The 107,143-nt window shown below is 33.4% G+C and overlaps 16 protein-coding genes, 2 long non-coding RNA genes, 1 other non-coding gene and 1 pseudogene across 23 annotated transcripts; 13 read left to right on the top strand and 7 right to left on the bottom strand.

Annotated features, from left to right (window-relative positions):
- The first annotated feature begins 2,235 nt into the window (after window positions 1-2,235).
- Window positions 2,236-3,770, top strand: LOC108825417 (putative F-box protein At5g62660). Its single transcript, XM_018598708.2, has one exon. The coding sequence runs from the start codon at window positions 2,390-2,392 to the stop codon at window positions 3,662-3,664; it is 1,275 nt and encodes a 424-aa protein (XP_018454210.1). The 5' UTR covers window positions 2,236-2,389; the 3' UTR covers window positions 3,665-3,770.
- An 830-nt stretch (window positions 3,771-4,600) lies between these two features.
- Window positions 4,601-6,077, top strand: LOC108826178 (transcription factor bHLH79-like). Its single transcript, XM_018599563.2, has 2 exons — window positions 4,601-5,065; window positions 5,517-6,077. Exons 1-2 carry the CDS (start codon window positions 4,754-4,756, stop codon window positions 5,547-5,549), a joined length of 345 nt encoding a protein of 114 aa, XP_018455065.1. The 5' UTR covers window positions 4,601-4,753; the 3' UTR covers window positions 5,550-6,077.
- Window positions 6,078-7,416: 1,339 nt separating this feature from the next.
- Window positions 7,417-11,740, top strand: LOC108825839 (MLO-like protein 6). Its single transcript, XM_018599192.2, has 14 exons — window positions 7,417-7,703; window positions 8,147-8,204; window positions 8,715-8,980; window positions 9,071-9,187; window positions 9,289-9,349; window positions 9,439-9,602; window positions 9,694-9,788; window positions 9,877-9,926; window positions 10,016-10,056; window positions 10,144-10,317; window positions 10,421-10,456; window positions 10,541-10,608; window positions 10,706-10,766; window positions 11,228-11,740. The coding sequence occupies exons 1-14, from the start codon at window positions 7,581-7,583 to the stop codon at window positions 11,672-11,674; spliced, it is 1,761 nt and encodes a 586-aa protein (XP_018454694.1). The 5' UTR covers window positions 7,417-7,580; the 3' UTR covers window positions 11,675-11,740.
- Window positions 11,741-18,138: 6,398 nt separating this feature from the next.
- On the top strand, window positions 18,139-18,681 carry LOC108826327 (protein RALF-like 9). Its single transcript, XM_018599713.2, has one exon. It carries the CDS (start codon window positions 18,274-18,276, stop codon window positions 18,505-18,507), a length of 234 nt encoding a protein of 77 aa, XP_018455215.1. The 5' UTR covers window positions 18,139-18,273; the 3' UTR covers window positions 18,508-18,681.
- A 3,887-nt stretch (window positions 18,682-22,568) lies between these two features.
- LOC108828138 (photosystem I chlorophyll a/b-binding protein 3-1, chloroplastic) lies at window positions 22,569-23,846 on the bottom strand. The gene is made up of 3 exons (XM_018601721.2): window positions 23,633-23,846; window positions 23,469-23,530; window positions 22,569-23,360 (listed from the first exon to the last, which is right to left on the bottom strand). Exons 1-3 carry the CDS (start codon window positions 23,768-23,770, stop codon window positions 22,745-22,747), a joined length of 816 nt encoding a protein of 271 aa, XP_018457223.2. The 5' UTR covers window positions 23,771-23,846; the 3' UTR covers window positions 22,569-22,744.
- A 2,955-nt stretch (window positions 23,847-26,801) lies between these two features.
- On the top strand, window positions 26,802-31,339 carry LOC108828137 (G-type lectin S-receptor-like serine/threonine-protein kinase At1g61500). 2 transcript variants are annotated; one of them, XM_018601719.2, is made up of 7 exons: window positions 26,802-28,050; window positions 28,163-28,273; window positions 29,489-29,640; window positions 29,726-29,936; window positions 30,021-30,258; window positions 30,334-30,478; window positions 30,583-31,327. In XM_018601719.2, the coding sequence occupies exons 1-7, from the start codon at window positions 26,802-26,804 to the stop codon at window positions 30,874-30,876; spliced, it is 2,400 nt and encodes a 799-aa protein (XP_018457221.1). In that variant the 3' UTR covers window positions 30,877-31,327. The 2 variants fall into 2 exon arrangements, with proteins under 2 accessions (XP_018457221.1, XP_056849634.1); XM_056993654.1 differs by lacking the exons at window positions 30,021-30,258; window positions 30,334-30,478 and having other exon boundaries at window positions 27,984-28,050; window positions 29,489-29,685; window positions 29,726-29,812; window positions 30,679-31,339.
- A 601-nt stretch (window positions 31,340-31,940) lies between these two features.
- On the top strand, window positions 31,941-35,757 carry LOC108828136 (G-type lectin S-receptor-like serine/threonine-protein kinase At1g61480). Its single transcript, XM_018601718.2, has 7 exons — window positions 31,941-33,853; window positions 33,949-34,059; window positions 34,289-34,446; window positions 34,525-34,735; window positions 34,833-35,070; window positions 35,170-35,320; window positions 35,400-35,757. Exons 1-7 carry the CDS (start codon window positions 32,596-32,598, stop codon window positions 35,691-35,693), a joined length of 2,421 nt encoding a protein of 806 aa, XP_018457220.2. The 5' UTR covers window positions 31,941-32,595; the 3' UTR covers window positions 35,694-35,757.
- Window positions 35,758-36,132: 375 nt separating this feature from the next.
- Window positions 36,133-39,284, top strand: LOC108828133 (G-type lectin S-receptor-like serine/threonine-protein kinase At1g61480; annotated as a pseudogene).
- An 836-nt stretch (window positions 39,285-40,120) lies between these two features.
- On the top strand, window positions 40,121-43,488 carry LOC108828135 (G-type lectin S-receptor-like serine/threonine-protein kinase At1g61490). The gene is made up of 7 exons (XM_018601717.2): window positions 40,121-41,615; window positions 41,744-41,854; window positions 41,958-42,118; window positions 42,217-42,427; window positions 42,524-42,761; window positions 42,853-43,003; window positions 43,090-43,488. Exons 1-7 carry the CDS (start codon window positions 40,364-40,366, stop codon window positions 43,381-43,383), a joined length of 2,418 nt encoding a protein of 805 aa, XP_018457219.2. The 5' UTR covers window positions 40,121-40,363; the 3' UTR covers window positions 43,384-43,488.
- A 12,605-nt stretch (window positions 43,489-56,093) lies between these two features.
- On the top strand, window positions 56,094-59,555 carry LOC108825931 (G-type lectin S-receptor-like serine/threonine-protein kinase At1g61390). Of its 3 annotated transcripts, XM_056993729.1 has the most exons (8): window positions 56,103-57,363; window positions 57,483-57,593; window positions 57,716-57,720; window positions 57,867-58,013; window positions 58,088-58,298; window positions 58,475-58,712; window positions 58,793-58,943; window positions 59,035-59,555. In XM_056993729.1, exons 1-8 carry the CDS (start codon window positions 56,106-56,108, stop codon window positions 59,326-59,328), a joined length of 2,415 nt encoding a protein of 804 aa, XP_056849709.1. In that variant the 5' UTR covers window positions 56,103-56,105; the 3' UTR covers window positions 59,329-59,555. The 3 variants fall into 3 exon arrangements, with proteins under 3 accessions (XP_018454790.2, XP_056849709.1, XP_056849708.1); XM_018599288.2 differs by lacking the exon at window positions 57,716-57,720 and having other exon boundaries at window positions 56,094-57,363; window positions 57,841-58,013; XM_056993728.1 differs by lacking the exon at window positions 57,716-57,720 and having other exon boundaries at window positions 56,106-57,363; window positions 57,877-58,013.
- Window positions 59,556-61,062: 1,507 nt separating this feature from the next.
- On the top strand, window positions 61,063-64,128 carry LOC108824424 (G-type lectin S-receptor-like serine/threonine-protein kinase SD1-29). The gene is made up of 7 exons (XM_056994336.1): window positions 61,063-62,393; window positions 62,484-62,594; window positions 62,681-62,850; window positions 62,921-63,131; window positions 63,213-63,450; window positions 63,534-63,684; window positions 63,748-64,128. Exons 1-7 carry the CDS (start codon window positions 61,139-61,141, stop codon window positions 64,051-64,053), a joined length of 2,442 nt encoding a protein of 813 aa, XP_056850316.1. The 5' UTR covers window positions 61,063-61,138; the 3' UTR covers window positions 64,054-64,128.
- Window positions 64,129-64,570: 442 nt separating this feature from the next.
- On the top strand, window positions 64,571-69,089 carry LOC108828481 (G-type lectin S-receptor-like serine/threonine-protein kinase At1g61370). Of its 2 annotated transcripts, none has more exons than XR_008938729.1 (9): window positions 64,571-64,805; window positions 64,969-65,077; window positions 65,986-67,226; window positions 67,312-67,428; window positions 67,507-67,667; window positions 67,745-67,955; window positions 68,038-68,091; window positions 68,160-68,275; window positions 68,367-68,508. XR_008938729.1 is itself a non-coding variant. In XM_018602189.2 (9 exons), exons 2-9 carry the CDS (start codon window positions 65,007-65,009, stop codon window positions 68,898-68,900), a joined length of 2,484 nt encoding a protein of 827 aa, XP_018457691.2. In that variant the 5' UTR covers window positions 64,661-64,805; window positions 64,969-65,006; the 3' UTR covers window positions 68,901-69,089. The 2 variants fall into 2 exon arrangements, 1 of the variants encoding a protein (XP_018457691.2); XM_018602189.2 differs by adding an exon at window positions 68,607-69,089 and having other exon boundaries at window positions 64,661-64,805; window positions 68,038-68,275; window positions 68,367-68,517.
- Window positions 69,090-70,652: 1,563 nt separating this feature from the next.
- LOC108828535 (vacuolar protein 8) lies at window positions 70,653-72,792 on the bottom strand. Its single transcript, XM_018602263.2, has one exon. It carries the CDS (start codon window positions 72,522-72,524, stop codon window positions 70,809-70,811), a length of 1,716 nt encoding a protein of 571 aa, XP_018457765.1. The 5' UTR covers window positions 72,525-72,792; the 3' UTR covers window positions 70,653-70,808.
- Window positions 72,793-87,140: 14,348 nt separating this feature from the next.
- Window positions 87,141-87,620, bottom strand: LOC130500253 (uncharacterized). The gene has a single exon (XM_056995027.1). It carries the CDS (start codon window positions 87,618-87,620, stop codon window positions 87,141-87,143), a length of 480 nt encoding a protein of 159 aa, XP_056851007.1.
- A 5,079-nt stretch (window positions 87,621-92,699) lies between these two features.
- Window positions 92,700-94,646, top strand: LOC108826226 (uncharacterized). The gene is made up of 2 exons (XM_018599611.2): window positions 92,700-93,432; window positions 93,918-94,646. Exons 1-2 carry the CDS (start codon window positions 92,778-92,780, stop codon window positions 94,310-94,312), a joined length of 1,050 nt encoding a protein of 349 aa, XP_018455113.1. The 5' UTR covers window positions 92,700-92,777; the 3' UTR covers window positions 94,313-94,646.
- Window positions 94,647-97,123: 2,477 nt separating this feature from the next.
- Window positions 97,124-97,906, top strand: LOC108826015 (glycine-rich cell wall structural protein). The gene has a single exon (XM_018599383.2). The coding sequence runs from the start codon at window positions 97,288-97,290 to the stop codon at window positions 97,753-97,755; it is 468 nt and encodes a 155-aa protein (XP_018454885.1). The 5' UTR covers window positions 97,124-97,287; the 3' UTR covers window positions 97,756-97,906.
- A 238-nt stretch (window positions 97,907-98,144) lies between these two features.
- LOC108823955 (secretory carrier-associated membrane protein 3) lies at window positions 98,145-100,720 on the bottom strand. Its single transcript, XM_018597272.2, has 12 exons — window positions 100,516-100,720; window positions 100,097-100,222; window positions 99,919-99,981; window positions 99,808-99,841; window positions 99,584-99,706; window positions 99,375-99,437; window positions 99,192-99,285; window positions 99,040-99,085; window positions 98,883-98,950; window positions 98,681-98,729; window positions 98,529-98,594; window positions 98,145-98,410 (listed from the first exon to the last, which is right to left on the bottom strand). Exons 1-12 carry the CDS (start codon window positions 100,573-100,575, stop codon window positions 98,324-98,326), a joined length of 879 nt encoding a protein of 292 aa, XP_018452774.1. The 5' UTR covers window positions 100,576-100,720; the 3' UTR covers window positions 98,145-98,323.
- A 3,542-nt stretch (window positions 100,721-104,262) lies between these two features.
- LOC130499886 (uncharacterized) lies at window positions 104,263-104,828 on the bottom strand. Its single transcript, XR_008938743.1, has 3 exons — window positions 104,809-104,828; window positions 104,688-104,721; window positions 104,263-104,608 (listed from the first exon to the last, which is right to left on the bottom strand). It is a non-coding gene; the product is annotated as an uncharacterized LOC130499886 (long non-coding RNA).
- A 77-nt stretch (window positions 104,829-104,905) lies between these two features.
- On the bottom strand, window positions 104,906-106,372 carry LOC108824143 (uncharacterized; the record flags this gene model as incomplete). Its single annotated transcript, XR_008938873.1, has 9 exons — window positions 104,906-105,017; window positions 105,096-105,149; window positions 105,228-105,296; window positions 105,384-105,450; window positions 105,551-105,652; window positions 105,742-105,864; window positions 105,947-106,041; window positions 106,128-106,211; window positions 106,272-106,372. It is a non-coding gene; the product is annotated as an uncharacterized LOC108824143 (transcript).
- Window positions 106,373-106,458: 86 nt separating this feature from the next.
- On the bottom strand, window positions 106,459-107,137 carry LOC130499885 (uncharacterized). The gene is made up of 4 exons (XR_008938742.1): window positions 106,929-107,137; window positions 106,753-106,838; window positions 106,577-106,677; window positions 106,459-106,500 (listed from the first exon to the last, which is right to left on the bottom strand). It is a non-coding gene; the product is annotated as an uncharacterized LOC130499885 (long non-coding RNA).
- Between the last annotated feature and the right edge of the window lie 6 nt (window positions 107,138-107,143).

Genomic DNA, 107,143 nt, shown 5'->3' with positions numbered 1-107,143 from the left:
TTTCTCTTTCTTATTAGTATGTTAGATCACATATACTTCTTTCTATCATTTTGGACAAAAGCGAGATTATAACATCACATATATTTGCCAAATAACAATTTATCTTGCATTTTGAAGATTATGACATCCCACACCATACAACATAATATATCCAAAAGAGAAAACAAGCCCACAAAAAATACTAGTTGGAAATTTTATACATATATGCATAATTTATTGTAAGCTTGATTCTGATTCTGGCGAAAATGTGGTTTTGATGAAATTAGTTACATGTATTAAACATAAAGCAAAGTTATTGAATGTTGATAAGGCCACATATCAAGTATTGATTTGTGATTTTCTAAAACTTTGATTTCTTTATTTAATTGTTTTGATATGCAATTGTTGTGACTGACAATATATTTATTTTAAAAAGAAATGAAGTTTCATGCTATAAAGGAAAGACTAATTGTATCCTCCATTTGATTATGTTAGAACACTATTTGTACACGAAGATTGACATAATGTCAAATAACTTATAAAATTAACATATAAAGTTTTCGACAACTTTGTTAGTGATAATATAAATTTAGATTATTTTTAGCATTTTGTTTTACCATTTTTTATCGTTGTCACCTCCTATTTCTGATGGCTCTAACCGAATATTTTTCTCTAACCAACCGGATCAAAACTCAATGGAAGCTATGGACACTGATGAATCAACTCATTTGTTTGACATAACCGATCAAGTTAGTTTTGATATTCAAAGTTAATTAGCTCATACTAATCTTTAGTGTGTTTATGCGCCTTACAATTTTCATTGAATATATTTACCTCAAATTTTATTGTTTTAAGATCCACACCATCTACGGTTGCATCTCAAATGGCACTGATTAATTCTCGGTTTAGTTGTAATTGCGGCACATTTAAAGGCTTTTGTTCAATTATTCTCATTTGTTCATTGCATCGCATTCTTCTCACACATATCATAAGAATATGTTTCTTTTAGTTCGGTCTTTCTATTATTTATAAGCACTAATTTTTCCTAGTTTTTGATTCAGGTCTTGTCCGGTCTGCTCACTCTCTTCCACGTCATGATCTCATCGCCCAAGTTACATCCATCTCAGCCCAACTGTCTTCTCTATCTGCCCAGGTCACCGCTCTTTCAGCCCAAGTCACTGCTTTCTCTTCTCCCACTCTCGTTCGTTCCCTCTCAGCCGCCCCTTCTGTTGCTCGTTCTCTACCAGGTAGTATCTTTATTTAAATTGCCTCATTTATTTTTTTGTTACTGATATATTTTTTCTGTTGTTTTTTTTATTTAGGTGTTGATGTCACTGATTCTAGGCCTACTTGTTCTGGCTAAATTCTACTTTCCGGCTATCTTACAATATCTTTTCTTGTATTTACTGCGTTAATGATCATTGTATTGGATTATTTGTTTTTTTTGGATTATATTGAGCATTTCATGACTATCCATTATTCCATTTTCTACAAACAAATTAATATATGTTGTTTTTGAATGAAAAATTAGAATTAGTTGTGGCCTATAAATTGCCCTTACGAATGTAAAATATTGTATCTTCATATTTCTGAACTTAGATTATCTTGAAACAAAAATTTTACTCTGGTTTTTGAAAATCTATTTATTATATCAGGAACATTATTTATTGATATAAAATTAGTCTAACTATTTTAATACAATTATCATAATCTTTTAAAAATTCTATACAAATATAGTTACAAAGAAAATCACAATTATAATTAAAACACATAAATATAAAAATTAAGTTTCAAAAAGGAAAAAAAAAAGATATATTTGTTTTTTGATAGTAGAGTCAAAATTTAGTTTATTTTGTCAAAAATAACAACATAACATATTGATAAATGTTATGTAAAATTATGTATTTTATTTATTTAAGTGATTATTTTATAAATTAAATAATATTATATACAAATATGATTACAACAAAATCAAATATAACAATTAATTCTTCAAAATCAAACATAAAAATATGATTACAACAAAATTAGTTTTTTTTTTTACAAAAAAAATAATTCTTCCAAAAGAAAAAACAAAATATATACGTCCTTTGTGAATCTAGTAACTTTTCACTAAAAATTTCTTTTGAAGTTGCCGACCAAGACAAATTAAAATTGATGGGAAACTGTCGTTCCGGTTAAAAAGTTGGCTTATTACTTTTTAACCTCAGAACCGAATGGTGGTAACTGGGCCGTTGATTGTGGACTGTAAATTAACGTAAGCCCAATCCACGATATTACTATTTTTTATTCGGATGGAGGACGGCTGCCGTTATGTTAGGAAAATCGAAAAAGGAAATATTCCAATTTGACAAAAGATTTATAAACCTATTTGTATCTGAAAAAGAGCCCCTGTGAATTAGACATAGCTATGGTTAAGTATTTGTCTCTGATCTCAGGTATTCAGTGGAAGAAGAGGTCGCCAAAGGCGAGGAGACGAGCAAGAGGAGGGAGAAGGAGAAGAAGACAAAGAAGAGATGGTTACGTGGTGCCAGAGATTCCTTTTGATCTCATGATCCAGATCCTTAGTAGACTGCCTGCTACATCGCTTATAAGGTTTAAGTGTGTCTCAAAGCTCTGGTCTTCTCTAATCCGTTCTAGATATTTTAGCAACCTTTATCTCACGGTAGCTTCTCCATCGCGACCAAAACTTCGTCTATACATGAGTTTGGTTGAACACTACCAGTGTGATTCAATGGAGCTCTGCCGCAACCCTGGAAAATCTGAACTACTATCCTTAACATTGACATCGTCTAGTATTAGTGCTGAGTCATCGTTTGAACCAAATATTACTTTCCCAGGGATGAGAGGACACGAGATGGTGGTTCTTCGCGGTTTGATTCTACACACTGTTTGCAGAAAAGCATGTATCTATAATCCCGCCACTAGACAAAGCTTAACCTTACCCGCCGTCAAATCCAACATCTTTGCTCAACAAGAACGTTATAAGCATGTTAACTACTTTTTTGGACACGATCCCGTTCATGATCAATACAAAATAGTCTGTAGTGTTGTTGTATTCTCGGAAGTTCGTAGAAAGATAACCTCCGAGTCTTGGGTCTTCGTACTGGAACCCAGAGGTTTTTGGAAAAGAATTGTGTATGATGTTCAGCCTCACCTTCCTACAAGACAAGGACTCTGCATCAATGGAGTTATATATTATCTGGCTTTCAATCATACATGTCGCGATAATGTTTACTGTTTTGACGTTAGGTCTGAAGAGTTCCGGGTGATCCAAGGACCCCATGAGGTGTCTAAATATGCTGGTTTCTTGGGTTTCATAGAGCATGGTGGAAAACCAGCAATCTTTGATTTTACACATATTAAAGAAACTGGTCTGTCAGAGTTGTGGGCCTTGGAGGTGGATAGTGGAACATGGTCGAGGAAGTCTCTGGTTCTGAAACCTTGTCAGAGGCATTTAGTGGATGACATTATTAACATTATGGATTTGAGAGTGCGTGGTACGGGTCAGGGCAATGAGGTTATCTTGGCGTTGCCTGGTCCTTGTTACCTTCTCTATTACGATTTGATAAAGAATGATTTGAGAAAGGTTAATATCATCAAAGAAATGCCAACGGACCATACTCCGTACATGTATGTCAAGGTTATGGATATGCCTGAAAGTATCATGCACTTAAAAATATAAGACTATCATCATCTAAATTTGTTGTTATATAATAAAAGTGAACTATTTACTTAATAATTTTGTTTTTATTTAACTTTAGAATTGCAAACAAACAATCTATTATTTAATTAATTAATATCATCAATAGGGCCAAATTAGACTAGTTTTGTCAATTTTTGATATTGATGATATTGAAGAAACTATATATGGCTGAAGAAACTACGAAGGATTTATGTGTTCTGCTGCATCTAACTTAACGTTCCCGATTTTTGGTTACAACCACTCTTACGGGTGGGCGTTTAGATACCCGTTCGGATTCGGATCGGGTATTTCGGATTTTCGGGTATTTCGGTATAAGAATATAAAATCCGTTCGGATATTTCTATACTTCGGGTCGGGTTCGAGTATTTTTAATTCGGGTTCGGTTATTTCGGGTCGGGTTTTCGGATAGTTAAATCAGCAATTTTAGATAAACAATAAAAACATTAAACAAAATCTATAGCTTATAAATAACTCAGTGGCATATAATGGTAGTTAATTTCAAAGCAGAAGATTATCTTAGAAAATAATTTTCTGTTTTAATAGTATAGATAATCAAAACAAATTTTAATATCTATTTCTAATAGAATATTATTTGATAGTAATTCTTAAGTATTCCAAAAAACTTATAAATTTCATAAGTACTCGTAAATAATAAGTAATAGAGTAAATCAAGTAACTTGCAAGTAATTCATGTTTGATCAAGTGGATTACTCTTTTTTAACACACTAAATACAAATTGAATATTTTATTATTCCGTACCAGACAAGTCAAATCATAAATACAAGCAAAAGTAATCACTCCCATGTCCAACCCTACGAAGAACAAAGGACCAAGGAATTTGTAAATGGAAAACGTAATGGGCTTTTATGATAAAGGCCCATATTAATCAATCACACGAAATAGATTCAGACAACAAAACTAAACCTCACTTCCTACTTCTTCTTCTTCTTCTTCTTCTCTCTCTCCAACTCATATACACACAGCCCTATAAACTACACTTCCTTCCTCACTTCTCGGATCCTGGTTCTGTCTGAATCTGAGTCAACCCTTTTTCGAAAATCTTTGGAGATGGATCCTCCGCTAGTGAACGATTCATCCTTCTCCCCAACGAATCCTTCATCTTACACTCTCTCCGAGATTTGGCCCTTCCCCGTAAACGACGCCGTTCGCTCCGGTCTCCGTTTAGCTGTCAATTCCACTCCCTCTGATAAATACGTCTCCATGGCTGCTGCTGCTGCTGCTGCGGCGGCGGCGGCGGCGGAGGAATCAACGGTCACGGACTTAACTGCAGGCTGGGGAGGAAGAAAGGCTCGAGCGTTGAACTACGAGGAGGACGAATCTTCGAAGATGGTTTCTTTAAGCAGCAGCGGTAATGAAGTGGTGAGATTTGCTGGGTTCTGTGAATGGTTGTTAGTGTTGATCTGATCGAATCTGTAACCAAAGTTTGAATCTTTTGATCCAGAGAGGCTAAACTAGTCAAAGCATAGTCTTGGAGTTAGAGATGAGTGATTAGTTTAATTGGTTAGATGTCTTGTTCGTTGACTTTTTGACTAAGTTGAATTTGAGCTTGAGAGTTTCATTTAGTGTTTCTTAGATCGAGTAATTGAATCTGTAACCAAAGTTTGAATCTTTTGATCCACACAAAAGCTAAACTAGTCAAAGCACAGTCTTTGGTTTAGGGATCAATGATTAGTTTATAGGTTATTAGATGTCTTGTCCGTTGACTTTTTGACTGAGTTGGATTTGAGCTTGAGACTCTCATTTTCATAGATGAAGTGTTCTTAGATTGAGAGTATTTGAAACTAACCAGAGTTTGAATCTTGAACTTCAGCTTGGCGAATATGATCCACAAAGACAAAGCTAGTCTTTTGATTTGGCCTTTCAGGGATCATTGATTAGTTTATTGGCTAGATGTCTTATCCATTGACTTTTTTTGGATTGAGCTCGAGACTTTTAGTTTCATAGATGAAGTGTATGGACTTAGGATCTTAATCTTTTCTAGTATCTGTTTTGCTATTGTACTAAAATATACTAATTTTATCTCTAATATAGTGTATTTTTGTCCACTAATAATATACTAGTGAATTTTTGGAAAATTGAAACCATGCAGCATGTAGAAAATGATTAGTGAAACTAAAAAAATACAAAGAACGAATGGAGCAAAAAAAAAGAGAATAAAAGATAACTATAAGGTGAAGAAAAATTAGTTTAAAGTATAAACAAAACAAAAACATGATCAAAATAACAAGTGGCAGGATTTATGTTTTGTTTATAGCAAGTTTCGAACTCATCTGGTTAGACGTATGTTTTCAGTTAAGAAGCTAAGTCAATGGACCAAAACATAGTTTGGATATGTGGCCTCAAGGAAGGGAAGAGCCTGCGAGTCGGATTTAAAAACATTGGTTTTAAGAAAACATTGATAACTGATCTATACCAAAACTATCCATTTACTAAAATTACGTGGTTACTAATTAAACATCATCCCAAAATTATAAACATTATTTGAAACACATCTATCTACTATATAAAATTATAAACACCAATAACCTCTTCTTCATAACTACATAGAGCAAATTCAAAAATACAATTAAATATATAAATACAAAATAATTGAGCTCCTAGTTGGAATTTCTCTTATAAAAAAATATTTATTTAATATATGGAAAATAAAATAACAAATAATTAATAATAATATCGGGATGAAAACACGATTTTGCGATTTTAGAAGAAAAATCCAAAATTGCATTTTTAGCTGGAAAATCCAAAATTGCATTTTTAGGTGGAAAAATCCGATTTTGTTGTTTTGACTGAAAAACAAGATTTTGTGATTTTATCAAAAAAATAAGTTTTGCAAGGTTTTGGTAGGAAAAATCAATTTTACTAATTCAGTGGAAAAATCTGATTTTGCGGTTTTGATGAAATGACATATTTTTTTCGGTTTTGGCCTAAAGATTTAATATTGTGATTATGGCGAGAGAAATCGATTTAGAGGTATTAATGGAAAAATCTGATTTTACCATTTCTACAGAAATTTTTATTTTGTGGTTTTTTCGGGAAAATATAATTGCGGTTTTAACAGAATATACTCGATTTGCGATTTAAAAAAAAACTTAAACCTCCTTTTCCATTATAAATATTTTATAGTTTGTAATAGGTTTAAATTGGTCAATGTAATATTTGTGGGTCTAAATAGATATATTTAATAAACTTATTTTAAATTGAATTAAACAGATATGATTTCTAAATGAGATAAATCTTAAATGGGATGAGTTTAAGTGGGGTGGGTTTAGGGTGGGTTTTCGTAAAAGGATTGACCAAGAGAATATGTATTGACCAGCGGAATGATTCTTGTGTTTAGCAATCCTTTTGGGTTCAAAACACAAGAACATGCATTGACCAGCGGAAAAAAAATGGTACAAGTTAAAAAAAAAACACACATGCAGGTCCAGGAGGAAACTTTTACAAAACATAAATTAATGACTAACTCGGTAGATAGATACATATGTATAATTATTAGCAGAGATATTAAAACGTCGATAAAAATAATTTAAACAAAGTAAAAGTCCCAATAATACATAACCGGTACACACGAGGTGCTACTCAAATTCGTATTATGGTTTCAAAGTCAAAAGCTTTGAACTTTTCAAGGTATGCCTAATCGCCGGTCGTCTTCTTGCACTTGCGTCTCTGACTCTGTCTATACAATAACAGACATACGTATTTCTTGATTGCAAATAAACAAAAAAAAAGAGAGAGAGGAAGATGGCAAACAATATAAAACACAGATAAAACTGCGTTTATTAATTTTATATTTTGTGGAAATGATAGTATATTAGATGGGGTTTGAGGGGGAGAAAACTTTCAAAAGGAAAGCTATTTTCTTCTGTGAGTTCTAATGGCGGTTAAGGTGGACGAAAAAACGCTACAGCAGACTTCTACGTGGGCGGTCGCTGTGGTTTGCTTCTTCTTGCTTCTAATTTCGATTGTCATTGAGAAACTGATTCACAAACTTGGAACCGTAAGTCTTTTTTGACTTCTTCTCCTTTCTCTTGAATATTGATACTCTGTTTCTTATGTTTTTGCCGTGTTTCTGTGTCTGTTTAGCTCTTCCTGATTATCTGTTTATTCTTCTTGCTCTGTTCATTATCTATTTAGTAATAGTCTGTTTAGTTCTTAATCATCATCCAAAAGTAAATTTTGATCTTCAAAAAGTATAAGTAATTTATATTTGAGAAATTGTATTAGTTTTGTTCTTCTTAGTCACTGAGAATCTGATTCACAAAATCGGAACTGTAAGTCATTTGACTTCTTCTTGAAACATGGTTATATGTTTCGTAAGCTTACTCTGTTTCTGTACCTGTTTTGCTCTTACGGATTTTTTGGTGGTTTCATAGTGTGCTCTGTTTCTACTAAACATAACTAAGAAAACATGCTCTGTTTTTCTTTATTTTCTTATGACAGTGGTTAAAAAAGAAGAACAAAAAGGCTCAGTATGAAGCTCTTGAAAAGGTGAAAGCAGGTAAAAATTAGTAGTAATTTGAAATATACAATTTCCCTCCAAAAAATACATTCCATAAACGACTTAATCTTGTTTAGTAAGCATGCATGTTTGCTTAGTATGGTTTGGTTAATTTGGTTTTTGATTATTTTAGTTAACTAAAATATTATGCCGAAATAAACTGATGAAATTTTATTTTTGGTTTGGTATAGTTTTACTTAGTTTGGTTTAAAAAGTTTTTGCCGAACTAAAACAGAAGTTTTGGATTTTTTGTTAGATTTCATTTTAATTTGGTCGAAATTTTGAGTAACTGTAGTTAAATCCGGTTAAATTTGATTAGTTCCATTAGTTCGGTTTAAAATCAAACCCGAACCAAAAACCAAAAAGTTATGTTGATTTGTTTCAGCATCTTCGGTTGAGTTCAGAAACACAGAAAGATTAAGCTTTTTGGTTCAAGTTTGGGTTGGCGTAGAATCACATACCTATTGTGTAGTGTCCGTTAGCTAAACAGTAATAAAATGTAATTTGCAGAGCTTATGCTGATGGGATTCATATCATTACTGCTGACAATTGGACAAAATTACATATCGCAAATTTGTATCCCCAAGAGCATCGCAGCATCAATGCACCCTTGCAGTGCATCCGAAGAGGCAAAAAAGTATCCACCTAAGATAAAAGATACTGGAAAAGACCAAGGACAAGAAGAAAACTCTGGTCGAAAGCTTCTGGAGTTGGTCGACTCTTTCATTCCTCGAAGGAGTTTGGCAACCAAAGGTTATGACAAGTGTGCAGAGAAGGTATATCATAAATTCATTGTTCAAAATTCGTATCCCTATGAAAAATCCTTTTTAGTTTGGACAGATGATTCTTCTAATGTTTATTTCCAGGGAAAAGTGGCTTTTGTATCGTCTTATGCGATGCATCAGCTGCATATATTCATCTTTGTTCTCGCGTTGTTTCATGTAATCTACTGCATTGTCACTTATGCTTTCGGCAAGACCAAGGTAAATTCTTTTTTTTTTCTTTATAATTACATCCTTCTTTTCGCTAAAGATGGGATCATTTTATCTTATGTGTATTTTTTTACTCTTTCTGCTACTTTTAGATGCGAAGATGGAAGAAGTGGGAAGAGGAGACAAAGACAATTGAATATCAGTATTCTCACGGTATATATATAACTTTACAAACTTGGATTGAATGAAACTGAGTGTGAAGCTTTAACGAGGCGATTTTTGCTTTCAAACAATTAATGCAGATCCTGAGAGGTTTAGGTTTGCCAGAGATACATCTTTCGGGCGTAGACATCTGAATTTCTGGAGCAAATCAACTATTACACTGTGGATTATATGTTTCTTTAGACAGTTCTTTGGATCTGTGACCAAAGTTGATTACTTAACACTAAGACATGGATTCATCATGGTAAGAACTTAAAATATTTGAACTTTATATTGTTTGACAAATCTTTTATTCCCACGGCATTGCACAAATAACATATCATTTTTTTTTCCAGACCCATTTGGCTCCAGGGAGTGATGCGAGGTTCGATTTCCGGAAGTACATTCAGAGATCATTAGACGAAGACTTCAAAACCATCGTCGAAATTAGGTTTTGGGACTAATTAGTAGCGTGTAACAAACTCTATCACTTCAATAATTACCTCTTAGTCTGATGTTTCAATTGCTTATATCTCCAGTCCTGTGATTTGGTTCGCCGCCGTGCTGTTTCTCCTGACCAACACAAATGGTACACGAATGTTCAAAATGTTGCTGCATTCGATATCTCTTGCAACAATCGCAAACTTATATATTTTCGTTTCTTATTCTTATGAACAGGATTGCATTCATTCCTCTGGCAGCCATTCATTCCACTAGTTGTAAGCAACAAAACCGTTAAAAGAAGAGCATTCTGAGCTGTTTGGTTTCGTCTCTTAAAAAAGAGTGAATGTTTAAACAAACTGTAGGTTATTCTTATAGTTGGGACAAAACTTCAAGTGATAATAACAAGACTTGGACTTATCATCCAAGAGAAAGGAGAGATAGTGAAGGGCATGCCGCTTGTTCAGCCCGGTGATCACCTCTTCTGGTTCGGTCGCCAACGTTTCATTCTCTTCCTCATTCACTTAGTCCTTTTCACGGTATAGTACATACTTTTACAGTCAACAACTGTGAGAAAATTCCTCAAAACTAAACCTTTGTGATTGAGAAAAAATAAAAACTAAAACTTTGTGCCATTTGCAGAATGCGTTTCAACTAGCTTTTTTTGTCTGGACAACGGTAAGCAAGTAGAGCAATTCTACTTTCTCCAGTACTACCAACTCTCAAGCATCATTCATTGAAATCAGATTTGTTATTCTGCAGTATGAGTTCCAGCTCAAGAACTGTTACCACAAAACCATTGTAGATGTGGTCACCAGAATTTCAGTTGGGTAAGTAAAAGCGTTAAAGCTTTATCCAATCATGCACATAGAAGTCAAACCATCCCTTAAGAACTAACACGTCACAACCTTGTTTCTCTTCTTGCAGAGTTATTGTACAAATTCTTTGCAGCTACGTTACTCTTCCTCTTTACGCTCTAGTGACCCAGGTAAGTTAAGCACACATACACACATAGGCATGGGCAAAAAAAAAAACCCAAAACCAAAGATCTGAACAGAACCCAACCGAAAAACCTGATCACTTTGTACCAGATCCAACATGTAAGAGATATCAGAACCCGAAGTATTGTTGATAGAACCAAAGAGATACCAAAACCCCAAAACACGCACAAAAATCCAAAAACAAAAACTCCCGACTAAGAGCATGTTCAACTCTAGAACCCCTAAAAAATGCTAAAAGAAGAAAAAAATATTAGAGGTTGATTGTTCGTGGTTTTTAGAATAATTTTCGGTTTTGTTTTTTTCAAAAACCATTTTTTCATAAAGAGAAACTGGATTCAGATACGAATAGGTGTCCGAAAACTCATGCCTACACATACACATACACAAACACATTGATAAGCAAAGAAACAGATTCTGAAATTTTTGATTTTGGTGAATTTTCTTGAAGATGGGTTCGAAGATGAAACCTACAGTGTTCAACGAGAGTATAGCAACAGCTTTAAAGAGTTGGCATCACACAGCTAAGAAACAAATCAAACACGGAAGAACCTCAGGATCAACGACACCTTTCTCTAGCCGTCCAACTACACCTACACATGGTTCTTCTCCAATCCATCTCCTCCGCAATGTCCACAAACGAAGCAGAAGCGCCGATGGAAGCTTCGCGAACACGCTATCTCCGAAAAACTCTGACTTCGATTCGTGGGGTCCTGAGCCTCAGCAAGAACCTTCTTCTTCTTCATCTACAAATCATCATTCTAGGTTTGGAGAAGAAGATTCAGAGAAGAAGATGCCCTCTTCTTCATCTTTGGAGCTCCCTCCTGGACCTGAACAAATTCGAACTCACCAGCATGAGATTAATATAAGCTTAAGGGATTTTTCGTTTAAGGGATGATTTATTTTTATGTATGGTTATTAATGATTTGTATATATGTTTATATGCAAACAGTGTTATTGTACATTTCAGCTTATTTATGAATAATTATTGGGAAAATTGCAAAATATGATATACAACTTGATTTTAAATACTAAATTATATGTCAAATTAAATAAAATGCAAAAGTAACTTAAAAAGTTAGTGAAGTTACAACAAGCCTATCACCAACAAAAATCTATATGCACTTTTACGAATATGACCTTGTCAAGTCTTCTTTCTCTAATGAAATCTTCTCATATATTAGATCTTAAAAATCATTTTTAAATTATATAAAAAATTGATGGTAAAAATTGAAATCATATAATTATAAACATTTATAAATGATGTAAATTTAGATTTACAAAATTGAATTGTTTTCAATGTAGATGAGTGATGTGTTTGATTCATGATAAAATTTGGTTTAAGGTTTGGTATAACATACGTTATAGTATTATTTGTATTTTTAAGGTTAGATTTTGGAATCTTAATTTAAAAAATAAAAAAAATTGACCTATATATTTTTATTTTTGTGTATATTAAAAAACTTTATAAGTTGGATCTGAATTAGAGTTTTCATTTTAAATTGAATAACTAAATAAAAACGATAGATCTTTCTCAAATAATGAATTGGGGTTTCATAGGATTTTTAATGATTTTCAGTTTTGTGTAGCGTTTTTTATCTAGTTATTTATTTGATTTTTAGTTTTGTCCGTCTAATCATTAATATATGAATATAACAATAAGATAATTTGAAAAAAGAAAAACAATATTTTTTTAAAAAATAACAATATTATGATTAAAATTGAAAACCCTAAAATTATCTTCTTCTTCTTTCCTTCTTTCTCATCTTCTCCCATGTTTCTTCTTTCATTCTCTCCATCTTCTCCCATGTATCTGTTCGAGCTGAAGGATGAGGTCTCGGACAACATTATAGTTTATATAAGGAAAAAAGATTTGTAGCTACACGAAATATTAGTTAATGTATCTCAAACCATCTGGAGTATTAAATTGTATCTATAACTACATCAACTCTTCGAAATGTATCTAACTAACCATGCGGGGTCTCATTAGATTTAATGTAAACTTTTTGGGGTCAAATCGATTTTTTGACACTTTATTCCGCCCAAGCCCAAATCTAATTAAATTGGGGGAAAATGAGTATTAGGGTTTCGAATCAAAGATGAAATCTGATGATTTCGTTTAACTAAAAGAGTGTAAAATCGAAGAAAGAAGAGAGATTATCAGAGTGCTTTCGTTGATTGTAATACAAATCCTGAGGTGTGTATTTTTTTCTCCTCCATTTATTCTTTTGGTTGCGATTTTTGTAAGCTTGAGTTCAATTTTTTAAAAAATCACATAACGTGTTCGATAAAATGCCTGAATGAAGAAGTTTATTCTGTTTTTGTTGAATTTTCAGGAGAATTACAGTGAAGGTGAATTGCTACCATTCAGTCAAATTACAAACCGAGGATGGAAAGCTAATTTATGCAGATGGAAAAGTCTAGGTATTAGAAGTAGATGGAGTTACAATCTTTGAAGATGTGGTGTTTCAAATGGTGCACAAAACAGAGTTGGGGAAGATGTGGTATAAGTTACCTTATGAAGACATAGAAGGTAGGAAGTCTTTGTTGGTTAATATTGATCAAGATAAGAAGAAATTGACAACTGGGGGCTGTTGGATGAAAGAGATAGCTTTCTACATTGAAAAGATAGGATAAGATGAGAGAATCGATGAAGAAGAAGTGAATGTGGAGCAGGAAAATGTAATACTTGAAGAGGAAGAGAGAATAATTGACCAAGGAGCTATCGAGGAGGAGAGAATCAATGAAGAAGAAGTGAATGTGGAGCAGAAAAATGTAGTGCTTGAAGAGGAAGAGATAATGATTGATCAAGGAGCTGACGAGGAGGAGAGAATCATTGAGCAAGGGGAGCATGAAAACGAAGCGAATACTGTTACTGAGGAAGCAGAAGAGCATGGGTTCTAAGAAGATGGAGATGATGCAGATTATGAGGAGAGTGAAGAAGATAGTTGGTCCGGCTAGAGAGCCACAAATGATGAAAGCGATGAGAATGATGAGGCTGCCGAGGACGATATATATTAATGTATCTGTACAAACTATATAGCTAGAAAAGTTTAGAAACATATCTAAAAGTACTTGTACTAGTTCATTATATTCATGTAATTTGTCAAGCATGTTGCTATCAATTGATTTTAATATTTGTAACATCATATACAATATACTGAACTTATTTAAATATTATTAGAAAATAAATCAAAATTTTTAATCTAATTAAAACAGTTATAACAAATGTACCAAAAAAACTAACCAACATTATAAGAATTTTTTTTACATAGAAAGTAGTAAGACCCATAACACCGAATTCTCCTCTCTCCTGTATTTGTAAAACCTGAGTTTGAAAACACAATAACAGACCGACTGAAACCGTAGAAACTTAAAATCTCCATCCATGATTACCATTGAAACTCAAAACTGAGATATGTGTCAGCCGTAAAGAGCTTAACATCGGTTAGTATCCCCTCCTCAGCCGTAAAGAGCTTAACGTCGGTTAGTTTCCCCTCCTCATGGTCTTCTAGGGGACATTTTAAATCATTTTTTTACTTTAGGATTTGATTGGTAATTAATAGAGTAAAAGAACGGAAAAACTTGAAATCGGAGGAAAAAAGGTGAAAATTGGAGTAAATTTTACTTTTGACTATAGTGGATATCCTATTTTAGAATAAATGGGTGAAAACTAATTTTAGCTTGATTGGAAAAAATAGAATAATTGGGCAGAATTTTTTTTCCACTCCACATTGTTTTTCCAATAATACTATACAGTCACACCCTTAATCTTAATCTTGAACGGGAAAGCTAATTATATCTGTTTTTGCCATCAATTATAAAATGTTTAGATCCCTTAGTTTTAAGAAAACATCAACCAACTGAGCTATACTAAAATTATCCATTTACTAAAAATTATGTGGTTGCTAATTAATCATCATCCCAAAATAACACTATTTGACACACAACTACTATCTACTATATAAGCACCAATAACCTCTTCTTCATAACTCCACGGGAAAATTCCAAATACAATTAAATATATAAATACAAAATAATTGAGCTCCTGATCGGAGTTTTTTTATAAACTATTTATTTATTTAATTTATTTGGAAAATAACAACACAAATAATTAACAATAATATGGGGATGTCTAAAACTATTAAAGTTATTTTCTCTCTGGCTCTTGTGGTGTTTTTGGCTCTAGCAGCAACCAAGATAGAGGCAAGATACATAGATTATGGTGCCCTTCATCATGGAGATCCCAGTTTCGGTTGTAGTAAACTACACCCTCAATTCTGCAAGAAGCAAGAAGCCAATCCATATAAGAGAGGTTGTGAGACTGAAGAACGTTGCGACCGTGGCCTGAAAAAGTGAATCGACCAAGTTAGAGCACCATTTTTTGGTTTATTTTTAAAATGACATCCCCATATTAATATCAAATGATTAATTTCATTCTTTTTTATTATTTTAAACTCTGTTATTGGTTATATAATTGATTGTTACCATATTAGTAATAATCAATAAAATAATAAAATTTATTATTTGTTCTTCTATTTTAACAATCTTTTGAGCTATTTTCATTTTTATCATTATAGTGAATGTTTTGCTACATGTTATCCATTATTATTTTAAATATATGGTAGCCAGATTCACCTGTTGCAGTCAAGAATTAGAAAGAAAATACAAAACATTCCTCAAATAATCATTTTTTTTTCTGTAAAGTCAAAAACATTTTGTGTTTCTATCATTTACAAAAGAGTATTTGCATTAGTTAACTAAAAACATATTTAATAAAACGGTAAAATGACTTGTTTTGGCCTTTTCTTGCAGATTTCATTCTAGATCTGTTTCTCGTAGATTTTCTACAATCTTTTAATCTGAACAATTGCTCCAATGCCCTTATATCTCATAGTATAATTTTAATGGGCTCGGTTTTTATTTTAATTTTATATGACAAACTAAAAATCATAAAATTAAACTGGAAACGTGAATATTTTTTATTGAATTTATAGAATTTGATAAAAATATTTCAAAAATAAAAAAACGGGTTTTCCAAAATTTCACGAAAATTTTCAAAATGTGATTAAAAACGATTTTAAAAACTTTTTTTTCCCAAATTTGAAATGTATAGAATTTAAATCTTTACCCAAGGATTCACTGATCCGAGGCAATTCCTCTCATACCCTTATATCTCATTCCTCAATCTTTATTAGACAGTTTTCTTCTTTTAATTTTATATGTCTAAGGAAACATCATAAATTAAATCGGAAATGTTAATATTTTTTATTTGATTTATAGAATTTGATAAAAATGTTTCAAAAATCAAAAAACTGTTTTTTCATAGTTTATTGAAAATCATCAAAATATGGTTAAAAACAATTTTAAAATATATTTTTTTTCAAATTTGAAAGGTATAGAAGTTAAATACTTGCCCATGGGTTTACTAATCCATAGGGGGGGAGGGGGTTAGGGTATAGTTTTGAAGAGGGGGGAGGATTTGATTTGTGATTTTGGGTTTTGATCAAAATAGAATTATGAAAAAGGAGTCTAAAAGATCACGAGAGCCCATAGGAGATTGTGTGTAGAGAAATAGGGGTATGGAAAAAGTTGACTCCACTAATCCATAGGGGAGGTTAGAATTTAGTTTTGATGAGAGGGGAGGATTTGATTTGGGATTTTGGGTTTTGATTAAATTTTTTTTATAAAATAAGGGCATAAGAGATCTACCGAATCCATAGAAGATTGGCTCTAGAGAAATAAGAGTAGGGAAGCTCATGGTCCTTTAACTCTGTCTCGTAGATTTTATCTTCCCTTCTGAACTTTTGGTTCGGTTTATCTTGATTGTGTGTCTTGTTTCTAAATCTGCATGTTATCATTGTTTGGTGGAGCTTGCTAATATGGATGTTTTCGAATCCGGTTTCGACTGTCATCCTTATGGGCCTTTTAATCAGTTTTTTAGTCTTCCTCTTTGTCCAGATCTTTTTATCATGATAGTGAATGTTTTGCTACATGTTACGTTATCCACTATTATTTTTTAAATATATGATAGCCAGATTCAGTTGTTGCAATCTAGAATTTTTTTTAAAACTAACATATCAGAAAAATTCATTTCTAATGTCTCTGGTATCTTATCACCTTGTATTATTAATTAGAAAAACGAACAGTATTTCGATACTTTATAATGTAATAGTATACACTAATTAATCAAACATCAAGAATCAGTGAACACGAATACGTATTACAAAATCAAGGGTTTCATTATGTCTCTTAATAGTGAATGAATATGTATTGCAAAATTAAGAGTTTCATTATGTCCCTCAATGTACAGAAATACGTAGATACATGTATATACTAACGCTAACATCCACCAATACAAAATCAAGAGTTTCATTATGTCCGTCATTATGGTTAAACTTCTGTAATAATTTAAACCAGATTTCCCATATTCTTAATAAAAGAAAAGTAAAAAAAAATGCCAATAAAAATAAAAATAAACATTATATATATATATATATATATATATATATATATATATTCTTTACTTTTTTAATTCACAGTGAAGCTATCGTAACTTTTTGAAACACTTCAAATTCTTTGATGTAATTTTCACATTACATCCAAAAATGCATCCATAATTATGGCATATATATTATAAGAATTTAATAAGAAAATAAGAAAAACATGAAATTTGTATATTTGAAATTTATTTATTATATATATTGAAAATTCATTATTTTATTTGAAACATATTTCAAATATTGAATCTTAAAGTATTTCTGTAAATTAATGGAATTATAAATCCGTTAGTTTTCCCAGATATGTGTCAGCCGTAAAGAGCTTCGATTCAAACATCGGTTAGTTTTTCCTCCTCCTGGCTTTTTGGGGACCTTTTAAATTTATTTTTTCACCTTTAGGATTTGATTGGTAATTAACAGAGTAAAAACAATGAAAAGAATTTGAAATCGGAAGAAAAAAAAGTGAAAATGGGAGTAAGTTTTTACTTTTGACTGTAGTGGAGTGATATATTACTCTGTTTTTATCCTATTTTAGAATTAATGGGTAAAAACTAATTTTAGCTTGATTGGAAAAAATTTAGAGTAACTGGGCAGAATTTTTTCCACTCCACATTGTTTTTCCAATAATACTATACAGTAACACCCTTAATCTTGAACGGGAAAGCTAACTATATCTGTTTTTTGCCATCAGATATAAAATGTTTAGATCCCTTAGTTTTAAGAAAACATCAACCAGCTGAGCTATACTAAAATTATCCATTTACTAAAAATTATGTGGTTGCTAATTAATCATCATCCCAAAATAACTATTTGACACGCAACTACTATCTACTATATAAGCATCAATAACCTCTTCTTCATAACTCCACGAAGAAAATTCCAAATACAATTAAATATATAAATACAAAATAATTGAGCTCCTGATCGGAGTTTTTTTATAAACTATTTATTTATTTAATTTATTTGGAAAATAACAACACAAATAATTAACAATAATATGGGGATGTCTAAAACTATTAAAGTTATTTTCTCTCTGGCTCTTGTGGTGTTCTTGGCTCTAGCAGCAACCAAGATAGAGGCAAGATACATAGATTATGGTGCCCTTCATCATGGAGATCCCAGTTTCGGTTGTAGTAAACTACACCCTCAATTCTGCAAGAAGCAAGAAGCCAATCCATATAAGAGAGGTTGTGAGACTGAAGAACGTTGCGACCGTGGCCTGAAAAAGTGAATCGACCAAGTTAGAGCACCATTTTTTGGTTTATTTTTAAAATGGCATCCCCATATTAATATCAAATGATTAATTTCATTCTTTTTTTATTTTAAACTCTGTTATTGGTTATATAATTGATTGTTACCATATTAGTAATAATCAATAAAATAATAAAATTTATTATTTGTTCAATTTTTTGAGCTATTTTCATTTTTTATCATTATAGTGAATGTTTTGCTACATGTTATCCATTATTATTTTAAATATATGGTAGCCAGATTCACTTGTTGCAGTCAAGAATTAGAAAGAAAATACAAAACATTCCTCAAATAATCATTTTGTTTTTTTTGTGAAGTCAAAAACATTTTGTGTTTCTATCATTTACAAAAGAGTATTTGCATTAGTTAACTAAAAAACATATTTAATAAAACGGTAAAATGACTTGTTTTGGCCTTTTCTTGCAGATTTCATTCTAGATCTGTTTCTCGTAGATTTTCTACAATCTTTTAACCCTGTCTCGTAGATTTTATCTTCCCTTCTGAACTTTTGGTTCGGTTTATCTTGATTGTGTGTCTTGTTTCTAAATCTGCATGTTATCATTGTTTGGTGGAGCTTGCTAATATGGATGCTTTCGAATCCGGTTTCGACTGTCATCCTTATGGGCCTTTTAATCAGTTTTTTAGTCTTCTTCTCTGTCCAGATCTTTTTATCATGATAGTGAATGTTTGGCTACATGTTACGTTATCCACTATTATTTTTAAATATATGATAGCCAGATTCAGTTGTTGCAATTTAGAATTTTTTTAAAAAACTAACATATCAGAAAAATTCATTTCTAATGTCTCTGGTATCTTATCACCTTGTATTATTAATTAGAAAAACGAACAGTATTTCGATACTTTATAATGTAATAGTATACACTAATTAATCAAACATCAAGAATCAGTGAACACGAATACGTATTACAAAATCAAGGGTTTCATTATGTCTCTTAATAGTGAATTAATATGTATTGCAAAATTAAGGGTTTCATTATGTCCCTCAATGTACAGAAATACGTAGATACATGTATATACTAACGCTAACATCATCCACCAATACAAAATCAAGAGTTTCATTATGTCCGTCATTATGGTTAAACTTTTGTAATAATTTAAACTAGATTTCCCATATTCTTAATAAAAGAAAAGTACAAAATGCCAATAAAAATAAAAATAAACATAATATATATATATATATATATATATATATATATATATTCTTTACTTTTTTAATTCACAGTGAAGCTATCGTAACTTTTTGAAACACTTCAAATTCTTTGATGTAATTTTCACATTACATCCAAAAATGCATCCATAATTATGGCATATATATTATAAGAATTTAATAAGAAAATAAGAAAAACATGAAATTTGTATATTTGAAATTTATTTATTATATATATTAAAAATTCATTATTTTATTTGAAACATATTTCAAATATTGAATTTTAAAGTATTTCTGTAAATTAATGGAATTATAAATCCGTTAGTTTCCCCAGATATGTGTCAGCCGTAAAGAGCTTCAATTCAAACATTAGTTTCTCCTCCTCGTGGCTTTTTTGGGAACCTTTTAGTTCTTTTTTTCACCTTTAGAATTTGATTGGTAATTAAAAGAGTAAAAAAATGAAAAAAATTTGAAATCGGAAGAAAAAAGTGAAAACAGGAGTAAATTTTTACTTTTGACTGTAGTGGAGTGATATATTACTCTGTTTTTATCCTATTTTAGAATTAATGGGTGAAAACTAGTTTTAGTTTGATTGAAAAAAATTTAGAGTAACTGGGCAGATTTTTTCCACTCCACATTGTTTTCCAATAATACTATACAGTAACACCCTTAATCTTGAACGGGAAAGCTAATTATATCTGTTTTTGCAATCAGATATAAAATGTTTAGATCCCTTAGTTTTAAGAAAACATCAACCAGCTGAGCTATACTAAAATTATCCATCTACTAAAAATTATGTGGTTGCTAACTAATCATCATCTCAAAATAACTATCTGACACGCAACTACTATCTACTATATAAGCATCAATAACCTCTTCTTCATAACTCCACGGAGAAAATTCCAAATACAATTAAATATATAAATACAAAATAATTGAGCTCCTGATCGGAGTTTTTTTATAAACTATTTATTTATTTAATTTATTTGGAAAATAACAACACAAATAATTAACAATAATAAGGGGATGTCTAAAACTATTAAAGTTATTTTCTCTCTGGCTCTTGTGGTGTTCTTGACTCTAGCAGCAACCAAGATAGAGGCAAGATACATAGATTATGGTGCCCTTCATCATGGAGATCCCAGTTTCGGTTGTAGTAAACTACACCCTCAATTCTGCAAGAAGCAAGAAGCCAATCCATATAAAAGAGGTTGTGAGACTGAAGAACGTTGCGACCGTGGCCTGAAAAAGTGAATCGACCAAGTTAGAGCACCATTTTTTGGTTTATTTTTAAAATGGCATCCCCATATTAACATCAAATGATTAATTTCATTTTTTTATTTTAAACTATGTTATTGGTTGTATAATTGATTGTTACCATATTAGTAATAATCAATAAAATAATAAAATTTATTATCTGTTCTTCTATTTAACAATCTTCCAAACTATTTTCATTTTTTTATCATTATAGTGAAGTCCTCTTCTTTATCTTTGGAGCTTCCTCTTGGACAAATTCGAATTCACCAGCATGAAATTAGTATAAGCTTAAGAGATGATTTTACTTCTTAGTGATTATTAGCGATTTGTTTGTTAATATGTTTATAAGTTTATATGCAAACAGTGTTAATGTATTTGTACATTTCAGCTTATTTATGCATAACTACTGTTGTTATATATTTGTCACTTTGCAGTTTTCTTGAGACTCAAACTTCTGAAACTCTGACTTGTAGATCCATTTTGAAAAATGTTTATGTAACGTCTGACCGCTCACGGTTAATGAGTCACCCAAACCGCTCTCGCGGCCCGTGGACTATTCCGTTCCAATAGGTGGTGCCTCAATTCTTTCAGGATCTGAGAGTTTTGTTTTACTGACTCTGCAATCACTTTCCCCATGTTTTAGCCTCACTTTCACGTTATCGTGAATCACTTCCCGATAGATTAACCATTATTTTACTACTCCAGTTCAACCAGTTCAAGTACGATTAACTTTGGAGTTCTAAACGAACGTGTGTCGAAAAAGGTAAATGCATTTTGGTGACACATGTATCAAATCAATTTTGTTAAACCTTTCCATATATCACAGCTTGGGATGTTACAGTTTATCTATTTTATTTGGATTTGTTAGCAATGAGTAGGGTTTGAGAAGTTGTGAAAGATGTGCTGGCAGCTGTAGAAAGACAATAAAATGCGTGTGTGAGACTTGGTTTCCTGAAGCACTGTGGTTTCTTGGTGCAGATAGACTGGATTAGCGAGTATCGAATTTATGGTTTGTAGTTTGTGTCGAGTTGAATCTGTTTTCTCATCATTGTTTCTCTTTATTCTTTTGTCTTGGGCTTGAGATCTTTGAGTATAAGCTGCTTTATCCTCTGACTGCAGTAACCAAATTTTGGCATAATGAAGTAAAGTGATGGTGGATGGAAAGATCTGATGTGGTGGTGAGCATAGACAACTCAAATGTGTTGGGCCTCTTGTTTTTTTTTTTTTGTTGGAAAAAACTGTGTTGAGTCTCTTTATAGGTTGGTGTTGAACACATAGAAAACTAACATGAACACATCTTCCAACTTCTAATGGATGGATGACTTGCATAAATATTTGTTGGTCCAAAAGATTAATTTCTCAGTCTTCACACCAAGATTCCCAAACTTGTTGGATTTCAGTAAAAGATACTACTAGAGCAAGAAAAGTCAGAATATACTTTGCTAAACTACTAGAGATGTTAAGCACAAGGATGCATGGAGTAATAATCTGAAACCACAACATGTATCAGGTTTAGATTTATTTGAGATAAGTACTCACCAACCATCACAAGTAAATAATTCTGTAAATAATCTTTTCAATATGTTAATACCTGGTTAATGGAAAAACCAACAATAAATCCTAGAAGTTGTTCTTTTTAGCCATTGTCGTTTCTTACAAAAGACGGATATGTTCATCACAAAGGGTGTTACAACACGACGAAGATGGTGATAACAAAAGAAAGCAACAAGATTGAAGGATACAAGAGAATGAGAGACCAACATAAAACACATGGGATGATGTGATGATCATCTCAGTGGAACTTAAGGCTGGTCAAGACATTGTTGTTGACTGGATCCGCCAAATGATCAAGAAGGTTCTGGTAAGGCCCCACACCGGTCACTAGTCCCTGCACAAAATAGCCTAGGATTGCGAGCATAGCCAGTCTACCGTTCTTGACCTCTTTGAGTTTCAACTCCTTCATTGACTTCTCGTCTTTTCCAAACCCAAGAGGGTTAAAGAAAGGTCCACCGGGGTAAGACGGGTCTCCTGAACCGGCAAAACCTTTCTCTAAGCCTAAGAAGTACTGTTTTCCCATTGATCCTGGGTTGTACCAGTCCTGCAACCTCCGGTGCTCAGCAAATCCCATCAAAGCCATCTCGAGAACAAAGAGTGTGTAAGGGTCTGCCCAGTAGCTGTATGTCCCTGCAGGTGGAATCACACCGGTTTGGAACCAAGGAAGAGCAGTGTCTGCTGGAATCAAACCAGCTTTGCCAAGAATCTCAGGGGCAATGGCTCCAGCTGCACCCAACATAGCGAACCTCCCGTTGATGATCTCTCCGTAGGCTAACCATCTTGGCTCGATGAAACCTCCAGTACCTTCTGGGTCTGAAAGACCAAGAGGGTCGAATCCATAGTCGCCAGGTAAGCTGCAGATTAATCACAACATCTCCTCAATTTATGATAATTTTCTTCTATAAAGTTAACACATTTTGAAGATGATGAAGCTTTACAGAAATCAAACATTTGGGAGTTACCTGCCATCCAAGTAAGAGAGACTCTGTGATGATGCAAACCACAATGGTCTGTTTGCTCCTTGCTGAAACCAATCACACAAAAAACAGGATCAGATTATTCAATTCACACAGCGATATATATAGAGAGTGTTTTGTGGAAGACAAGACTAGAGATTATTATGTACCTTGACAGGTGGCGTTGAGGTGGCTTTAACAACGAAGGAAGTCTTCCTCACGGAGACAGCTGGTTTTGTGCCGAATATCTGTCTAGCAGTCTGAACAGAGGAGGTAAGTGAAGAAGATACAAGTGCCTGTGCTGCCATTTTTCGCTCTGTTCCTTAACTCTTCTCTTCTGTCACCAAGAGACGATGATTGTTCAGTAATGGTCTGAAGGGAAGTGTATAGAGTACAAGGAACACGGGGTCCATTAGAACTACTTGTGGTTTTGCTCCGATTAGATTAGTATCTCATTCACCAACTAGATCTGTCCACGTGGCAACACGAGTTGGATAAGAGATTTTTTCTAGGTGTTATTTTCCTTATCTGCCACACGAGCAAAAAAGAAAAATCTTTACGATGAAGCCAATTGGATATAAGATTTCATGTATTCCTTAGGATGAATCAGTTTTCCAGTGACTGTTTTACAGAAGAAAAAAAAAATTCAAATTCTTAACACATTAAGTCTTTAACAGATTAAAATGATACTGGTAATTTTGTTCAGTTAAACCGTTAAAGATCATAGATTTTATTTTACTTTTGTAAAAGAAATTAACAATTTTTAGCAAAAAAAAAAGAAATTAACAACTTTCTTCTAAGTTCTTTTTTTTTTGAGCAACCAACTTTCTTCTAAGTTCATAGTACGATAAAATATTGGCATTTACCCCCTGTAGCAATCTATCAAACTCCTACATTTTGAGTTTACATTCTTCCATTTTTTCACTAGGTTTTACAATTCAAGATCACTAATTTTATTTTTTTTAAAAGAAAAAAGTTAAAACCATGTCTATTAAAGACACAAATTTAATTTTTGGGTGAAAAGTGCAACAGAACAATGTAATTTTGTCTTCAGTTTAGGTGTCTTCAAGCCATCTTTTTGGATCACACATAGGTTTTCCCATCCACATAACCGTCCAAACATATTCATCAATTCCATTTAAGTTTACTCTCATTCTCACTTTTCAATATCCATAATTCACATCATCTCAGTAGCAACATATTATTTATCAAAATCATCATATTGTTATCTCAGAATCTTACCTTGGTTTGAAGAACCCTCTTTCGTTTAAGTGTCAAGCTCTGATACTAATTGTATGAGATTCAACAAAAACACAATAAAGTAGAACATGTATCTATATTATTAGAATTTTTTTATAGATTTACTTGATCTAAATTACACTACTCGACACGGATCGGTTCCTAATCTATCAATCTTGCTTGATTTAATACATATTGATCAAGTCTTTCAGTTCACTCAGTTATGAAACCTCAAAACCTTTATGTTTCTATTTGAAAATTACAACGTCTTTCAATTTATATATTCATTTTATATTTTATATTTTCATTTTATAAAATGAAATGAAAAAATATATTCAAAACCTTTATGTCTCAAAAAATATATTCATTTTATATTTTAGCATTACAAAGTCTTTCAATTTGTAATCTAATACTATTTTAATTGCTTATTTCTTCAAACAAAAATATAAAATTATTCTACATCGTTGCTGTCTTGACATTTCCTTTTTTTATTCTTAGAAACATGTGTCAAACATCCATCTCATATATAACACATGTACAAGGACCAAAGCTTCGCTACTACAACTTATCAACTCTAATATCTGGAGCTTACAACTTATACTAGAATCAGTTAAAACCAAGACGGTAGAAGTTAGTTTAGTCGTCACTTTTAAATGTAACTGTAACGCCCCGACCCGCCCACGGCTAATGGGCCACCCACGCCCGCTCTCTCGGCCCGTGGGCCCATCCCATCCGACGGTCGGTCGTTAATTTTCCAAGGCTCGAAATCATCATTTACTGACCCTGCAATCACCACATGACCTTTCCCCGTGCTTTGGCCTCACTCACACGGTATCGCGAATCACTTCCCGATAGGTCACCCATCCTTTCACTACTCCAGCCCAAGCACGCTTAACTCTGGAGTTCTAAACGGATGTGTGACAGAAAAGGTAAGTCAACTTTGGTGACATAGGTAGCCAAATCAATTCTCTTAAGCATTTTCACATATCACAACTCGGGATGTTACAATTCACCCCCTCTCAAAGAACGCAACGTCCTCGTTGCGCTCTACGACAGGTCTCAAGACGCCTCTCAGGTCAGAACTGAGACGGCTAACCAGCTCTGATACCACTTGTAACGCCCCGACCCGCCCACGGCTAATGGGCCATCCACGCCCGCTCTCTCGGCCCGTGGGCCCCATCCCATCCGACGGTCGATCGTTAATTTTCCAAGGCTCGAAATCATCATTTACTGACCCTGCAATCACCACATGACCTTTCCCCGTGCTTTGGCCTCACTCACACGGTATCGCGAATCACTTCCCGATAGGTCACCCATCCTTTCACTACTCCAGCCCAAGCACGCTTAACTCTGGAGTTCTAAACGGATGTGTGACAGAAAAGGTAAGTCAACTTTGGTGACATAGGTAGCCAAATCAATTCTCTTAACCATTTTCACATATCACAACTTGGGATGTTACAGTAATGCTTCAATAGCGGCTCTATTTACCAGAAGAGAAAAGTAGTTTGAAAGATCAGATAGAATAGATGATGCTAAACATATAAAAGAATGCATAGGTCAATCCCAACACCATCAGTTTTTGTTTTGTTTCTTGGTCTTTGGTCGGTTTATCTTGGTCTTCGATATTTATGTATTTATTAGGCTTACGCAAGAGATGAAGGTACCCAGTTGCATCTTTTTAACTGTTTCAGAGTGCAGATGTCTACTTCTCACTGAATCCTGATTTGACAAGCTACAAAGGAAACAATTTTTCCATTGAAATCAAATGTGCTTGGTTGATTGGTTAAAAGGTCGGAGTTCTTGATTCAATCCTTCGAGTCCAACTTGTCAAACACGAGTACTACAAGTTGTCTTTATTATAAAGCATTTTTTTCGAATGAAATTTTATTATAAAGCATTATTTATGTTTATTGTGAATAATGTAATGAAGAATCTTTGTAAGATGGGCGTTGTGGTCAACATTGTCTCGAGGTCATTTACAATAGTTCACATTAAGTCCTTGAATATGTTTTCTTTGCTTACTTTCTCTTGCATTCATGTTCTCTTCTTACACTAATCTGAAAAGATAATTCTTGGAGCCACACGAACGTACACACAGGGATGACGAGGTTTTGTTTCTTTGCTTCTTTGCTTTTTTTGACCATGCTCTTATGTTTTTGCTATGCAACTATAACGCCAACAAGTCCTTTGTCAATAGGCCAAACTCTCAGATCCTCTAACGAGGTTTATGAGTTGGGGTTCTTCAGTCCTAATAATACTAAGAATCAATATGTTGGAATCTGGTTCAAAGATACCACTCCTCGGATCATTGTGTGGGTGGCCAATAGAGAAAAGCCTGTTACAGACACCATGGCAAATCTATCTATTAGCAGCAACGGAAGTCTTCTTTTATTTGATGGAAATCATGGTGTTGTGTGGTCCAGTGGAGTAACTTTTGCCTCTAACGGGTATCGCGTGGAGCTTTCAGACAGCGGAAATCTTATGGTCGTAGATAAAATTTCAGAAAGAACTCTATGGCAAAGCTTTGACCATCTTGGTAACACTCTGCTACAGTCCTCGTTCCTGATGTATAACCTGGCTACCGGCGAGAAGCGATTTCTGACTTCTTGGAAAAGTTATAATGATCCATCTCCTGGCGACTTTGTGGCTCAGATTACACCGCAAGTTCCATCACAAGGGTTTATTATGAAAGGCTCGACGCCTTACTGGAGAAGCGGTCCATGGGCTAAAACAAGGTTCACTGGCCTACCTCTAATGGATGAATCGTTCACAAGTCCATTCAGCCTACACCAGGATGTTAACGGGTCAGGATACTTTTCATATTCTGAAAAGGACAACAATCTTTCACGTATAGTTTTAACATCAGAGGGATCACTGGAGGTGTTTCGGCATAATGGAACGACCTGGGAGTTTAACTATCAGACTCCAGCCCATTCATGTGATTCTTACGATGCATGTGGACCTTTTGGATTGTGTGTTACTTCTGTTCCTCCAAAGTGTAAATGTTTCAAAGGGTTTGAACCAAAATACACCGAGGAGTGGAAAAGAGGAAACTGGACTGGTGGTTGTGTGAGGCAAACCGAACTACTTTGTGAAAGAAACTCTACCGGTAAAGATGCAAACGTGTTTTATCCTGTTGCCAACATAAAGCCTCCAGACTCTTACGAATTTGCTAATACCGTGGATTTTGAAGAATGCCACCAAATTTGCCTCCACAATTGTTCTTGCTTGGCTTTTGCTTATATTAGTGGAATCGGGTGCTTAGTGTGGAATCAAGAATTAATGGACGCAGTGCAATTTTCTGTGGGAGGGGAGCTTCTTTCTATTCGTCTTGCACCTTCTGAGCTAAGTAAGGCTTAGAGGATAAATTTAAATAACTCTGTCTTCTTTTGCAATTTATCTTCTACTTCAATGATATTGAGCTAGGTATGACTTATTGTGTGTTGCCGAACATTTCTCAGATGGAAATAAGAGCAAGCATACCATCATTGCTAGTACAGTGAGCATTGCTCTTTTTGTGATTCTGGGTTTCGCTGCGTTTGGTTTCTGGAGATGCAGAGTAGAACATAATGGTAACACATTGATAACTTTACTATTACTAATTTTTACACCATGTGCAGCTATAAAAATTTAAAAGTTAAATTATATGTGAATATAAAATTTGTTTAACATTTTATAATTATTATTTGTTACCAATATTTTAATATTAATTTTTAATTTTATTAAATATAAAAATTAAGATAAATTAAATAATTTTATTTATTTTCAGTTTATATTTTTAAATAGATATGTATATAGATATGTATAAATTTTACACCATGTGCAGCGATAAAAATTTAAAAGTTAAACTATATGTGAATATAAAACTTGTTAACATTTTATATTTATTATTTGTTACCAATATTTTAATATTAATTTTAATTTTATTAAATATTAAAATTAAGATAAATTAAATAATTTTATTTATTTTCAATTTATATTTTAAAATAGATATGTTATATATTTAAAGTTATAGTTTTAGTTCGATTTTTTTTTATTAAAGTATATTAAATCAACTTGTATGAGATTAAAAAATAGATATAAATTGTATAATTATCGAAAGGTAAACTAATCTAAAATTTGTAGATCTCAAAAATAAACTAATGGTGTTAGGATTAAGAATTATAATTTTTGAAAAAAGTTTCATAAAATTTTAAAGAACTTTTCTTGTAAAAAAAGAATTGCATAAGTATTAAAAAGTAAAAATAATTATTATTTCTAAAATTTGTAGGAAGCTAATGGTATTAGGATTAGAAATTTATAATTCAAAAAAAATTGGATAAGATTTGAAGAATATTTTTTAGCAAAAATTATAATTATAAAAATAGAGTTAAATAATATTCCAAATTTGTAAAATACTTTTAAATTTATATTATTACATTATTTAGTTCTATATTTAAATATATTTAATTTAATTTTGTTATATATATATATATTTACTTTAATGATGATGTATTACTTATTACCATATTACAATTAGCCATAAGTCATCATTTAATTAGTGTGACATATATCTTTTTAGTGGGAATGTTTTTAGAGAAGACACATAAGCAAAAAATTGTAAAATTGCTTCGAGTAATGTCTAGGGAATATTTTTTCAATAAAATGATAGTTATCTAAAATAGATTAAAAATGAGCATTTTCACTACATAAGATTTGCACTAAATCGACACCTTCAGATATGTTCTTAAACCACCATATGATTACTATATGTTAGCCACTAATACACCAGTTCACTCTAATTTCAGCTGATATATCAAAGGATGAATGGAGGAACGAATTGAAACCAAAAGATGTACCAGGTTTAGATTTATTTGAGATGAATACTATACAAACTGCCACTAATAATTTCAGTCTGTCCAACAAAATCGGACAAGGTGGATTTGGTTCTGTGTACAAGGTTAGAAAACATTTTTTTTCCATGTTGCTTTTTCTTCTATTCTCTGTTTATGTTCTTTAGATGACCTCGTGCATTCTTTTTTTAGGGAAAACTGCAAGATGGAAAAGAAATTGCTGTAAAACGGCTTTCTAGCAGCTCCGGACAGGGCAAAGAGGAGTTTCTGAATGAAATAGTACTAATCTCAAAACTACAACACAAAAATTTAGTCCGGGTTTTGGGATACTGCATCAAAGGAGAAGAGAAGCTACTGATTTATGAGTTCATGTTGAACAAAAGCCTTGATACTTTTCTCTTTGGTAAGTCTTTTTGCCACATTATTTTCCTGTTAGCAGTTTTTCTCTTTGTATACAACACTTTTTCTCATAGTGTTTTAATTTTAGAATCAAGAAAAAAAATAGAGATTGACTGGCCTAAGAGATTCAATATCATCCAAGGTATTGCACGAGGACTTCTCTATCTCCACCGTGACTCACGCCTCAAAGTCATTCACCGAGATCTGAAAGTGAGCAATATTCTTCTGGATGAGAAGATGAACCCAAAAATATCAGATTTTGGACTAGCTCGGATGTATCAAGGAACTGAGTACCTGGACAACACTCGCCGGGTTGTAGGAACTCTGTAAGAATCTGTCTTGAAAAACATTATTAACTAGGATCTATAGTTATAATCATAGACCATTTGATATATGCACAGAGGATATATGGCTCCTGAGTATGCATGGACTGGGGCGTTCTCTGAGAAATCCGATATTTACAGCTTCGGAGTTCTGCTGTTAGAAATCATTAGCGGAAAGAAGATCTCAAGATTCAGCTGCGGCGGAAAGACCCTTCTTGCATATGTAAGTGATACGTTAGTTATTTTATTCCAATCAAGTGGCCAGATTCAACAGCCTGTTTTAAATCGTTTCTTGCTCTATAATTCTTTGTTCTGAGACGACAACAGGTATGGGAATTCTGGTCTGAAAACAGAGGTACTGATCTTCTGGACCAAGATGTTGCTGACTCATGTCGCCCATTTGAGGTTGGAAGGTGTGTTCAGATTGGTCTTCTTTGTGTTCAACACCAACCTGAAGACAGACCCAACACACTTGAGTTGCTGTCTATGCTCACCACAACATCAGATCTCCCACCTCCAAAACAGCCCACATTTGTAGTGCACACAAGAGATGACCAATCCATGCCTAATGTTTTGATCACCGTCAACGAGATGACACAATCTGTGTTCCTTGGGCGCTAAGAAACAATGTGTGATGGAAATTATGTTGTCAACTTTCTCATTCTTCATTTCTAAAATATTTCTAAACAAAGGAGTTTAAATTAGTGGTTACCAACATGGTTTCTCTAAATGTTCCGGCTTGAATGCTTTGATCTCTATCACTTGTTGAATCGATCTTGACCTAGAACCTTAACGCATACGAGACTATTAATTTAAGGCGGGTTTCAGCCTTAGATTAATGACAAACCATAATAGAACAGGAGGTCCATCATGACGGAGCAATTAAGAACGCATCAATGGTGTCGGATCACGCCGGAGATGAAGGTGTAAGTATGCTTCGTTCAGGACCAGCTATTAAAGGAGGTGTAAGATGAAAGAGTCGATTTATTCATTCCTTATTCGTTATGTAAGATCGAAACCCTAATATTAAATTTTGAGTGGATCCGAGATCCATTAACATCTCTCGGAAGTTTACAAGCTTCCTTCTAACGGTAGTGTTTCTTCTTTACAAGTTGTATTCAATTTAGCATTTGATGTGATTTGATTTTTAATAGAGTTTTAGATGATTTTAATAAGTTGCAGAGATTTATGTGTTTTTTTGTTAAACTACTCTAGAATATCACCTAAAACAATGGGATTTGAGTTTTATTTTTTTTAACAAAGAAACTCCACCCAAACACCTTAAAATCACCTCAAAACTTTAAAATCCCACAACTTAAAATATTTTCAATAACAGTAGATTTCAGAGTACTTAACGAAATGTCAAGTTCAATAACAGTAGATTTTAAATGAGTTTTTAAAATTCATGTTTGAATAACAGTGGATTTGTCATTTTAATACAAATCACCTGAAACTCTCGGTTGAATACACCCTCCTAACTGAATTGTACCAGATCTTGTAAGAAGCCCCTTTAACTAACTGAGCCCAACTTTTAAATTGGTTCGTACCAAACTAGAAACTTTTTAAAGTGGTTTTAATTTTTGGCTAAAACAGAGAAATTTCTTGAGCATGAATGCCAAACCATGTGATCAACTTTTACAACCTCAAACACGTATTCATTCTTCATTTCTAAGTAAGATGAGGAAAAGAAATTTTTTAATATTTATTTTCTTTTTATTAGTTCACGGTTATAGAAATTAGCAACTTAATATTGAGAAAGCATTCAGAGCTCTACGAGCAGAAGAGAAAGTAGTCGAAGAATTAAATAAACGATGCTGCGGCCTGCACATTATATCTATATAACGTTTTCCTTTTTGAATTGTTTTTTGGTCTCTCTGTTTAGGTAAAATCTCTCGCTGATTCTGGTCAACTGTGCGTGGTTGATTGGGTGGATTTTTTTTTTTTTGGATTCAGACTGTGAAAGGTAAAGGGGGTTTACAATTATAATCTTTTGATTGGTTGAGAGTGCCGATAACTATTTGCTATTGATTCTTAACTCAGCGAGTTTTAAAGAACAAGAAAATGACATAACGTTTCAAAAATGAGGTCAAGTGGGTAAAAGACTTGAATAGTTTGGGGCCAACAAGTATATATAAACCATTTCATTTTTTACTAATTGTACAAGAAAACAAGGATTTAGTTGATGGTGAATAAACTAATGCAGAATCTTGGAAGATGGGTCAACAATGGCTAGAGTTCCTTGAAAATAATGCTAATTAAGTCCTTGACTCTGTTTTCTTGGCTTACTTTCTCTTCCGTACTAATCCCAAGGTGATCGTTCTTGGAGGCACAAGAGCACAAATGGGGATGGCGAGTTTTTTCTTTGCTCGTTTCCTTCTGTTTGCAATGTTATTGAGTTTCAGCTATGCAGCAATAACACCAACAAGTCCCTTGTCAATAGGCCAAACTCTCAGCTCGTCCAATGGTATTTACGAATTGGGGTTCTTCAGTCCTAATAACTCCCAAAATCAATATCTTGGAATCTGGTTGAAGGATCCTGTTCCCCGCGTCGTTGTGTGGGTGGCCAATAGAGAAAAGCCTGTTGTTACAGACTCCACGGCAAATCTAACTATCAGCACCAACGGAAGCCTTATCTTGTATAATGGCAAACATGGTGTTGTCTGGTCCACTGGAGAAACTTTTGCATCTAACGGGTCTAGCGCAGAGCTTACAGACGATGGAAATCTTATGGTAATAGAAAATGTTTCGAGAAGAACTATATGGCAAAGCATTGATCATCTTGGTGATACTATGCTCCCTTTCTCAACCCTGACGTATAATCTCACCACCGGTGAGAAGCGGGTGTTGACTTCTTGGAGAAGTTACACTGATCCATCTCCTGGCGACTTTGTTGGTGAGGTTACACCACAAGTACCACCACAGGTGCTTACTATGAGAGGCTCGAAGACGTATTGGAGAAGCGGTCCATGGGCTAAAACAAGATTCACCGGGATACCAGTGATGGATGCATCATTAACTAGTCCATTTAGTCTTCAGCAGGATGCAAACGGGTCAGTATCTTTTTCTTATTTTGATAAAAACTCCAAACCTCCACGTATAACAATAACATCAGAAGGCTCACTGAAGATTTTTCATCATAATGGAACTGACTGGGAAGTAGACTATGAGGCTCCATTAGCCAATTCATGCGATTTTTATGATGTATGTGGACCTTTTGGGTTGTGTGTTATGTCACCATCCCCAAAGTGTAAATGCTTCAAAGGGTTTGTGCCAAAATCTATTGAGGAGTGGAGAAGAGGAAACTGGACTGATGGTTGTGTGAGGCGTACAGAACTAGATTGTCAGGGAAATTCTACTGGAAAAGAAGCAGATGTTTTCCATCCTCTTGCAAATATAAAGCCTCCAGAATTTTACAAATTTTCAAGTACTTTGGATGCTGAAGACTGCCACCAAACTTGCCTCCAGAACTGTTCTTGCTTGGCCTTTGCTTATATTAATGGAATAGGGTGCTTAGTATGGAACCAGGACCTTGTGGACGCTGTGCAATTTTCTGTGGGAGGAGAGACTCTTTCAATTCGTCTTGCACATTCTGAGTTTGGTATGACAATTCAAAGACATTTTTGTAACTTTATTTTCTACTCTTTAGTATAATAGCATGACTTATCACTTAATTTATTGTCCTACATTTCTCAGATGGAAATAAGCACAAGAAGAAAATCGTTGCCACTTCGGTGAGCCTTACCGTTGTTGTGATCTTGGGATTTGCTGCGTTTGGTTTCTGGAGATACAAAGTGAAACATAACGGTAACACATTCATGACTTAACTAAACCAACAAAACGTTTGTAGGGTATATGCTACATCATCCATACACTAAATAGAAACAGTTAGATTTGTTATTTAAACCGTACACTGATATATAATCATTTTTGGTTCCTTGGTTTCAGCTTGTGCTAAACTAATTTCAGTATGCTTACTTGCAAAATTACTACTATATGCTAAGCGCTAACGCTCACCCTCTAACTAAAATTTCAGCTCATATATCAAAGGATGCATGGAGTTGGAGTAGTGACTTGAAATCACAAGATGTACCAGGTTTAGATTTCTTTGATATGAATACCATACAAACTGCTACCAACAATTTCAGTCCATCAAACAAACTCGGACAAGGTGGATTTGGTTCCGTCTACAAGGTTAGGAACATTTTATCCCATTGCTCAATTCTTTTTTCTTTTTTAATTTGTTGAGATGACATTTGCAACTTGTTTCAGGGAAAGCTGCAAGATGGAAAAGAAATTGCTGTAAAACGGCTTTCTAGCAGTTCTGGACAGGGCAAAGAGGAGTTCATGAATGAGATAGTACTCATCTCGAAACTCCAGCATAGAAACTTAGTCCGAGTTTTAGGATGCTGCATAGAAGGAGAAGAAAAGCTATTGGTTTATGAGTTTATGGTGAACAAAAGCCTCAATACCTTTATCTTTGGTGTGTCTTTTTTTGCCTAATTCCTTTCATATTAGCAGTTTTCTCTTTGTGTGCAAACACTTTATCTGATAGTTTTTACGCTGTTACTACTTCAAAGATTCAAGAAAAAGACTCGAGATAGATTGGCCAAAGAGATTTGATATCATTCAAGGTATTGCGCGTGGACTTCTATATCTCCACCGTGACTCATGCCTTAGGGTAATTCACCGAGACCTGAAGGTCAGCAACATTCTTCTAGACGATAAAATGAACCCAAAAATATCAGATTTTGGTTTGGCTAGGTTGTATCAGGGAACCGAATATCAAGACAACACTCTCCGTGTTGTAGGAACTTTGTAAGACTGTACTTTCAGAGACATGATTAACTATGATTAAAAAATTAAAACCTGATGTTAACTTTGGTTTAAGAAAAAAACTATTTGATTTATATGCAGAGGATATATGTCTCCTGAGTATGCATGGACTGGGATGTTCTCTGAGAAGTCAGACATCTACAGCTTTGGAGTTATGCTGTTAGAAATCATCAGTGGAGAGAGGATCTCAAGGTTCAGCTATGGAGAAGAAGGGAAAACCCTTTTTGCATATGTAAGTAAGATTTTAAGGTTTCATTCACTTGCAAACGTTTTTTAATTAAGATCTAAAGGTCTAAAAACCTAAACAACAGGCGTGGGACTCTTGGTGTGAAACTGGAGGAACTGACCTTTTGGATAAAGATGTTGCGGATTCATGTCAGCCTTTAGAAGTTGCGAGATGTGTTCAAATTGGTTTGCTCTGTGTTCAACACCAACCTGGGGACAGACCCAACACACTTGAGTTGCTATCCATGCTCACCACAAGATCAGATCTTCCATCACCAAGACAACCCACATTTGTAGTGCACACGAGCGACGACGAATCGCGTTTTAGGGAGTTGCTAACTGTCACTGAGACGACACAATCTGTGAAAAATGATAGTTGATGGAAATTGTAGAATTGAGTTGTGTTGATTGCTCATTTGTTGGTCTGACTTTTCAGTGTTCTCATGACTTTAGTATTTTGATATGATATCTAAAATACTAATTAAACCAAAGTATTATTAACCAAATTGATCTGCGCCTATATAAGACCCCAGTGCAACCTAGAACCCAAAAACCACAAGAACCACAAAAACTCAGATCCGAAGCTGAATGCCAATGCCTACTGACAAGGGATGTTGCTATATATATCAAACGTTGCGTAGTTGATTGGGTAAAAGGTTAGACTTCTTCGTGGCAATGACTTTGTGTATTATTTAATAAGGTTAAAGCTTATCCTAAATAAACTAATACAGAGTTTTGGAAAAACAAGTGCGGTTCAGTATATTGTTAATAGATGCTTGAGAATAGTCTCACAATTTCTCTTGAGAATAGTCTCACAGTTTCTTTTGAGAATAGTCTCACAATTTCTCTTGAGAATAGTCTCACAATTTCTCTTGAGAATAGCTTACTTGGTCTTATTTGACCTGTTTGCTTCTTAAACTAATCTGAAGAAGATCGTTCTTGGAGACGCAAGAACGCACATGGGGATGACGTGGTTTGCTTGCTTGCTCTTGTTCACCATGATATTAAGTTTTAGTCATGGAGAAATAACTACAGAGAGTCCCTTGTCAACAGGACAAACTCTCAGTTCTTCTAATGGAGTTTATGAACTGGGATTCTTCAGTCTTAACAACTCTCAGTTCTTCTAATGGAGTTCCAGAATCAGTACGTCGGGATCTGGTTCAAAGGTATCACTCCTCGGGTGGTTGTGTGGGTGGCCAATAGAGAAAATCCTGTTACAGACTCCAAGGCAAATCTAAGTATCAGCAGCGATGGAACTCTTGTCTTATATGATGGAAACCATGGCGTTGTCTGGTCTAGTGGAGAGACTTCTGCATCCAAATCCAACGGTTCTCGTGCAGAGCTTTCAGACAGTGGAAATCTTGTCGTCACAGACAATGTTTCCGGACGAACTCTATGGGAAAGCTTTGCGCATCTTACTGATACTATGCTCCCTTTCTCACCCTTGACGTGTAATCTCACGACCGGTGAGAAGCGGGTCTTGACTTCTTGGAAAAGTTACACCGATCCATCCCCTGGTGACTTTGTGACTCAGATTACACCGCAAGTGCCATCGCAGGTGCTCACCACGAGAGGCTCAAAGCCTTATTATAGAAGCGGTCCATGGGCTAAAACAAGATTCACGGGGATACCGCTAATGAATGAGACATTAGCAAGTGAATTCAGCTATCCGCAGGATGCAGACGGGTCAGTGTCTTTTTCTTTTGTAGGAAGAGACACAAAAGTTTCACGTCTAGTTCTCACACCAGAGGGCCATCTTAAAAGGTTTCAGCATAGTGGGACCGAGTGGAAAGTAACCTACGAGGGTCCATTAGCCAATTCATGCGATGTTTACGGTTTATGTGGACCTTTTGGGTTGTGTGTTAGGTCAGTACCTCCAAAGTGTAAATGCTTTAAAGGTTTTGAACCGAAATACAAAGAGGAGTGGGAGAGAGGAAACTGGACTGATGGTTGTGTAAGGCGTACGGAACTTGATTGTCAAGGAAACTCTACTGGCAAATCTGCAAATGTCTTCCATTATGTTGCCAACATAAAACCTCCAGAATTTTACAAATTTGAAAATTTGGATGCTGAAGAATGCAACCAAAGTTGCCTCCAGAACTGTTCTTGCTTGGCCTTTTCTTTCATTCGGGAAATAGGGTGTTTAATGTGGAATCAGGAGCTAATGGACACAGTGCAGTTTTCTTCAGGAGGAGAACTTCTTTCCATTCGTCTTGCACGGTCTGAGTTGGGTATGCCATGAGAAAGGTTACATCATTGAACCTTTTTTTTGGTTCTATCATGGCTTATTGTTTTTTGTATCTCAGATGGAAATAAGCGCAAGAAGACCATTACTGCTAGTCTTGTCAGCCTTTTTCTTGTTTTGATATTGGGTTCTGCTGCGTTTTGTTTTTGGAGATACAGAGTGAAATATAATGGTAACACACTGATGACCTTGCTATATCTATAGAAATGGTTTGTTATCTGTTCATTTAATGTTAACATAAACGTTGCAGAAAAAATATCAAACGATGCTTCAAAAGATGCATGGAGCAATGATCTGACACCACAAGATTTCTCAAGTTTGTGTTTCTTTGAAATGAGTACCATTCAAACTGCCACCAATAATTTCAGTTCCCCAAATAAACTGGGGCATGGTGGATTTGGTTCAGTTTATAAGGTCAGAGAATCGTATTCCACTTTACTCTTTTGTATTCTCTGTTTATGCTCTCGCAATATCTATTTCAGGGGAAGCTTCAAGATGGCAAAGAAATTGCTGTAAAACGGCTTTCTAGCAGCTCTAGACAGGGCAGAGAGGAGTTCATGAATGAAATAGTACTCATTTCAAAACTGCAACACAGAAACTTAGTACAAATTTTGGGATGTTGCATTGAAGGAGAAGAGAGGCTACTGATTTATGAGTTCATGGTGAACAAAAGCCTTGATACTTTTCTCTTTGGTTGGTCTCTTCTTACCTCTTTCCTTTTATATCAGCAGCTATTTATCTAACAGTGCTTTACACGGTATTATTGGTTAGATTCAAGTAAAAAGCATATGATTGATTGGCCAAAGAGATTTGATATCATTCAAGGTATTGCGCGTGGACTTCTCTATCTCCACCGTGACTCACGCCTCAAGGTCATTCACCGAGATCTCAAGGTCAGCAATATTCTTCTGGACGAGAACATGAACCCAAAAATATCAGATTTTGGTTTGGCTCGGATGTTTGAGGGAACCCAATATGAAGAAAATACTCGCAGGGTTGTTGGAACTCTGTAAGGATTTGACTTCAAGAATATGCTTACCTAAGGATTCATAGTATATTAACAATATCTACTTGATGTATGCAGAGGATATATGTCTCCTGAGTATGCATGGACAGGAATATTCTCTGAGAAATCAGACATCTATGCATTTGGAATTCTTTTGTTAGAAATCATCAGTGGGGAGAAGATCTCAAGATTTAACTATGCCAAAGAAGAAAAAGACCTACTTGAATATGTAACACTTCAATTGTTTTTTTTTCATACATTTGCAGAGGTTTCAAAACGTTAATATCCTTAGGAACTCAACAGGTATGGGAATCTTGGTGTGAAAATGGAGGGATTTCTCTTTTGGACCAAGATGTTGCTGATTCATCCAACCCACTAGAAGTTGGGAGATGTGTTCAGATTGGTCTGCTCTGTGTTCAACACCAACCTGTAGACAGACCCAACACACTTGAGTTGCTCTCCATGCTCACCACAAAATCAGATCTTCCATCACCAGAGCAACCTATATTTGTAGTGCATACGAGAGGTTATGAATCCTTGTCTAATGCTTTGATCACCGTCAATGAGATGACACAATCTGTGATCATTGGGCGTTAAGAAACAATTAATGTGTCATGGATATTGTACACGTCTGAAGTGTCATACATTAAACAGTTACAAAAAAAAAAGTGTCATACATTGTTCCATTTTTCAATGTTGCTAACTTAACATTTCCACATCCTTGAACCTTCATTTCTTTAATTTGTTTTGATTTAGACCGATGGTATATAAACCAAACAAAATCAAAGTAAATATGGTTTTAATATAGTAGTTATTTTCATAAACAAAAATATAAAAAAACCCTGGATTCAACACCCCCTAAAAAAGGTATTGGATTGAATAAATTTTCACTCCTTCAAAAAAGAAATCACATAGCCTGTCCGTTACTGACAGTCTTTAAACTTCCTCTTATACTCTGTTTTTTATTATTTTAACAGATTCTGTAGATTTTAGGTTTGAAATATGTGCTCTATTTACTAACGTTGCAGATCAGGAAAAGGTATGCAGATTAGATCAAAGAGATGGGCACAATCTATGCCATCACTGGAGCCACTCTCTCCTAAGCCGGCTGGTATGTAGATTAGATCAATGAGATGGGCACAATCTATGCCATCTTTTAGATTTATATTTACAAAGTTCGTTTGGTACATTTTTAGGACTTTTTGATATATTACTGAATTAAATGGTGTTATCGGTGTTACTGGAACGTGATTTATCGTTAATAAAGTTAAACTTAGGAAATTAAGAGTTATTTGAGTTATATATTAGGATAAGTGACAAGGCTTTTTCAAGAGAGGATGAGATGTTTGTTGCAAAGGCTTCAGAAACCACTTAGAAATATCTGATTGACAAATAATATTATCTTTTTTCTTTCTTTTTTCTGAATCACGACTAATAATATTCTCATCTTCTGATTATTCTTAAAGTCTTCTTTCAATTTGTTGTAGAGTGTATATGTTTATCTTTCGTTGGTTGTAGATTCCAAGAACATGGGAACAACACGATCTTTCAATCTGAGGTTAATCAACGCGTGGAAAAATGTTGGCTTATTTATGTCAAGACTGAAAGGGACGGGACAATGTTGTGTCGTTAATCAGGTCAAAGGTCGGAGTTTTCTGTTCTTCGTGGCAATTACGTTAAGTCGTGGAAATTTATTTTGTATTATTAGTGCGATGTTGTCAAGTCCCTGAGTATTTTATTTTTTTATTTTTATGATAAAATCATCTTAAAGAAGATACATATCGGAGAGACAGAAGCACATGGAGAAGAGTATCGTGTTATTTGTTTATTTATTCTTATTTACCATCTTTTCTAGTTTTAGCTTTGCAGAAATAACGACAGAGAGTCCTTTGTCAGTAGGACAAACTCTCAGCTCCTCCAATGGAGTTTATGAACTGGGGTTCTTCAGTTTTAATAACTCCCAAAATAAGTATGTCGGAATATGGTTCAAAGGTATCATTCCTAAGGTGGTTGTGTGGGTGGCCAATAGAGAAAGCCCTGTCGTGGACTCCTCGGCGTATCTATCTATCACCATCAACGGAAGTCTACTCTTATTTAATGGCAAAGACAGCCTAGTCTGGTCCAGTGGAGGAACTTCCACGTCTAACGGGTCTCGTGCAAAGCTTTCGGACAAAGGAAATCTTATTGTCACAGAAAACGTTTCAGGAAATACTATATGGGAAAGCTTTGAGGAACTTGGTGATACTCTGCTCCCTTCCTCACCTCTGATGTATAATCTCGCCACCGGTAAGAAGCGAGTGTTGACTTCTTGGAAAAGTCAAAATGATCCATCGCCGGGTAACTTTCTGGCTCAGATCACACCACAAGAGCCATCACAGTTAATTACTATGAATGGCTCGACACGTTATTATAGAAGCGGTCCATGGGCTTATCCGAAGTTCACCGGGACACCGCTAATGGATGATACATTAGCAAGTCCTTTTAGTTTTCAGCAGGATGCAAACGTGTCAGGGTCTTTCTCTTATGAAGACAGAAGTTCACAACTTTCAAGTGTAGTTTTAACACCAGAGGGCTCATTAAAGAGGTTTCGACGTAGTGGAGCCGACTGGGAAGTACCCTTTAAGGCCCCAGCCAATTTATGCGAAGTTTACGGTGCATGTGGACCTTTTGGTTTGTGTGTTAGTTCAGTTCCTCTAAAGTGTAAATGCTTTAAAGGGTTTGTACCAAAATCCACGGATGAGTGGAGAAAAGGAAACTGGACTGGTGGTTGTGGGAGGCGAACCGAACTATTTTGTCATGGAAACTCTACTAGCAAATCTGCGAATGGCTTCCATCCTGTTCCCAACATAAAGCCTCCAGACTTTTACAAATTTGTAAGTTCTGTGGATATTGAAGCGTGCCGCCAAAGCTGCCTCCACAATTGTTCGTGCTTGGCCTTTGCTTATATTAGTGGGATTGGGTGCTTAGTATGGAATCAAGAGCTAATAGACATAATGCAGTTTTCTGAGGGAGGAGAGCTTCTTTTCATTCGTCTTGCAAGCTCTGAACTAGGTATGGGTTTAATAGAAACATGAAACATAATGTTAATTGTCCTAAAATCTACTCAGTTCCTTTGACACTGTTCTTTCTGAAGTACCATTACTTATTTGTGTAATTTGCTTTTTTCTTATATATCTAAGGTGGAAATATTAACAAGAAGATTATTGCTGCTAGTGTTGTGAGCCTTTCTCTTTTTGTGTTATTGTGTTCTGCTGCGTTTTGTTTCTGGAGATACAGACTTAAACATATTGGTAACTAGCTGTTTCTTGTTCTTATCTAATCATTTGCTTGCTAAATGTTAACCACCCTGATGACTTTACTACGTATCTATTTATTCATGTAACTTTATTTCAGCAATGATTTCAAAGGAAGCCTCACGAGATGCATGGAGGAAGGGTCTGAAGCCACATGTCTCAGGTTTAAATTTCTTCGACATGAATACAATTCAAACTGCCACCAATAATTTCAGTCTCTCAAATAAACTCGGACAAGGTGGATTTGGCTCAGTTTACAAGGTTGGAGAATCATTGTCCTCTTTACTATCTATCTATCTATCTATCTATCTATCTATTCTTTGTTTATGTTCTCAAGGATGTTGTGCAATCTGTTTCAGGGAAAGCTACAAGATGGGAAAGAAATTGCTGTAAAACGGCTTTCTAGCAGCTCAGGACAGGGCAAAGAAGAATTCATGAATGAGATAGTACTCATCTCAAAACTTCAACACAACAACTTAGTTCGAATTTTGGGATGCTGCATTGAAGGAGAAGAGAAGCTATTGATTTATGAGTTCATGTTGAACAAAAGCCTTGATAATTTTCTCTTTGGTTTGTCTCTTCTGGTCTCATTCTTTCTCTATTAGTAGTTTTTATCTCTGTCTACAACACTCTTTCTGATAGTTTTTACATTGTATTATATCTTAGATTCAAGAAAAAGGATTGAGATCGGCTGGCCAAAGAGATTCAATATCATTCAAGGTATTGCACGTGGACTTCTCTATCTCCATCGTGACTCACGCCTCAGGGTCATTCACAGAGACCTCAAGGTGAGCAATATCCTTCTGGATGAGAAGATGAACCCAAAAATATCAGATTTTGGATTGGCTAGGATGTATCAGGGAACTGAATATCAGAACAACACTCGAAGGGTTGTAGGAACACTGTAAGAATCTATTTCCAAAACCACATTTAACAAGATTCATTTTCATAATCATATATCAATTATGGGTGAAAGATTTTTGATGTTTTTATAGTGGATATATGTCTCCTGAGTATGCATGGACTGGCACGTTCTCTGAGAAGTCCGACATCTACAGCTTCGGAGTTCTATTGTTAGAAATAATCAGTGGAGAGAAGATATCAAGATTTATCAATGGTGAAGAAGGAAAAACCCTTCTTTCATATGTAAGTAAGGCTTTATATTTTCATACACTTGCAGAAGTTTTAAAACGTATATTGATCTTATTATATTTTTAAAAACTAAAAAACAGGCATGGGAATCTTGGTGTGAAAATGGAGGAATTGATCTCTTGGATCAAGATGTTGCGGATTCATGCAACCCATCCGAAGTTGGGAGATGTGTGCAGATTGGTCTGATTTGTGTTCAGCACCAACCTGCAGGCAGACCCAACACACTGGCTCTGCTTTCTATGCTCACCACAACATCAGATCTTCCATTACCAACACAACCCACATTCGTAGTGCACAGCAGAGATGAAGAATCCATGTCTAAGGATTTGATGACCGTCAATGAGATGACACTATCTGTGATCCTTGGTCGTTAAGTAACAGTGTCTGATGGATATAATTGATGTGTGTTAGATTGTTCTCTTTTAAGGGATCCATTTTTCGGTGTTGATAACTTTAACGTTTACTCTTTTAACGTTCAATCTTTCTCTTTCTCTTAGAGAGAAGCCATTTAAGTCTGTCCTAGGCAGCATAAGAAACAAAGCAAGAGAATCCCCTCTTTTATACCATAATAATAGAACTCTTATTGGGAATACTCAGCCTGTGAAATTCATACTTTCCGTTGGATTTCCTGTAACTATAAAATATCGATAATTAAATATTAGTATTTATATTTACATGCATATATATATATATATATGTATATATATATATTTTTTTTTTTTCTGAGAATTCCACTGAGAAAGCTCTCCATTCGACATGCTCATTCTGAGACTCTAAAACCTAAGATCTTCTTTGTTTGGATACAAACAGTTCCGGCTCGTATTTGACCTTTTGGATATATCTCGGGGGTTTAATGTTGTTCGGGTCAGATTTTGGTAGTTTTTTGTCGATTTCATGATTTTTTTGTCTATTTTGGGTAATTTTAGTTAATTTTATCGGAAAGCGAATATTTCATATCCAACATATCGTTTTTTTTTTTGGACGTCAAAAAACTATTCTATTACTCAAACTTGAGGTGGTCTGGCAACCAAAGTAGCAAAGAGATCTATGAAAAGTACGAGCATTCCTAGCCAAATAATCAGCTAACACATTCTCAGTTCTTGGCACATAGCAGATCTTAAAGTCCGAATAGCATAACTTGATCGTATGAATCATCTCCAGTTCAGTTGCGAAAATAGGCCATGCTTGTGGTTCCGTCAGCATTGCGATCAGGTCCTTGCAGTCTGTACCAAATCTCTGACAGTCCAAATGTTGCAACATTGTTTACATTGCCCATCTTAAAGCCTCCAGTTCGAGTGTAGAGCTGACTCCCTCCTCCTCAGGTTCCGCATTCCCATTAGCTGTGTCGTCCATATGTTATCTTTCCATACCCATCCAAGTTCACTATACAGATCATTAGAGATCCATGAACCATCTATCATGCATATAGCACCCAAGCTTAGGACTTGAAGCTCTTGAATAACTTGAGACATAATCGAATTCTCTCTAGCACTGTGCCAAGCTTAACATTCACTTTCTGCATATCTCACTAGTTCACCTGGATCCCTGTCTATTCCTCTGAATAGCTTATCATTGCGAGCTTTCCAAATATACCAGATGATCCAAGGATATGGGTCTCTATCATTCTCTGGCTCCACTATGCTATTTTTCCTCCAAAACAAATAATCCATATTATTATAAATACTCGGAGAAGGAAAATGTGAGAGCTAGCTGGAGTCGAAGATAATGCCCATGCTTGAAGAGCTGGTGGGCATTCAAATATTGCATGAGTTACACTCTCTTCTGGCTCTCCACATCTTGGACAGTAATTATCACATCTTATGTTTCTTCGTACAAGATTCCTTGTTACTGTTACCTGTCCTGTGATTAATTGCCATAAAAAATGGCGAATCTTTTGTGGAGCACTTACCTTCCAAGCAAAGGCTTGGAGTTTACCTTCCAACATATCGCTATATGTTCAATTCATATCCGACTTATATGGATGTGCCAAAATATACTTGAACTTATATGCATATTAAAACATACATAACTTATATTTTTTTGGCAAAATCATACACTAGTCGCCACATCAATTCCCATATCATCTATTTTTGTTAGCATGGATGCAACGTCAACTGATTTTGTTGATGAAAATTCTATGTGTATAATTTTTAAAAAAATTAAATAATATTGTTATAAAAATATTTTTCAGTAAAATTAACAAAAATTAATTAATTAATTAATTAAATTTTAATCTTATATAAAAGATATATTCGTAAATGTTTTGATCCTATCAAAAACCGTCCTTATAAGACTTATATATATATGTATTGTAATGATTCAAATCTAATGTCAATATTGCAGACATGTTACTCTTGATTAATCATAGTTATATAAATATGATTTTTTAAATGTAAATAACATACACATGATTAATAAAGCATAACATGATTTATTTTTACGCTTGATTAATAAAGCTTAACATGATTTATTTTTACGTTTTATTAATCATGGATATGTTATTTACATTTAAAAAATTATATTAAATGTAAATAACATACCCGTGATTAATAAAGTGTAACATGATTTATTTTACGCTTTATTAATCATGAGTATGTTATCTACATTTAAAATTTTTATATTAAATGTAAATAACATAGTTATATCCATGATTAATAAAGCGTAACATAATTTATTTTTACGCTTTATTAATCATGGGTATATTATTTACATTTAAAATTTTTAGCTTAACACAAGAGTAACACGTCTTTAACGCTAGCATAGGATTTGAATAATTAAAATACATATATAACTCTTATAAGGATGATTTTTGATAGAATTGAAACATTTACAAATATATCTCTTATATAAGATTAAAATTTAATTAATTAATTTTTGTTAATTTTGTTAAATAATAAAAAGTTATAAAATTTACATTTAAAAAAATATTTTTGTAGAAAAATTATTTAGTTTAAAAATTATACACATGGCATATTCGTCAGCAAAATTAACTGACTTTGCATCCACGCGAACAAAAATAGATGACATTGCATCTGATGTGACGTCTTATATATGATTTTGCCAAAAAAATATAAGTTAGGTATATTTTAGCACAACCATGTAAGTTCATGTTTGTTTTAGCACAGCCATATAAATCATATATGAATTGAATATATCACGATATGTTGAGTATGAAATGACCGTTTTCCCTAATTTTATCATGTAACCATTTATTTTTTCCTAAACCCCAAACTCAAATAGTATTTGCGATATAGTTTTCAAATCTAAGATTTTCAAACTTAACCTCCAATTATTATATCTAAGATCTAAACTAATTTTGTTCAAACTTAATTTCAAATCTTAAACTTAAACACTAAACCACATACTCCACACTCTATATTATGAATATTAAACCGTTAACTTTTTATAAAATCTAATTATACTATAACATATATAGCACAAACTAATATACAGCACCTAAAAGTTAATAATTTTACCAACTTCTTTTAGAGCCTTAACTTCATATATACTTTACATCAAAATTCCAATCTCTAGTTATCAAATTTCAAACGTTAAATTTTTTTTGTCAACGGAACATAGCGATTAAACTTTAAATTTTCATTAGTAAAACTAAAGCATATGATATTTTACACCCTAAATATTAAATTCAGAATCATAAAAATTGAAATACAAATTCTTTTATTTTTCTTTTGAAATTATATATTTCAAGAAAAACAAAATAAACCTAATAAATAACTAATAGCAAATTAAAAACACTGAATTTAAAATATTAGTTGCTAATCTAACTTCTCGACTCTCATTGACCTATTACGGTGCACTTACCGGCATCAGATCACCCGGATTAAGATGTTGACCGTTGACAAAATCATATCCAATGGCCAGAATGGAAATATCAAAGGAAAAATTGCCAAAACAGAACAAAAATTCAGCATAGTTGTCCTTATAGTATAAAATCATCATTTAGTTGTCCCTTTAATATAATTTTTTTCATAATCCTAAAAATAACCTTTGATTAATCTAATTAAACACATTAAACTAATATAATTGTAATAAAAACGTTTTTAAAATGTAAAAGAATAAAAAATTTGAAAAACTTTTTAATAAAAATAAAATTCGTAAATTTATAAAATAAAAATAATTTACAAATTTCTTTAATAAAAAACGTTAAATCAACCTAATAAAAAACAGTTTACAAAGATTTATTTTTTATAAAAAGTTTAAAATGTATGTAAACTTTTTAATTTTATCAAAATTTTTTAATAAAAATAAAAAAATTAAAATGTATTTCTATAAAGTTTGTTTAAATATTTTTATTAACAACTTTTTGTAAAGTTTTATTTTTATTTTTATAAAGTTTACAAATTTTATAAAGTTTGTTTAAAGTTTTTATTAAACACATTAAACTAAAAGAATTTTAAAAAATTTAATTAAAAACGTTTTAAAAAGGGAAAATAAAATAATTTTTTTTAATAAAAATAAACTTTGTAAAAGTAAAAATAATTTACAATTTTTTTAATAAAAACGTTAAATAAACTTATTAAAAACATTTTACAAAGTTTTAATTTTATAAAAAGTTTAAAACATTTTTAATAAAACTTTATTTAAATAAATTTTTTAAACTTTATAAAAATAAAACTTTACAAATTTTTTTAATAAAAAATTTAAACTAACTTTATTTAAAAACATTTTAGAAAGTTTTATTTTTATAAAAAGTTTAAAATTTTTGTAACCTTTTTAATTTTATAAAAATAAAACTTTTTAAAAATTTTTTTTATAAAAATAAACTTTTTAAACTTTATAAAAATAAAAATAAAAATCTACAAAAATTGCACCTAATTTCAGAATACCACATGTTGCATAAATATGTATCATATAGAACAAGAGTTTATGAAAAAAAAAATCAAAAGAAAAACTATGGTAAACCACAGATTAATGAAGAAGACAAGGGAAAATAATTTTTAAAAAAAAATTTGACAAGTAAAATCGAAAATAACACGTTTTAGGAAGTTAGAATATTTTTAAGAGATTTTTAGAATATTTCATTAACTGAAACTTTCATTAATTTTCGCAAAAATCAGGTAATCTTATCCGTAGAATGCGCTTTCTAAGAGTTTAGAAGATTGACAAAAATCCAGAACACGCTTTCTACTTTTAGTAGACGTAATAGTATATTTTAGAAAACACATTCCGCGAAATTTAGAATACTTAATAAAAGTAGAAAATGCATCCGGACGAAAAGTAGATAGCTTTAGGATTAGTAGAATGCGCATTCTACTTATTTAGAAATTTAGTAAATAGTAGAATGTACGTTCTAAAAATAGTAGATGAAAGTGTTTATTTTAGAAATCGTTTTCTACTATATCATTTTTCGTAGAAGGCACATTCTACCTTTAGTAGAACTTATATTCAAGTTTTTATTTATCATCTTTTTGAAAAGAAAAAAAATACCAGCTTGTATATATGGGTGTTTTATTAATTGTTTATATTTTTAATATATTTTTTTATTCACAAAACTATTTATTTCTTTAGTTTTCAAAAATACAAAGGATAAAAAGGAGAAAAATTGGACAAAAAGGAATTTATACCAAAGGGACAACACCTTTGTTTTTTTGTTCTCTATTGGCAATTTTCCCAATATCAAATATGTGTTTTACCTAATTTCCTCTTGGCAATTCTCACAATTTTCAAGTTTTTATCACATAAAAAATCTTTAACGATAAAAATGATCAAAGTATTTCATTTAATAGTTAAAAGACTCTTATACTCTGGATATATAAATTTAAATAAATAAATAAACTTAAAAAATAGAAAAAGGATTTTTTTTTTATTTATATGTTTTCAAATTTGAAATCTTTTATAATTTTTTTTAGATTTTTTCTTCAAAATTGTTTTATTTTTTAATTTTCTTTTTAAAATTTGAAAATGATTTTTGAAACTATTTTCAAAAAAAAAATATTTTCAGTTTTTTTTTATAAAAGTTTAATCCCTAATCCCAAAACCCTACCATTAACTTGAAATCATAAAGTTTAAATTAACTAACCCTAAAATAAAAATATATATTAAAATATTTAATGAAATATTTTAGTTATTTTAATCCTTATAAATTATAAGTGTGACAAAAACTTTTTTAGAACTGGGATATTTCTCTTTTTCTTTTCTCTATACAATGCTCTCTTATCATGTGTCTCTTTCTTTTCTTTTGACTTTTCTGAAACATCTGCGTTTCTACCGACTAACCTATGTTTTGAATATTTTTCATTAAATAAAATAAAAAGTGAATTTGCTCAAAATACTAAAAGAAGTTGGATATTAGAGATTTGCCTAACATAGTAAAATTTTGAAAAAAAAAATGATGATGAAGTGAACAAAATTGTGGGGCAAAAACTGTATTTAGAGTTGATCACTAAATATGGTAAATTGTGTGGTTATAGAATGTAAATACTCTAAAATAAAAGTATGTATTTTAGAATATTTTAATCATTTGTTGAGACTATACAGAGTTTGGGTCTATTTAGAATTAAAGAAAGGTCAAATTGGATAAAAAGGCAACTGAAGCTGTAAGTCGTTGCCTCTAATCATCCTGCTGTTGAGTGGGGTTGAATACAAACGTGTGCGTAGTGACGTTTGTAATTTTGGTTTGTGGTTTTATTAGGAGTGGTGATCGACTGGCCTCCGTGTACGTCGAGTCCCCTCTGTTTTAAACTTGTATTTCGGTATTTGATTTCAATGAAATTAGAAGATAAAAAAAAAGCTGTAAAATCGTACATATGTCTTAATATTAGCGTTGACAAAAAAAAATGTCATAAAACCCGTTCGGGTTCGGATCGGGTATTTCGGATTTTCGGGTATTTCGGTGTAGGAGTATAAAACCCGTTCGGGTATTTCTGTACTTCGGGTCGGGTTCGGGTATTTTTAGTTCGGGTTCGGTATTTCGGGTTGGGTTTTCGGATATTTAGATTTTGCAAAAAAAAATTAACTCCTTCATTTCTCAAGTTTTTTTCTTTTAAAAAATATAAATTTTACTTAACTGATATTTTATTTTTAATACATTGAATGATTTGAAGATAAAATCTTAAAAATAAAATACACTAATTTGATTATTGTTTTAAAATTTTAGCTGTAGCTTTTGTTAATGCATGAAACTAAAATTTGGACATGCATTTTAAGCATTTTAAGTGAGCAAAAAATCACTTTTCTTGCAATTATATGTATATTATCTAATTTTAAACCATGTGTATAATTAATATAAGTATTTTGAATAAAATTAGAGAAGTAAACTATGAATATATGGTTAATAGTACATAAGTTCGGTTATTTTCGGATATCCATTCGGGTTCGGGTATTACCCGTTCGGGTTCGGATATCCAATCTCTCATAATTCAATACCCGTTCGGGTATTTTGCTACTTCGGTTCGAATTTTGGTTCGGATTTTTCGGGTCGGGTTCGGGTGCCACTTCGGATATCGGGTAAAGTGCCCACCCCTAGTTGAAGGAATCTTCATGGATGGATTGAGTTCAAATTTGGAAACAATATATACAGATTAGTGAATAAAATTTCTAGGAAAAATGATTGCTAGCTACGTGAAGTATTAGCCATCACATGGCTAACCATGCAAAGTATATTAATGTATATCTAGCTACACGAAGTATATGTTATGTATGACAACATCCCTCAACTTAATGATGTTATGTAGCTAACATCACAAGTTTAATTTTATTCATCGAAAAACTAATGTAGATGGCAGAGACTGTTTAAATATCTCGTTTCATTAATTAAAATACGACCAATTCGACAATAGTTTAACTAAAATTAGACTTTAACACAATGTATTAAAAGCGTAAGAATTTTTTTATACATATCCAATATACAAAATCAATATATTTTAACATTTTTGATATGTAGTGTTTTAACATTTCTTTTAGTGTATTTGAAAACTATATATTTATATTATTTTATTTATATTAGATATGAAAGTAATATAAGATATTGTGTAATTTAGTTTTTAATTATCTTTATATTTTTTATGAAATTTTAATAATTTTCTGTAATTTGTTTGATGAATTGTATGATATATACTTATTTGATAAATTTTAATTACAAAACTTATTTGACGTCAATTCATTGACTCTAACATTTTATTTGTTTAAAACTTATTTGATGTCATTTAAACAAAAAATAATCTCTAGTGTATAATTATTAATTATTGAATTTCAAGAATAAAATAATATAAGAATATAATATGGTTTATTAAGTTAAATGAATGCAATTTTTATGAAAATATAAATAAAAAAATTCATTGATTTTAAGTAATTTAATTATTTTTATATTAAACAAATAAGATATTAGAGTTAGTAAATCGACATCAAATGATTTTTATAATAAAAAAAGATCAAATAAAGAAATAATTATATATATATATATATATATCACACAATTAATCAAAAGAATTGCATATATTTTATTGAAATTTAATAACAAAACAGACTAAACTAATAAAAAAAATATCTTATATAACTTTTATATTTAATATAAATAAAATGATATAATTGTATAGTTTTCAAATACACTAAAATAAAAAATGTCAAAACACTACTTATCAAAATTTTATAAAACATGTTGCTTTTATAAATTAGATTTTGTTAAAAAAATTTTAACGCTTTTAAAATGAGGATCAAAATCTAAATTTTGTTAAATTACCGTCAAATACACCATATTTTAATTGATGAAACGGTAGATTTAAACGGATTCTGACATCTATATAACTTTTTTGAATTAATGAAATTAAACTCGTGATGTTAATTGCATAACATCATTAAATTGAGGGATGTAGTCATGCATAATATATACTTCGTGTAGCTATGTATACATTAGTATACTCTGCATGGTTAGTAATGTGATGGCTAATACTTCACGTAACTAGCAATCATTTTTCTAAATTTCTACTGAAATAGCTAACGGTTGAATCGATAGCTAAGCACGTTCTACTGAAAACTAGTCTATCTAGCAGTTCAATACAAGAAATAAAATAAACCCTCGGTTTTTTCTTATTTTGGATTCCTTTTTGCCTAAAATTTGATCACTAATTGTGTTACGGAAATAGGACAAGTAAATGCAAGGGATTTATGAAAATTCTTTTAATTCAATGGTTTGATTGAGGGCCTTTTAATTCTTCTGCAGCAGGGGCAGCAGTCATTTACTATAGAGTAGCCATTTGGCTGTCCCAAAAACTGATTACTTTCATATCGACAAAGCATTAGACAGAATGTCCTGTGCTTCTCTTTTTTTCTTTTCTTTGAGACATGGGCATGTGAGTCTGTGTGAGTCCGTTTCGTGTGAATTTTCGTCAGCTTTGTCATATTAGTGTTTTGTTTCGGTTAAAGTTTAAAGAACTCTACAAAATACCAACGTAATAGTTGTCATGTCTTCTCATTGGTAACACACCGATGGCTTTGACTCAGATGGTTGGAAGTTTATTTAGATTTCATCTGAGCGACATAAACAACGCTTTAAAGTTTAAACGGTATGTTTTTGAACGTCTGGCAGATTGTAGGATTGTAAGCCTCTTCTAAGTTTCTGAATATTCATTTTGCTGTTTTCATTTTGTCTATCAATATAAAGCATAAAGCTAAATTAACGTTCAATTTTCAAAGCAATTTCTAAATCTGTATTGTCTATTGGAAAATGCACGTAAAAGCTTGTAAAACTATTTGCTGTGTTTGTTGACTATGAGAAGACCAAAAGAGGAAATATGGTGGTTTGCTAGATTCTATCTCCAATAAAGAGACATAAAAAAAACTCTACGTCAACTATGTCCACATGGTTTAGTTTGATGTTTTTTCTTTTTTCTTTTTTTTGCTAAAGGTTTAGTTTGATGTTTATGTTTAGATTATACTTATGATTATTCTCATGGACGATAACAGGATATAATCTATTAATGTCAATGCGTACGCTGTCCGGATAACACGGGAAGTCTTTGTTTCTTCAAGGCTTAATAATCTGTGAGCATCAACGTAAACTTTTTCTCATATGTTCAAAATCTCCACAAGAAATAAGAGTACACTTGAGAAAAAAATGGTTTTATTTATCTGCTTTCTCTTGCTAACTATATTCTCAACTTTTGCCAATGCAGATATAAACACATCAGGTCCTTTATCAATAGGACAAACTCTGAGCTCCCCTAATGGAGTTTATGAGTTAGGGTTCTTCAGTCCTAGCAATACCCTGAATCAGTATGTTGGGATCTGGTTCAAGAACATCTCACCTCAGGTCGTTGTGTGGGTGGCTAACAGAGACAAGCCCATCACAAAAACCGCGGCGACTTTAACCATCAGCAGCAACTCAAACATTCAACCTCAGACCAACTCAAATTGATTGGATGCTAGTGTTACTTTCAACCTCAGTCGACCAACTCAAACATTTTAAATAGTTATTAAAATTTGAAATGTATTTCGAGGATAAGGAAAACGATTGTTTGTATTATTAGCCTGCTCTATAACATTGTTTTCGATATATTTTATACTAATTTTTTATATATCTTAAGGCTAATCCGTAGTCATTGATTAAAAACATATACTGTATTTATCAATAAACTTCTTTTGCTAGCTGTTCAACGAATAGGTGGAAATAACTAGTGGTCCACCTTCGAAATTATGTTGAGCCGCCTTTAAACTGTCTAACTAAAAAAGGTTATGGGCCCCTTAGTACTACACTGAATGTTCCCCTTAAGCCGCCTCTGCCGGTTCGAATAAGAAAACACTTCAAGCACCAGCTTTCAGCTCACCAAACAAAAAAAAAACTTTTTAAAAAAAAGTTGTTATATATCTTATAAATTCCATAAAAATATTCCAACTAAATTCATTACTCATTTTAATACCTAAACTTTTTTTGCTACCTAGTTTAACAGCCAAACTTATTATTTTACTCATTTTAGTACACTTGATTTTTTAAAAGTACTCATTTTAATACTCAAAGTATGCTTATTTTAGTAATAACTAATAAGTTTCAAACAAAAACTATAAAATCTCTAAAATTAAAAACAAAATCTTAAATGTTTCAAATTTTACTTTATCTTATAAGAATAAAGTGACTAAATTTTGGACAGTTTGAATTTTTTTATAGTTTTAGTTTTACTATAAAATTTAGTTTGTTTTTTGAAGTATTAAAGTAATTTATTTAATTTATTAATAATTAAGTTTTCTAAATTTTTTCATATTATTAAAATAGTTATTTTATTCTTAAAACCTAAATTAAAATTTTATATTTTAAATATTTTGTTAAATAACTATTTTCGTTTGAAACATTAATATTTTGAACTATAATTAGCATGTTTTAGATACTAAAATGAGTACATATTTTAGATATTAAAATGAACAAAATAATTAGTTTAGTTATTAGACCGGATAGCAAGAACCAGAATATTAAAAAACTTAACAAAATTTAGCTGTGGGGTTTAATTGGAATTTTCTTTTTATCTACAACAGTAACTACTAATATATGGTTTTGTAAAATTTAAGGAGCCTGATTCCTGTAAAAAGCTTAAGCAAAATTTAGTTGCTTGCAGTTTTAAAATTTGAAGACTAACATAATGGTTTTGTAGTTACATAGAGGATTCTTAACAAAATAAAAAGAATAATAGAAAAAGAATTTAGTTAAGGAGCCTGATTCCTGTAAACTCGTATCCCTCATTTACAACGTTGAACTACGTTACCAATCCAGCAATCTTTTCCTAGCTCATTCTTACCATTCATGCAGAGTAGTCACATTGTTAAACGCATACACGAAAATAAAAATAAATAAAAATAAATAAAATCAAGCAGTCAACAAGACATGATATATAAACAAAGATAACATGTTTAATTACAAATTAGCAACACACGAAAACATTAGACAGTTAATAAGATAATAACATTGTGAAACATAAAAAAAAACTGTTGGATTTCCAACCAAACTTGGCCGAATACTCAGACTGTCGGGACTAACTGGTCTATTAGAATGGATGTCGATGGTCAAACACACTGTCTCTAGTGAATAATGATAATGTTAATCATTTACATGTTACCACTTTGGCCACTATATAGCAGGAATAACTTACTATAGGATGAGCACTGGGCTATCCCAAAAACTCCCGTCAGGAAAGAATGTCTTGTGTTTTTTTTTGTTCTTGTTTGAGACATGGGCATGTGAGTGCAGTCCTGTGATTGTGTTTCGGGTGGAATTTTCATCAGCTGCCTGTCGTATATTAGTGTATTTCTTCGGGGTGAAGTCATAAGGGCTAATACAAAAAAAATGCAGCTTTATAGCTTATTACTTATTAGTTGTCTTGTCTTTCTCTATGGTGACACCATTGATTTTGACTCAGATGGTGGGTATTTAATTAATTAATCCGCCCACAGTTTTGCTTGTACTTTCGGTATCTATCTAGAGCGACATATACAAGGTTTCGTACGGCATGTCCTCGGACGTCTGGCTTGTTACGTTTTATTGCTTCAAACTTACAACTAACTGACGATATATGTGGACTAGTTCAAATATTTTATATATCACTTATGTTTCATTGAATTCTCAGGTGTATGAGCTTATATTCTTCTACACTTTGAGTTAATCTCGACATATCCCAATATATATGGTTTATCAATGTAAGTGTTCAGTGAAACACTAGGTTCTAGACATTCATTTTGCATTTTTCACCGTCTATCAATATGGAACATTAAACTAAAATGACGTTTAAAAGCAATTTCTACATCTATATCTTTTAGAAAATGTTTAGACTTGAAAAGTTATTAGCTGTGTAGGTTGACTACGTGAAGACCAAATGAGGAAATATGATCGTTCTGTTAGAATCTATCTTCAGTAATTAAAGAAACAAACAAATTCTACGTCAACATGGTTTATTTTGATGTTTATATTTAGATTACACTCATAATTATTCTCACTGACAATATAAGAATATAATCTATTAATGTCAATGCGTACGATCCCGGATAACACGGAAAGTGTTTGTTCCATCAAGGCTTATTAATCTCTGTTCATCAACGTAAGCTTTAGCTCAAATGTTCAAAATCTCCACAAGAAATAAGAGTACACTAGAGAAGAAAGATGGTTTTCTTTCTTTGCTTTCTCTTGATATCTATATTCTTAACTTGTGGAAAAGCAGATATAAACACATCAAGTCCTTTATCAAGAGGACAAACTCTGAGCTCTCCTAACGGAGTTTATGAACTAGGCTTCTTCAGTCCTAACAACACCCTGAATCAGTATGTTGGGATCTGGTTCAAGAACATCACTCCACAGGTCGTTGTGTGGGTAGCTAACAGAGACAAGCCCATCACAAACACCGCGGCGAATTTCACCATCAGCAGCAACGGGAGCTTGATCCTGCTTGATGGAAAGCAAGATGTTATTTGGTCAACAGTAGAGGATTTCACATCCAAGAAGTTCCATGCAGAGCTTCTAGACACCGGAAACCTTGTTGTCATTGATGATGTTTCAGGAAAAACATTATGGCAGAGCTTCGGGAATCTTGGTAATACTATGCTGCCTCAGTCATCGATATCTTATGATATTCCCGGAGGAAGGGACCGTGTGTTGACTTCTTGGAAAAGCAACAACGATCCATCCCCCGGGGAATTCTCACTGGAGTTCACACCACAAGTCCCCCCACAAGGCCTTATAAGAAGAGGCTCAAAGCCTTACTGGAGAAGTGGTCCATGGGCGAAAACAAAATTCTCTGGGATACCTGGAATCGATGCATCATATGTAAGTCCATTCAGTGTTGTCCAAGATGTAGAGAAAGGCACAGCATCTTTCTCTTATTCCCAGTTGAGAAACTATAAACTATCATATGTTACATTAACATCAGAAGGGAAAATGAAGATCCTCTGGAGTGATGGGAAAAACTGGACGCTTCACTTTGCGGCTCCAGCAAGCTCATGTGATCTGTATGGTGCTTGTGGGCCTTTTGGTTTGTGTTTGAGAACCAGTACTCCAAAGTGTGTATGCATGAAAGGATTTTTACCAAAGTCAGATGAGGAGTGGAAGCAAGGGAATTGGACAAGTGGATGTGTCAGACATACACAACTATCTTGTCAGGCGAATTCTTCGACAAAAACTCAAGGCAAAGATAAAGACAACTTCTATCATATGAAGCATGTAAAGACTCCGGATATGTACCAGTTTGCAAGCTTTCTCAATGCAGAACAATGTCACCAGGGTTGTCTAGACAACTGTTCTTGCACAGCTTTTGCCTATATAAGTGGAATTGGATGCTTAGTATGGAACCGGGAGCTTGTAGACACGGTTCAGTTTTCGTCTGATGGAGAGTCTCTTTCCCTTCGTCTTGCAAGTTCAGAATTGGGTAGGGATATAATGTGTTTATATTATGATAAGTGTTGCTTACTTGTTACAATTGAAGTTTCAACTTTATGTAGCAGCATGGTATGAAGTTTTTGTTTTGTTTTATGGTGAATGTTTCAGTTGGAAGCAGCCGAACAATGATTATTGCTGGTGCTACTGCCAGCCTTTCCATACTCACGATCTTGGTCTTTTCCGGATATACGTTCTGGAGATACAGAGCCAAACAAAATGGTGAGACACTAGGACTTTGGTCTCTCACATTCTCCTTCTTTGTATTTTTGTTAAAACCAAAGCAAATTGCTAGAATCCACGTCCCATGGGACAGTCTCAAGTAGACAGTATTTATTAGAGAGCTTATATGATCTATAAAAGAATGATGTCCTCCTAATTAAGGGTTTTGTTTACTTGTGTTGGAATTTAAGCGTTGGATGTTAAACAGACACAAATTAATAACTAATATATGAACGCTTGTTACCAGTTGCACCGAATTTTATGTTCAACAACACTTCACAAGATGCACAGAAGAATGATTTGGATTCACAAGATGTCTCCGGCATAAATTTCTTTGACATGCATACCATAAGAACTGCCACTAATAACTTTAGTTTCTCAAACAAACTCGGTCAAGGTGGATTTGGTCCAGTTTATAAGGTATGGGATATTCTTTATTAGTTGGTCATCATTCTTTGTTCTAGATGACTGACTATCTTCAACTGTGCTTTCAGGGAAAGCTGGTTGATGGAAAGGAAATAGCGGTTAAACGCCTCTCTAGCAGCTCCGGACAGGGAACAGAGGAGTTCATGAATGAGATAACGCTGATCTCAAAACTACAACATAGGAACTTGGTTAGGCTTTTGGGATGCTGCATCAAAGGAGAAGAGAAGCTATTGATTTATGAGTATTTGGAGAACAAAAGCCTTGACGTCTTTCTATTTGGTGAGTCATTTAGTTCATATACCTCATTGTTACCCTTTGTAGTCCAAATTTCAAAGAGAATATACATAATTTTGAAGATTTTTTTAAAAAAATTTCTATAAAATATTTATGGTCTCATAAATTATAGGACCGTTCATGGTCTCACTGCCACTAATATGTTCTATAATATTGGCTAGATTCAACTCTAAAGTTTGAGATTGATTGGGCAAAGAGATTTGATATCATTCAAGGTATTGCACGTGGACTTCTCTATCTCCACCGTGACTCACGCCTTAGGGTCATTCACCGAGACTTGAAGGTGAGCAATATTCTCCTGGACGAGAGAATGATCCCAAAAATCTCAGATTTTGGATTGGCTCGCATGTTTCAAGGAACTCATTTCCAGGACAACACTCGTAGGGTTGTAGGAACTCTGTAAGAACCATTCTTTGAAAAACATGCTTAACAAGATTCATAATCAAAATCATATACTAAACTATTTGATGTTTTCACAGAGGATATATGTCTCCTGAGTATGCATGGACAGGGGTTTTCTCTGAGAAGTCAGACATCTATGCATTTGGAGTTCTCTTGCTAGAAATCATCAGTGGAGAAAAGATCTCAAGGTTCAACCATGGAGAAGAAGGAAATAACCTCATTGCATATGTAAGTTTTTTAAGACTTTTTAGGTTTTCCATTAACTTGCAGATGAAGTTTTCTTGCTCTTATATTCTTAAAATCTGAAACTAAACCACAGGCATGGGAATGTTGGTGTGAGACCAAAGGAGTTGATTTTCTGGACCAAGATCTTGCTGATTCTTCTTTCCCATTACAAGTTTCGAGATGTGTTCAGATTGGTCTAATTTGTGTTCAACACCAACCTGTGGAGAGGCCCAACACAGTTGAGTTAGTGTCTATGCTCACTTCAACATTAGTTCTTCCCTCACCAAAACAACCCATATTTGCATTGCATAGTAGAGATGAAGAACCCACATCTAACGATGTGATCACGGACAATGGGTTGACACAATCTGTGGTCCAAGGCCGCTAATAAATGAATGCATCATCAAAATCTATGGAACTGAAAGTTTGCGGATTGCTGTTTTCCTCTAAATAAAATTTGCTCAGCTTGTTCATTGTTTCTTTTTTTCAGCACTTTTCAAATAAATAAAGTTAAAACGGTTTTCTTTCCTTTTGTATTGGTGTTTTGTAATTGATAAAGAGTTTGTACTATTTCGTCTTGTCTTGTTTCTCTTGGATTCCGCACGATACAAGATGATCACGCTTCTTTTTTACTCTGTTTATTCTTTTAAGTAGATTGTTAACAGATTCTGTTCCTATACAGAAATAAACTTGTAAGAATTCTCTTAATACGCTCAAAACGAACTAGTAACATATTGGTGTGTCATTTTTCTCAGCGTCTGTCACAGTTTATGCTCGGTGACACAGACCGACCAGAGGGGTCATGCTTTAAAGCTTGAGAAGATTCAACGAGATAAATATCAGCAAGCTCCTTCAACCAGTAGTGAGACATCTCTTGTAGCTCCTCTTACGTATGGCTACATCTGAATGTTCTTTTTTCTTGGATCCATTACCATTTGCTACTATTTTCGTTGCAGTTGTGATGTTTATAGTGAAATACTGAGAGACTCCACTAGTATCTAAGACTCACTCACAACTCTAGCTCTTACGTCGAGGAAGTTGTTTCGGTGATACAAGAACTCCAGAAAACACTAAGAAAGATTTGTTTGATCATTACCCATCGTCTGATTTATTCATACAAACATCTTTCCATTAATTTAGAGTGTATATGTTTTTATCTTTTCACAGGTTTTGGCATGGAAAGAGATCTAATATAGTTGCTGAATTATTCAAGAAGTAGTTTAGGATGTACCACAAGACGTGAACTGATCACAAGATGAAGAATGAGTCAAAGAAAATGGAGCTTAGTCGAGTCAAGAAACGGTTGGAGAAGCATAGCTGAGGAGGATCAGCATCTTGAGGAGAAGTTTTTCATTTTCTCCTTAGAGAAGATCTCCTCCTTGCTAATGTATTTATTACACTCAATGAGATGACACAGTGTGTTTGACAGAAACTGTACAGTGGAAGTGTATTTGTTCTCCTCAAGACACCTGATCCTTGAGGATCCAATATTTCGTAGACTTGGTCAAAATATTCCCTAACTATTATCCTTAATAGTTTATGTGAAAATGATTTTTTTTTTAAAAACAGTTTTTTCAAGCATCTTGACTCAGTGGTTGTCGTTTCCTCTTACGTTCATGGGCATTTATGCTGCGGCTGGTCAAAGTCTACCACTGATAGTCAATGTCTCTTTCTGTACTTAAGGTCCCGCTACATCGCAGTTACTTTGAATGCTAGATCGTCCTTTCAGTCGCCGATGTCGGCTACAAACACATATCCACATATGGTTTCAACAGTCATTTGATTAAATGGTTGAACCAGATGCACGGTTTAATAGGCCGGTCACCACAAGTTGACGTGATTTTTAACTTGCACGGTTTAATGAGATCAACTTGCACGTTCTTCTTGGAGATTTTCCAAAGCTCCAAACTTGTTTGCTGTGTAAAAGGTTGACTTATGTGTACTACTACACGTTAACTTCTTTGAGGACAGTAAGATGGGCGCAATTTCCAGCGCTGTATTCTTATTTTTTTTTTTTTAATTTGACTTTGTTTTTCATTGGTTGAATATGAATTTTCATTGACTTTTATACATCATTCTGTTATATTTTAGTGCTTATTATCTTCAAAGCAACAGTATGAAGAAAGAAGATGCACATGAAATTTTTGCTCATAAAGAATATATCTTTGCACAGAAAAATAGTAAAACACTAGAGAAAGATGGGTATGGTTTTATTTTCTTCTTCTTTCTTACTAACCATATTCACAACTTGTGTTTATGCAGCTATAAACTCATCAAACCCTTTGTCAATAGGACAGACTCTGAGTTCCCCTGGTGGGTTCTATGAGTTAGGCTTCTTCAGTCCTAACAATACTGGGAATCAGTATGTTGGGATCTGGTTCAAGGAAATCATTCCTCGAGTAGTTGTCTGGGTGGCTAACAGAGATAAACCAGTTACAAGCTCTGCAGCAAATCTAAACATCAGCAGCAACGGGAGGCTGATCTTAGTTGATGAGAAACAAGTTGTTATTTGGTCAACAGGGGAGGCTTCTCTCACATCCAGCAGATCTCACGCCGAGCTTCTAGACACTGGCAATCTTGTTGTGATCGATGATGTCTCAAGAACAACTGTATGGCAAAGTTTTGAGAATCTTGGTAATACTATGCTGCCTCAGTCAACGTTGATGTATGATCTTTCCCATGGCAAGAAGCGTGCATTGACTTCATGGAGAAGTTACAGCGATCCTTCACCTGGGAACTTTTCTCTGGAGATTACATCACAAGTCCCTTTACAAGGCTTTATAAAAAGAGGCTCAGTGCCTTACTGGAGAACTGGTCCATGGGCGAAAACAAGATTCACTGGGTTCCCACAGTTTGATGAATCATATGTAAGTCCATTCAGCGTTGTCCAGGATCTAGCAACCGGTACAGGATCTTTCTCTTATTCCATTTTAAGAAACTTCAATCTATCCTATATTACCCTAACACCAGAGGGGAACATGGAGATTTACTGGGATCAAGGCCAAAAATGGATGCATCACCTTACAGAACCTGAACGCTCATGTGACATATACGGTACTTGTGGTCCTTTTGGTTTGTGTGTGAGATCTAGTAACCCAAAGTGCATATGCTTGAAAGGGTTTGTTCCAAAGTCAAATGAGGAATGGAGGAAAGGGAACTGGACAAGAGGGTGTGTGAGACGTACACAGCTCTCTTGCCAGGCGAAATCACAAGGCAGAGACACAGACATTTTCTATCGTATGACTAATGTAAAGACTCCGGATCTTCACCAGTTTGCAAGCTTTCTTGATGCGGACATGTGTTACCAGGGTTGTCTAGGTAATTGTTCTTGCACAGCCTTTGCTTATATAAGTGGGATTGGATGCTTAGTATGGAATGGGAAGCTAGTAGACACAGTTCAGTTCATGTCCAATGGAGAAACTCTCTCAATTCGTCTTGCCAGTTCGGAATTGGGTAAGATTGAAACACATTTCTTCCAGAGTTTAATGTTCTATTACAGCATGTCTTAAGATTTTTTTTTTTTTGTTTGGTTAAATATCTCAGCTAGAAGCAACAGAGCCAAGATTATAGTAGCTACTACTGCTTGCCTATCCATTTGCGCTATCTTGGTCTTTACCGTATTTATGTTCTGGAGATACAGAGCCAAACAAAAAAGTAAGACACTGTAAAACTTAGCACTAAGGCTTTGTATGCTAAGATATCAAGCACTAATACATTGCATGTACATATGTTTCTTATAGAACCAGCTCCTGTTGTCATCAACACTTTACAAGATGCATGGAAGAATGATTTTGAACCACAAGATATCTCAGGTGTAAATTTCTTTGAGATGCATACCATAAGAAGTGCCACTAATAATTTCAGTTCCTCAAATAAACTTGGTCAAGGTGGATTTGGTCCAGTGTACAAGGTATGTGACATACTATTTATTAGCTTCTTTTTTTTTGATCAGCTGCATATATCTGAAATAATTCTTCCAGGGAAAGCTGATAGATGGGAAAGAAATAGCCGCTAAACGCCTTTCAAGCAGCTCTGATCAGGGTACAGGGGAGTTCTTGAATGAAATAAGACTAATCTCAAAACTACAACATAGAAACTTGGTTCGGCTTTTGGGATACTGCATTGAAGGGGAAGAGAAGCTATTGATTTATGAGTTTATGGTGAACAAAAGCCTTGATATATTCATCTTTGGTATTGTCCTTTACTCCTTCTTCCATCATATGCTAATAATAGTCATTAACTAAACCTATTCTATACCATTATTGCCTATAGATTCAACTCTAAAGATGGAGGTTGATTGGGCAAAGAGATTTGATATCATTCAAGGCATTGCACGTGGACTTCTCTATCTCCACCGTGACTCACGCCTTAGAGTCATCCACAGGGATCTGAAGGTCAGCAATATTCTTCTGGACGAGAAGATGAATCCAAAAATATCGGATTTCGGATTGGCTAGGATGTTTCAGGGAACTCAATATCAGGACAACACTCGAAGGGTTGTGGGAACTCTGTAAGAACGAACCTCTCTTCAACAACATTGTTAACAATGAGTTGATCATAATAATATACGCTAAACTATCTTTGTTATCACAGAGGATATATGTCTCCTGAGTATGCATGGGCAGGTTTGTTCTCAGAGAAGTCAGACATCTACAGCCTAGGAGTTCTCATGTTAGAAATCATCAGCGGCAAGAAGATTTCAAGGTTCAGCTTTGGAGATGGGAGCAAAGGTCTTCTTGCATATGTAAGTGACATGTTTAATATGATTATCATTTAAGTATAGACATGAAATGTATATTCTTATCAGGCGTGGGAGTCTTGGTGCGAGACTGGGGGAGGGAGTCTTCTGGATCAAGATCTCACTGATTCATGCAACATATTAGAAGTTGCGAGGTGTGTTCAGATTGGTCTTCTCTGTGTCCAACACGAAGCCTCGGACAGACCCAACACTGTTCAAGTACTGTCCATGATTAGTTCAAAAACAGAGCTACCAACACCGAAGCAGCCAATATTTGCGGCCCAGGCTCTAAACGATGTGTTGATGTCAGAGTCTGAGTCCAAACATATTTTCTCTGTCAATGAGTTAACACAATCTGTAATCCAAGGACGATAAAGAGTATATACAGACCTATGTAAATTCATGAACCTATGATTTTTTGAGATATTGCAAAGTGAAAAATTAAACTCATTGTTACAAAACTTAGGTTACAGTGCAATATTTCTAACTCCGTGAATCAAAAAGAGCATGATCTCTGATACCATTTGTTAAGGATTTTGTTCTTTAATCATGTCCTGAACTACTCAATGTTCACAAATATGCAAGACACAAGAACTTGTTCAACCAGTTCTCAGTCGCAACCGCTATGTCTGAATGGATCCAGGATCCACAACATCCACACAAGTATTAGAAAACACATTCCAAGATCATTCACTCTCTTTATCTCCGGTTAAACAATCCGACAAAGTACAAAGAAGAATCAAGAGAATAACATGGCTAAAAGCTACTTTAGCTTACTCTTTCTCTAAAAGATACCATAGAAGCCCTCCAAAAATTGCTTAGGCTAAGAAAAGCATCTGTTTTCTGCACCTAAAAACAGAGTCAGGTCAGGTCTGTCTAACAAAATCTAAAGTCTTCATGTGCTGAAAACGTGTAACCACAAATCCTCTGATGCACCTAGAGTCTTCTACTCCTTTTGGACTTAGCCTAACCTTCGGGCTCCTCCAATGTGTTTACGGTTATGTCAGTGTTATGCAAGAAGAAAATAATGTCAAGAAGATGCGTTTTGTAACAGACTCGCAACAAACTTCGTCTCCTTATCCTCTGCGTGACTGGCCCAACACTCTTCTCGTTCAACTTGTAGACATGTAATAAAGAGTGTTTTGTTGTCCTCTCTCTTGTGTCTCAGCATTCATGTTCTCGCTTTAAAGTCGTCGACTTTTTGACATAGATGTAGTTAAGACCCCAGATGGTGGGACACTATTATAGGTATTGCGGTCCGACATTGTTTTTTTTTTTTTTGATCAACAGTATTGAGGTCCGACCACATTAGCAAGGATTGGACTTGTATGACTTCAGACGTCTGGGTTACGCTCTGTAAGTGTTCGGTGAAATGCCTCAACGAGATGCAATGTTTCAGGTTAGCACCTTTACACCAATGTGTCAACGTCTAAAGATCTTATCTCTGTCAACACAATCTGTTATCCAAGGACAATAAATTCTTAGTAATCGGTAGATGATTTTGAGGTCTCTACCACTTTTATAACTAAAATTTTCAGATCTCACTTTTTATTGCTGTTTAAATACAATGTTTTGTTGGCTCAAAACAGGTGTATATTGTTATGTGGAGCTGTGGAAGTTACAATCACATTATATTGTGTAAAAATGCAATGAATGAGATGTCAACTTTCAAAGTCTAGGCAATGGGGGGACCAATAGTGGAAGCCGCCCATCAAAAGTAGTATCTCCATCATTGTGAGTCTTCACGTAATTATATTCTTTTCAAATTACTTGAAAAGTTGGTATTGGTCTTTTTGTTTTAAAACCGATGAATCCTACTACCCTTGAGATAAAAACTTTAGCTGCAATGCAAGTAGAAGATATGGAATGTGATTACTTTGTTTGTGTATGGGATGGGATTGGTTTAGATGGAAAGTAGTTGTTGAATATTCAAAGTTATCTGCTGAACCAAAATGGAATATAAAATCTCTAATATAAGTAATGAAAAATATACACACTTTTGTTTTGTTCAATGTGAATGGAGAGATAGTGATTCTACAGGTCAATGTGGTCTATCATTTTTCTTTTTAAAAACAGCGGTCCAGAGGGCTTATTATAATAGTTTATTTAAAATAAGTTAGCCTCCATGGATACGATACATCCTAGAGGCTTCCTATCTCTGGTAAGATTTACACGAAGGAAGTTTGTTCTGTTATTGACTTTATGCAGACAAGCTTTATTGTCATAAATTGAAATCTTCACAAGAGCTCTTGTATATATCATTATGAAAAAAATTGATATTGTTTTCTTCCTCTTCTTGTTGATCAGATTCTCAAGTTATGGCTATGCAGCTATCACCAAAGCAAATCCTTTGTCAATAGGACAAACTCTAAGCTCTCCTGACGGATCTTACGAGTTTGGGTTCTTCAGTCCTAACAATTCTCGGAATCAGTACGTTGGTGTTTGGTTCAAGAACATAACTCCTCAGGTCGTTCTCTGGGTGGGTAACAGAGACAAGCCAGTCACAAAAACACCGGCGAATCTCACTTTCAGCACCAATGGGAGCCTTGTTTTGCTTGAAGGAGAAGAACAAGATCTCGTTTGGTCGATAGGAGAAACATTCTCATCTAACGAACTCCGCGGAGAGCTTTTAGACAATGGAAACTTCGTCCTGGTTGATGCAGTCTCCGGAAGAATCTTATGGCAGAGCTTTGAGCATCTTGGTGATACCATGCTACCTCAATCATCTGTGATGTATGATGTTCCGAATAACAAGAAACGTGTCTTGTCTTCCTGGAAAAGTCCCACGGATCCTTCACCTGGAGAGTTCGTAGCTGAGCTTACGACGCAGCTCCCTCCTCAAGGGTTTATAATGAGAGGAACAAGACCGTACTGGAGAGGCGGTCCATGGGCAAGGGAGAGGTTCACTGGTACACCAGAGATGGGTGACTCGCATGTAAGCCAGTTCAGCGTTGCTCAAGATGCAGCAGCCGGTACAGGCTTTTTGACTTATTCATTACAAAGGAACTCTAACAAGTCGTACACTACGCTAACACCAGAGGGTTCGTTGATGATTCGTTGGCATGATGGCTCTGGTTGGGTTACTGACTTTGAGGCTCCAGTAAGCTCATGTGATGTTTACAATACATGTGGACCTTATGGGTTGTGTGTGAGATCTAATCCTCCAAAGTGTGAATGCTTGAAAGGGTTTATACCAAAATCAGATGAGGAGTGGAATAGAAGAAACTGGACTGGTGGTTGTGTGAGAAGAACAGACTTGTCTTGTCGTGTGAACTCTTCTGTAACAACAACAACAAGAACAACACAAGGGAATGATGCAGACGTCTTCGACATCGTAGCAAACGTAAAGCCTCCAGATTTTTATGAATATCTAAGCTTGATCAATGCTGAGGAGTGTAGCCAGCGTTGTCTTGGGAACTGTTCTTGCATGGCGTTTTCCTTCGTTGATCAGATTGGATGCTTGGTGTGGTATCGTGAGCTTGTCGATGTGATGCAGTTTTCTGCTGGAGGAGAGGTTCTTTCAATCCGTCTTGCAAGTTCTGAGTTGGGTAGGCAAATGAAACAGAACATAATAAGTATTGTTCTTTGTGCTTCATGTTCTTGCTTCTTTACTCTTCTGGTGCAATCTTTCAGGTGGAAGCAATCGAACCAAGATTATCGTGGCTAGCACTGTCAGCATTTGTGTTTTCATGATCTTGGCTTTTGCCTCTTATTGGTTCTGGCGGAGGAGACATAAAACAAAACAAAATGGTGAGACTCTGTGATGCTTAACTTGCCTTCTTTCTCTGTTTTTTTATTAGTACTGACACTCGGGATGTTTTACATAAGATTCAACTCCTACAACAATGGATACTTCACAAGATGAATGGAAGAAAGAACTGAAACAACAAAATGTTAATTTGTTTGAGATGCAAACCATATTAGCTATCACTGATAACTTCAGCATCGAAAAGAAGCTTGGTCAAGGTGGATTCGGTCCAGTTTATAAGGTAAGAACTAACTTGCTTTCTCTGCTCTATTCGTTATCCATGCTCATACTTGTTAACCAGACAGACTTTGCTTCCAGGGAAAGCTGCAAGATGGGAAGGAAATAGCTATAAAACGGCTTTCTAGCAGTTCCGGACAGGGTCAAGAGGAGTTTAGGAATGAAATAATACTCATCTCTAAACTCCAACATAGAAACTTGGTTCGGCTTATGGGATGCTGCATTGAAGGAGAAGAGAAGCTATTGGTTTATGAGTTCATGTTGAACAAAAGCCTCAACACCTTTATTTTTGGTATGTCCCTTTGCACATTTTCCTATTCTGAGAAGTGTTTGCACTTCTGCCTCACTTACATTTTTTATTTAATTTGGCAAAGATTCGACGAAAAAGATTGAACTAGATTGGCCCAAGCGGTTCGAAATCATTCAAGGTATTGCTTGTGGACTACTCTATCTTCACCGTGACTCATGTCTCAGGGTTGTGCACCGTGATTTGAAGGTCAGCAACATCCTTTTGGATGAGGAAATGAACCCAAAAATATCAGATTTTGGATTGGCTCGGATGTTTCAAGGAACACAACACCAAGCCAACACTCGCAGGGTTGTTGGAACTCTGTACGTATCTATCTGCCTCTACCTACACATCTATAACAAAGCTCAATCAAAGCCTTTTATTTATATATAATTATATGGCAAAAACGAACAGAGGATATATGTCTCCAGAGTATGCATGGACAGGGATGTTCTCTGAGAAATCAGACATCTATGCGTTTGGAGTTCTTCTACTAGAAATCATAACGGGAAAGAGGATCTCCAGCTTCACCATTGGAGAGGAAGGCAAGAGTCTTCTAGAATATGTAAGTCAAACTATGCTTCTTGAGTTTTTTTTATATTATTGGATTTCAAGAGTCTTATATGCTTTGTGTGTTCACCAAAAATGTTAAAGACATGGGACTGTTGGAGAGAAAGTGGTGGAGCGGATCTGTTGGATGAAGATATATCTAGTTCAGGTTCTGATAGTGAAGTAGCGAGATGTGTTCAGATTGGTTTGCTCTGTATTCAACAGCAAGCGTTGGATAGACCCAACATTGAACAAGTCATGTCAATGCTTACTACAACAATGGATCTTCCTGAACCAAAACAACCGGTTTTCGCCTTGCAGATCCAAGAGAGTGATTCAGATTCTAAGACTATGTATTCTGTGAATGAGATAACACAAACAGCTATATTTGGTCGATAAAAAAAGGGCATAGCTTTTTGCAAATGATTTTTTTTTGTAAAGGTATTTGATGTCAATATAAACTGAGAATATGTTGAATATGAGAGCTTTGACACAAAATTGACTTATGGTTAGACTTGGCTGGAAATGGATTGTTTCAACGCCTTATTAAAGGATTAATGATTGGTGCTGACACTTCAATGCACCTGAGAGTAGAAAAAAAAAAGTTGAAAAAGTCAAGTATTATGATCTTGGATGTGGTCAACTTTGGGTGTCGTGTCTTAAGTAGGACAAGACTCATTAGTTTCTATGTTTCTAGATGAAACTAAAGGACGATTGTTGTTCTCTCACTTTTTGAGTTCACCAAAACAATCTTTGTTGTATAGCTGAGATTACATCACAAAGTGTGTTAACTTCCTGTAAAAGTGAGACGGATCCATCATCTGAAGATTTTGTAGCTGAGATTACATCACAAAGTGTCCTCCAACGTGACCAATGATCTCTTCACTGTTGAATAAAACAAATCTTCTAAGGAGCTAAGTGTTTCCTTATGACTTTTGTTACCTAATTTGATTCTTCAACGTGGGTTGCCACGTGGTAATCAGAATTGTGAGGCGATTTAAGTTACGTAAATTGGATTCATGTGCAATTCTCTTAGTAACTAGTCAATGGATTTGTCTTCTTCTTCTAACGGATTTCATGTTCATCAGTCGCAGAATATGGATAAGCAATCAAAGATGATTGGCTGCACAAACGCAGAGGAAATCTTTGTCCAATTCGTACACCAAATCAGTAGGTCCATTGTCGTATATGTGAGAGATGAGGATGAAAAAATGTTGTTGGACTAGTTACCATATCAGTTTATGTTAATTTGCAAAATACTTGTCATTTTAGGTAGGAGTAAAATTGATACTTAGGAGGTTGTGGACTCAAGTATGTAACTCTCACACACACACCCCCAAACTCACAAAATATATTATTAATTTGCAAAAACTTGTTGATCCTAGAAAACCTAAAAACTTGGTGCACCTGTAAAAAACGACATTCCTCGAACCAATTTTAAATAGCCGTCTTTTTTAGGACCATTGTGTCCCGAAGTTACTAGGCCGTCATTAGCCGAACAAGTGTTACCATAAGCATATTTTGTGTGCCACCAACCGCACATGGCCTCCAAATCTTACTCATAACACTACAAGTTTGAGTAACAAAAATACACATTTTTTAATTCTCATATGATGATCCATCACTCTCACCTCTCTCTCTCCCTCTCTCCGTATAATTGAAGTGTGGTAGATGGGAGATATCACTCTATCTCTACACAAACCTCACATGCTTCTTTATCACTTGATACCATGTGCCTCCCCTTTTCCCTATATACTTCCAAGATTACATGCATTCATAGAAAAACAATTCCTTAAATTCAGTTTCATTTTTTCTAACCAAATCTCTTAGCTTTTGGATCTTAACGTATGTCTTATTTAGGAGCATTGCCATTTTTGGGCTAAAGTTGCAAGGGTAAAGGATCAAGGTAAGAAAATGCTTTGTTTGATCATTTAATTCCTTAAATAATTTGAGTTTAGTTAGTGCCATTTGATTGAGAACTATTATCCCAAAAGAGCAAAACATTGCAGCTTCTAAGAAGAATCTTTAATCTTTATATTAAAGAGTAAAAAAGATAACTTTCTCAAGATACCCACTATTAGAAAGAAAAAAAACTCTTTTTGTTTGCATTTCACCAAATTAAAAAAGAAATAACAAAAGAAGAAAATAAAGGAAGAAAAAGAAATATTCTAAAGCTATATTAATATTCTTGTAGTTGAATTTGGAGGTCACATGGGATTTGGGATTAGTGGGAAGAGAGCTAACAAAAACACCTTTGTAAAAATATACACTCAAGAAAGAAAGAAAAAAAGAAAATTCACAAAACTATTAAAATATACCACTTAGCATGCTGCGGAATCTGTTCATAGATAGCTTCTTCACAAGCTTCTTAGCATCTGAACCTTCAGTTTCCGCTAGCTTCTCTATGCTTTTCAAGTACCCTGAACTCGCAATCTTTCTCCTCGCGCTATTACAGCTCGTTAAAGACATCAATATCGATATCAAGAACTTATTGCTACCCGAATCGCTGCTCACATTGCTCCCCTCTTCACGGTCAAGCAGCTTGAGAATGTAGCTAATGTTAAAGTCGTCTTGAGCAAACTTCTTCCTGTTCTTTGGAACCGAGATCAAACAGTATAATGCCACGCTCGCCATCTCTCTTACATCAAATGATTTAGCGTCGAGAAACTTAACTAACTCGGGCATAAAGCCAGCGTCTCCCATTATCCTCTTAACCTCTTCTGGTAAGCTACAGAGCCTAGACGTAACCTTCAAGGCTGATTCTTGAACAGACATCTCCCCATTGCTTAAAAGATACAGCAAATGATCCAAGAACTTGCAGCTCATCAATGCATTCAAACAACCGGTCGAACCAAAACATAAGTTATCAATTGCCCTTAACGCTATCTCCTTAGATTTAGAAGAAGACAACGGATTAGGATCTGATAACACACTCACTAGCTCATTGATTCCTCCTCGTCTAACCAAGACGTCACGCGTCTGCTCATCTTTAGCACACATACTTAGCAAAAGATCAATAGAATTTACCTGAACGATCTCTTCTTTAGATCCAATAAGCTTAACGAAAGTACTCATCGTATCGTCTTCCTCAATCATAAACCTCTTGATCTCTTCAACACCGACGAGGTTCCTCAACACTCCACACGAGCTAGCGATCAGCTCTCCGCTAAACTCGCCGCGAGAACAGATCTTTAGCAGTGCAGAGACGCCTCCGTGAGCAGAGACAGACCAAGCGTTCTCCGAATTCTCCGTTAATTTCATCAAACACTTGGCAGACGCTTCTCTACCGACGCAGCTCCCATTCTCTAGAACCCTAACCAAGGGACCAATCACACCCGACCGAACCAAAACACTCTTGTGAGAACCAAACCCGGAAATAAAAAACAAAGCTTTAACAGATTCCTCCTGAACCCCAGTGTCGGAAGAATCAAGAAACCCGACAAGGAGACAGACCAAATCGCCGATCTCGACCACGATCTTGACGTAACGATCATCCTCCTCCATGGCCTCGTTGAGCTTCACCAAAGCTCGCCTCTTCATCTCCGGATCCCCGACCTTCATCCTCGTCATCAAATCCCTAACGTAGAACCTCACGTCTTCTTTACACGCGCCGCCGCCGGGCTTGGAGACGACGATGGCGAAGCCGCGGCTGAGGATCCCGGCGGAGTAGATCTTGGAGAGGCTCCTCGCGTGGCGGTCGAGGCTGGCGGCCATCACGTCGAGATCGCTCTGCATCAGGAGCTTCCCGCCGGTGTACGCGACGCTCACGCAGCGCGTGGCGAGGTCGTAGCAGTCGGTGAGGGAGGCTAGGACGGCGGAGATTAGGGAGGAGAGAGACGGGTCGTGGTGTTCGAGGTTTGAGAGGGCGGCGAGGCCGGAGTAGAGGTCGTCGAGTTTTGTTCTGATGAGCTGCCATTTGAGGGTGAAGGATTTGATTGAGTGGGAGAGTGAGATGAGTGAGGATATGGCTTCGATTGCTTTCTCGATGCTCGTTCTTGATTCATCGCTTGTTTCTTCACCCATCTTGACTTTCTTCTTCTTCTTCTTGTTATTGGTCTTTAAGTGGTTTTAAAGCAAAAACCCATATCGAAAGGAGATCTCTTTCGGTTTCTCTCTCTCTCTCTCTCTATTGAGAAGATGACGAATTTGATTCCTACCGCAAGGACAAGGATGGAAAAGACGGAGACTTTCACAGGTAATCTCGTTGGGTTATCGGAAATGGTTAGTGAGAGAGAGAAATTAGTTTGGCAATTTGACGGGCTGGATTTCTCGGTGGGGTTGGAGGCAGTAGTGACATGTCGAGGAAGATGAAGTGAGGGTGAGGGTAAAATAGTCTTTCTCTTCTGGAAGGGGTGGAGGGGAAAAAATGTTTTATGTTTATTGTTCTTTTAGCTTTGTTAACTTTTTCATTTTTGGAAAAAAAAATATATTAGACAAAAATTCCACTAAATTATCTGTAATTATCAAAAAAAATTTCGTCTTTGTATTGTTTTCGGAAGAAGAGAACTTGAGATTTACTCATCACTCTTATAAAATGCACATCTGTAATCTATTATATAGTTTTTTTTTGTTTTTGTAATATTAGTTTGAAGCTTAACTCTAAAGGACCATTCAATATTTGCACGAGCACACGAGAAACCCGGAAGTGGAGATGGTTATGGGCGGTGAAGCTGGTAGACTATCTGTACAACTTATACTAGTTTTTGTAAATTTCACTTTTTGCAGCAGGCATTATATTAATTAACTGGTTTGATTTTTGCATGGTGTTCGGTTATAACGGGTAATCCGGTTAGGTTTATTTTGTTTTTCGTCGGTTAAATTTTTGGTTCAAAATCTAGAATATAATAATATAAATCATTATTTTCTAAAAATATATACAGGGATGTTAGTAGGAGTTACATTTATATAGAGTTTGTTGATTTTAAAAGTTGAGAAATTTGTTAAATTTGGAAAAAAATGTAGAGAATTTTGTATATTGTAAAAATTTATGAAAATAATTAACATAATGATTTTAAGAATCCAAGGAAAACAAGTAGTATTCCAAAATCTTATTTTATGAGTTAAAATATCAAAAATTCAACTCCTAATAACATTCACTTTAATAAATTTGTAGAATCATTAAAATCTGAACTTTTTGAATAACAAATGATTTTCTATAGAATTGGAGAATCAATAAACCAATAACACAAGATTTTAATGAGAATGTAAGAGTCAATAAACCAATAACACTAAACTTGAAAATTTTAAGAATTATTATAAATCAAATTCCCACTAACACCCCCTCAATCATGATAACCTGTGCACAAACGCAGAGTGAGTCATTTATACTAATGTTTTGCACATTTTCTAACACTACAAGTTTTATAGATTGTAAAATGACGAATACAAATGTTTGTCTCTTAAATGTATTATTATTGAATAGTTAATGTATTAAAACTCATTTTAATTATTTTAAAGATTTCATATGTACAAAGAAAATTAACTTTTGCTGCTGACACAAATCACTAAAATCATATAGGCAACATTGATTGTAAAATGACAAAAGTGATTAGATTTTCTGCTCTCGATTTGTTTACTATTGACTCTACATAAGTGCGTTCATTTTCTACATCTATAAAATTGTGCTTCCGTTTTCGTTTATGTTTCACTGATATGAATTTTGTTTCTTTTAAACTTATTATGTGAATTCGGTGAATTACATAAGTGTCAATTTAAAAAGATTGACATATATAGAAAATAGTTCTACTCCAGATACAATCTAAGAATCAAATTTTTGAAGAAATCACTGGTAAACTGTATTCACATGTTAGTGTTCAAATCTAATATATCAAGTTGTTATAAAATATAAATGCAAATTCGAAATACAAATGTTTTTCGAATATATTCACCATTTTGGTTTAAAATCATCTAATTTTAGAACAACAAAACAAATTATTTATTTTATTAACCTACGCTTTTGAGGTTTAGTTACTTAAAAAATATATCGATAAAACACATATGTATATATAATACTTTACCATTCTAATATATGTAAACTATTATATAAACTAAGAAGTATTTGATTTATTAAATGATAAACCCAAAATTTTATAATAAATAGTTTAAATCTCTCATTCTTACAATTTTTTCTCATTCTTACAATTATAATAGCTAGATAGAGTATTAGAGAGAAACAAATATTAGACGAATGATCAAATCTCTCATTTTCCAAACAAACTCAAAATGAGATAATTGAAATATTTTTGTAATCCCTATTTCATTAAAAGATTTTTAGGAATAAAAATTAAGACTAAATTATTTAACCTAAATGAAATAATATATATAATGCTTCCAATATTAAAAATCACTTCGACTGAAAAACTGTATTTCTTGGATTGTCAGGATCAAATAACATATTAGAAACCACCCTTTAAAAAATAAGTAATTTGTATACATAAAATTATATACATTAGAGTAATCACATAAATCAAAATCAATACCTTTTGTTTATTTACACTTATTTTTTTGAAAATAAATCAAAATAATCATTTTATTTAGTTTATATGACCATATAATTAAAATTTAGTGATACTGACATATATATATATAGTATATTTTAGTATAATATTGACACTTCTACTCATATGATTTTATTAACATTTGTATATTTATTGGAACAAAAATTTAAACTGTTAATCACAAAAACTTTAATGTGAGATTTTCCAATACAAATTTTCAAATTAAAATATTAAGATCTCAATAATATTTCAATGCAAATTTGAAATTAACATATTTTATATAGTATATAGCTGAATTTAAATGATATATACCATTGATACAATTTATAATCATTTGTATTTTTTGAGTTTGTTCGAAGAATGAGTACTTTAATAGAGAAAACTACAAATGATCATATATATGTCATTGATCTATTAATGAGACTTCATATTTATACGATTTATTATCATTTTCACCTTTTTGAACAAAAACAAATAAACCATTGATCGCAAAATTTTCAATTTGGGATTTTTACTATTTTTAATAAGTTATAGTCATTTTAAAAATTTTAAAAATATAAAATATAAGAAAAAACTAATTTTTATTAGATGCTTAATGTGATTTTAATTTCTTTTGATAATATAAAATTAATAAAAAAGAGGATAATTTTTTTATCAAATATGTATGATTTATAATCATTAATTGTCATATATATTAACCATATTAGGTAATTCTGTAACTTTTATTTAAGGAAATAATTGAAAATATTCTTTGTACACTACTAATTAATTTGATGGTTATTTTAATAAAAAGTATAATATATATTTATATTGACCAACTTATTTTTCTAATGATTCTAAAAATCATCTTAGTGATGACACGTAACTACAAATTGTATGGGCTAATTTACTATTTCTGTTCGATTTTTTAAACTAACTGATATACCGAACTATTTACCAAATAACTTTTAACAAATTATCGATAATTCTAAATTCATAAACAAACCAAAATCGACAACTGAGAATTCTGGTTCAGATTACAAAAATAAGATTGTTTTGGAATTTTTTTTTTTTTTTTTTTTTGAAAAAATGGGCTTTCTGTTGTTTTGGAATTGTTGGCCACTTTGAGAGACAGAGTTTACAAAAACAACAATAAGAAGAATAAAAGTATATAAAAAAAGTACGTGTTACATCATATCCTTTTTTTTTTTGTGAAAGATCATATCCATTTTGCATTTAATTTTTTGAAGTAAATTTGAGATTTGTTAACGAGGTGGAGAACGTTAGCCAACCTTTGGATATAATCTTCATATTTGACAATGCCACGTAATTTGTATGGAAAGATGATGATGCCCATATATTCTCCATTGCATAAATCAAAGGTTTTCACCTCCATATTTGTATGACTTCAAGAGTCAATTAGGTAGAAAACCAAAAACAATCGGGAAATTAACAAATTACTAAAACAGAAAAAAAAAATTGAGATGCACAGTTTACAAATAGAAATTTAACTGACTTTTTTAACAGTACACAACAGTGGAAATTCGTATTTAGCTAATTATGAAGTTTTGTGTTGATAAAGAGTGCAAATTTCCTAATATAATGTATACTATTGACTATAGTATAAGAAACGCTAGATATTTGTTATCATAAATAGAGATCATCGGATTATATGGATTTTGGATTTTACATTATTGTTTAAGGGCGACTGTGTGAAACTCCTTAAATACTCTTTTTGGGATAAACTATCTAAGAAAGAAAATCAAATTAAGAATAAGACAATTTGTTATTTTGTATGTATTTATCTCAAATGCGTGACTAAGATATCTTTTAATATGATTAGGAAACTTCAGACTTTTTACCTATAATATTCTCTCTAAATATGGATTAGATTTTTAATTATATATTAACTTGTCCAAAAGGTAGAGGGTATTTTCACAGTAATGCATTACCACCAAATATATTAAATTCGATAAGATGTACAAGCTTTTTCATTCATCTACTTTGGTATTAAAATCTGGGATGTACGTGATTTAGGGCCTTAGGGGTATCTCCTACAATTCCCAAACAGTGACCTTGTAATTAGACTTACAGGATATCAATTTGCTTCGGTTTTAACAGATATCAATTGTTAGTATTTATTTTGATTTGTAAACTTACGGATATTCGAATTTTCGAATCTAATTAAAACGAATAACAAATTAAATCAAATTTAACGGATAAAATATTTAGTCTTTAATATATGCATAACCGTTGACTCGACATATGAATATTAAAGGAAACTAGTTATGGTCCGTGATGAAACATGAGCCAAAAACTGTCAAATTGAATGCAAAGCAAATGGCCTGGCCCTCTCACATGTTAACATGAATCAAAAGTTGCATCGTATCTGTATCTGATATATTAATTTCTCCATGTAGTTAAAACTTTCAAATTTGATTTTATTGTTCAGCCGCACTTTTTTCTTTGGAAAATCTTAAAAGTTCAACCGTTCATGGGTTTATGTATATTTGTTTCCTACTAATCAACCCCGATCCTAAATATCCACCCATAGAAGGAATAATTTGGCTCCCTCATCATACTTACCACTATTGATATCCATTGCATAAATTTTTGGTTGACTTTTTGAGGTTTCGTTATCAGTTTAGCCATTCGACGGAAATTTAATGCGACTTATAGATTAAACCACACCTAGTATAGAAGCATTGAAATTGTGAACATTTCCGGATTTTTTTTTTAAAAAGCTTGTCATGTTCAAAAAGATACAAGCTAATTTTTATCTTAGTATATTAATTATTAAGATAAATTTAACATGCATGATATGTAAGTTTTTTTGGAAATTACATGATGTAAGTGGTGTTATTTATATATCCCTTTGTTCTTTTTTTTTGTAAAAAATATCCCTTTGTTCTTTGATAACTTCGTTTTTTAGAAGAAACTTAAGTTAACCAGATTCTCGTAGAATTAGAAACACACGTACATACAACATGCGTGAATATGTATTACAAAGTAAGAGCACTAAAGTGCCTATGCAGAGTTATGGATTAATGTAAGTGTGGATGTTTTGTCATTTCAATACCGCATGCTTACAATTAAAGGTAAAACAAAAACATATGCATGTTGTAACATTTAAAATATATTCTACGTTGTTTTTTTTTTGAAACTCTTTTGCTATTAAAATGCATGAAAAAGCAAATAAATATATTCTACGTTATTTGATGAAGAAAAGACACTAAGTTGAACTTTTACATGGTAGATTACGCAATTATAGAGCCGTAAATAAAAGTATTTTAATATAAATAAAAAAAACAAAAGTTAGGTGTGGAAAGACAAAAAAAAACAAGCAAAGAAAGTGACTATGACATCGACGTTTGAGTAGTTGAGAAGGGAGATTACATATGTGCAAACGCATTATAACATATTCCTTAATTTTCACGAAAAATATAATAATCAAAATGCCGAATTGTTATTTTTTAAAAGATAATATTGTTTACAAAAAACAAAAATCGTTACATATATCAACAAGTGATAGTAGTTTATTGGTCATCTATTTATAGTAGATATTATTTAAATTTATACTATGTTTTCTCATATATAGACTGTTTTGAATTATAATTTATCTTTTGATAACAATTATGGAAATGTTAAATTTCAGTGCCTCCTAATGAAATAAAAACTATAGAGTTTTGGAATTTTTTTTTTCATTTTGACTCTTGTATATATTAATTTTATACTATGTTTTGTCATATATAGACTGTTTGAATTATAATCTAACTTTTGATAACAAATATGGAAATGTTAAATTTCAGTGCCTCCTAATGAAATAAAAAATATAGAGTTTTGGAATTTTTTTTTTCATTTTGACTCTAGATAATGATAATGATATAGAAAACCATTGGTAGGAAAACTAGTACAGGACGATATATCCATTCTGTGAAAGTAGAATTTGATTGTTTTATCTTTTCAAAATATATCTTTTTTTTTTGAACAACTTCAAAATATATCTATATATGCTAATGCTATAATCATTTTAAAAATCGATATGCTATAATTGCGACTGTATACCTTAAGGGAATCACTGATCCCAATACTCCCAAAACTAGACCAATTCATGATTGTGAGTCAGAATTACATATAAAAAAGAACAAGCAATTATTAATAAACTCGTGAAAGAAAAGTGATATTAACTTGAGATTGCTTGACGAAGACATGTTGTAATTTAGTGTCACGACATCACATGTGAGTCATCTTGGCTCCAAACTAAGCTGATAGGGTTGATAATAACAAAAGGGGAGAAGTCTTGTCTTAAGCTACACCTAACCATTTTTAAATAAAAATATTATGAATACTTAGTCACTTCTTATATATGCAAGCAAATGTGTTCATATCAAAACGAAAAAAAATATAATCTGCATCACTTTGAGCTAGTGTGAATGAGGTTCCATTAGTAATGAATTAGTACATCTCATCTTGTTATTCGTCTGTAAACAAAAATACATTATGAAAAGGGTTCGGCGATTCGAACATAAGTATCAGAACCTACAGAATATAATCATAGGAATGTATAAATGGTATCATGACTCAACAGCCAGCTGAATCTGGAGCTGCTAGCTCAACTGGTAAAACCTTTTTCCCAAAAAGTAGAGATGTCATGTTCAAGTCTTAGCAGTTGCGGGGAAGTGTTAAACAACCGGTTCTTATCCTTGGTCCAAAAAATTATGAGTTTAAATTCAGAATTTTTTAATTCAAAAAAAAACATCTCGAAAATTTAAAAAGTGTGAATAAAACAAAGAAAGAAAAAGATCACTAAAATTTTGTGATTTCATCCAAATGCAAACATGCCTGTGTGAAGGTCTCATCTTTTGAGGATGTGAGATTCACAAGACTTTCAAACAATGAGCTACTATAAGCTAATTATTATTATGATATTTATAATAAACCATCCCAGCAATATGATATATATATTTATGTAGCATACAATCTGAATTGAACAGCCCAAAACTGTACCAACTATACAGTATCCGTTAAGTGAACCTGACCATCTGTATGGATTCTAATGGTCAGCCTATTATGTTTTCTTGGCCAATATAGAAAATGACCTTTGGATATTGAGACTTTTATAGGGTTTGTTGTATCATTGGAAAAGCAAAAAAAAAAGTGAATACAGTATGAAACTAGGCTGCTATTAACGGCCCACTACTACCCAACCCATTAATGCTAAATTATGCTTGTTTCAAAGTTTCGATTGAATGGCAAAGTGAAAATGATTACTTAGTTTAGGGACAAGTTTCTGAAATCGTCGATAGATCGAGCGAGACTTGTGAAAAATGTTTATAGTATTACCTTTACTGTATTGTTATATCACAAGTTTTTGTTGAAGTCTGGCCCTTGAAGTCTTGTTTGATGTGAAGGAGAGTTTCAATAAAATCATAAGCAAACGAGACGAAAATTGAACGGATGATTGCTGTTAGGATGGTGATCAAGACTGTGTGTGACTAACCACTAGTTATTAGATGGCATAATGGCAACAATATGATTGCAATAAATGACATATATTGGGAAGTGATTTTGTAAAGATTAATTATGTGTCATTAATTACCACACTTATTCTTAAGAAGGAAAGGTGACATCGCTTAATTAAAATGATAACATGTTTTAATTCGCATTATGACATGTTAAAATTTTACATTTTTGGTAGAATTCTTAAAATATAATAATAACCTATATATATCATCATTTAATGAAAATTTAATCTAGTAACATAATTATAAATATATAAAATTTCGACATTGGCTTAGAATTGAAAAATAAATATGTAAATATTTTGTTTTAGTGTAAATGAACGCCGGACAATCGTAGTTATATACTGTATGACTAAAAAAGAGCTTGGTTCAGGTACATTAGAGAGCTAGTACGAAAACCCTAAATAGAGTGTAAAGCGACCGCCACTTTCTTTCTTGAGAGATCACAATGACGACGATGTCGGACCTTCCAGGGGATTTGGTCGAGTTCCCACCATATCTCTGAAACGGTTACGATCTTCTTGCAAACAGAATTGTTTATTCAACGATAAGGAATTCGCAAGAAAGCTCTTCCATAAAGCAGCAAAACAGTCTTTGGTTTTCACGGTGACAAAGGAGTTCAGAATTTGTTTGATCAGCATCGGTCTCCATGGAATCCCATCTATAATGTTTAGAGGTGAGCATGACCTACTCGATTACTCGAATCAAGTCAATAAAGTCGGTCACTGCGACGGTTTACTGTTATATACCTTTAATAACGACACTAGAATCATGCTTTGGAACCCATGTACTGATAAGAACAGGTGGATCAAGCCAATTAATAAAAGCCACACCTATTGTTTCGGATCCTACCAAGAAAGTACCCGGCCATAGTAGCTACAAAATATTGAGCTGTAGGGGTATGTACGTGAATTTGCAATATAGACGATTAACTCTGATTCATGGAGGATTCTTGATGTGATTCCGGACTTCACCTTATTTCTTATTGGTACATGCGTGTCTTTGAAGGGGGAGACTTATTGGTTTGCTTGGGATAGCAACGATGAACAACGTTGCATGTTCTTAGTCAGTTTTGATTATACAGCAGAGAGATTTGAACTCTAGAATCTTGCTTACAAGTGTCTTTTACCTTGTTTTCAAGACGCGGCTCTATCAGTTGTTAGCCAAGAGAGGCTTCCAATGTTACTACTATTAAGCAGAAATACATGGGGAAAGAGATATGGGTAACTAATATGATTGATGGGACTAAAGAGGTGTGTAATGGAGGAAGTTCTTAACCGTGGATTACCCCAAATCTGATATTTGGATTACTGCAAGTTATTTTTTGGTCGACGAGGAGAAGAAAGTAGCACTATGTTGTGAGAAATGTATATTTGACCCCAATACCACGATCGAAAAGTTAGTATACATTGCTGGGGAGGATAATAGTCAAGCTAGTTGGATTTTAGAGCAGTTACGTTCGGAACATTTTGGCCAAGTATTCTTGATTGTTCCAAGTTTGGTTCAAATCCTTCCAAGTGGAGAGGCAAAAGAAAAAATAGAGGTGACTAGATTAAGCTACATGCAATCTCTTTTTCCCTTATACTAGTTTATCCTGGTCATGTCAATAAGTGGCCATGTTCTTCAAAAAGTTTATGAATTTTATATTTCACTAAGATGTGGTATTATTATGCGGTTTTAGAGTTGGGTTCAAAATACGAGATGGGCGATAACTTCTCACATAACCCGAATATAAACGTCAATAAAATATACTCTAAAGGTTTAACTAGTGATGGAAGGATGATGACGGACAGAGAGAGGATGTGGAGGCCCAAAACCACCATTTTAGGAGTTTTTCGAAATCATCACAGAATCTTTTATCTTTTTTGTCTTTTCTTATATGTTTGTTTTAAAATGTTTGATTTCTCAGTTCTAAAATATTTTCTTATAACTTTCTTACTTTTAATTTAAGATGCACCAAATTTGGTTAAAGGAAACATTAAGTTCACGGACTACAAAACGAAACAAGGATCAAATCACTGAATCCAGCCTCACGAGACCATGTACTCTTGATCAAACCAGTTCTTGTGGTGTAATGAAACAATGTTATACAAGACCTAAACGATCGTTGATATTGAAAATCCACCGAGTTATTAATTAATTAAAAGGATTCTTTATGGCAAAAAGTGATTAAAAAGCCCGTACGCGTATTGACTTACCAAACACACGTTTCAATATTTTATTTTTTGATAATTGATTCTATCTACCGAAAATTGTCGTATGTTTCGGTTAAGTGATCAGTTTATATAAAAATGAAAAATTTCTTTGTTTTATTAGAACCAGTCAACGATTAGTATGTGCCACCATTTATTATATTTGTCCCATTACATACCGACTTATCCATTCCGTAATTTAGTCACATTATCTCTGTAGAAAATAACTGAAAGAAAAAGTGAGAAGATCTCCAACTAACTTTCACCTCTTTTTTAGCGGAACATGTCATTGTCTCGTTAGCTCTGGCCGGTGCACAAGTAACGCATCTTCAGATAGATTCTCCTTGAACCGCTTTGACCTAAACGAGAAATTTCCGGTTCAACATGGCATTGCCTACACTTACGAACGCCAGCGCGTGAGTGCCATTCCTAGCTTCGTTAAATGACACGTGGACTTTTACTCTACTGACCATTTAACCGCCCGTTCGACTAAACTGACGGTTACCTTATCAGTCGAATTGTTGAAACATTTGTCAACTGAACGTTGCCGTTTAGCTCCTTCCATATTCTATGAAACTTCTTTTTTTTTTCTACGAAACTTCTAGCCAAAGCCTGTGGTTGAAAGCAAAAACATAGAAAACAAGCTTTTCCAAATTATGCTTTTACAACTAATATATTTCTATGATTTTATAAATTGTTATCTACTAATGTCTTGCAAGTTTTGCAGTGGACGGAACGTATTAATGGTTGTTTGCGAACAAAACTGTTTTATTTTTGAACTACTTTTTTTAGAAAGATTTTTGGAAAACTTGTACATGCATCTTTTTCAAAAGAAAAAACTTATGGATGCATGCATACTAGAAAAAAAGTATATCAATACTATTAATTTTGGAACATGGCCCATTGATATTTGTTGGGTCCATAAAATTAATTTCTCACGTTATATACTTAAAAATAAACAATATGTTTACTAACTGCATCTAAATAATCGGAAACCACTTTTCTAACTGCATGTCTTATTTAATTAAATACGTGCATCATAATATGCTAGCAAATGGGTCTCGTCTAAAATATTATCTCCAAAACATGGGCCTGATAATGAACCATTTATTATTCTCTTTATATAAGGTGCCGACTGGTTTTCCCGCTACCACCCGCAAACGCAGCTTTTGCGGTTTATAGCGGTTGTTGGCGTTTCGAAACAATCACAGAAAACGCTACAAATCGCTTCAAACCGCTCCGAACCTCTTAAAATCAAAAGCTGGTTCCAACTACCGTTTGCGGTTGCGGGCGGTTGCGGGAGGGTAAATTTTTTTCTTTAAAAACAGAATAAATAAAAATAATACTAAAAGTATCCAATAAAAATTTTCAATTGAAATAATAGAAATTGTAAAATGTATTCATATTATATTTCAATTTATATTATAAAATTCAAAACTAAAATATTTTCTATAAATTTTTAAAATTGAATAATATGATTTTATAAATATAAATTTTATATTTATCATATTATTATGATTTTTAATATTTTTATAATTACATAAAATGTAAATATTGTTAAATTATTATTTAACAGATGTTGCATTTTGTAGTTTACCAGTCATAAGAGTCCCCGCAAACGCAACAATTTCTAACAGTTATACCAGTCGTACAAATTTCTAAAAAACGCTTAAAACCGCAACCATCCGCACCCGCAAACTCCCGCAACCGCAACTGCAACCGCTGCGGTTACACCAGTCAGGCCCTAAGTGACATCAAAACGGGATTTTATCTTTACAACTCATTCTTCCCATTAACTTGATAACTGCCTCTATTCCAACTACCTTGACGATCATGTGCACCTATATACGTAAGTAACAATACCATTTTTTCTTGGAGACCAAAAACAACGACACAAACCAGCAAAAATGTTCTAAAAATGTGTTGGGTTTGTTTGATACATCAATTCCAAATTTATAAAAATATAAAAGTTCACTGGGAAAAAAAGTTTATACTTTTGGTAGGTATTGTTTATTACTCTCATTTTTTTGAATTGTGGTTATAGATTTTAATAGTATATATAGATATACCTTATAATTTTTTAAATTCAAAAATAAAAACAACAAATGACATAAATTTTACAATACAAAAAGAAGTATCTAAATTTAACATAAAGAAGTATCTATTAAAAACTCTGGTTAAAACCCAATAAATACTTCAAATATCTCCAGTATTTTAAGTATTTTGGATTACGTTGCCGCTTTTACGGATTTTTGTACAAATATTTTGTAGCCATAAACTTATTTTAAATTATGAATATAGTTTTGCGACAGTATGTAGAACTAAACCTTTTGAAATAATTAAAAATTATTTTTTATTACTTTTTTTTTGAATTATGGTTATAGATTTTAATAGTATAGATATACCTTATAATTTTTCAAATTCAAAAATAAAAACAACAAATGACATAAATTTTATAATACATAAAGAAATATCTAAATTTAACATAAAATTACTTCTATTCAAAAATATGGTTAAACCCCAATAAATACTTCAAATATCTCCAGTATTTTAAGTATTTTGGATTAGTTTTTACGGGTTTTTGTACAAATATTTTGTAGCCATAAACTTATTTTAAATTATGATTATATTTTGCAACAGTATCTAGAACTAATTTTTTTGAAATAGTAAAAAAGGTATTGTTTATTACTATCTTTTTTTTGAATTGTGGTTTTAGATTTAATAGTATAGATAGACCTTATAATTTTTCAAATTCAAAAATAAAAACAACAAATGAAATCAATTTTATAATACATAAAGAAGTATCTAAATTTAACATAAAGAAGTATCTATTAAAAACTCTGGTTAACCCAATAAATACTTCAAATATCTCCAGTATTTTAAGTATTTTGGATTACCGTTACAGCTTTTAAGGATTTTTGTACAAATATTTTGTAGCCATAAACTTATTTTAAATTATGAGTTTAGTTTTGCAACAGTATCTAGAACTAAACTTTTTGAAATAATTAAAAAAACTATTGTTTTATTACTCTCTTTTTTGAATTGTGGTTATAGATTTTAATAGTATAGATTTACCTTATAATTTTTCAAATTAAAAATAAAAACAACAAATGACATAAATTTTATAATACATAAAGAAGTATCTATATTTAACATAAAATTACTTATATCAAAAATATGGTTAAAACCCAATAAATACTTCAAATATCTCCAGTATTTTAAGTACTTTGGATTACCGTTGCAGCTTTTACGGGTTTTTGTATAAATATTTTGTAGCCATAAACTTATTTGAAATTATGATTATAGTTTTGAGACAGTATCTAGAACTAAATTTTTTGAAATAATAAAAAAGTATTGTTTATTACTCTCTTTTTGAATTGTTGTTTTAGATTTTAATAGTATAGATATACCTTATAATTTTTCAAATTTAAAATAAAAACAACAAATGACATAAATTTTATAATACATAAAGAAGTATCTAAATTTAACATAAAATTACTTCTATTCGAAACTCTGTTTAAAACCCAATAAATACTTCAAATATCTCCAGTATTTTAAGTATTTTGGATTACCGTTGCAGCTTTTACGGGTTTTTGTACAAATATTTTGTAGCCATAAACTTATTTTAAATTATGATTATAGTTTTGCGACAGTATCTAGAAATATTTTTTTTAAATAAGAAAAAGAGTATTGTTTATTACTATCTTTTTTTGAATTGTGGTTAATAGTATAGATATACCTTATAGTTTTTCAAATTCAAAAATAAAACAACAAATGACATAAATTTATAATACATAAATTTAACATAAAATTACTTCTATTCAAAACTTTGGTTAAAACTCAATAAATACTTTAAATATCTCCAGTATTATAAGTATTTTGGATTACCGTTGCAGCTTTTACTGGTTTTTGTACAAATATTTTGTAGCCATAAACTTATTTTAAATTATGATTATAGTTTTGCGACAGTATCTAGAACTAAATTTTTTGAAATAACAAAAAAATGAAAATATACAAATATAAAAATTAAATTTTCAAAATAAAAATTAAAAACAAAAATTAAAAAATTAAATTTCTCAATGACACAAATATAAAAAAAATTAAATTTCTCGAAACAGAAATATGATTATAAGAACATAAATATAAAAATTGTGATTATATAAACACACAAACATATAAATTATAATAGGCAAAAAAATTAAAAACAGAAAATATACCTGGTCAATCTCTAGTCGTTTACTTAAAGCTGTCTAAAACACTATTTTTGATGTAATGATTCACCAAACTTAATTGAACGAAAACGAAGATTTATGATTCCTGAGCTTGTGGTGCAACTATTTGTGACTCCTCGCACCGAAATCTTCCGTCCTGGTTCGTGTTGTACTTTATTATTATTATTATTATTATTTTTTTTTTAACTCAACATCAACTTTATATTAGCCAAATGTTTCACCTTACAAAAGGTTTGTCAACCTCCACAAAAGAGTTTAACCAAGAAGGCACTATAGAATACAACCTAGGGACATTGTTCTCAAAAGAAGAAGTCTCCTTAGCTATTCTATCTGCTGCCATGTTTCCACCTCTCTGTTGATACATCACCTCATATCCTGAACTTTGCTGAAGTCTTTTTTGTATGTCCTGAATGATTGGCTGAATGGTAAGCCATACAGGTTCTTCTCCTCTTAACATTTGGATCAGTACTTGCGAATCAGATTCGAAGCACACCTGTTTATATTGGAATGCATACATAGTATCAATAGCCCATTTTAAAGCTTCAGCTTCAACTTCTATTGGTGATCCCATATTCTGAACCTTTCTAGCTTCCGCCCACAACAGTTGCCCTCTTTGATCCCTGCTTATCCATCCTACGCCACTGTTTCCTGTCTCTTTGTTCCAAGAACCATCAGTGTTACATTTGATCATGTCCATTGGTGGTGGCTTTCATCTTGCCGGTACTGCTGTTGTGGTGGTTGCTTTCACCTCATGTGTCTCAACTTCGCTTCCCTTCTTCCACTCTGCTGCATCTTCCTTCGCTTTCTGTAACACTTCGTGTGCATCATACTCTTTGCCTTTGTAGAGCAGCTCATTTCTATTTTTTCAGAGTCTCCATAGTATCCATGGGACTATTTCCTCATCAATCTGATCTCTTGGGTACTGTTTTTTCACTGTGAGCACATGATGAAGATTAGAATAAATTGAGTTGGAGGAAACCCCACCAGCCGGAGCTGGAATGCTGGAATTTGCCCATACCAGTCTAGCAAAGGGGCATTGGAAGAGCATATGATTGATTGACTCTGATCCAGTAGAGCATCGGTGGCATTCATCTTCCTTAGCAATGTGACGTTTTTTCATAGTTTCTGCCACTGGAAGTATATTGCTGAGACATTTCCATAGGAAGTGTTGGATCTTGGGGCTTGTCTTGACCTGCCAAATTGCTTGGTAAAGGCAATCTAGGCTCGGCTGGTTGACCAATACTTCTGACTGGTCTCCTTGTATGACGTTTTGCTGCACCCAGTAGATGCATTTCAAGTTGTACTTTATATTATGTGCATGTAGATGCATTTCAAGTTTGTTCTACATACTTTCTTATTTTTTGCAATATTTTTTAATTACACTTTTGCCAAAAAACATTTTTCGGAGTTCTTATTATCGAGAAGATTAGGCATATACATTTTGACAGAAAAAAATACACATATATAATATATATACAAGAGCCCTATAGGCAAATTAAGTTACATAGCAGACCGACGGGAAAATAGCCTATGTCAATTTGAATTTTATCATCATGTCTTTTTCTACGTCTTTTTCTACGTGAACTTTGTACTACCGTGTATTCCACACTGAATTAAACAAAAATTTAAAAATATTATATGAATTTTTTAAGTCATATTTTTCGTTCTCAAACTTTATAATAGTACATATTTCATATCAAACTAAACAAAGATTCAAAAATACTACATACACTCCGTGCTTATATGTATATTAACCATCAAAAGTGGTAGTCATCCGCTAATTTATCAAAATGATGTCATTTCGAATAAATTTTGTAAAATTAAAAATTTAAAATACTACATCAACTCATAAAATAGTGTTATATATTGACCATCAAAAGTATTAATCATCCGTTATGTGAGATAGAGATGAGTGTTTGGACACCCATTCAGATTCGATTTGGTTCTATTCGAATTTTGGGTTTAAGATTTTCGGGGTTAAAGATTCCAGCTCCATTCAGATATTTATAAAAACATTAGTTCGGTTCGGTTTGGATATTTTTTGGGTTTAGTGTGGGTTCGGATCACCCGTTTAAATTATTTCTTAAAATTTGAAATCATATATACCATAAATTTTTCAAATTCTATAAAAATAAAGATAATATAAGACATATACATTTGAATAATGTATCCCAATATCTAAACTTTAAAATATAGATTAGTTTGGATAAATATTTGGATAGAGAATCAATAAAAAATTCAAATATTTTTGATGATTAAGTACACTTTAGCTACTTTAGACATTTGATTGACTATTTGTATTTTCAAATATTTTGGACAGCCTCAAAGTATTTAATATATTTTGGATTTTTAGGATAAATACAGAAGTATAATATATTTAAGAATATAAATTTGGTTAGCATATATTCGAATCCAAAATATATCGATTCGGATCGGGTTCAGTTTCAGTTTTATTGATACCAAAATTTTGAATTTGTTCAGATATTTAACCAATTTTTTAGGTTATATACTAATTTTTGGATTATATTTGTTTCGGTTCTTCGGATTCAGATTTTTTTGTCCAGACCTAGTGTGAGAGTTCGAACCTCCCGAAAATTTAATTTTTAGTTTAACGGATGATTAACAGTTTTGACGGTCTATATATATAAATATATATAAGCATGATTTTGAGGTTCATGTACTATTTTAAGATTTTTTTTAATTTAATTGAATTGATCCAAATGATGTTATTTTGATAAATTAACGGATGAGCAAGACATTTGATGGTCAATATATATAAGTACAATTTGATAGTTCATGTAGTATTTTTGATTTTTTGTTTAGTTCATTATGAAATATGTATTATTATAAAGTTAGGGAATGAAAAACCCACGTAGATTTAAAATTTATTATTTAAAAAATTTTGATCAAAATAATATTGTTAAATTTCTGAATTTTAAAATTTATATCCTAAATTCCCCCTTTCTTCAAACTTAACCCTACGAATATAAACTTTGAATCTATATTAGTTAATTCTATGATACCAAGTGTATTTTAACAATAAATTTTATTTTATCATTTGATTCTTGGTTGCTGTTTTGGGGATAAATCTTTTTTTATTCTATCATAAGGTAATGTGTTTCTCAAATAAAAATTATGTTGAAATTACTATAGTTTCAAGCTGATTTTGATCATACCATATCCCTTTTTATCAAACCCACCGGATAATCTGATAATGATTTCTTACCATGTATGATACTCCCTCTCTTTCGATTTAATTGTCGTTATAGGAAAAAAAATTCGTTTCAAAATAAGTATCGTTTTAAAGTTTCAATGCAAAATTTATTAATAAAATTTTCTACTTTATTTTTTTATTAGTTGAAATATGATTAGGTATATAGGTAACTGTGTTTTTATTTTAGAAATATAAAAATTAGATGTTTTCTTAATATGTGTGCATAAAACTAAAACGGATTTAAATGAAACGGATGAAGTGTAAAACTGTTGATATCTCATTCATATTGACATTGTTTCTTATAGAAAATGTCACCTTGGAATTTTAATACAGTTTACATCTATTTTAAACTTAATGTTAATTATAGTTTATAAGAAGATTTATATATTATTTCAAATATTATTGATTAAATAGTTTTAAATATTAAAATATAAATGTCTTTTGATCATTTTTCTAATTCGTGTGATACATGTCGAAATGATAATTTCTCTGTATGATTTTGGGGTTTTTCTTTGTTCCACAAGGAAGGATTTTGTGCACTACCACTAATGATTTTCTCTTCAAAAGTTAAACCAGTTAATTTGCATTAGTATTCACGTGCCTTCAAGAATAAATTATTTTTGTTCTTAGTTTCTTTTATCTCTGAAAGTAAAAGAAAGAAGAAAGAAAATGGAACAAGGGAAAAAGGAAGGCGTACAAACTACAAACAAATAAGAAACTAGAAGAAGGAATGGTCAAAGGTGAATCAATAGATGTTTACAAGATCAGATCATACACCACCCAAGAATTGGATTTTTTTTCTGTCCAAAAAAACAAGATGTAAAATGTAAAGAAGTTTAAATCAATATCATGAAAAGCCATGAATGAAGTTTAACTTCAACGTTGGAAAACAATTTATTAATATCGAATATTTCTAGAACATGATTATGATAGTTGGGCTATATTCTAAAATTTTACTTTAACAATGTTGTTTTGGCTCCATGTTTGAAGTTGTAACGAAATTGAATATGTGAGAAGGTGTGTACAAAGTGTTAGTAAAATACAACATTAAAAACTAAGAAAAATAATATTCAAACAGATTGCGTTGCAAAAGTACCCACACATTAAACACAAATGTTTAGGCATTAATTGTTTCTTAATATGTGTAAAAACACAAAAATATCCTACATTAGGAACTGAGTATTATTATTTTTTTGAACCACGGAGAAAGTACTATTTATAAAACGGAATGAGTAGTAATTAATAGTTGAGTTGAATGCTTCATATAGAAACATAAACTTATACAATATTTATAAATCAGGATTTCCCTCGTTTTTCAACTTGTTCCTAATAAGAAACACATAAAAAATGTATTTCAATAATCAAGATAGTTAGCCACTTTCAAGCATGCTTGAATGATTAAACAGTATTTTCCCAATTAAAAACTGCGGGAATGATGTATTTTTACATAGGAAAATGATGTAAATCAGGAAATGAAAAGCAATGACATTTTTTTACAAGTTCAAAAGAATCTATAATAATAAAAAAGGGTCGAAAGTTATGGCGCCACTTGCGAAGTAAAACTTTGTAGTTGGATCACTGAACATGCAGCTGGCCACGAACAGTGTGGGGGCTTCACTGCCGACCCAAATAAAACTTGCCTCATATAACGGTCCAATATATGATATGACCGTTGTAACTTTCAAGCTCCATCTCTCTTTTCCTCTCTAAAGATATTTAATAATTATGTTTATTTATAAAATATACTTTTTCATTACCCTGCCTTAAGTAAAGCTCCTTTGGTTAACCTAAAGTTTGAAGTTTATTTAGTTTGCTGCATTAATATAAGTTTTAAAACCTAGAAAATGCTTGATAGGATTTTAAAAGTCTCAAACTGCATGCCTTTTTTGTAAGCAAAGAGTTTGTATGGTGACCAAGATTGTTGTTCAAAATAACTGAAAGAATCCAGTACGTTCATGTTCATTTAGTGTCATGATCTGTGATTTGGTTTAGTTACAGGTTGCAGATCTTGCGACTGGCCGTAAGTCGTAGTTTTTTTTGTTTTGCTGTCTTGCGATCAGCACTGTAAAATTAGATATTTAACAAAACTAAATGTAATCTAGAATTCTTTATTGACTTTCAGCAGCTAGTTCTTGGTATACAATACCATCATTCCTTTGCGGTAAATTATTTTTATACTTATAAAGTAGTAACATATTATCATCATAACCAAATACTATAACACTAGAATATACTAATAAATTCCACCAGTAACTTTCAATAGAATGAAATGATCATACATCAGCATTTATTACACATATATACACGTACGAGTCAGATAGTTAACCTTATGCTCATCGTTGATTATCAGATAATATAAAAATTAAATTCCGGATTTTAACCCGGACCCATACTCCCTCCCAACTTTCTCCGTCAATCGTAACAGTCCATCTAATCAAAGCATAGATCTAACGGTGGATATCAAACCAGAGGCTACTCCTTCCCTCCCTATATAAATGTGAAGAATAATCCTTAACGTGTATCGTACACAGATTCCCATACGAACACTCACAAATCTTGAAAGAGAGAGAGAGAGAGAGAGAGAGAGAGAGAGAGAGAGAGAGAGAGAGAGAGAGAGAGAGAGAGAGAGAGAGAGAGAGAATGGTGTCGTGGCTGATGACTATCAAGTCGGTGCTGATATCTACCGGCGTCGCCTCCGTGGGACTTCTACTCAAGGTCTCTGTCCCAGTGGCTGTCGATTTCTCCGTCTCGCAAGCTCCGATCATGTGGAGCTCTTTGCTGTCGTGGCTGAAACCGCCGTATCTCTACATACTTACCAACGGAATCATCATCACCATCGTCGCTTCTTCCAAGTACTACCGGAGCACTAGCCACCACGACGAGGAAGATGACGGGATCATTTACGGCGGCGGCGGCGGCGATTATAAGCTCCAGACGGAGCTGATTGTCCATGACCAAGCTTCTCCGCGGATGCTGGAGGTGAATGATGCGCAGTTCGGTTTCGTAGTCGAGACTCCGCCGTCTCCGAAACTGGAACCGGAGGAGGCGGAGGTAATAGATGTGGTGACTATGGTGGAAGGCGAAGATGAAATTGAACCGGAACTTGAGAACGTGACAGTGCGGGAAGGTTCTGATTTTGTTGGAACCGATGACGATGTGATGTTGCCGGCGGCGGATTCAAACCGGAATCATTTGCCTGAGAGGATGACTGAATCGGAGAATCTCCCTCCGAGTGAGAAACCTTTGGTTTCTTCAAGGTTCGGCCACCGGAAATCAGTTAAAGCTAGTCAACAAGGTACAACAACTCTTTACAACTTTCTTCGAATCCAATCAATTTTGAATTTTGTATTCACTTAATTTAAAATTAAAGACTCTTAATTTTTTTACAGATATTTACAAATCGAAATTAAAGTTTTGATTATAAATATATATTACTTTTGTGGTTAACAATTTTTAATAATTCTGAATTAATAATTATTTAATTATCTTTAAATTTATATTTTAATATTATTAGTAATATAAATATGTATAAATTTGAATTTTATTTATAGTTCTTTTTAAAATATTCGTTTAAAAAAAACAAAAGAAAATAAACGTGGGATTTTAAGAAAAATAAATGTTTTTTTTTTAAAGACAGAGATGATGTCATGTCAACTAACGGTTCGGTAGGTTTTAAATGATTTTGAGAAGTCAAACTTGCCGTGTACTCGTCGGTTGTTTTAAAACTCAAACACCAGAGGGTCAAATTAGTAATTCCACATGATATTCTATTTTCCGCAGGTGGAAGATCGATGTTGAGGGTAACGAAGCCAAAGCGGAACGAAACGCTGGAGAATACTTGGAAGATGATAACTGAAGGGAAGTCAACGCCGTTGACCAAACAGTTGTACCGGAGATCCGACACGTTTAGCCGTGGAGATTCCGGCGGTAGCGGCGAGGCCAGACCAGTTTACAAGAAATCGGAGACGTTCAGGGACAGGACCAACTATTACCAGTCTCAGGAGACGGTGGCGAAAGAAAAGGCGAAAGGGAAGGTGATGAAAGAGCCGTCACTGGGTCAGGACGAGTTGAATCGGCGAGTTGAGGCGTTTATCAAGAAGTTTAACGAAGATATGAAGTTACAGAGAATGGAGTCATTGAGACAGTACCAAGAGATAACTGGTCGTGGGGTTTAGCTCTTTTTTCTCTTTTTGAAAAAGGTTTTTAGCTCCTTTTCATAAATCTTTAATGATTTTTAAGACACAAGGAAAAAACAAGACTAAAGAGGTGATATAAAGTCAACCGAAAAAAGAAAAATATGTTCATTAGTTTGTGAAGCTTAGATTTACACAGGTTTTTCGTTTTGTTGGTGTTATTGTGTTATAATTTTACTCAGCTATACATTTAGCTTAAAGTTAGGTTTACACAGGTTTTTCGTTTGTTGGTGTTGTTGTGTGTATAATTTTAGTCAGCTATACATTTGTGTTGCGAATATTAAGCTATGCATATATCAAATATGGGTTGCGAATATTAAGCTATACATATATCAAATAGCTTTGGATATATTGTGGTGTACAAGAAAGAGTATAGACTAGCCACACACAGGAGCGTTGTGTCGAACAAATGTTCTTTTAAGGCAAATTTATATATTTGACAGTTTTGAATTGATTAATCAATAAAAGATCGAGATATTCCCCCCTCCTGGTTAAAAATCTGTGTAACTTACATGAGTAATGTTGATTGATGTGATTACTGGCTATGTTAACATGGTGTAATGTTGATTGATGTGATTAAAAGACATGTTAATCAGGAAGTAATGTTGACGGGTCTCTCCAAACTCGGTTGAGAGCATCATGAAGGGTAAATATCAATAAGAGAATATAATCAAATACAAAACTAATATTTTATTAAAATTAATTAATTAACTATTTAAAAAATCAATTACCACTTGTTATATGTAGATGTGTATATCACAAATTTCTTTGACTATTTCAAATGAAAAATATTTTCAACTATTTTCATTCTTCTTTTCTTTCAATTTTTTACATATTTATATTGAATATAAATTCCGAAAAAGATTAGCAATGAAGTCTCTCTCCAAATTTGTGAGGCTCTAAGAGAGTCTGTCTTCTTCATTTTGGAGACTCCTCAAACAACAACAACTTCCTTCATTGTTTCCTTTGGTTACAACTTCCTTCATTGTTTCCTTTGGTTTTCACTTCTTAGGGTAAAGTATAAAATTAAGGTTCACATATTATTTTACATGTAAGACAGTGCTAGTCTGCATAGACTAGTCCATGAACCTATACACATTGACATTTTTTTGGTAGATCCCTTGTACCCATTTTCATGTTATATGATGTCAATTTTTTTTTGCATATTTTAATAGCATGGGTATCAATAAAATTGATGTATTTGTTTTATGAATCACATCTACCATTATTAGAAAATCTCCTTCTACCAGCTATGATAATATAATATCTTGTAGTTACAACATTTCAACATTCTTAATAACAATTGTACAATTGAGATTCCGAATGTCTTATGATTGATTTTTTAAAAGAAGTTGAATTATAAAGCCTTTTAACAACCAAATTAATAAGGGAGCGTAAGAGAAGTATATTTGAAATATCATTTTCATGTACAGTGGTTGAACCAAATACATTCGGAAAAGTAGATAGGTGGGGTTTTCTTGTGGATGAATTTTCTTTCTGGATTAGAATTCCTTAGAAAGAAAAACCAAAAAGGTCCCCAGCCAGTTTATAAATCTTTGAAAATTAAATTCAACTCTCACAAAATACTTGAAAAATAAGATGTTAAGATAGTCTTGTATAGTGTATATACCCTTTACAGAAACGCCAACCACCGTCACTCGATTATATAGAAGAAAATACATAACTGCTCAATGCATATGGAAAATTAGTTGGAGATCTATAAATAAATTAAATAAATTTGATTGTTAAGATTTATATATATAAATAATTAGTTAGAGATCTCTAAATAAATAAATTAAATAAGTTTGCTTGTTAAGATTTATATACCGTGGCATGATGATCCGCCATAACTAGTGTTTCTAATTTCATAGTATTTCCGAGTAACAGAGAACAATCCAAACTGAAGCAATATTTCCGTTAAATTTTAGTTTCAATTCTAGCAATAATAAAATAATAATTATCTTAAATTTCCAATAGTGGCACATATTTTTATATCAAAATGAGTAAACACACTCTTCTAATAATTACAGAAATCTAAATTTTAGATATCTCCAACTTCAATCAATTTTTAGTTAAAAATGGAATGAATGGAATATAGAGTAAAATAAAATATGGAATAAAAAATATTCCAACCTAATTTCATATCTCATTCTATAATGAAATAATATATTTTTTGTTTGTTCAATATTTCATCACTAGGACGTGAAAAAATGAAGTAGAACTAAAGCATTTCACTATATATTCTCTTTTACTCTATTTTAGAAGAAAAATAAAGTTTTACATTGGAAATGTTCTTAAACTGAAACTGAAAATAGTGAACCCAAACTGGAATATTTTAACTCTGTTTATACGTATTTTATACAAGAATTTGTATTATTTCGGAAGTTTGAATTTAATATGTTAAATTTGAAAAAAAAATCTTTAAAATGAGCTAACTTAAGATTCTTCACTAGATAAAAAGTAGATGATAGTTGAGGAATTTAATGGCACTTTCTCTTCAGCTACGAGTGGAAATATTATCTGTCAATTTGCAATAGAAAGGGCCGACCATATTTGGATAACTAGAGGACTTTTAGATAGAGACATGAGTATTTTTTTTTTCTTTCTATACTTCAACTAAAAAGTACATTTTGTATTATTGGCCTTACTAATTTCTTTTAAGTTCTAGAATGATATCATACTATCATGTATATCAAAATTGAATTGAAATCAAACAGTGACAAACACTTTAAAAACCGTATATGGCATGTGGCTTTGTTTTCAACTATCACCAACATCTACTCCAAATCAATTAAATGCATTTTGTAAATACTTATTCCTTGTCAAAAATACCTATTCCTTCTATACTCTCTTTACATAAAGCATATCTATAACCACTCTATAAATAAACTACCATCTTTTCTTCATGAACAATTGAATCTAAAATATCAAATCCAACTCCCCCTCAGAAAAAAAGAATGACTACAAAACGTACTGTCCTCTTCACGCTCTTGCTTCTCACACTAACACTCTCCCACTCACGCCCGACCGGACCCAAATCTGTCTCGGACCAGCTCAAGAAAGACTCCAAAGGTAATAATAACAAGAATGACAAGGGATATGGTTCAGGAGGATACTTTGGGCCTGGAACCGGATCAGTACCAGGAACCGGTTTTGGATTACCGGGTTTCACTGGTAAGGATTGGGGAAACATTGGTGGTGGATACGGTGGTGGTTATGGCGGACCTAGCGGTGGATACAACAAAGGAGGTGTGGTGAGACCAACGGTGGTGTGTAAAGAGAAAGGTCATTGTTACATGAAGAAGCTGAGGTGTCCGGCCAAGTGCTTCAAGTCTTTTAGCCGCTCCGGAAAAGGATACGGTGGTGGTGGTGGAGGCGGTGGCTGTACCATCGACTGTAAGAAAAAATGTGTGGCTTATTGTTGAAATGTTGTGTTTACGGAAAATGTTTTTCTTTTGTGTTAATGAGAGGGAAACTTTCTACTATATGTTGTCTTTTTATTTTTGTTTTCTTGATTTAGCATGTTTTAATTTTATCTTACAATAAACGAATATCTATCATGTCATGTGGTTAATTTATCCATAATTTTATCATCTTCTCAACGGTATTGCAAGCTTCCTTTCACACAATACTTTCACCACTCCTAATCTTTGTAACCTTGTTAGGAACGATTAGAACAAGATTAGATGATCATTTGTAACTCCTTGCTCTAATGGGGATCATTTGGTTTTAGGAAGATTATGTGAAATTATATCTCAAAACTGATTGATTCAAGTATTAATCCACGAATAATTTCTAAACTGGCAAAATGGTATGAATCTGAACTCTAAACTTTTGAACAAACAAATTTACATCACATAAAAGGTATTAAAGAAAAATTTAATATGTTTTTGCAAACAAAGCAGAGAGACGTGAAGACAGAATCCAAAAAACGAAAGAAACAGGGAAAATTACATACATACAAACCAAGTGTTACAGTAAGCTCTCTCTCTCTCACACGGCGGCTCTCAGGGCTCCTCTGGCCGCTTCTCGTCTCAACTCATCTTGTTTCCCGCTGCCTCGGAAGTACATATACACTTGCTGCTCAAACCAAAACAAAACAAATCCATCCCAAAATAATTAAGTTAGAAAAAACCGATTTGAGATTTTGTAAACAGTCAATATGTTCAACAAACTGATGAGAGTGTTGAAGAGAGACCTGAATAACCCAAATGCTGACCACTGATTCAAGGCAGAAAAACCCAAACCCAATGAAGTAAAATATCTGTAAACAAAGAACAAAATCAAAGATTCAGGCTTTTTTTTTTTATCTTAGAGTTGTTCTTTAAGACCCTCGAAGAGAGAACTTACCCCAACCAATGTGTTACCGCTTATGACATCTATTGCAGGTAAGATCCCACTGTTACATGAAGACAATAATATGTATTTTTGTTTGTCAAGAACAATGGCTATGCAATGCAACTACGATTTAATGAATTTGATGAATTTTAAATGGTTTCTCCACACCACAAGATCAACTTGTAATGTTAAAGGAGAAAAAAGAAAAACTTACGCAAGAGATTTTCCTTTGAAGACAACAGGTGGAGCAACAGCAGCAAATACAGTGAAAAGAATGTGGAGCTGTGCAGCAAAAATCAAGGTTTCAGATTTTTTTTTTTTTTTACACCGAGCCAAAATGTTTAAAAAAGCGCTAATAGTCTCTCGCTCACCATGTAGAACAAGAAAAACCATCCGAAGCTCAAAGCACTATCAGTTCTGCAAACAACACATTCAACAAAACATGTGAAAAAAAAAAACTAAGTAACATGATAACAACATAACATCAAAAACTCTGAATTTTGAAAGTAGAGAAACTGCAGACCTGAAGGCACGGTAGAGGGGGCGATACCATAACACATAGCCTCCTGGGACACCCGCTATGAAGTAAATAACGGCAAGAAGCCATATCGTCACTCCTGAACACAAAAAAAAATCGAGTCTGTTAGCTATGCTGCAGTAGAGAAAAATGAGGACACTTGAGAATAGCTAGGCTTAAGAAACAAACCTTCTCCTTTGATCCAAGCTGTAGTAACGGCAATAATATTCCAGAACAGACAAAGAACCAACCCTGCCGAACAAGAAACCACATGTCAATGGAATGAATCAGAGCAAAGAAGGATCATAATCTCAAGCTTGTAAAAAAGATCTAACACCTTTTTAACTCTGAATAATAATAAAAGCAGGAAGGAGAAGTGTTTGTTGCATCATACGTACCCAAATAGGTTGCAAATGTAACATACTGTAGCCTTTGGAGATGAACGGGGATTTCGTTGGCAATGTCATGGTGGATCAGTGGGAAGAAAGGCGGCCAGTTTTTCACTTCAATAGTAATTCCAGCTGCATAGACAAGAACCACCACACAGTTAAAGAAAAAAAGAAAAGGAATCTCAATCAATTGAGAGACACATCTAAGAGAAAAATGAGTTAAGAAAAGGTACCTCGTGCAGCAGCATCTTCTCTCCTTTTGACGTCCTACATAGAACCAAAACAATAAATAACATTCAGAGAAACAACAACACTCAATATGTCATAACTACAAGGTTTTTTACCTGCTCTCGTCGTCTTAGCTCAGCTTCTTTGGCTTGAAGTTCCTTTTCTTTCTTTTTCAAATTCTATAACATTCCCAACAAATAAACAATAAGACTAAAACTTCTTTATCATCATAATTAACTCCAACATCCACCTAATCATAAAATCAAACTCCATATTATCTCTAACTAAACCAACCTGTGTACCGGATCTGTCATTATTGTCAAGAGGAATGTCTACGGTCCGACCATAACCGAAACCAACAGGCTCTGGAGGCAAAGGCGAGAGTCTTGAATTCGATGCTGGAGGGATACTCCCTGGGTTCTAATAAAATTAATGTAAAAAAATTGGATTACAAAAATCTGTTGACTGAAAAACACACCACACTTTATTGCTTCAGACAAACATCAATTAGTTTACAGTTTGATTAAACCAATGAAAGCTACAAACTTTTAACAAAACTTGAGTTACAATCTCTCTCATATTCAAGTTCTAAGCAACAAGAGTGGAAAGCTACAAACTTTAATCCATTTCTAAGATTCGAAAACCCATTTGGAGGAAGCAAAGATTGGAGAGCGGTTAATCCCACAAAAAAAGAAAGTTAAAAGAAAGCTTACAGCGAAGGGATTGACTTCTTCTTCCTCAGCGAAAGGATTCGGATCATAGCGATTAGCCATGGCTTCAAGAAGATTCAGAGGAAGAAAAAGACTTGAAGTCGATTTAAGATCTTAGCACGGACCGAGAATTAGGCAAACGTTGAAGACAAAGCTCTTTTATTACTATAATAAAGCGTGTCTTAAAATAAAATATTTGTTTCTTGAATTATTTCTTTTTTTTTTAATTCTTAAGTTTCTTTTGTTAAAACATCATTTGATCTCTTTAGTACTTCGTCCTTATTTGTTTAGTTGTGTAAAACCAATCGTTTTGCTAATATATAATGTCATCAGAAACGTAAGCCTAACTTAATAAATATTAGCTTATTATAAAAAACTTTACTATTCAACGACTTTAGTTTTCAAATAATTTGAATTTTCTACAGAGAGAGAGGGACATAGAAACAAATTGAAATGGTCCTTTGGTCAATGATCTTGTCTGCTTCCAAGAACGTTTGAAAAGTATCCATTACCTACGGCACAATTTCAAAATTGTCTAATAATTTCGAGAAATAATAAAAAAGGAAAAATAAACACTCACAAATCAAATTTGTTTAGCAATTCACCTTTATTACAAAACCCCCTATTAATTTTCTTTTCTATGTCTTTTTATCAGATTCATTTGGAAACATTTTAGTTACAGTGAGCAAAATAAAACGAATTTTATAGACATAAAACGTTTTTAAAAATCTAAAATAAGAAGATAAATGATTTTAAAAACTTTTGAATTATATATAAATGATGGAAGGTGTAATGTGATATATATTACATCCACTTAATATTTACGACCAAACAAAATGTATTTGTAAAAAAAAAGACTTTTTAACCTAAATCCTACATTTTATAAAAACAATTTAATATGAGCATTTTTCAAATGAAACATGCTTTTTTTAACAACCCAATGAAAATGGGAATTAATGAGGAGAAATTGCCAAAAATACAATTTTCATAGTACCACTTTTCATGTTTACACTAACCACTTTTACCACTACTTTTAATGAAGGATTTAGATTTGAACGTTTAGGATTTAGGGTTTAGATTTTATGTTTTAGGGTTTAGATTTGATGTTTTAGGGTTTAGGGTATAAAGTTTAGGGTTTAGAGTTGAGGATTTAAGATTTATAGTTGAGGTTTCAGGGTTTAGGATATTGAATTTAGGGTATATAGTTTAAAGTTTAGGGTTGAAGATTTAGGGTTCAGGGTTTAGAATTGGGGGTTTAGGATTTAGAATTTTGGATTAAAATTTTGAAAAGCATACAAAAACAAAGATATAAGAGTTTTTAACATTTTAATAAATAAAGTATTTTTGAAAATGTGTACTTAGTGATGGTAAAGAGGAATAATGGTACCTTCAAAATGGTATTTTTGAAAATTCTCCATTAATCAGAGATGAAGAGAGAATGTGTCGCATCTAAAGAAGATAATGAAAGGGAAATTAGGGACATAACCATTTCTGAAAAAAAATTAACCATATAACTATTATAAGGCATATGCTATGATATACCATATATTTTCTACAATATATACAAAACTGTCCTCATTCATTATCATTTGGCACACGCGCTTCTTCTTCTTATTTTTTGTTTTTTTTTCTGCTCATCACAGATATCACAGAATCGTTTGATTTGGCAATGAATTTTATAAAGGATCCCAATTTTCTATCAAAGGAAATTAAGCTAGCTCCGGTGAGATTGAACAACAACTGATTAATCATAAGATGAAACAATTGATCGTCTGATTACTTTTCTTCATATATTTGGTTGGCTTTACACTTTTCTTACTTTTCGTTACATGTTGATTACGAAACGGAGAATACGCAGAACCATCGGAGAAGATAAACAGTACATGTTTCGTTCTACTATTCTATTTTATAAACATAGAATAGAAACATTTTCTTAATATTTTCTCCTCCTTCCCCCTCCCCCTCCTTTCCTTCATGGCTCCCCTACCTATCCTCCCTCCCCCCCCCCCTCCTCCTTCCTCTTTGTCGCGGCGAGGCATCACTATCACTCTTTCTTAATCTATAAACGATTTACATTGTGATGTTTCTATGTATCAAGTTCTCTATACTATTTATTTAATCTATATAGTATAGTATAATATGTTAGTTATGTATAACACGTTAATGTGTTGTATCGAGTATTCCATAGTATGTTGGAATCTAGTATAGTATAGTCACTTAACGGATGAAACTCAACCTTACAACTAGTTGTTCTCTCTCTCTCTCTCTCTCTCAACCTTAGAACTAGTTGACGTTTTAGTCTATACTATTTATTTACTATTTGTAGTATAGTATAAGTAACTACTTCAATTTACGGTGGATTGTAAAAGCAGAACTTTCAGATTCTCAACAGGAGATATTGACAGAATTTCAGTTTAGATAACTAATGCTTATGGGTCTCATACATTTTCATTTTCAGTAATATTTGTATTTAGAGTTTACGCTATAGGGTTTGGGTTTAGGGTATATGGTTTGGGTTTAGGGCATATGGTTTGGGTTTGGGGTTTAGGGTATATGGTTTGGGTTTGGGGTTTAGGGTTTGGGTTTAGAGTTTAGAATTTCGGTTTAGGGTATATGAATTTGTGTTTGTTTGTTTGTCTTTGCCTATACTATATGATATATTGTTAAAAATAGTATATAACAAATTATGGTATGGGTTTAGAGTTTAGGTTTGGGTTTAGAGTTTGGGTTTAGGGTATATGGTTTAGGGTTTAGGGGTTAGAATTTGGGTTTAGGATTTAGGATTTGGGTTTAGGGTATATGGATTTGGGTTTAAGGTTTAGGATTTGGGTTTAAAGTTTGGGTTTAGGGTATATGGTTTGGGTTTAGGGTTCAGGGTTTGGGTTTAGGGTTTAGGATTTGGGTTTAGGGTATATGGATTTGTGTTTGTTTATCTTTACATATACTATATGATATTAGTAAATAGTATAGAACAAATTATGGTATGAGTTTAGAGTTTAGGTTTTGGTTTAGAGTTTGGGTTTAGGGTTGAGTTTAAGGTATATGGTTTGGGTTTAGGGTTAGGATTCATGTTTAGGGTTTAGAATTAGGTCTAGGATTTGGGTTTAGGGTATATGGATTTGGGTTTAGGGTATATGGATTTGGGTTTAGGATATATGGATTTGGGTTTAAAGTTTGGGTTTAGGGTTTAAGGTTTAGGGTTTGGGTTTAGGGTATATGGATTTGCGTTTGTTTATCTTTACATATACTATATGATATTAGTAAATAGTATAGAACAAATTATGGTATGAGTTTAGAGTTTAGATTTGGGTTTAGAGTTTGGGTTTAGGGTTTGGGTTTAGGATATATGGTTTGGGTCTAGGGTTTAGGGTTTATGTTTAGGGTTTAGAATTGGGTTTAGGATTTAAGATTTTGGTTTAAGGTATATGGATTTGGGTTTAAGGTTTAGGATTTAGGTTAAAAGTTTGGGTTTCGGGTATATGAGGCAACCATTAGATATGATGTGTATTAGAATATAAATGTAACGGTATATAGATAGATCACCTATAACGACCCAAACACATCCTTCCTTAGAAATGTGCCGGTGTCCGATGATCAAACTTTGTATTTTAAATATTTTCAGTTAAACTCTACTATATAAAAAAGTAAATAGAATGGAATACGTAAGATGCATGAATTTATTTTACGCATCACGCGCGGCCAGGGAGCGAAACGGAAAAATAGTGCATAATTGTCCCGTCCAACAAGTAATACTGTGCAATGGCTATATTCTTTATTAATGGGTCTGCTATGAATATTCAGCAAATTGACCCATAATGAAAACTACACTAATCAAAATTGAGTGTAAAATAAATATTAACATATATTTAAAACTTCTCTATATATAAACTGATACCATTACAAACTGTATTGTTTATTTAGTAGTCTCTCACCATGCTCTGCAGTAAACTCGAATCACACTACTCCGTTTAAACCTCCGGTATTACCATACGGTCCTTGTCGACGAAGACCGGTCGACCCAGTTCTTGTCTTCCTCAACCGCTCTGTTCCATCGTTCTTTAAAAGTTTGAAGCTCCCATGTTGACTGCCTCCGTATCTGCTCACAAAAAAACATACAAGTTACACTCCTGCTCGAGAGACCAAAGCAGACACAAAGCGTAAAAAGAACAACTTACCTCTGTCCTTGAATCAAAAGGGAGAGCCGCGCCTCTGTATACAAAGGAAAGTGACCAAAGCTGTGAAACTACTGATGTAACAGTCAAGAAATGAGAGTTTGGATGGTAAAAATTTACTTACTCTACTGACAACACTGCGAGTGAGTCTGTAAAATAAAGAAAGAATCATCTGTTAATCAGGTTTTGGTATAATAATACAAGGAAGAATATGTGGGGAACTAGTAGACAGTTCTTACCTTCTTGTCAGGATAACGACTTCCACCTAGAGTTTGAATGCTTGATGAAGATATATTGCACTGTCCACAATACCAACTTCTTGCTACGGTCGCCCTATAAAATACATTTATCAAAACCGATTCATATAGAGAATGCAGTGGCTAATGATGTTGTAACAAAACCGGGTTTTACCTGAGCACAGTAGCCAAGTTTCATATCCATTCCCCATCCATGAACCAGATCATTCTGCAAAACCATAAGAAATCAACAAGGAGTTGGGATGAATATGATTAAAAAGTAGGTTAAAGGTGTGACAGAGAGTACTTGTATAAGATTCCAAGTGCAGAACCCAAGCGGATCTTGAAAACACTGGACGCCATTCCTTCAACAAATCTGTCAAACCAATAACATTAAATTAAAACTCAAAAGTCTTTTGTGTATAGAGAAGTGCTAAATCTTTAATGTAAATTAGAAAGATACCCGGTGCACGGAGGCCCTTCACTAGCATTTGAGCACTTCATATTGCCTCTACTAATCATACACCCGTCTGCAGTTTTTTTGGTACCCAATGTTGTGTAAGTGATACAAAAAGACACAAACAATAAAGAGAACTTGTTAAACAAAGTGGTTCACAGGAACTCACTCACCTATGGAATACTTTTGTTCTAGACGGACCGAATTCTATGGTGAACTTCGGTTGAGTTTGGATGTAAGCGCCGGTTGAGATATCTCAAGTCCTGCTGCTTTAACTATCCTCCAAGTATCTGCAGAAAGATCCCTTATAATGAACCAAGATTCTTACCTTAGGGTTGTAAAATTACAAGTGAATAAATTTTACTTTTGCGGGTTGAAGTTCCAACTCCAAGACTTCGTCCCCAAAGGAAAACATTAATCGTAAATTGGAGACGATTATCAGGATGGAGAAACCGTTCGCAAACCACCTGAGCATTAAAACCAAAATCTGTTCAACAAACCATGTTAAATAGTCACTCACGCACACACACATCACTATATAATACCATTCTGTTTGGTTATGGTGCAACAATGTGTATGGCTTTTGAGCTCCATTCCAGATCCCACCATTGATCCATGTTTCCATCGTAATGAATATAGTACACAGGAAATTCGCCGGAATAAACTGAATACAACAAGAACAAACTAACATTAATAGGAAGACAGAACCTCATCAATAAAAATTCACTGAGACAGACAAAGCATGCTTACCTTCTGTACAACAGCGTCCACATTGTCCTTTTGCTTAAGTCCTACCGGCATTGCCAATAAGTTACGGTTCGTCAACTCGCCTCCCTGTTATTAAAGACATCAGAACATCCTATACCTAACTGAAGCTTGTAGGAAAAATTTAACCTTTGATCTCAAAGTATTACTAGACCAGAGTGGCTTTAACTCCAAATCTGATCTGACTGTATGATACCATAAGGTAAGCCTTTCAACTTCTCACTCACCGGTCAGATTCCTGATCAAATAATATCCCATCAAAATTAGACCGAGATGCATCAACAATATACAACAAAACGGGGACAGAAAAACACAAATGTACCTTTGCCATCTCAAAAGGATAATCTGTTTCTTCTATCTGAGCAATGAATTAACCAAAAGAAAATGAGTTATTATTATATCAAAAGTATAATTAATGATCTCTTGAACCATACCTGTGTCTGTTCATACTGAAAATTTGTGGTCTTATACCAAAGATCAAAAGAACTGTACACATTAGAGCCATAACCGGTTTCATCTTCCACGATGATTTACCCTGCAAAGTTTCCAGCTTTTCCCACATCAAAACAAAAACAGCATATAAGAGCATCACAAAAACCCAACAACTTACCCCATCTTGAGGGTTGTTTCTTCTCTTAACAAGTGATTTCCATGATTAACAGACGGTAAATCATGTCCATAGTCTATTCACCGAGCCTACAAAAAGCATTAAACACAAAGCAAAAGACTAGTTAATATTACATACAAAAATAAAAAATAAAGACAGCTATTAGAAACTCACCAAACCGTTCTTGTGTTCCCTTTCACAAGGAAGAGACAGAGATAAACAAAGAAAGCAATTCGGACAGCAAATCTCAGTTTCTCTATAGGCACATGCAATAAGGTAATCCGTCTGAAAAATCTACAACGTGAATAAAGTGAACGAAACACATTAAAAACAAAATCAGAATCAGAAGATGCTCAACTCAAGAAACATTAAAACAAATAAAAAACTGAAACTT

This window comes from Raphanus sativus, chromosome 9 (assembly GCF_000801105.2).
Source record: "Raphanus sativus cultivar WK10039 chromosome 9, ASM80110v3, whole genome shotgun sequence".
Classification (NCBI taxonomy): Eukaryota; Viridiplantae; Streptophyta; class Magnoliopsida; order Brassicales; family Brassicaceae; genus Raphanus; species Raphanus sativus.
The sequence above is the reverse complement of the archived record's forward strand: the minus strand, read 5'-3'. Positions and strand labels throughout refer to the sequence as shown.

Bases quoted from the DNA above. Each gene is read 5' to 3' on its own strand.
- LOC108828535 (XM_018602263.2), bottom strand. From the start codon at position 72,524: ATGGGTGAAGAAACAAGCGATGAATCAAGAACGAGCATCGAGAAAGCA.
- LOC108823955 (XM_018597272.2), bottom strand. From the start codon at position 100,575: ATGGCTAATCGCTATGATCCGAATCCTTTCGCTGAGGAAGAAGAAGTC. The intron at 100,223-100,515 runs GTAAGCTTTCTT...TAATTTTATTAG, and splicing joins AAGAAGTCAATCCCTTCGCT to AACCCAGGGAGTATCCCTCC. The intron at 99,438-99,583 runs GTACGTATGATG...CTTGTTCGGCAG, and splicing joins TACATTTGCAACCTATTTGG to GGTTGGTTCTTTGTCTGTTC.
- LOC108828138 (XM_018601721.2), bottom strand. From the start codon at position 23,770: ATGGCAGCACAGGCACTTGTATCTTCTTCACTTACCTCCTCTGTTCAG. The intron at 23,531-23,632 runs GTACATAATAAT...GATTGGTTTCAG, and splicing joins CCTCAACGCCACCTGTCAAG to CAAGGAGCAAACAGACCATT. The intron at 23,361-23,468 runs GTAACTCCCAAA...ATTAATCTGCAG, and splicing joins CTCTCTTACTTGGATGGCAG to CTTACCTGGCGACTATGGAT.
- LOC108826015 (XM_018599383.2), top strand. From the start codon at position 97,288: ATGACTACAAAACGTACTGTCCTCTTCACGCTCTTGCTTCTCACACTA.
- LOC108828137 (XM_018601719.2), top strand. From the start codon at position 26,802: ATGACGAGGTTTTGTTTCTTTGCTTCTTTGCTTTTTTTGACCATGCTC. The intron at 28,274-29,488 runs GTAACACATTGA...CTCTAATTTCAG, and splicing joins ATGCAGAGTAGAACATAATG to CTGATATATCAAAGGATGAA. The intron at 29,641-29,725 runs GTTAGAAAACAT...TTCTTTTTTTAG, and splicing joins GATTTGGTTCTGTGTACAAG to GGAAAACTGCAAGATGGAAA.
- LOC108825931 (XM_018599288.2), top strand. From the start codon at position 56,106: ATGGTTTTCTTTCTTTGCTTTCTCTTGATATCTATATTCTTAACTTGT. The intron at 57,594-57,840 runs GTGAGACACTAG...GCTTGTTACCAG, and splicing joins ATACAGAGCCAAACAAAATG to TTGCACCGAATTTTATGTTC. The intron at 58,713-58,792 runs GTAAGAACCATT...ATGTTTTCACAG, and splicing joins CGTAGGGTTGTAGGAACTCT to AGGATATATGTCTCCTGAGT.
- LOC108826178 (XM_018599563.2), top strand. From the start codon at position 4,754: ATGGATCCTCCGCTAGTGAACGATTCATCCTTCTCCCCAACGAATCCT. The intron at 5,066-5,516 runs GTGAGATTTGCT...CTTGAACTTCAG, and splicing joins GCAGCAGCGGTAATGAAGTG to CTTGGCGAATATGATCCACA.
- LOC108828136 (XM_018601718.2), top strand. From the start codon at position 32,596: ATGGGGATGGCGAGTTTTTTCTTTGCTCGTTTCCTTCTGTTTGCAATG. The intron at 34,447-34,524 runs GTTAGGAACATT...AACTTGTTTCAG, and splicing joins GATTTGGTTCCGTCTACAAG to GGAAAGCTGCAAGATGGAAA. The intron at 34,736-34,832 runs GTGTGTCTTTTT...ACTACTTCAAAG, and splicing joins CCTCAATACCTTTATCTTTG to ATTCAAGAAAAAGACTCGAG.
- LOC108828135 (XM_018601717.2), top strand. From the start codon at position 40,364: ATGGAGAAGAGTATCGTGTTATTTGTTTATTTATTCTTATTTACCATC. The intron at 41,855-41,957 runs GTAACTAGCTGT...ACTTTATTTCAG, and splicing joins ATACAGACTTAAACATATTG to CAATGATTTCAAAGGAAGCC. The intron at 43,004-43,089 runs GTAAGTAAGGCT...ACTAAAAAACAG, and splicing joins GAAAAACCCTTCTTTCATAT to GCATGGGAATCTTGGTGTGA.
- LOC130500253 (XM_056995027.1), bottom strand. From the start codon at position 87,620: ATGGACATGATCAAATGTAACACTGATGGTTCTTGGAACAAAGAGACA.
- LOC108825839 (XM_018599192.2), top strand. From the start codon at position 7,581: ATGGCGGTTAAGGTGGACGAAAAAACGCTACAGCAGACTTCTACGTGG. The intron at 8,205-8,714 runs GTAAAAATTAGT...TGTAATTTGCAG, and splicing joins TCTTGAAAAGGTGAAAGCAG to AGCTTATGCTGATGGGATTC. The intron at 10,457-10,540 runs GTAAGCAAGTAG...GTTATTCTGCAG, and splicing joins CTTTTTTTGTCTGGACAACG to TATGAGTTCCAGCTCAAGAA.
- LOC108828481 (XM_018602189.2), top strand. From the start codon at position 65,007: ATGACTTCAGACGTCTGGGTTACGCTCTGTAAGTGTTCGGTGAAATGC. The intron at 67,227-67,311 runs GTAGGCAAATGA...GCAATCTTTCAG, and splicing joins TCTTGCAAGTTCTGAGTTGG to GTGGAAGCAATCGAACCAAG. The intron at 68,518-68,606 runs GTAAGTCAAACT...AAAATGTTAAAG, and splicing joins GCAAGAGTCTTCTAGAATAT to ACATGGGACTGTTGGAGAGA.
- LOC108826327 (XM_018599713.2), top strand. From the start codon at position 18,274: ATGGGGATGTCTAAAACTATTAAAGTTATTTTCTCTCTGGCTCTTGTG.
- LOC108824424 (XM_056994336.1), top strand. From the start codon at position 61,139: ATGGGTATGGTTTTATTTTCTTCTTCTTTCTTACTAACCATATTCACA. The intron at 62,595-62,680 runs GTAAGACACTGT...TGTTTCTTATAG, and splicing joins ATACAGAGCCAAACAAAAAA to AACCAGCTCCTGTTGTCATC. The intron at 63,132-63,212 runs GTATTGTCCTTT...TATTGCCTATAG, and splicing joins CCTTGATATATTCATCTTTG to ATTCAACTCTAAAGATGGAG.
- LOC108826226 (XM_018599611.2), top strand. From the start codon at position 92,778: ATGGTGTCGTGGCTGATGACTATCAAGTCGGTGCTGATATCTACCGGC. The intron at 93,433-93,917 runs GTACAACAACTC...TATTTTCCGCAG, and splicing joins AGTTAAAGCTAGTCAACAAG to GTGGAAGATCGATGTTGAGG.
- LOC108825417 (XM_018598708.2), top strand. From the start codon at position 2,390: ATGGTTAAGTATTTGTCTCTGATCTCAGGTATTCAGTGGAAGAAGAGG.